Below are 102,780 nucleotides of genomic sequence, written 5' to 3'. Positions count from 1 at the left end.
AGATTTAACCAAAAATATTTAATAAGTCGTATAATGATACTTCTGTTTACACAATTTCTAACCAGTCCCCAATTGATTACTTTGGAATTCCTGGACTGTAGAGGCAGTTGATGGTATTGACTTTAGAGACTTTCCTCTAGTTTGTCATTTAAAATTAAGTAAAGTTAGGGTATATAGCCCTAAGTAACTTTGCGTGAAATTAAACACACAAGAAAGAACAAACGAAAAACCACTCTTATGCCATCCTGTTAAATATGTTATAAGCGTATTATGCTACTATATGGATGGTTTTAAAATTATATTAAACAGTTAAGTTCCTAACATAGAAAGTTTGATGACCTGATATCTTCATGGACTTTCTCTTCAAATTCTGTCTCTTTATATATATAACTTAATAGTTATGATATTTTAGCTAAACGAAAATTGTTGATGGCAAAGAACAACGATAACAGAGTAGTACTTTTAAAAATAATAAAATACTTTCGCGCCAAAGCTTCTTGATGTTGATTATAGGTAGATGGCGAGTTAAACAGTGGAGTTAATGTAAGTACTCAAACCCAAAATTTAAGTAGGAATTAAACACTTTTAGGAAGTAGTTGATTACATATAAGTGGGACAATATGATAAAACAGTTTTTGTAATAAATGTTTATAGATAATAAAATGTTGGCTTTATTCTTTCGATTTTTTTTTCTTTTCATAATTAATATTTTGTTCACAGGTATACTAGGTCTGTTGAATAGTAACACTACTGAAGTTCATGCTGTTAATATTACTACTAGTAGGCCTAACTTTTGATGCATGTGAACTGGAAATTACAGTACTGTTGCTTATGTGTTTGTATAGAAGGTATTGCAAATTCATTTAGTAAAATAGTAAATAGTAGTTGAAAACTTTAGCTTAAGATGATCTGCGCTTAAATTTAACATATTCATCTGAACGTGGGTTAATAAAAAACAGTATATAGTAACTACTATTAATAGTAACAATTGTCATATAAAGTAAGAAATTATTTTACCAAAGACATAGATTAGCAACTGCGATTTTTAGTGTTTTTTGTTTTGTATTGTTGGGGATATGTATGCGTATATGTATATATAAATACACACACACACATATACATTTATTTATTTCAATAATAACAAGTAAGACTTCAAAATGTAGTACATGAGACAGTTCCCTGTCTCACAGGATCTCATTTTATGTTTATACAATAAATTATTTAGTAAAACAGTGTTTTGTTGTAACTTGAGATGAGGGTCATTCTCATCTTTAAACATTTGTTGTATACTTTTAAATGTTGGCTATTTCTTTCAATACATCTGTGTGTTAATAAGCTCTGTGATCCCTTGTACTTATGCACCTAGAAAGTAAATTTCATTTTTAACTTTTCTGTACTCCCCACTTCTGTTAACTGAATAATATAGTCTCTTAATATGTAAACCTTTAGATCATTACATTTGTCATTGCAAGTAACCAGAGATCCAAATCTATTAGACTAGTTTTTGAATGCTAAATGTAAACCCTGGATTTTTATTTTTGGCCTCACTCAAAGTACTCTTTAATTATGTCCCTTTCCTCTTTTACTTCCTCAATTTTTGCTTCTAATTTGCTGTTTTTTCTCTCTCTCTCTAGTAGCACAGTTTTTCCCAGTGGTACATTTTATTTATACTTAAGTAACAAACTGAGTTAAGTGTTGGGCACTGTATTTTTATGAATTTCCTTCATGTCACAATCAATCCCACAAATCTCAAACTTAACTCAGTCCTATCACTTGTTATGTCCTGTAATTTCCACTGCACTTATTTTGAATTTGTACTATGTTATCAAGATACCTGCCCAGTAATTGTGTATTTAACTAAGATTATGTAATTAATCTAACATTAAAATCCCTTATGAGCTAATACCATAAATTACTAGTACTGCAGCTGTGCTTTACATAGTCTTGTAGGATATACACTGCTGGTCAAAATCTTAAGGCCAATGAACATAAAGAAAAAATATTCATTTTGCATTGTTAGACTCAACCACTTATTTGAGTAGAGCTTTGAGAGAGGAAAATAAGAAAAGGGAAAATAAAAATAAAACTTTTAGCATTTAATACGGAAAATGTGAACATAAGAAATTAGCTTAAATACTAGCTGGTCAAAAGTTTAAGACCATACCAAAAAGGAAGTCCTAAACAGGGTAGGAAATGCTTAAAAGAGGTCTCAGTAGTGAGTTGTACGGCTGTCATTGCAAATAACTTCAAACAATTGCTTTGGCATGGTCGATATAAGCGTTTGCAGAAGGCTGGCTGGAATGTTATTCCAAGTGGTGAAGATGGCTTTGAGAAGATCATGCACTGTTTGGAATTGATGTCCATTTCTATAGACTTCCTTTGCCATCCACCCCCAAACATTTTCAGTGGGGTTCAGTTTGGGTGAACATGCTGGATGGTCAAAAAGAATCACATTATTTGCCATGAAAAGTCCTTTGCTTTTTAGCTCAACAATTCTGCCATGTTTTTACCCAGTGTAACACAGAAGATGTTGACAACGCTGATGCTTGAACACAAATGACTAAATGTCGTTACTTGTTTACTGTTAACACTTCGTTTTAGTATGGTTTTAAACTTCTGACCAGCTAGTATGTAGGCTAATTTCATAGTGTTCATATTTTCCCTATTAAATGCTAAAAAAGTTTTTTATTTTTATTTTCCCTTGAATAAGTGGTTGAGTCTTAACAATGCAAAATGCATATTTTTTCTTTATGTTCATTGACCTTAAGATTTTGGCCAGCAGTATATCTAACTAATTATTTTAATTTTAAATAGTTTATGGTTCATTACATTTCAGGTAGTTACCAAATAATATAAACAAGAGTTTAAACTCATAAATAATTTATACTTCTTATTTAGCTAATATTTGTTATAATTCTTTATTTTAATATAATTTTAATAACTTTAGTATCTTGTAATGTGACACTCGTATATAACACTAAGTTATATTATGCTTAGTTTGTACAGGGTGTTCAGAAAGTCACTGTGTACTTATATATTTATTAACAGACATGTTTCAATATAGAATACAGGAGGTAAATATGAATGGCAATTATAAACAATGTTGAAAGTGACCCCTATTAGCATCAGTACAGACTTGGATTTTTCTTATTTTGTTTCTAAACACCGCTATCAGTTGCTGGCTTGAAATAGACTGAATGAATGCTGTTATTGCCGCTTTCAAAACTGCACAGTGACTTTCCGAACACTCTGTACTTGTGGAAATAAAACTCGAACATCCAATCATAACTAACACAACAAAAGTATGTTAAAATAACTAGTATAAATTTTAATAGCACAGTAATACGTATCTTTTAGAGAAAAATATTAGAATTTCAATCTACAAGTATTGAAATTTATCTTCCTCACAGGTAAAAAAACAAACAAAACATCTGATTCTCTCAACAACTTTTTTTTTAAGCATATTTGTAACTTAAAGGGATGTTATGCTTGTTTTTAAATATACCATATTTTACTTTCTCGTTTATTCCAGTTTACATACCCATAATGTACCACATGCAACTATTCCATAATTAAGAAGAGAAAAAGTCCATTAGAGTGTGTTGTGTGTATGTTTCAAAGTGATGCATATCTCACATAAGCAGATCAAATGTTTTTTCTTCTATTTTCTAGGTTGATTTTATTAAATATAAAGTGCTTCATTTAAACTAAACATGGTACGGAAACGCACAAGACCAGTAGAAGAAGAAAGGGTGGAACCAGCAGTTGATTCTGATGACTTTTTTCCAGATATTCCGTAAGTTGTGGAAATTCTTTGTTACTTTAACCTTTTAAACTGAACTGAAATAGGAGTGATCATATTTTTATTCTATGGTATTTTTTAAAACTTGAAGATAAGAAAAGCTCTAACCAAGTTTTAATACATGTAATGGCAATCTCCTTTCATTTGTTACAGTAATACTGTAGATGACATCATTGACTTTCAAGTGGAAGAACCTTCCTTCTCAACTCGAGGAAAGAAAAGGAAAATAGAAGGTCGTGGTAGAGGTCGTCCAAAGGATTCAGGAAAGAGACGTGGAGGTCAAGTGGAAGTGCCAGGAGAAGATGTTAACAGTCTCTTTGAAATCGTGAAGCAAGGAAGAAGTTCTTTACAGGTGATAGTTTCTAACCCTGGCTTTACATAAGCAAATTCTTTAGCCTTTATTCAGACCTTTCAGAGGAGACTAGATCTGTCCTTGAAATGATGTATAAATGTTCCAAGACTGTTTTGATGATTAGTTTGCAGTTTTGTTTTATTTGTATGTTCTGGACTAGTGGATATTGTCAGATTTAGTTTTTACGCTTATTTTGGGTGTTACCTGTGACAATTATTTGTGCACTTAGAATATTCTGTTTACTGCTTCAAGTTAGCAAGTAATGTGTTCTACATATGCAAGGAAACTTTTGATGATCTACTCTAACGATATGTTTAGTTTAGACATTTAGGATTCTCTCTAAATTTTTACAGGGCTTGACATAGCCCATAAAAGTTGTAATCCTTGTCCCTAGTGAGATCCAAGGAGATGTTGAAGGGAAAGGAATTGCTACTTATGCTATTTAGTAATCTTCTGAGTGATAAAAATTATTTAACAGCAGTTTTGAAGTTCTGTACAATTATGTGACCATTGAAAACGAGGTGATTATTATCTTTAATTATTTACCTTGAAAGAAAATTTTATTATTCTTTGATGATGTTTTCAATCTTATGCCATTTAAATTTGTTAAATTTTCTCAGTCAGTTTATTCTAAATACATTTCACAGCATTTGAACAACAACAGCAAAAAGTTTTAAACCTTGTATTTTTATGTAAAGAAGTTCTCTTTCAAACCTCATATTTGTTTTTTTTTCAGTAAAGTTGTGTTTCAAACCCTGTATTTTTGTGTATTTAGTGAAGATGTCCACTTTCAAATACCATATTTTTATGTATTTAGAAAATGTTCTCTTTAAGCTCTATATTTCTGTGTATTTAATGAAGATGTTTTCTTTTAAATGCCATATTTCTATGTATTTATTAAAGGTACTCTCTTTCAAACCCCATATTTTTATATATTTGGTGAAGATGTTTTCATTTAGTTTTAAGGTGCACCACAGGAGGTAGTTTAATATAATACTTGCTTTATTATGTGAACTTGGTATGTCAGGCAACTTTTTTGCTTTATTTGTGTTATATTTTAGATTTCTGTCAAAATGACTTTCATGTACTATGATTTATAAAAATTGGAAAGATAATTTTCATTATTAAACGTAGCTTTTTACTATAACCTATTAGAGATATCAGTTTAGATTTATATTATCTGTCTAACAGTATTTAAGAGATAAATTATGAAGAGTATTGGTGAAAAATCCATATAAGATTTATGATTTAAAAATCAGGAGGGGTTTGTGTACTTGTAGTGTGTGGTGGATGACTGGATAGAATCATACAAACAAGACAGGGATACTGCTCTACTTGACTTAATGCAGTTTTTGGTCGAGTGTGCTGGATGCAGAGGTCGAATCACTCCACAAATGCAGGCCGGTTTAGAACACGCTCAGATTATTCGGAAGATGACTGAAGAATTTGACGAGGTAGAGTTGGCTTTATAGATATTCTGTTTGTACATCAGCATAACTAAAATTCTTATTCATGCATGAATGAAGTGTAAGATACATTCTGTATGGAGATTTTGCATATTTTTTCTTTTCCATTAGAGAAAGTACATTTGGCCAATAATTTCATAACTGTCAGAAATATAGTAGAAAAAAACAATTTATGTTAAATATTCTGTTTATTTTGTTTAGTTTGACAATGATAATTTTCTGGTGACATTTACAGGAAAGTGGAGACTATCCTCTCATCATGTCAGGCCCTCCTTGGAAGAAATTTCGTTCCAATTTTTGTGAATTTGTACAAGTGCTTGTGAGGCAGTGTCAGTACAGCATTATTTATGATCAGTATCTCATGGACAATGTGATTTCTCTCCTGACTGGTCTGTCAGACTCGCAGGTCCGAGCTTTTCGCCATACTGCAACCTTGGCAGGTATAAGAACAGATTTGGTTTTGGATTTAATACCAGTGTCAATGATGTATATATTGTTTTCATTGCAAATAATGTGTTTAAAATTTTTTATGATTAAAGCAGTTGTCTCTTTTTCATCAACTTACTCTTACACACAGGTGACTCATGATTTAGCCAATTTATAATAGCAAGGCTACAGGTATTTTTTTGTTAATGTTAGTTATAAAAAAAAATGAAGAAATTCCAAAGTTTGTGTGTTTTTAAAATTTATGCTGACAGTCGTAAGCTCATGGCTAAACCAATATCTAGAGCAATTTTTTAGAAAATCAGTAAACCATAAACTTGTTTGTAGTCAAACGTGCAAATTTACTAAAGTGTTTAACACAACTGACTTGAATAATTTTCATAGTAGTTTTATTTAGCATAAAATATAAGCAAAAAATTTAAAAAATCATTCTCTGATTTAATTTGCAGCTGATGTAATAAAACTGTATATGAAGTTTATTTATAAACCAACAGTTGCTCTTCATTAAATAACGAACTTATGAAAATTGATAATTAGTCATAGTTTATTAACGTGGTTTAAGCAAGTTGAAATTTTAATCATAGTATTTTATAATGTAGTTGACATATTTTATGACCTGTTATAGGTGTCAAATATTCCATGTGAAAGTCTTTGTAGTTGATATTTTGTTCTTATAGGCCTGAAAAGGATTAATAAGCCTACTTTAAGAGGTTTAAAAAAATCATTGTTACTTCAGTTTGTAAAGCCTAATGGGGTATTGGTTTTTTGTTTCTTCTTTTAAAGCTACTTTTACTCTCATACTTTAACACCATAGACCCTAAAGAGAAATATTTTCACTCCTGTTCAGATTTCTGATTTTGTGTGATGATAATCTGTTAAACAGCCATGAAGTTAATGACTGCTTTGGTGGATGTTGCTTTAAACCTAAGTATCAACCTAGACAACACTCAGAGACAGTACGAATCTGAGCGTCAAAAGAATAGAGATAAAAGAGCAACAGAACGTTTAGAAATGTTGATGACAAAACGCCAAGAGGTAAATGTGTTATCTTGCTAAAACATTATTACTTAGTTCACTATTAGTTGTTACTTTGGTCTTGGTGATTTTGTTGAATAGATAAATTCTCATAATAAATATTTTCCAGTCATTTTTCTTCCAATCAAAACTTCATATTTCCAAAATCTTAACACGGTAATAATTATTGTTATTCTCTTTGTGTAATGTTTGCTGAAAACTGGTAAGACTACATATAAATCTTTTAAAGTGTTAAATATGGAATTTCTAAGGTTGGTTATCAGAGCTCATTTGCTTTTAGTTTTTGATAACAGGTTCTCTAAGTTTTAAAATTTATATTATAAAAAATCACAAAGAATCATGTGGAAAGTGAAATAAATTAGTTATCTTTGAATTGTTGGTCTCTTTTAAAGAGTAAGTTTTAATTTCTGATTCATTAATACACGGTTAATACGTTCTTTAATTTTCAATAGTTGTGTATTTGGGTTAAGTATAAGTGATGCTTTAGTGGCAGTAGTAATAGAGATAAAAGCTAGACAAAAACATAGTAGGAGTCCAGTAGCAAGGTTTTTTTAGGCTGTTACCTTTTGGCTTGGTGTGCTTTGAATTTTGCATAAAGCTATATGAGAGCAATCTGTGCTAGCCATTTTTAATTTAGCAGCGAAAGGCTAGAGGAAAGGCAGCTAACCATTACTGCCCACTGCTTACTCTTGGGCTGTTCCTTTACCAGTGAACAGCAGGATTGACTGTCACATTATAACGTTCCCACGGCTGAAAGGGGTGAGTATGTTTAATGTGACAGGGATTTGAACTCACAACCCTTAGACTGAGAGTCACTAACCACCTGGCCATTCCAGGTCTTGTTGTTTTTGAAGCAGAATTAATATAAGTTGAAATGGAAGTATGACATCATGAGGTCAACAGGGAGTTTTTCACAAAAATGGCTAATTGTAATGATATGACTTTTTTTTAAGGAGCTTATTTATGTGACCAGGCAATAACTTTTCAAATTTCTTCTTAATATTAGCTGACCAACTTTGTTACCCTCATTTATTTATTATTATTATATATATAAACAGTGTTGCTGTTTGTGAATATAATAGTGGATTTTGATTTCAAATAAAATGGTAAAAAACATTTGCATTGGATTTGCTGCGGATGAAAAACAACAACAAAACCTTATGCTGTTGGTGCCTCACAAGAAAAGACCAGAGAAAGCAAAATACAAAGTTGGCATCAAAGTCCTAATATTGCAAAAGAGGATGGCAAAGTTTGCATGCTGCTCGTGAAATAAGTGTATATTGTTAGGATGCTACTTGAGCATCTCTGGTAGATGTGAACTGTTTTTTTCAAAGCAGAGTTAGTTTCTGTCTGACAGTGATGTATCGCATGTCACGAACGTCATGATACTGAAGGCTAAACCTGAATCTAAGTAGCTTAGAGTTTAGTCTTTGCCCTTGAATTAAAAAAAGGTCCATCTGTTAACTGCTCTTGTCTTTTAAGCAGTTTTATTTTTAATGTAGTAATTCAGAAATAATTATTAGTTGACAGTTATTATTTGATATTGATATATTTGTTATTCGTCAGGCTACAGTTTTGTAACAAGATTTAAGTAAAATATGTAGTCATTACATTCAGTTAAACATTTTCCTAGGATACATTTTTGTAAGTCAGTTATTCCTTTTGATAATGGTGAAAAAATTGTCGTGGAATTGGAGTGTATTAAACTTGCTATTTTACATCTCGAAGAATTTGTAAGTCTGTTTTAAGAAGCAATTTGATGCTATTTTAATTCTAAAGTTCTTTTTTTCTATGAATTTTAGGTTGTTTTTTTTTAAATAATTATATTTGAATAACTTGAATATTTTAATCTTGACCAAATGATTTGAATTTTTTGTAGTTAGAAGAGAATATGGAAGAAATTAAAAACATGCTGACCTATATGTTCAAGAGTGTCTTTGTACATCGCTACAGGTAAACCTGCTTTAAGGCTCAATTACATGTGTGTTAAATTTAATGTGTTGTTTATGTATATACATATATTCAAGTTTTGGAAGTCACCCTTGTGAAATGAATTTAAAATACTAATATACTATGAAATACACTGTGTCTGTCTGTCTCTTGGTCATGCAGTGATGTCATAGCAATTTATTACATAATTTGAGTAGTTTGCCTTTTTGTAAATTTGAAGTGAGTATTCCACAATTAATTGAAATTTAAAGATACATCTGGACTAGAATGTAGAGAAAATTGCACCTTTTTTGCAGTTTGAAAATGGTGTCTTTGTTTAATTCTCAAGTTACTTCAGTCTAAAAACAAAATCAAAGTCGAACTTATTTACAACACAATTTAGATTTGACACCCATTTGCCCAATTTTGGCATAATCTTGCCAGAGCCCATGTCCCATCAAAAACAACTTTACATAGGTTTCAGCAGAACTCAAAATAAAAAACATTTGAAAATGCTTGCTGATTATCACAAAAATGGGAACACTCATTGGAGTCAGTGTATTCACAAGAATATCATACTTAAGGTGTTTCTTAAATAAAAATTATTTTTTGTCCAGGATGTTTGTCATTTACAACCGATCTATGCATTTCTTTTTCCAGTCATTTTTGATGAGTATATTACACTAGTATTTAATAAGGAGTAAATACTGCAAGTTTAATTTATAGGTATTAATTTAACTATAAGAAACTATATGTTGTTGAAAAAAATAAAAACTTTATATCTGTGAATAAGGTGATGAATTGTGGCAGGTGAGAAGTGAAAGTTTTTAAGAACAGTTATTTCAGTGTTTCTAAGGTGAACTACAAAAATAATTAAAACTTGAAAAATTACTTTAATAATTATGTAGCTTACTGTAGAAGCCAATAAATTAGATCTTTAAATAAACAACTTTAAGATGTGTTGTTTTTATGTGTGGTAATTTTGTGTTATTACTGCTCATTTCTATGTCTGTTATTTAATTACCAGTTAATGAATTATTTTAGGTATTATTAATGTAATTCTCCTAATATTTTGGAGCATAGGAGGAAATATATTTTAACAAATGCAAATATCAAAATCTTTTTTTTTTGTTATTTATAGAGATACGTTACCTGAAATTTGGGCTATTTCTATGTCTGTTATTTAATTACCAGTTAATGAATTATTTTAGGTATTATTAATGTAATTCTCCTAATATTTTGGAGCATAGGAGGAAATATATTTTAACAAATGCAAATATCAAAATCTTTTTTTTTGTTATTTATAGAGATACGTTACCTGAAATTCGGGCTATTTGTATGTATGAGATCGGCCAATGGATGAAAAAATTTCACTCCCACTTCTTAGATGACAGTTACCTGAAGTATGTAGGGTGGAACCTCCATGATAAGGTGAGCTGTTGTAGCTCTGTTTTGTGTTCAACTCACAAATCTGTTTTGTTGTAAAATAGAAATTAGTAACTTGGATATAACTTACAGGTTTTATGTGAGGAATTACAAATTAAATGAGTGTTTGTGTTCTTATTTCACTGACGTATGACACTAGAGAAAGAACTTAATAATGGATGATAAATTAAGACCTTTACACTTAACATAGTTTTATCTCTTTTTGATTTTGTGCCAAGTGATTAGTATTCTGGATTATAGATCTAGGGTTCTATGGTTCACATCCTGTTACCATTAGACTTTTTTTCACATTTTGAGACCAAAGATGCATTGTTTACAACCATTTAGTATTGTTGTTGTTGACTCACTATTTTCCTTCTAGTCTGTCAGCTTGAAATTAGGGTGGTTTATGCAAAGAGTCTGTGTGTAGCTCAACATAAATGTTGAAAATAAACATTGCTTGTTTTTGTGTTTAGAACTGAGAATTTAATCTATATAAATGATTGCGTATGAATAGTGGTTAAATTAATTAGCATCACATTAAGTTATGTTAAATCAACTGATCAAAATTAGGGTTTCTAGATATTACAATTTGTTTATTCCAACTATCAAAATATTACTACAAAACTTATTGTTATATCTTTGTTATCACCAAGGGTATCTCCTGCAGTCACTTATTTTTGACAACGGGCTTGTAAAGCTGGGCAATCAGTGGTATTTGCTTATCCGTTAAGCAACATTCCCTTTAATTGATTAGCAAATACCACTGATTGCCCAGCTTTATTTCTGTCTGTATTTTCCTAGTGTAAACTGAAAAGAACTGAAGGAATGTTTGATTTAAACTGGAGAAACAAGCAAAATATTATTTAATTTTGTATGATTGATATAAAGATATAATTTTTATTTGTTCTGCTGCAAAACCCTTTTTTTGTTTACTTGGGCATTGATTTTGGAGTCTTTGGAGAAATGACAATATGTGTTTTTTTATTTTTGAAGGAACGAAATACTGGTTGTCTACTGTACTTTTCTGTTTTCAGGTTGGAGACGTGAGGTTGAAATGTCTTCAGGCACTTCTTCCTATGTATGGAGCAGAAGAGCTTACATCTAAACTGGAGCTATTTACGAACAAGTTTAAGGTGTTTATTATATTTTTACTGTTGACATGTGTAAATGACTTCTATTCCTATGTACAAACTAGTATGATAATGATTAGAAATCAAATTCCAGGGCCTTTGTAAATCTCTTGCAATTAAAACTGAATTATTTTAACCATGTAACGTTAAGTCTTGTGATTCGGGTGCTTCCTTGTAATATAAGGCTGATCTTGATATATATTTGAGTGGGATGATTTTTTTTTAATCCAGGACCGAATTGTTGCGATGACGTTAGATAAAGAGTACGATGTTGCTGTACATGCTGTGAAACTAGTCATAAGTATTCACAAGTAAGTATTTAGAAAAGTATTTGTATCGCAAGAAAAAAATATTAAAAGTGAAAAATGTTTTGTCTGGTCATTAAAACCAACTCTTGAGGACACTTGGGCACCAAACAAGAATGAAATATAAGTGTTGAATTACATTTATATGGGTTTCTAGGTATCACCGTGAAATCTTGACCGATAAGGACTGTGAACATGTTTATGAGCTAGTGTACTCTTCTCATCGTGCCATTGCCCAAGCTGCAGGGGAGTTCTTGAATGAAAGATTGTTTCAACCAGATGAAGAAGCTGTTCAGGGTTTGCTGACAAAGAGAGGAAAGAAACGATCCATAAATACACCTTTGATCCGGGATTTGGTTCAGTTTTTTATTGAAAGTGAAGTAAGTAATAACACTAATATTAAAATCACAAAATCCAGTGTTAAATTTAGGGAAATGATACATATGTGTGAGATAGAGTACTGAAGTGAATGGCTATAAGATTTATTGATTTCCATTCACCAAATAAGTATAATCAATATCCTCTTCTGTCCTTAGCTGCAGCATAGTGGCTCATAGAACGGTCTTGAGTTATTTTTTACTAAGTACAAACTTTTATCTTGTAGCTCTATCATCTGTTGACCTTTTTTTTTACTTATAATTACAATTTTGGACTCAGGAGACTAAACCCTTTCAATTTATCTATTGGACAATGTCCAAGTTCTCACAGATTATTTACTCTATTTGTACCTAAAAGAATTTCATTTTTTCTAGTGTAAGTCTCTTGAGTGTTCTGGAAGAGAACTATAAAAAGAATTATTACATGGAACATTAAATATCTTAATAATAAAGATTTTCAGTTTTAACACTTTTGGACTGAGATCAGACCACTGACTTGTATTTTTATTTGATTGTTCACATGTGATGATAAATCATCTGATTTCCCATAAGTATGTCAGATAGCAAAGGCACAATTATGCCATTAGAATGGTCATAGAGACAAGTAACTAATTTCAACTAAATTCTTCCTACAATATCATGTCATGACTGTTACCTTTTTGATAGTAAAACTTGTGAATTTCACAATGTAGCTTCATGAACATGGAGCATATTTAGTGGACAGCTTGATAGAAAGTAATCCGATGATGAAAGACTGGGAATGTATGACGGATCTGCTTTTAGAAGACCCAGGACCTCAAGAAGAGCCACTGGATGATCGCCAGGAAACTTCACTCATTGAAATCATGGTTTGTTGTGTGAAACAGGCTGCTACTGGGGAGCCCCCTGTTGGCAGAGGACCTAATCGGAAGGTGAGGTTTCTTTTGTTTTTCACCTTGTTTAACAAATGTTGTAACTTAATGAATTAGTAAGATTTTTGTAGACGTGAAATATTAGGTTTCAGTACTGTAGAAGTATTGACTGAAACTTACTATCCTGGGTACAAGTATGTGTTAAAATAAGTTGATCATGAGACTGAGAGTTAAACTTAATTTCTGTGTGTGAAATTTACTCTTCCATAAATCTTCACTTCTGTAGTTTTGTATATTTGTCCTTTGTTACATGTTGTTATTACTGTTTGATGCTGAGTAACATTGTCATTATGTTAGTACCACTGGTGAACAGTGATTACTTCCAGTTTAAAGTTATTTATGTAAATCAGCTTTACTGCAAAATTGTAACATTATAACATCCAGGTGGTAGTGATGAAAACTTTGTGTCTATTAAGGATTAATTTTTTATTTTTTGCTCTGTGTGAAAGTGCAAAATCTCATTTTGGTAATTTATGCTAAGAGTTTTTGTACTTTTAATAAGCTTTGTATGTATTAACAAATGAATGTAGTATTATACATAGGTTAAAGTTAACACAGAGTTTTATTTTATTGAAAAACTATTTGCAGCAACTCTCAGCCAAGGAACTAAAGCAAATAGCAGATGATAGAGTACGACTGACAGAACACTTCATCCAAACATTGCCACACCTTCTGGCTAAATATATTGCTGATAATGAGAAAATTGCCAACCTTATGGTCATTCCTCAGTATTTTGATCTGGAGATTTACACCACCAGTAGACAGGAAAAAGTAAGCAAGCAATTTGTGTAGTCTTTAACTTTTAAAGAGTTTCTGTTAGTTTTCCTTCAGATATGAGTTCATGGTGATGTCTGTCATCTAAAAAGAAATACACATACAATTTTGAAGTTTAGCCTGGCATGACCTGGTGGTTGGGATGCTCAACTTATGTAAGGGTTGTGATTTTTAATCCCTGTCACTGAACATGCTAATCCCATGTTGTTGTTGACTATGCCAGTCAGCCAACCATGTGTAAAAATTATTGGCTAATCCTATCTTGGATGGGATTATGGTCATAGTGAGAAAGAAAAATTAAATTAATCCTATTGCAACTGTGAAGTTTAGCTACACCTTTTTGATAACACTATTATTTATGAGGTCAACAAACTAAAGGACCAGAAGACTCTTAATTGAATACAGAATGTACATACACCTAAACATATCACCCACTAATTCAAAATGAGTTGATCATTAGTCTAACACTAGAGGGGTATTCAGTACAGTGCATACTTCCATCCTACAGTTAGACCAAAATAACTTGCTTTACTTGTCTAGTATCGAAACATTTCATTGTTTACACATATTTTAAAGTTATTTTAAGTTTAAGGTTTTTTTGCTTCCAAATATATATTACCAGTTACTTGCAGGTTAAACAAATTGTAAAATGGTTAAAACATTAACTTATTTGAAATCCAATTTTTTATTTACTGATTTGTGTAGGATGTGTGCTAGAAATTTAATTCAGTTACATGGCCAAATGTTAGTAAATACTAGGGCTTGTCATGGCCTAGTGTTTAGTAGTATGACTAAATCTAGAAATTCTTGGTTCACATCCCATTGCTTAGTACTGGGACTCTGTAAGAGTGGTAGTTAAATTCCACTTTTGGGTCAGACAATAGTTGGTTGTGGCTGCTGTTGACTCACTGCCTCTTCTGAATCTCTCAGTTCAAAGTTAAGGACAACTATTTGCAGACTGTGTGTGAAAATTCTGAAATGAAGAGCAGGCACCAGGTATAACATTCAAAAATCATTTCTTGAGTAGAAGTGAATGTCTCACAAACTGCAAGTTAATGATGTTTAACTAGTACAGTAACATCAGGAAGAAGAACAAGAAGCCTCAACAAGAAAATGTCTTTTATTTTTTTCTAACTATCCTAGGACTAAATAAAATATTCAGATATATTTGTTATTTTTGTATTTTTCTATCAGCAGTGAAATTTCTTTTCCTTTAAAATTAAAAATTTTGTGTGAATAACTTTAATGTTTCCTGATGGTTATTGATATTGTAGTCAGTTTTATTTTCAACCTTAGAACTTAGACAGCTTATTGAAACTGATCCATGAAGTTGTAGAAAGACACAACGATACAGAAGTTTTGGAGTCCTGTGCTAAAACGTACGAGTCATTATGCAATGAAGATCTGGCTATCCATTCTCGGTGCGCTGTTTCCAGGGGGACACTTATTGACTCTTTGGTGCATAGATATCGCCAGGCATTAAATGAGTTTGTTGAAGCTGTAAGTATGTAAATATATACATGTGTGTATGTTTTTTACACCATTGTAGCTTTTAAGTTTCATTTCCAAATTTGTGAAAAGTTGATACTGAAGAGAGAGAGAGAGTTATGTAGTTTCAAATTAGCATTATTTTTATTTGTAATGTTAAGCTTGTATAAAGACAGTTTATACAAACAGGAGGTGTGGAAAACAACAGTTTTTATGTTACAAGTTTAATGGTATAATATCATTAGAAGTAGAAGATTTGATGTTGCAGGTTTATTACCACAATCACTAAAAGTAATATCAACCTTTGTAGTGTAAGTGTAGTTTTAAAATAATTTTTAGTTTTATTGTACACAGACTGAACTCTTATCAACAAGATAAGTTTTCACAAAACAAGATTTAAAAAAGAGGTTTATTGCTTCTTATCATTTTACCAAGTTTTCAGTGTTGCATATTCTCTTTGTATGCACTAGTAGTTAATGTTTCTGTTACTGTATCTTCTCCATATCTTCTCACGGGACAGGGTTTTATGCTTAATTTTTAAACTGGTAGTAATGTATGGTTTAATAAATAAAGTGAAAAAAACACTGAAGAAGAAACAGCCCTATACATCATTTGTAAGTCGTGAAGCATTGTTTTGTTTTACCCAGTTCTTAACTGAATAATTTGTCAGACTGGAACTAGGATAATATCAAAGTTGATCCTTCTAAAAACAAATTAGTATTGGTGATATAACATTTGAAGAAAGTGTTTGTTCTGGTGTAGGCTTATCCAGTAGAAAGTATTTGTTCTAGTGTAGACTTATCCAACAGTAAAATCAATTTAAAGATGAATTTTGGTAATAGTTTACTTTTGAAATGTTTAAGCCAAAAAGTTAGGTAACAACACCTCAAAAGCCCTTTGTTATTTCTGAGGGTTGTTAAGATAGTTATGATAAATGTAAGCAAAATGGCATTGCACTGATTTCTCCAAACAGTTTTCATTATGCATTAACACAGATTATTATTGTATAAAAATTTGGTGTTTGTGTGGTATGTGGTAAACTTCATGTTGTTTGATAGCTTTATATAATTGATACTTGAAACTATTGGTGTGTGGTGAAACTCGTAACTGTGGTTTTGCCAGTAAAGGCATTGTCGTGGTGAAACCTTGCTCGTGAATAAATGAAATTTTTGTAAAACATACAGTTGCTTTTGTTTTGTCTTTTTTTTTCTTCAATTTTGTAGTAGTTTTCAGATTTTAATTACTTGAACTGTTAGTGGCACATGAAAATAAAATTATGGTATTAGTGAAATAATGTTTGAAATTGAAAAGCCATAAGTTATAGTATTTGCACATTGAATTACAAACCTATGATGATGATACGTTGTTGAACAGATAACAGACAATACAAGTCATTCATCCCCTTGAATACTGGAATGAATAATAAACAAGTACACAGTTTCTGTAGATAATGCAGTAACTCTTGTGAAGTTGAAATTCCATTTGGTTCTTAAGGTAGGAAACATAATTAAAACAATTTAAAAAAATAAATTGTATTTTGACAGGGTGAAGAAGTGGATGAGGATGAAGTCTTTTCCATTACCTCTGCCCTCAAAAAGGTCTCTATTTTTTACAGGTGAGATCTGTAGCTATGATTGGAATTCTGTCATTTGGGAAAAATTCTTTTTTGTGTATATGTGTGGGAATTTGAGTGAATGAATTGTATTCCAGTGAGAGCATTAATAAATAATAGTTTACAATTTAGTGTTGGAATACCTGTCACTTTTAAGTTAAAGTTGTGAACAAGCCTCTGTAGAAATTAGTTGATGTTTCACCTACTAGTATTTCAAACAAGTATTTTTTTTATATAGATATTACTAGGAATATTGAGATAATGGACAAACAGACAGACATTAGACACACACACATGTGTCTATATATATTTATGTCTAATATCACAATATATATATATATTTATGTGAACCTTATATTAAGCAACAGTCAACTATTAATAATAACACTTAATTTTTTTCTGGTTTTGCAGATTCCACTTTGGGACTTTATACAAGTAGCTTCTGTGCGAGTTTGCTCCTAGTTCTTTGTACAAGATAATTTTTATACTTAGACATATGTTGAATTGGTTTTACCATTAATTATAGAATGAAAAGTTTTAGTAGCATCTAATTCAGGTTATGTATCAAGTATTATGGCTTTACATCTACGGGAAGTTACTTATTACACCAAAGTCTACTTTTCTTGTATTTTCTTTAAATGAAAAAAAGCTTTGAACATTTTTTGAGCTTTTTCAACAAAATTGTGTTTAATTAGAATATGGTGTGTGATGCAGTTTTTAATTAGAATATGGTGTGTGATGCAGTTTTTCTACAAAGTGTAGAACAAAAGAAAGGAGAAAAATTCAAAATTCAAGGGGCCACATGAAAGCTAGCTGTTGTAAAATATGATAAACAAAACTTAATCACTTTTTACCCCTTGTTACAAAACTAATAAATTTTACCTATTTAAAGTACTAACTGAGGTGCACAGAAATGAGCAAAGTTGAGTCAGAAACTACTTTAATTAACTTTATAGTTGCTGATGTGGTATATAAGTTATGATGTTTTTTTCATTCTTCAGCTGTCACAATTTAGGACCTTGGGGGATATGGGAAGGAGTTCACGAGTTTTGGGTGAAAGGTGCATTACAAGAGGACAAAGGTCTGCCAGAACAAGTAAGTTGGTCAGTGTTATTGAAAAATAATACCTAACAAATATGAAAGAAAAGAACAAGGTGGTTAGGCTAATACCAGTAAATACTATAAGCGAATTTCTACATTTAAGACCAGCAAAATGAGTTAGAATTACTACTGTTTAACCCTATTGCCACTGGTATCCTTTACTGCTCATGACACACGGTTTTCATGACACATTCAAAATATTATTAAACTACTTTTTGCTTATGTTATACCAGTTAGTATAGCATAAATGCTTAGCTAATAATCCATATTTAAATAGTATACAAGTTTTTAAGCTCTTAATTCTACGAGGCAACATTTAACAAAATCCTGAATTTTCCCTAGTGTGACTCACACAACACATTTTCTCAAGATATCTTCTCTATTTTATCCACATTAACTATGAAACTGAATGTAAATTACTCACTGCAAAATTGTAATTGCTAAGATAAACCACGTGGGAGGCATGCTGAGCCTTTGATTGATTATTCATGTCATATACACAAGTAGGTGTGTGTAAGGGACTGTTTTCAAAAATGGAAAGAGGGGAGCAGAGCCAGTGCATTTGATTATGTACGTTAGCAGTATCTCAGTAAATATAAAAGGTAGGAGGTTTATATTTTATATTCTACCTTATGAATATCAGTAATTTCAGTTCCTAATTTCTAAGAAACTATAAACTTAGTATTTTGACATCACAAACATTAATTTTAAACAGTGCTACATTCAACATACCACTGACTCACTGAAATCAATGTTAAAGTGTATTTGAATGTATATTTTTAAAATAAGAAATTAAATAATGTATAATACCAAAATTTAATTCTAATGTATAGTTTGATACCAAACTTATTGACATAAATTCATAAATAAAGTTTTGAATGCAAGTCAACAAACACAGTACCATGGCATCTGACCCATGGCCCATAGTGACAGTGTTAACTAAAAGTTATTTAGTGCATTACTACCATTAGTATAAAAAGGAGGTAATATTAAGTATCATCAAAATTCTTGATGACGAGAAACCCACTTGAAATAAAAATGCATCGCAGAACTGCTTTCTTAACCTGAAGATGACCTGGGAAGGTCAAAACGTTGTTCTCTCCTTATCAGTAAAAAGTTTTAATACCCATATCAGCTGTTCTGAGATACATTAATATCATCAAAAGTTGACCTCAAGAAGAAAGAAAATTTGAGTAAGTCCTTTATTTCATGCTTATTCTTTATTTGTTATAAAAATAAAATAAAATAGGGATGTCTTTAGGTTAGACTGGATAAAATAAATAACAGTGTAATAAAAATGTGTCATGCACACAAGCAAGTCATGGGTAAGGTAATTTAATAGCTTAAACATGTACTGCGTATTTCCTAAGTGATTTACAACTTATAATGGTATGGATAGAAGTTTGACAAGATTAGAAGGGCTATAAAACAATAAAATTTAATTATAAGCTTAAAGCTACTTAGGATAAATGAATGTGGTTTCATGTAACAGTTTGAAGGCATTCTAGAAAGATAAGAAAAGTAATTTGATTTTAGATTTCTTTTCAAGGTTATGAGGTCGGTCAAATTGACTGATATAAATGTAGTGTATAGATAATAACAGATAAAGTTATTCTGAAAAAAAGGTTGAAATGAATGTAGAAAGTTTAGAGGATAATGTAAAGGAAATATGAGATTTTTGAGAGGAAGAAAAGTACTTTTAATCTTAAAATGAAAAATTACTTTTCACGTTCACACAGACTGTTCAAAACAAATACTCAATGTATTCATGGGCAAATCTTTATTTTAGTTTATTAAAAATGTGATGTTTTGTATGTGAAAGACTTATAATATTACCTGAAACTGTCAAATTTTGTAAAAATATACACACTTTATTGAGAATTAAAAGTATTATACCTATAAAGACTAAACGATGACAAAGAGATCAGGTGATTTTATTAAGACTAAAAACAGGAATGTTTTAATTTAAATGACAAATGAATTGTACTGTCATGCATCTGTCAGATTAATGTTTTACTCGTTTGAAAATTTTAAAGATATTATTGTCATTTTGTATTTAGTTATATTGAATATAAGCCATAGGCTATATGGATATATGTTTGGAGTTTTGCTAGATCCCAAGTTGAGAAGTTTTGTCATCATCACCTGTTAAAACAAATTATATTTTTCATCAGGCTGTTCGATATGCCATATCTTGTTGTTCCATGGGTATCATGTGGGAACTGAATGTCTTGGATGAATCTAGTCCTAAAATAGCCCTGGTACATGGCTTACAGGTGCGACTGCAGGAGTTCATGGAGACTATGAGAGAATTGTTACACCATCACAACGATGCCTACCAGGAGGAGGTAAGGCCTGACATCATATTCCAGATCAGTAAATTGGTTTTACTTTAAATTATTAGTTAATCTCATCAGTCATCTTAATTTAGATAGTCAATAGTGTGGTAAGTTGTTTTACTTAGAATTTTGGACTAGAAGTTAATACAAAATAATTGGTAGTATTTGAGGTATAAAACTTCAGATTTTCTTTCTATTTTCTTGTACAGTGGGAAGTGGTACATAGAAAAAAGTATAAAGAGTGAGGTAATTAGTGCAGATTTTAGAAATGACTGTCAATTAAGAACTAGGGATCTGAAGAATAAAGCTGTATACTAAAACAATGAGTACTTCTTATTTATGGATTTATTGTAGAGTAGAATTTCTGGTTAAGGAAGTTTTTTAATATTGGTTTATGTCAAAACAAGTGTAACATTATATTTCAACAACCACTTGCCAAGCTCAGAAACAACTTTCTAAAAATTGTGTTAATTATTTTATGTAACTGCTGTTACATATATATTGAATTTTAATTAAAGTTAATAGGCTTAAACAGTAAAATTGTTTTTTGTATTCTTAAGGCAGCTAGTATGGCTATTAAAACGTGCCTGGCAACAGTCAGTTGCAAACTCTCTTTGTTACCATGAAGATGACCTAAGAAGGTGGAAACACTGTTCTGTACTTTATTTTAATTAAAGTTTTAATGCCCATACCAGCCATATTAAGAATACATTTTGACTTTAAGTGGGTTTCTCTTCATTACAAAAACTGTTTTTTTTTCACTACTATTTAATTAAGTTTAAACTGTAAGATTAATAGAATTACAGCATTAAATTCATGAAACAGTTTTTACTGGTTTTCCAAGTAGGCTTTATGTTAAATTAAGTTTAAAATTCAGTGTTAGCCAAGTAGTGTGTCACGTTGTAAGTCTGAGGGTCATGTGTACAGCATAAGTGATGGTCAAATCTTACTATTTAATTAAAGTAGCCCAAGAGTTTGGTTTTATACAACTATATATTCTGTAACCTGTCATTTCAAAGTCAGGGATGGCTACCACAGATAACCCTTGTGTAATGTTTACATAAATACCTTAAACATATTTGCACATTTTTAATTGGATCAGCTACCTATTTGGAAATATCACACACACACACACATAAAATGTAACAAAATTATTAAAACCCTATAATAGAAATGCTTTTGAAGGTACACCTTTCTTCTTCAGTGTCAAACTTCACAGTTCCTAGTTTGTTTCGGAAAAAGAAAGGAACACCTTTTGAAATCGCTTAGGTTATACGGTTTTAATCATAATGTATCAAGGCTGTAAGGCTGGTTTATTAAAAATATACATATATTTATGGTTTGAGTGTAGTTACTAGCATTTTGAAATTGAAACTACATTATATATAGATGTTTATGCTATATTCTCAATATTATAACAAAAATTAATCTGTATTTCAGGCATTCATTACCATCTGTGACCTGATGATAGTTTTCTGTAAGCAGCTAGCAGAAAATGCCGAGCATGCTTTAGGTTCATTAGTCTATAAACCAAGTAGAACTCTCCAACAACAGCTGGGAGCTTTTATACAGGACAAGGTGTTTGTAGAAGATGATGATGGTCAGTTTGAGAGAAGACAGCTATATACAAGTTCTTTTTATAATATTATGGCAAAGCAGAAAAAAAATTACTGTTAAAGTTTTCTGGTCTTATAAATGTTGTAAGAATTAAAATGAAGTAGGCTTTAAAAAGGTAACTTGTACATGGTCGTTGTTTTTTAAAATTTTCCTAATATTTTGTATCACAGTGGTCATGCATTGTTAAAGAAACCTTTCATAACATAAAGAAAGATATTATGTTATTGGGTATTTATACTGTATACAGTATGTAAGGTTACTTTTTAAAGCTGGCACATTTGATGTTATGGACAGAAAATACTCCAACGCTTTGGCTGCACCTCTGCTTTAAGTGCAGTTCACTTGTCTTTATCTTCATTAGATATACTGTAAAGTGTATGTTGTACATTTATAGTTAGCTCTAAATACTGTGGGTGTTTTTTTATTTATTGTTCAATATTGTAGATGACCAAGATGAGCACACCAAAATTGAAGAGCTACACAAAAGAAGGAACTTCTTGGCTTCTTTCTGCAAACTAATTGTTTATAACATCATCAGTGTTAAGCAAGCAGCTGATATCTTCAAACATTATGTTAGAGTAAGTTCTACTTTGAAAAAATTGTTACAAAAACAAACATTCTTAACAGATAACCTGAAGGATGCAAGTTTGGTTTAAGTATTAAAATTTATTATGATAACGTAATTTAAAAAATTGTATGAATGTGAGAGTCTTGTATTTATCATCTGATGTGACAAACTGATTTCACTTTGTTCCATCGTTTACAGACCTCTGTTTGTTATCCCACAAGTATTGAAATAGTCAAAAATGTGGTAATATTTTTTAAGTTTTTATGCTAGAAATTACGTAGTTTCTGTAATTTACATTCTTTGCCTTATTATGTTGGTAAGACAATTTAAAAAGTAAAAATGAAGTTAATAAAATTATGAACAATCACAAGTTGTATAAAGTTCTTAGTTCGGTATTTTGAACCAGAACTGGTAAATTTACATAACTATGAAAACCTCACATTAGACAGGGATTAGCCTTTCTTGTCTAAAATTATTAATTTACTTCACAGTTTTACAATGATTATGGAGACATCATTAAAGCCACTTTAGGAAAGGCCAGAGAGATAAACAAAGTCAACTGTGCTAGAACCATGGCTTTGTCTCTTACCACCTTGTTTAGAGAAATGAAAACTGAACAGAACACAAGTCTTGTAAATCGAAACGATGACAGCTTTATTGGTATAAGAGTGAGTGTTTTATTTTTCAACAACAAACAAGTAAAGGTCCAAAATTCCAGCTGTAGTGATTTTTTTTGTAGAAAATTAAATTCTTGTGATTTGAAAATAATTGGAGAACTCAAAATTTTTATGTTTATACTTTAAAAGAGAAAGTGATAGGTTATGTTGTAATTGTAATCAACTTTTATTTATCCTAAAAACTTCCCTAATGCATGTAGGTTATTTTCAGTTCTGTTGAACATGTACCTTTTAATAACACATGTTTGGAAGGAATATTCATTTTTCTAGGAACTGGCCAAAAGATTTTCTCTCTCATTTGGCTTGGATCAACTAAAGAATCGAGAAGCTGTGGCAGCCTTGCATCGAGAGGGAATTTTGTTTGCTATCAGTAACAGTGACAATCCAGTGGATCCTCTTGGCCCTCCTCCAAACCTAGCTTTTCTTGAAATTCTTTGTGAATTTACCAATAAATTGATGAAACTGGATAAGAAAGTTGTGTAAGTAACCACCTCTATCTGAACTACAACAACATTTAATTATAATTCCTAATACTGCTACTAACATCAAATTATTAGAAAAGAAATTAAACTTCTGAATACAAGTTTAAAGATATTGCCTCCATCTCTCTCTCATTTACTATTATTTTTTAAGGCTTGCCTACTTGGACCGTCACATTCAGACAAATATGCCTGGGTCTAGAGCTGACCACTGGCAACCATTGCTGTCATACCGAAATAGTCTTGTACATGGTGAGCAGGAACAACCACTGGCTAGAGCTCCTGCTCGACAGTATCGAGGAAGGAAACGAAACAGAGATGAAGGTAAAACAAGCTGTTAATATTACATTGATGGAAATACACCATAGTAACTGGAGTATAGTTGAACCTTAACGATTTTGTAAGAATACACATATCTTGTCCTAGATTTTGGGAATGTAACTTTTATGATATAATGTGAATCTAAAAGATGAAGAACACAAAAAGACTTTACAGAAACTATTTTAATTACATAAAATAAGAACATGTTGAAATGTTAACCCTAGAATGACAGCACTGTTAGTTTAGTATACAGTTTTAACGTTTTAGGAGGTCAGTGATCTCATGCTGGCATTCTAGGGTTGCAACCATGGCAAATTGACAAGATATTTATTTGAATATCACAATGGTAAAAATATGCCATTGCAGTCCAAACCCACACACAAAAAGTAAATTAGATATATCAATGTTTATGAAATTTTAGGCTGCAAGCCCCCTTTTCTCTAGTGATTTGAAGGGTTATCTTACTTCTAACATTGTGAACATCTATTTACACTTTTTTTTTTCATTGTACCACATTCCTCCTGGTCACATCGTATAAGGGGTGTGAAATGTGACAATCACAGTTTCCAAAGTTACTATAACTTTATAATGTTTTATTACAAGATGACATTTCACATTTATTGAATGTATGAAGTCAAAAGTGATTTAAGTGTCATTTTATAATCTCTAAATTCTACAAAATGAATGTCAAACATTTTGTTTTCCTATTGGAACTCTGTTTAACTGGTAGTCACTGGTGAAGGATTATGATTGTATTTAATTTATATTAATAACTCATACAAGAACAAAGATAAAATGGCAGTTCTTATACTTTAACCCTTTCATGACAGGTCATTGCATTATTTAACTTGTATTCAAAATTTTACTGAACTACTATTTTAAGAATTTATATCAATGAGAATGGAAACGAATTTTAATATTATACGAGTTAATTTCTTAAATTTAAAACTAAATATTAAAAACACATCTGACTAGATTTTAGTGCATCATATGGTATGTTGAATTCAGCACTGTTTAAAATTAGACCTTTGTGATGTCGAAATAGTAAGTCTATAGTTTCATACAAATGAGAATATAAAATGTATGCTTACTTCAGTCGACAGTTTAGAATGTCCCCTAGTGGTTTTCTCAGCCATTTTAATCCATGAAAAAGCTACTGTTTTTTCAAATCAAGATTTCAAGAATGGAGGTTGTATCTTTAGAATGCTGAAAGTTTCATATTTTTTTAAAATCTAAATATATCTTACTTACTAAGCTTAATAAATTATAGTGTAATTGCATGGTATCAGTAGAGTTAATGATTTTTTGGATATTTAACTGTGTGTGTGTGTGTGTATATATATTACAAAAAAAAAATCCTATAGATTAGCAACCTATATCCAGCAGCATTTCAGTACAAAGAAGAGATAATTGTTTGCTTTACTTCTTGATTTGTTTAAAGAAAAATAAGTTTATTACTATTTAGAAATAAATTATTAATGTATTAACATAATTATTATAAATTATATGAAATGTGACTGTATATTACAAAATACTAGTTTACTAAAGGTCAGTTTTATATTACTGGACACGTACCGAGTGCCAGGAATGACTGGAAGGTCAACATAATAAAAAAATTGGTAGACTATTAATAAAGGTTACAAGTATTTTGTACCCAAAGAATTAGATTTTTACTGAATATTTGTTTGTGAAAATAAGAGTCTGTTGTTACTATTCTGAGTGTAAAGTGATTTGTTTTGATTAAAAATCTGTTACAGAAGTCTCAAATATTATTTGTATAATGTCTAAAAGGTCCTTTATATATACATATTTCAAATATTCGTTTATAATAAGACTTTTATATTTTATTTTCTGTACTTTCTGTTAGGTCTGTCACTTCACCAACCTTGTAACCATCATAAATTATACTTTTCTTGTGCTAGAATGACTACATATTTTAACATGAAAATACAAATGTTTAGTCTAAGTAGCTTAAGTCTCGTAACACTTAATTTTCTCACTTAATAATCTCGTATATTTATTATATTGATTTTCCAGTCATGCCAAGCTGACATTACATAACCTATGCTAACCTGGTACATATACTCTCATGTTATGTATCCAGTAATATAAAACGGTCTTGGCTGTGTTTTAGTGGACTAGTATTTTGTAATATACTGTCACATTTAAATTATTACACATTACTACTATATAGAAGTAAATTAAACAATTACCTCTTCTCAGTTGTTAAGCCTTTTAAAATTTTACATCTGGAGAATATTAAAATTCTTTTTAGGTTTTATATACACACCCAGTTGAATAATCAATAAATCATAAATAACTATACTGACACCATAGAATTCCAGTATAATTTATTAATCTTAGTAAGAAAGATGTATTTAGGTTTTAAAAAAGTTTAAGACACAACCTACCTTTTTGAAATGTTGGTTTAAAAGAACAGGATAGCCTTTTCACAGATTAAAGTGGCTGAGAAGACCACTAGGGGACATTCTTAGGTGTTGATTTGCATGTCATATATTGAAGTAAGTGTCTACGGGATTGTTTTCAAAAATGGAAAAAGGCGAGCTGTGTTTCATTCAATACATAAGCCATATCTCAGCAAAATAAAAATATACAAGTTTCTTAGTGTATATTCTAGCTTGTTAATATTAGTAACTTGAGTTCCTAATTTGTATAAAACTGTAGAATTAAGTATTTTGACATCACAAACTTTAATTTTAAACAGTGCTGCATTTAACATACCATGCAACTCACTAAAATCTATATTTAGATGTCTTTTTAAATTAAGAAATTAACTCATATATAATATTAAGGTTTGAATTATAATCTACAATTTGATTCCACACTTATAAGATATATGAATGCGAGTCAACAAATGTGGTTACATGACCTGTGACCCATTGTAAAAAGGTTAATTAAAAACAGAGACCACATATTATTGGAATAATTGTTTTGAGGCTGTTAAAAACATTTTCTTCAGATGAAGGAAAACAAGCCGAGGAAGAGAGTAACCAGGATCAAGACTCTGAAATAGGATCTGAGGTGGATTTTAGACAAGTTCAACCACAGACTTGAAATGAAGATACACAAATACTATAAACTTATTTTTGTTTTACTTTTTCCACATGTAGATGGCATTGTTTAATAAAACTTTAATGCAAGTTATAAAAAGTGGTACATGTAATATTAAGTACATTTGTTCTCATATTTTCATCTTCGTTATTCTAACAGTGTAAATATGTATATTATATATACAAAACGTGTACCAGTTTGGTATTTTTTGTATTTTTGTGATTTATAATAAAATAGATATTACTTAGTATTGCCAAAGTTTTTAATGTAATTGATACATACATACCTTCATATACACACACACAAAAGCAAGCTGTAATTAAAACTAAATTATAGCTTAATGAAAAGTGTTTCTTTCCTCATAATTTTGGCATTTTTGGAATTGTAAAAACTTGAAATGTAGGTTCTTCTCTTTCAAATATCTTTAAATTCAGTCCAGGATGAATATAAGGATTTTATGAGTAATAGTTCTTCAGTACTGGCCCTTTCTTGAATAATAAAAAATGATGCAGTGGTGGTTATCTGACCCAAGGTGTTTAAGTATATATTCGGACATTGTTTCTACACACATTTAGTCTTAAAAAATGAGTGACACCACAGTTTCTGTCTCCAGCAAAAGCTTTCTTTATAAACTGTATGTAGAGTCAGGTTGCTCTTGAGATAGTATGAATTGTTTAGATTTGTACAAAGCTATGAAACAGTCTTTTGAACCCTGTGTTGTGCATTTGTAAACTTAACACTGACACACCATGTGGTCCTAGGAGATTTCGTTTTTAAAGTTGGATAGTTTTAACTCAAATCCAAGGTAAGAAAAATATATATTGCAATAAAATAAATTACCACACTGACTTTAAAAATAATCTATTCATCCAATAACCTGATCAACAATGGGCACTATTTATGAGAGGAAAAGAATGTGGGTGTAGAACTAGCAAGCATTGGTATGTTAGTTATAACCCTTGAGTGCCTAGTTTCAAGTTGTTTGCCTAACATGGGACAGAAAATATATCTTGAAAAATTAAATCACCACGCTTTGAAATGTACATTCTCTAATCTCTAGCAGGTTTAACACCACAATCTTACACATTAATGACTATTTTAACACAGAGTTAAACATAAAGCAATGTTCCTTAAAATATTTTCTGTAACCATCTGTAAGAATTGAAGGGTATTATTACAATATTGTTTCTGAGACAAAATTCAGTAAAAATGTATCTCGGAACAGCTGGTATGGGTATTAACACTTTTACTAATAAAGCAGAGAACAACGTTTTAACCTTCCTAATTCATCTTCAAATTAACAAAGAGTTTATTAAGATGTACTAATTAATAATCTAACTGCAACTCCCCTACAATCCCGTTTATAGTCTCGTCCCTAAGACATGTCCTGCAAATGTCAGTTTCAAATTCTCTCTATTAATTTGATGACCTAGGAAGGTTAAAATGTTGTTCTATGCTTTATTAGTAAAAGTGTTAATACCCATACCAGCTGTTCCAAGATATATTTTCACTTTAAGTGGGTTTCTCATTATCATGAATTAAAAACTCAGTATTAAAAACAGGTGTGACAGTTTCAAATTAATGTTAAAATTCATTTTTAATATTTTTTTTTCTGTACAAATATATTAAAAATATATTATGATAAATATTTCAAAAATAGAAAATCTGGTAGAAAATAAAATATAAAGCTGTATAACTCAGTATTATATCTAGATCAACTTATAAATTACATTTCTGATTAAACAGACAACCCAATGTGTCCCTCTCACCTTATTGCATGTGAAAGAGTGAGATCTGTTTTTACTTTACCATAAGGAAGTTTCTTTCTTGACTTTGTTTTAGAACCAAAGCATTTCCATAGCTTAATGGTTTCATCAGCTCCAGCACTAGCTACAATAGTTCTATCTGATGACAAGGTAATTTCAAGGATTTTATCCATGTGCCCTAAAACGTAAAAAAAAACTAATTGCATGTGAAGGTTACACAGTTAAACAACATAACACACACACACATATATATATATATATATATATAGAAGTAGATAAAAAGCTCTCGTATGCATGAAGACTCTTGGCCCTTTGCCCTAGTTATCATGGAACAATAACAGATTTTGTTGTTTATTTGTTAGAGTAAATAGGTAAACTCAGATTAATAAACCTCCTTACAAAGAGTCGAGTCACAGTACTTGATTAGTTCCATCTTGGCTCTAGAACGAGCCTTAGTGTATCACAGGAATTGCAACCTAAAAAAATATTTTCACCTTTATACTAGATACAAGCTATACTATAGGGATGCAAGGTTACTTTTATGACAAACAAAATGGGGGGATAAAAATTATTTGATCAAAAATACTTAATGGAAGAAAAAATCCCTTTCTTTGAAGCTTCACTTTTTCAAATTACATCTGCTCATGAAATTTATAAGAACTATATAAAAACCCAAACAAATAATTGTTTATTTTCTATTATGTTACTGTGGTTTACAGAATTTGTGCCATTTTAAAGGGTTAAAAAAAATAAAAACATTGTTATTAGGCCTACAATTTTGAAACACCTATGACCATATGGTACCTGGAAAATAATTCGGTTTAACAAAGTTAGAAATCGACAATTAATGTGAATGACTGAAACATTTAGCTTTTCACAAAAACAGGACTATACCAAGAAACTACCTCCTTACCAGTAAGATCAGCTACTTTTCGAAGATCGGGATATTTCCACAATGTCAACTCATTATTGGGATAACCGTGTGATGAAATCAGTTCTCGATATTCTTCAGACCAAAGCAGACCTGACACCTTCATCATAGTAAGACGTGCAATAAAATTACAGTTTTTACTACACTACATAACATCAACTTGCATTTTTATACTCCTAACCAGTTCTTTGATGTCAGGTGTTAAAAGAATTTTCCAATACTATTTGCAGTCTACTTTTTCTGCATGGAATTCACCAGTGTAACTTTCATTGGGTGGAATAGAACTATGCCATTGACACTATGTTACTGGGACTTAGACATGAGATAGTGATAAAGTGAATTTATTATTCATATTTCAAAGTGCTAGAGTAGAACACAGAAACATCAAGTTTCTGGACTGGTGACATAAAACAACTTCCATTGGTTTAAAATCACACCCACTGCTCTGCAGATTATTTACATTACTGATGCCACAAACCTCCAAACATCACTTACTTTTTACCGTTTTAATTCTGAAATTCAGCAGTAGATAGTTTCACTACTGCAACTTCTGCATCTGAAAACATTTTATTGCTAGAAAATACACATTACTAACATTTTATTACTGTAACATGCATGTTCCTAACAGTTTTACTAATGAAACATGCACATCTAACAGTATTCCTAATGTCGTTTTATGAATAAAATGTCCAAATTTCTATTATTGTTCTACTGCTGCAATATGCTTTTCACATCAGCTCACTGCTGTTACATGCACATCTCTAGCATCATTTTATGCTGTAATATACATGCTCTTAATCCTGTAACATTTATACTTAACCTTGTAAGTTAAACAACAGTACATACCTGAGACTTTGTATCTACATTGCTGACACAAACACCAGAGCTGATGTTCCACAAACGAAGATAGTGGTCATTTAGTCCACCACCACTAGCTAATAATGACCCCCTCCATGGACACCATCCAAGAGCCTTAAGGGGGAGGAAAAAGAGGTTTATTCTGTAGTTAAAAACAAAAGCATTCATGAAAAAACTACTAGTTTCTGTGTGCAAAATAAATGTCTCTAGAAAGGCAGAAAAGAATTCATCTTAACCATATTTCCAATTTGTACACAGAAAGTTGTCTTAGTACATCACTCCTTTAATTAGTTGTATTTAATCAGGAAAATGATAGATCTGATACTTAACCATTTAGTTGTATTTATAATAGTTCATATGCATCACAGTTTATTAAGAGATAGTAATACTGATATCGTGAATCTATAACAGAAAATTGGAATATATCACAGACTGGTGACAGTTGGAAATCCTGATATTGTGAAGCCATAACAGAAAGAATACATCACAGTTTATTGACAAATGGTAATACTGATATTGTGAAGCTATAACAAAGTTGGAATACATCACAGTTTATTAACAAATGGTAATACTGATATTATGAAGTACAACCAGTAGAATGAGAAATTTCTTACACTAAGTAAATAGTTTAATTATAAATTGTGGTTTTTTGGTATAGTGAGTTTATTTCTCATCAAAACATTCTTACGATAAATGTTCACCAGTTAAATTAAATATTTTTTTCAGATGTAATAAGAGATTATCTCTTGTCAAATCATTATTGTCCACGAAATGTTTAATTATGTTTTTTAGTCAATGTGCTTAGTTTATTTCCCTAAGATAACCCCTCTCTCCAATTTCTGAATCTGAATCATTTTCTTATCTCAGTTTCAATATAAAGTTTAATTTGGCATTTCATAACTTTCTTTCAAAACAGTCCTTACCATCATGACTGGCTATATCTCTATCTACAAGTAAATCTGCCATTGAACATTTATAGCTAGCATAATAAGTTTATATTTAATTAGCCATAAAATACCTGTTTGTTTGGCAGGATATTACTTCATAATATTGTTTAATAGAATGAAACAGTATTCATGTAAACTTGAAAAATGAATTTCGTTTCTAAGTATTAAATTACTTAAAAGTTGAATGACAGGTTTTTACTTTCACAGCTGCAGCATGATTAGTAAATGTTTGGACAGGACATCTGGACATTGAAGCCTGCCAAACATTCACTTTACCATCTTCTCCACCACTGGCTATATAATATCCACTTGGTGACCATGCCAGTCCACAAACTTCCCTTTTGTGGCCTCGTAGCATTCCAACTCTGTGACTGTGAGCTCGAACATCATGATGATAAATTTCGCCACTTCTGCATCCACTAAAACATGTATATAAAAAAAAAGGACTATTAACTATTCTTTATAGTTTTAACAAGAAATGTTGATAATGTCATGGCCAGTGGAGTCTGGTTGAAAATTGCTTTAAATAATTTTTAGTCTTTTTGTTTCACAGTCCAAACTATTACAGTATAAAATATCAAAGTCCAATTTTTGAAAGAACAATAATGCACAGAATGTTTACGGATGACAAAGAAATATACAACAAAGCATTTGTTGCTGAGGTGAGTTTTCACTTTAAATTTTCTCATTCTTGTAATGTATTTTTAGATAAGATAATCCACTAGTCTAAGTTCCAATAAAAACTTCTAGTTTGTTCTTAGCATGACTTACAGCATCATTATATTTATTGATAACTCAAACTGTTAAACATGGGCAATAAAAATGTAACAAAACATGGATTTTACTTTGGCTAGGAAGTAAACTCCATGTTCAAAATGTACTTACAAATCTTCACAGTTTTGGGAATAAAGTTTAGATCAGGATTATTAGTACTGTCGCAAGAATCTACAGCTATCTTCATACAAAACCCAACATGTACACAAAGTTTCAAAATCTATTTTGGTTTAGTAGTTAAAAAAGCCAACAAAGGGAAGCAAATGAAGTTAGATTAGATAAATGTACAAACATTTTGTAAATTGATTGTATGAATATTAACAAGTGATATATATGTAGTTTTTCTACAACCATCTAGAGTTGATCACAAAGTCAAATATTTACCAGTTATGTGTAATACATGTTGAAACTTGTGTTTACTTCAACTGAAATCATTACATCACTCATGTTATGTACTTACCTACTGACAATGTAATTGCTCCAAGATAACACAGGAACTCTTCCTTCATGACCTGACATCACACGTAACTGCTTCTGTGCTACCACATCCCACAACTATATAAAAAAAAAGAAGAGAGAATTTTGTTACATTGTTCAGAGTTTCATCCTTTTTTCATTGTTATTATTGAAGTAGATTATGACTATATAAATGTCTAGAACATTCATACATATTCATAATTTGTTAAGACAAAATTGACAAATGTTTAACAATGAACTCAAAATCCCTGCATTCAATTACTTTCTGTAAAATAAATGATTTAGTGTGTGTGTGTGTGCAGGACAATCATAGACAGCACATAAAGATATTAATATCTTTATACACATGATACAGTTCCATGCCAACTCACCCACAAAAAAAGAACTTTTCTCAGTTCAAGCCACAGATTTTTCTTGAAAAAATTCAAGCAAAAACTTAATTTTGATTTATTCAGCCATACAAAATCCTAAAGCTGTACTGCATGGCTGAATAAATCAAAATTAAGTTTTTGCTTGAATTTTTTCAAGAAAATACATGACATGAATGAGGAAGGCCTAGGTGAGTTGACATGAAAAGACTCAATATCAAAGAATATTTTACTGAATATTTCATTTTTCCAGAGTTTTCTGTTTTGTTTATATTTTTAACAATTATAACTAACACAGATAGTATTTTGCTCAAGATAAATCTTCTTATGTAATAATTTGATTATTATACTTTATTCAAATCCATGTTGATATTTCTCATTTGAAGTGTATAACTTTCAAAAATTTCATAAATATACAAACTAAAAACATATCCTATTTATTATTAGCAACTGCTCATGAAACAAAATTCCTGGGACTGAAAGTATCTAAGAACCAAATAATGTCAAAATCAGAACTATCAGAAGATAAAAGTGCCCCAGAACAGGATATATTTGCTAGAATCAGTACTACCCAAAGAAGAAAACATTTTATACATGGTTACATTACTTTCAAGAGGTGAAGAAGCAACAAATAATTGTATTTACTGTTAGAATCAGGACTGTCAGGAGAAGCAACTAAGAACTGTATCTATTGTTAGAATTAGTGCCATCAGAAGAAGCAACTAAGAACTGTATCTATTGTTAGAATTAGTGCCATCAGAAGAAGCAACTAAGAACTATATCTATTGTTAGAATTAGTGCCATAAGAAGAAGCAACTAAGAACTATATCTATTGTTAGAATTAGTGCCATAAGAAGAAGCAACTAAGAACTATATCTATTGTTAGAATTAGTGCCATAAGAAGAAGCAACTAAGAACTATATCTATTGTTAGAATTAGTGCCATAAGAAGAAGCAACTAAGAACTGGATCTATTGTTAGAATTAGTGCCATCAGAAAAAGCAACTAAGAACTGTATCTATTTATAGAATTAGAGCCATCAGAAGAAGCAACTAAGAACTGGATCTATTGTTAAAATTAGCACTCTCAGGAGAAGCAACTAAGAACTGGATCTATTGTTAGAATTAATCTCTCGGGAGAAGCAACTAAGAACTGGGTCTATTGTTAGAATTAGTGCTGTCAAGAGATTGGTTGGTTCACTGATTTAGTGTTTTATGGCAAAAAGCAGTTAGACTATCTGTGTCAAATCTCTGGTAAAAAGGTGAAATTAAAGTAAATGTAGTAAAATACATAAAAGGAAATTAATGTAAAACAAAACAAAGTTTAAAAAAAACATAAAGAGCATAAAACCAATGTTTACATCTAGTCTACAACGTTAAGAAAAAAAACTACAGTAATAGAAATTGTAAAGGACTTTCTGTAGCATAATTGTAATTATCATAACCTGCCAGGAAGACTAACAGGTAAGTACAAAAATCACCATCAGTAACCTGAAGTTGGTCTTTCTAGTCCTGGTTCCGAGTTATTTGACGTTATGGCCATTTTTAAAAAGTAATAAGGGTTTTAAAAGATGTGAAACAAAATATTAATAATAACTCTCCAGGAGGACTAACGGGTAGTTCAAACAACAGCGTCAGTCACCTGAAGTTGGCTTTTCAAGTCCTGGATTCAATTTTTTTAACATCACTGCCATTTTCTAATTTCAAATCAAACTACATGGACTTTGATTCTTAAAGGGAACCACATTAAACCTATTTTAATGTATAAATTAAAAAACTTAAATGGCAAAACTTTACCATGGTGGACAGTGTCACCATCACCAATAACATTATCTAATGTTGTGGACAAACTTTGGAACAGAACATGTTTAAAATGGTGCCATCATTGAGAGTCGTGACGACGGCAAGAAAGTAAAACGTGGCTTATTGTGACCTGAGTGTTACACAGGCTATACACCTGGTGCATCAGTTCCAGATAAAAGAAAATGATGAGTTAAAAAACTATGACCAATGCACAGTCTAGTTAAAACAACTTCCTCTTTCCGATCCTTACGGAAGCAAGACGGGCAAAGTCCAATAGAGGGTTTTATTTGGAAAAGCTTGTTTTTGCATTGCTCACTCCAAGTCGACTGCTAGCTGGCATGGAGCCAATCCTCGAATACAAGACCATAGTTCATGTATGGAACAGGCACAGCGGTGATAGTGCCAGGGCAGATAGACTTAGCTGCAGTGTCAGCAAGCTTGTTCTCGCAAATACCAACGTGGCCTGGTATTCAGAAAAACTGGATAGAAGTAGATGTCAATGAGAAATGGGCCAGTTGGTTGTGAATATCTGCGAGAACAGGGTGTGAACTAACGTGAAGCGATTCCAGGGTCAGTAGAGAACTAAGCAAATCAGTATAAATAGTGCAGTTTGAGTACTGCTTAGCTTCTATGTTATCCAGGACAAGAGAAATGGCACAAAAGCTGTAGAGGAGATTCTACACACAACCACCAAACCACAACAAACCATGGCAGAGCCCACACAATCACCTGATTTTAAAACATCTGTATAAATACGAATGGATGGGTGGTGCAAAAGATGCTCAGCAAATAAAAGACGGTACCAAAAGGAGCAATGGCAGGTCTGTTCTGAAAACGTCTGGCCCACCGAGGAAGGAAAACACAACCCCAGGTGGGATGCTTTGGTAAGTAACGAAGTTTCAAAGCATGTAGTAAAGACAATTGCAAACGGTGTAGGTTCTTCAAATCCCTCTCAACAATAACTCCTTGTGATGAATTCAAAGTAGCATGAGGTGTAACCTTAATAGGTATGTCCCCAATTGCCTTTGAATGCAAGGAGTTCACTCTGTTGAGATGTGGATGTTTCAACCAACATGTCACCAGATCGAAGCTTCTTTACTGACTTTGGAGAGTCGGCAAGTTCCATCTGAATGAAAAAGGGAGACATTTGCCCTAGAGGTTTGTATGAAAGAGAATGTAGGATAAGAAAATGAGGTACAACAGGTGTTACAGAAGTTGAAGATTGCTGCTCAGAATCTTCAAGTCATGGTCATTTACCTATGGACTGTTTTCCACTATTTTGTATAAGTTTTTATGTGGAGGATCCATAATAAAAAAAGGAAATTTTGGTGCCCACTGACCCCACCCACCATGGAGTCCTACAAGGACACTGTAGCAATGCCAGGGTTTTGTGAGCACTATACCTAAATACCAGCATCAGATACAATGTCCACAACACCTGTTGAGAATATCCAACATTGGTACTTCGTTGACCCTAGCCCAAGTGGACCAGCTAATTGAATCAAGGGGGGCACTGGAAGGCTGCCCATCTAGAGGAATTCAAGGCCAAAGTGGTGTGTTAGGGTTGGACCCCTCAACCACCAGGATCCTCTCCTCCCCCCTTTACGGGTTGCCACGCACAGCAAACACGTGGGTGGATGTTCAGACCCCAGAGTAGGTAAACTGAAAGAACAGAACCTTCCCTGGAGGTTTCCTCACCACGTACAGGAATACACAACAAAGGGTACAAAATTGGAATCAGTGCTGTCTGGGACCAAAACACCTTAGGGGTTGGTCACAGTGTGGGAATGAGTGTTATCAATTGGTGAAATTAACTAGCAACTGCACTTTTACTAATAGACAAGTACATAATGATTTATAGCAGTATATTATATTTCATTACTCAAGGAACTGGCCTTTTATATAAACATTATTCTGAATTTCTTGCTTCTTTCATAACTTCACACTTTAATGAATAATATTAATGACTGATAAAATAGACTATGTATATATATAAGCATGCACACACACACACAGATGAAATGTGTGTGTTTGCATCCTAACTCATTTGAGCCAATTGAGCTAATCTCCACCAAAATTTATATGTAAACACTATGAACTATGGGAAATATCCTAAGGGGATAAAAATTGAACTTAACCCTATTTCTGCTTTGTAAAGTCTGTTGGTTACTTCCTCTTTCCGATCCTTATGGAAGCAAGAAGGTCAAAGTCTAATACAGGGTTTTATTTGGAAAAGCTTGTTTTCACATTGCTCACTCCAACTCGAATGCCAGCTGACACAGAACCAATCCTCGAATACAGTACAATAGTTCATGTATGGAATAGGCAAAGTGGTGATAGTGCCAGAGCAGATAGATTTAGCTGCTGTGTCTGCAAGCTTATTCCCAAGAATACCTATGTGGCCTTGTATCCAGAAAAACTGGATAGAAATGGATGTTGAGAAACAGGCCAGTCGGTTTTGAATATCAGCGAGAACAGGGTGTGAACCAATGTGAAGCGATTCCAGGGCCAGAAGAGAACTAAGCGAGTCAGCATAAATAGTGCAGTTGGAGTACTGCTTAGCTTCAATATGATCCAGGACAAGAAAAATTGCATACAGTTCAGCAGTGAACACAGAAGCTGTAGAGGGGATTCTACATGCAACCACCAAACTGCAACACACCATGGCAGAGCCCATGCAGTCACCTGATTTGGAACCATCTGTATAAATTGGAATGAAAAAATTGTTCAAAAGATGTTCAGTAAATAAAAGATGGTACTTCCAATCAGGAGTATCTGCTTTTTTCAGATGACTTAAAGAAAGGTCACATTTGGGGACTGTAATAAGCCATGGAGGGATGGGCTGACCAGTGGATACTGCAATGTTATCCAAGGACAGACCCAATTCATCCAATTGCGCCTGGACGCTAAGGCCAAAAGGAGCAATGGTAGATCATCTGTTCTGAAAAAGTACAGCCCACCGAGGAAGGAAAACACAACCCCAGGTGGGATGCTTTGGTAAGGAATGAAATTTCGAAGAATAAGGAAAAGACAGTTGCAAAGGAGCAAATTAGGTTCATGAGATTCTACGTATAAGCTCTGAACTGGGGAGGTGTGGAAAGCCCCAGTGCAGAGTCAAAGTCCTTGGTAATGAATGGGGTCCAGCATCTTTAAGGCCACGGGTCTGGCAGAGCCATAGACCGGCGAGCCAGAGTCGAGTTTCAATCAAATAAGAGAACGATATATCTTTAACATAGAACATCAATCTGCTTTCCAAATGGTGGTAGAGAGGGCACAGAGGATGTTCAGTGCTCTTGTGCATTTGACTTGTAGCTGCTTAATGTGTCGTATAAAAGTCAGCTTAGGTCAAAGATAAGCCCCAAGAACTTGGTCTCTGGGACCACAGGCATGAAACTTCACCAACAAGGAGTTCAGGATCAGGGTGAATACCCCATGAGCAGCAAAAGTGCATGCAAATGGTATTAGAGAGAGAGAGAGAGATTAAAGCCATTTGCCGTGGTATACTTCAGTACACGATCGACGGCAGTTTGTAGTTGCCGCTTAATATATCTCATGTTCGACAACTGATATGAGATGTGAAAGTCATCGACATAGAGCCTGTTTGCAACAATGAGAGGGAGTTCTTCAGTGATGGCATTAATCTTTATACTGAAAAATGTGACACTCAAAACACAGCCCTGAGAAACTCCCAAGTTCCTGTAGAAAAGTACGGGAAAGTGTTGAACTGACATGAACTTGCAATTTCCTGTTCATTAAAAATTTTTAATAAAATTGGGTAAATGGCCACAAAACCCATATATATGGAAGTCTCACAAAATGCCACACCTCTATGTTGTGTCATAAGCTTTCTCAATGTCAAAGAATATTGATACAAGATGTTGTAATTTGAGAAATGCTTCTCTGATTGATGTTTCAAGTCAAATCAGATGGTCCATGGTAGAGTGCTGTCTTCAGAATCCACACTGGGTGGGTGAGAGGAGGTTGTTTGATTCGAGGAACCAAACAAGATGAGCATTAACCATCCTCTCTAAGGTCTTACAGAGACAGCTCATCAAAGCAATTGGACAGTAGTTTGAAGGAATCTTGGGATCTTTCCCAGGCTTAGAGAAAGGTAAGATAATAGCCTGGCACTAGGCATCAGGAAAAACATTCTCCTGCCAGATCCGGTTAAAAAGAAGTAGAAGAACAGCAAGAGAAGCAGAAGATAGATGGTGCAGCATGTCATAGTGTACATCATCTGGGTACAGTTTGAGTTCCACCAGTGTAAAGGGACGATTATAGTCATAGAGACAGTCAGTTTGAAAGGAAAGAGGTGAACGCTCTGCCTGAGTCTTGATGGCCAAGAAGGTGGAGGAACAAGCAGAAGTGCTAGATACCCGGAAAAAGCTTTCACCTAGAGTATCAGCGATGTTCTGGATATCAGCTACTTCTTGGCCATCAGAGAGTAAGATCAAGAAGGGGACAGAATTTTAGTGCCCACTGACCTTTTGAACTCTGTCCCATGTGACTTTGGAACTGGTAGTAGAAGATATGCCAGTTGTGAACTTAATCCAAGATTCTTTCTGGCTTTGACCTCTTACCCACCTTGCATGCGCACAAGCCTGCTGGAAAGCGATGTGGTTTGAAAGTGTGGGATATCTACGGAAAGGATCCCAGGCCTGATTTTGAGCCTTCCGTGCCATATGGCAGGCAGGCTTCCACCACTGACGAAAATATAGTGGAAAACGTGTTGAGGTTTCAGGAATACATTGAGCAGCTGCTTGTATAATACAGTCAGTTATTGCTGCCACACAGTCGTTTATTGATGGCTGACAGATGATGGAAGGATCAAGTTCTGCGAAAGCAGTGAAAGTGGACCAGTCTGCCTGATTTCGCTTCCACTGGGGCACGAGGGTTGGGTGGCATCAACCACAGCCAGTCTCTCTCAAAAGTATAAGAAAATGGGAGAATAATGAAGGGGAGCAAACTGAGAGATCAACAGCAGTAAAGGACAGACTAGGTGCATGAAGATAAGTGGAAGAACCAGTATTGAAAAGACAAAGGTTGTGATCAGAGAGCATACGCTCTGCAGAGCAACCCCTCCCATCAATAACAGCACTTCCCCAGAGGGCATGATGTCCATTAAAGTCCCCCAGGATTAGAAAGGGAGACAGCAACTGTTCAATGAGAGCATCAAGGTCTGATTGATCATATGTCTCTCTAGGTGACAGGTAGAGAGAACAAACAGTGATGGTATGACCCAAGGAAACACGGATGGCTACGGCTTCCAAGGGTGTATTGAGTGACAAAGACAGGGTGGGCACATGCTGATCAACCAACAGTACCACCCCTCCATGTACTCGTCCATCACACACCCTGTCATTTCTGTCCACAGAAAACTGCCGAAAGGTGACTGTATCGGCAGGTTTCAGAAATGTTTCCTGTAAAGAAAGACATACATGATGGTAGGAGGCAATCACTGTTTAGATGTCATCCAGATTAGAACGTAAACCTCGACAGTTCCATTGTATCAAGGTGGCCATTTTTAATGATGTGTAGGCGAATTGGCTGGAGAACCCTTCTGTTTATTACCACGTTTTTTTCCTTACTGTCCTTATTCAAGGGGGGTTCTATTGATCTCCATGGGACCTGCCCTGGGTCTATTGGACAGGTCTTTGTTGTTGGAAGGGGATTCCAGTAACTGAGGATGGGAATAAATGATTGTTTTGCATCTTGGGGTGGGAGAAAAAGATTTATCCAAAGAAATGCCTGTACCTGGAACCAAAAGATGTGGATCTTGGAGTTTGTTGGAATGTATTGGAGGAACAGAGATGGGTGTATAAGTTGATTCAAAAGGCTTTTCATTTGTTTTGAGAGATTCTGTCTGCACTTCCACTGTAGTTGTTGAACAAAGTGCAGCAGCACATGTCCGAGATAAAGTGGTGGACAGCAATTTCCGAGCTTCAGGATAAGTCATGTTAGGAGTCATTTTCAAATGCTGCACCTCTTTTTCTTCCCACCATTTAGAGCAAGAACAAAAGTAGAAAGGGTGAGAACCATTGTAGTTGACACAATGTGGGTCTGTTTCACACTTACAGGCATTGTGGTCCTTGCCATCACAACGAGCACGTCAGGGAACCATGACATAATGTCTTTGAGTGATCGAATCATTGACACTGAAAACATCAGAGAGGGTTTGGAATCTACGGCCGTACCCTGCAATTTAGATAACCTGCCTTGATGGTGGCAGGTACACGTGGTGATGTAAATGTCAAAACGAGGATATTTGTCTACACTGTAACTCCATCTTTACGAGTGGAGATGCACCTCACTGCAGAAGTTCCTTAAGTGGAGAAACCAGCGAGTATCTCTGACTTGGGGACGTTCTTCAAATCCCTCTTAACAATAACTCTTCGTGATGAATTCAAAGTAGCACGAAATGTAACCTCAATAGGTATATCCCCAATTGCCTTTGAATTCAAGAGGAATTATTAGATAACCTGCCTTGATGGTGGCAGGTACACGTGGTGATGTAAATGTCAAAACGAGGATATTTGTCTACACTGTAACTCCATCTTTACGAGTGGAGATGCACCTCACTGCAGAAGTTCCTGAAGTGGAGAAACCAGCGAGTATCTCTGACTTGGGGACGTTCTTCAAATCCCTCTTAACAATAACTCCTCGTGATGAATTCAAAGTAGCACGAAATGTAACCTCAATAGGTATATCCCCAATTGCCTTTGAATTCAAGAGGAGTTCACTGTGTTGGAATGTGGATGTTTCAACCAATATGTCTCCAGATCAAAGTTTCTTTACTAACTTTGGAGAGCCAGCAAGTCCCTCCAGTCCCTTCTGAATAAAAAAAGGAGACATTTGCCCTAAAGGTTTCTCTGAAAGAGAATTTAGGATGAGAAAATGAGGTACAACTGATGGTACAGATGTTGAAGATTACTGATCAGAGTCTTCAAGACGTGGTCATTTACTTTTTGACAGACTGTTTTTTTACAATTTTACTTAAAATTTTATTTGGAGGATCCATAGAAAAAAGAAAATGTCGGTGCTCACTGACCCCACCCACCATGAAGCCCTACGAGGGGAAGCACTACAATGTCAAGCAAGGACACTGCAGCAACACCAGGGTTTCATAAGCACTATACCCAAACACCAGCATCAGACACAACGTCCACAACACGCATTGACAACATCCAACACTGGTACTTGGTTAACCCTAGCCCAAATGGTCCAGCCGATTGACCAGAGGGGGGCCACCCAAAGGCCGCCCTTCTACAGGAATTCAAGGCCAAAGTGGTGTGTTAGGGGTGAACCCCTCAACCACCAGGATCCTCTCCTCCCTTTCACTGGTTGCCACGCACGGCAAACGTGGGTGGATGTTTAGATCCCAAAAGAGGTAACCTGAAAGAACAGAACCTTCTGTGGGAGGTCCCCTCACCACGTACAGGAATCCACACCAAAAGGCTTTATTTGTTGGTAGACAGAAAGCAAACTGGCAAATGATATTTATGAAGAGATTTTGTTATAATTTTAAAATATATGACTGCTCTTAAGCTTTCATTGTTTTAATTAAGTTTAAACATTCCCTGTCAGTTCACTGGTACTTCAACTTAGATAACTGCTTTCTTACAATGAAACAGTGTCATGAGTTAGAAAATAAGAAAACTTCTATCTCATTTTCCACCTTACAATTATATCTTCTGTCACATACAAAAGTTAATAATAGTTGGTACATTTATTTATGTATAAAATTTACTTCTTTTTTTTTAATGGTAAACTGCAGAAATATAGAAAATTCTTACAAAACATATGCTGTGAAATTTTGTTGCGGTTATCTAATGTATAAAAGCTAGTGTTAAAATAAATGTTTTCTCTTTCCACATATATTTCAAAACTAAAATATACTTTTAAGAAAAAATATCAAAAAGTCAGAAAATTCATTACTTGTACATTGTTAAAACTGAACAGAAGAATGCATAAATCAGTAATTTTCCTAATAAAGTTAAAAAATTTATTGAACATTTTTATCATATATAAACGGCTAGGTAATATTATTAATTAATTTATTTATTTTGTGTTTGCAATTAATTAACTTTGAGGTCATTGAACACTCTTTGTAATCCATTGATGTTAAAGCTGTAGAGATTTCCAGAAGGTCTAAGTGATAGACATATACACGGCTGTGACAAGATGACCAGAAGCAGAGTAAAAGTAAAGTCATGTGAAAGAGAACTTCAGTCAGAGAAAAGTTAACAACCATGGGAATGAATGGCTTGACAGTTCATAAGTTGGAGAGAGATTAACAGTTTGAAAGAGAGAAGGAGAATAATTTGCCTTGTAAAAGTGTGTTCTAAACTAATTGAAATTTGACAAAAAGCAGACAATAATTAGAAGTATGAAGAGCAGATGATTAATGGACGTTCAGGATACAACTGCAGTAAATCATGCAACAGCATAAGTGAATTATATACAGATGCTTTTATGATAAAAAAAGTTAAGCCTGCCAACTGAATTCTAAAGCAATCAAATTGGTTTAAGTTGATTTTTGAGAAGAGAAATGTATAGTGTTAATGATACAGCTATTTTTTCCATTGTATAAAATTTTTTGTACATATGTTTAACTTGATTTGAATATAAATTTTACTTTAAAAACAAGTGGAGTGCATCATGTTTGTTTAATGTTGAACTTATTACCAAGAAGTCACAGATGCCTACTGTAGAAGAATCCTTATACCAACACACCCATACAGTTACAATATACACTACTTAAAAAAAAAGATGTTTCAGACACTTTTTTGTGGAATTATTTAAGAGTGTAAAAACTGCTTTAATGAAGCATAGTTATACTACTTCAGTAATAAACACTGACCTCTACCAGCTAATCTACATGAAATGCTTATTTTGATAATTCATTTCTCCAAGTCTATTGGTAGGCTAGGTACACAATTTTTAAAATATTACATACAAGTTTCATAATCACAACTGCTAAACTTTATTATTACATACTCAAAAGTTAATCTATGATTTGGGCTCAATTTGATATAAAAATTCAATATCTTAGATTAAATAAGAGCTAATCTTTAATTTTCAAAAGCAAATGTTGCAACACAGATATTTCAGTCAATGAATAAAACTCTGGTCCACAGTGAATTATGACCTCTAATACGATGTTGTAATGACAAAAATGGTCAAACCAGGTGCAAAGATGATTGCCTACAACATTTTTATTCATAAGTTTGGTTTCTTTAAATGATAACAAAAACTTAGAATCCTGCAATCACCAAATATAGACAACTTTACGACCATACCTCAATACTGCCAGAATTTAAACCTACAGCAAGGATTGGGTCTGTCGTAGCCCATTTCACCGAACAAATGTATCCCTCATCAGAAAGCTCCAACAGGTGCATTGCTTTCTCATCTTGACTGTCCCACAGATGCAACTGTTTATTAAGTGCAACAGCTAACAGTGGTGTTGAAGACCAGTCCAACAGATGAAGATCTAAAAGTCCAAGCATTTATTTTACTTCGATATAAACAACATCGATAATTTTACCCAAACCTGTACCATTTAGCTTTAGTTTAATACAGTTTTCTAACGTACCTCCTTCTACTCTAGAAACTACCACAACTGTATGCTATTCTTTATTTTTTGATCAAATTCCTATAAATCCTGCTTTTGTCTTTCCATAGCTACACAATCTAACTTTTCTATAACTAGCCTAGCCCTCTGCATGTATAAACTGCAGTGTTTACTCTATCCTGCTATTTAAGTATTTCTAACTACTCCAACCTTTCACTTCCTGCAGTCACTGCTTTATTCCTCTACATTCCCTTTTCTGTCTTTTTACCTTCTTCATAACATCAAAAGTTATTTCATCTCATAATTCACACCATTCCTAATGGATTATATATATATATATTGTCATAGTAACCCTTAATGTGAATATTTTTCTCAACTAAGCACAGAACTCGTTCATCACATTTACTTCCAAGATATTTTTCTTGCATTCTCCTAACATCTAATGTTATACTAGGACTATTTTACAAATTTATATACGAGTTTATCTAAAATCATTAAATGACTTTCCTATATCACTGTTTTTATGTTCACGGTACTATGTTTTTAAAGACAATTTTCTGTCATACATTAATACTATTTCATACTTCCAAATTACTCAATTTCTCACTGGGTAGCAATTATTCTTGTATTTACCAAACAGCAGCTTTGTTGTTTTACTTCAGTACTTTGTGCCTCTGAAATACCTTCTTTTAATTCATAATTATTATATAGTAATAACTGCTTATTTAAAAATACAAATGAATTTAAATATTTCAATATTTGTTTTGTTTAATTTTAAATTTTGCATATTTGGTAGTATTTTGTAGTAGTAAAAAAATTATGTATACATATAACAAAATGATAAATTCATATTGGCAATCTTCAATGACACTACAGAAGACCAGTTAGTATTCTGACTTTAATACACAATAATCACTGAAGTTGTGACAGGTAGCTACTGTAGTGTAAAATTTTATGTTTTTATATATAACATGGATTAGATGGAAGTAAATTTCCAAATCTCACATCAGTTCAACTAAAAAACACCTGTTTGTTTGTGAATGAAAAATTATTTATAAACTAACTGCCTTTAGTGACAAATTTCAGGTTTTAATATGTTTGACAACATTAGTTTAGTAGTGCTAGCAATCCAAATCACAGAACTGTACTAACTTATATTAGAAAGTTCATTAAAAAACAATAACAACACATAATATATACTAATTAAAAAGCTTCGTAAGGCTGCAGAACACTGATGTACCTTGCCGATACTTTCACCTTGAATAGCACCTTATGTGACAGTATTTTGAAATTCTGGATAAAATGTGGGTGGGTTTGCAAGTCAGCTGCACTCACTGTCTACTTTTAACTGGATAGTGAGATTGACTCTTAAGGTTATGGCAAACAATAGTTAAAAGTGTAAAGAATATTATGGCAAACAACAGCTGAAAGTGTAGAGCATATTATGGTTTAAACCATTTGATCTGCAGTTTAGTTTGCTAACTACTAGACAGGGAAGGTATTTGGTAGTTTGGTTCTCCTAGGCTGTTTGAAAATTTGACATTTTCCCTTTACCACATTCATGAAAAATATAGGTGGTGCACAAAATAAATAAAATAATAAGATAAATTAAATAATTACTAATAATAATTACCAAGCTTAATCACTTGTTTTACTTGTCTTAATTTATTTGACTGAACTTCACAAATTAGTATGTAAGACATCTGTAGAATTTCTGGTAAGCTTTCACTATCAAGATTACTGTTTAAAAGCAACTTACCGAAATCTGTCAGTATATCTGGAGCTTCCAACACTTTTTCTGGAGACAAAGATATTGACCTTGTAATATTGTACACATGAGCAAATAACTCAGTTTCCATTCCACTAGCTAATTAAAAAGAAAAATTACTTAACAAAGTCAATGTGCTTTATACAAAACTTATTTCCTGCAACTTTTGTTTTGTAGAAGTAATAAGCTTCCAATTAATGTAACTATATTAATATTATACTTTATTACTGCCTCAGCTACTCAGGGCTAAATTTCAGAATTGTGAGAGCTTTATCTTGCCTAATCGGCATTCTAACTAAAGTCTGAGATTTACTTATTGCACACAACTCTAAGTCAGGTGATAGGTTCCTGGGCCTAAATACTAAAGATTTTTAAATTTTTAAACATTTCAGTATATTTCATATTTAATGCTTGGTTCTTTTTACAGTTTCCATTTAAAGTTTGTACACAAATTCTGCACAGTAACAGAGAAATTTGCCAAAATTACAGCTTTATTCCCTGGTGATTACTTACTTGGTATACTGGTATGGATAAAGATAAATATGTGATTTAGTTATTAACAACAAAAATACAATTAAAATTAATTATATAGTATAATCAAAATATGAAGACAGATTCATCATAAGTAAATCATTTTGGTTCTTTGATCCATAAATCTGAGTAAATGTTTTTTTTTCTTTAGTTATATTTTAATATATTTTGATAAGATTTTTACTCATTATTTATAACAAAATATTTTGGGAGTCTTAATAAATGGACAAACTTTACATTTCATAAAAGAAAAAGTTAAATATTTACTCTTATAGATAAATAAAATTATGTATGCAGAATTGACTAGGAATTACCTGAGATAGCCTTCTCTTTTGTTCGGAATGAAAACATTGCAGGTTCCGGAGGAGTTAGAACTTGTCGATACATACAGCTTCCCTGTTGACTGATGGAACAGTCCTCACCAAAGATTTTAAAATATGCATACTCCATGTTAGTTGTACTCCGATTTGGTATAAATCTATAAATTGTAAATTGTAAATAAAACAGGAAAAACAAATTATTTTAAATTATCTTTCAATTTCTAAAATTATTATAGCAAAACTCCTGCACATTAATAAACTTCACATAAAATATTAATTGCAAAAAACACCTTTCCTTAATACATAAGCCTTGTTCAGTGGAACATCAAAATGTTATTAATAAGAATATTATCAATAACTTATGAGGAATTCAAAGTAGTATGGGAAGTAACCTCAATAAGTATATCCCTAATGGCTTTTGAACTAAGAAAGAGTTCACCATGTGTTGATGTAGATGTTTCCTTCATGTGTCCAGAAAGTAGCTTTTTGACTGAATTTGGAGGACCAGCAAGCTTATCTAATCTCTTCTGAATAAAAATGGGAGACATTTGCCTTAAAGGTTTGCCTGAGAAAAAAATGCATTATGATAAAACAAGGTACAGGTGCCGAATGGGGTAGAGACTGCTGTTCAGTCTTTGAGACATGTTTGCTTACCAATGAGCTGTTTTATTATTATTTTATTAGGATTTGGAGAATCCATAATATAAGGAGAAATATTCAGTCCCCACTGACCCTACCCACCATGGAGTCCTGCAAGGAGATGCACGACAATGCTAAGCAAGGATGCTGTAACAACATCACGGCTTTGTGAGCACTTCACCCACACAACAGCATCACACACAGTGACCAACAACATCTATTAAGAATGCCCAACACTCGTACTCAGCTCAGCTTAGTCCAAAACAACCAGCTGATTGAACCTGGGGAAGCACATGTATACGAGAATTCAAGACCAAAGTGGCATGTGTTGCAGTATGCCAGACACCACTTAACCACCAGGATCCTCCTCTCCCCTTCACAGGTAACCACGTTAAGCAAACACACAGATAGATGTTCAGATCTCAGAGGAGGTAAACTGAAAGTACAGAACCTTCTCTGGAAGTTCACATAACCAAGTACAGAAATTCACCTTGAGGGGTGGGTACTGAAACCCAATATTTAGATAAACCTTCAGACTGACCATTAAGCAACTAAGAGGCCATTAGACAAATACTAAAAAAAGTGTAATCTCTGAAGTGCATCAAAATGAATATTGAAAAACAATGTCACAGTAAGATGTTGATACATTTATAGTGCATGAAACATCCCAGTTTCATGGTATTTTATTTATCTTTATACAATAAGTTAGCATGTCAAATTTTTTATTGTATTTTGAGACAGTGGACATTAATTTCAAAAATATTTAATGGGTATAATTCAACACTGTTCTTCCTTCAAACATCTGTTACTAACAATTTATACAAGTGCTATCTTGATCTTAACTGATGAGAAAATGTTTCAATTTGATGACAATATTTGTCAGGATACTGAATTGTCATAGAAGTATAAAAGTACTTGAGAGGTTCACACCATGTTAGGGAGAAAACACAATTTTACCTCTTGTGTTTCAGCAATAGTAGAACAAGATATTATTATTGAAATAAATCAAAATGTTTACAAGTGAGTAAAATTATCCATAGCATAAGAAATTCACAGGCAGTATCTTAGATGTCAAAACAAATATAAACTTGATGTATCCAATGTTTTTGATTGTGATCTACAGATAGAAGTACTTATTCATACAAAGAGTTATCTTAAATGTCAAAACAAATATAAACTTGATGTATCCAATGTTTTATTTGATTGAGATCTACAGATAGAAGTAGTTATCTTAGATATCAAAACAAATATAAACTTGATGTATCCAATGTTTTATTTGATTGAGATCTACAGATAGAAGTAGTTATCTTAGATATCAAAACAAATATAAACTTGATGTATCCAATGTTTTATTTGATTGAGATCTACAGATAGAAGTAGTTATCTTAGATATCAAAACAAATATAAACTTGATGTATCCAATGTTTTATTTGATTGAGATCTACAGATCTAAGTAGTTATCTTAGATATCAAAACAAATATAAACTTGATGTATCCAATGTTTTATTTGATTGAGATCTACAGATAGAAGTAGTTATCTTAGATATCAAAACAAATATAAACTTGATGTATCCAATGTTTTATTTGATTGAGATCTACAGATAGAAGTAGTTATCTTAGATATCAAAACAAATATAAACTTGATGTATCCAATGTTTTATTTGATTGAGATCTACAGATAGAAGTAGTTATCTTAGATATCAAAACAAATATAAACTTGATGTATCCAATGTTTTATTTGATTGAGATCTACAGATGTAGAAGTAGTTATCTTAGATATCAAAACAAATATAAACTTGATGTATCAATGTTTTATTTGATTGAGATCTACAGACAGAAGTAGTTATCTTAGATATCAAAACAAATATAAACTTGATGTATCCAATGTTTTATTTGATTGAGATCTACAGATAGAAGTAGTTATCTTAGATATCAAAACAAATATAAACTTGATGTATCCAATGTTTTATTTGATTGAGATCTACAGATAGAAGTAGTTATCTTAGATATCAAAACAAATATAAACTTGATGTATCCAATGTTTTATTTGATTGAGATCTACAGATAGAAGTAGTTATCTTAGATATCAAAACAAATATAAACTTGATGTATCCAATGTTTTATTTGATTGAGATCTACAGATAGAAAATAGTTATCTTAGTATTATCTACAGATAGATATCAAAACAAATATAAACTTGATGTATCCAATGTTTTATTTGATTGAGATCTACAGATAGAAGTAGTTATCTTAGATATCAAAACAAATATAAACTTGATGTATCCAATGTTTTATTTAATTGTGATCTACAGATAGAAGTAGTTATCTTAGATATCAAAACAAATATAAACTTGATGTATCCAATGTTTTATTTAATTGTGATCTACAGATAGAAGTAGTTATCTTAGATATCAAAACAAATATAAACTTGATGTATCCAATGTTTTATTTAATTGTGATCTACAGATAGAAGTAGTTATCTTAGATATCAAAACAAATATAAACTTGATGTATCCAATGTTTTATTTGATTGAGATCTACAGATAGAAGTAGTTATCTTAGATATCAAAACAAATATAAACTTGATGTATCCAATGTTTTATTTAATTGTGATCTACAGATAGAAGTAGTTATCTTAGATATCAAAACAAATATAAACTTGATGTATCCAATGTTTTATTTAATTGTGATCTACAGATAGAAGTAGTTATCTTAGATATCAAAACAAATATAAACTTGATGTATCCAATGTTTTATTTGATTGAGATCTACAGATAGAAGTAGTTATCTTAGATATCAAAACAAATATAAACTTGATGTATCCAATGTTTTATTTAATTGTGATCTACAGATAGAAGTAGTTATCTTAGATATCAAAACAAATATAAACTTGATGTATCCAATGTTTTATTTAATTGTGATCTACAGATAGAAGTAGTTATTCATACAAATAGTTATCTTAGGTGTTCTTGACATAATTCACCACAACATGAATGAAAATGGAAGATGTTAATTTACAGCAAATGTGAAGATGGAAACACCTGCAGTATGAAACTTTGTAAGTCACACCAGTGGCAGTATTAAATTTGTAAATAGAAGAAGGTACCTAAGATAACACAATGTGTATGTTAATGGATTCTAACCCAAGTCAGATCTTGTGATTATGAAACAGTTTTAAAATCTCAGTGCAATTTCTTTCTTACTGGAACCAGGAACTGTTTACATAACAACCAGTGGCAAAGAGAACAAATTTTGAATAAAAGGTATAAAGATTGGCCAGTGATCAAACAGAAGACTGCTTGAATATTAAGTTATTGGTCAAGATAAGACCCAATGAAGCCCACTGACTGAGAGGTTTGTGAAAACTAAAGATACATGTTTTATGGATAATTAGTGCATGGGCGTATATTTAACCTATAGGAATGTGAAAATCTCCAGTTTCTCTTAAGGTACTTTCATGAAACGATTTTACTGGAAAACATTTAGTTACATCTACAATCTCAAGGTGTTGAGAATCTTGGGTTATGGAGGAAAATGCTATAATCATAATAATCTAGAAGTAACAATCAACACTTGTAATTTCACAAATTGACAAATATTCATTAAAACAAACACAATCAATATTATGATATGAAACAAAAACTGAACAAGAACAAGAGTCTGGTGGTCAAATTAATAAGATGGAGTTTAAGACTATCTAAAAACCTCTCATCTGTTCAGTGTAGGTTAATTTAAACTCTAAACTTGAAGGGATTTTTAAAATAAAGTTACAAAAATTAAGTTTAAACAAAACTAAAATCAATGTTTAAACTACAGATTAAATCTTAACTAAACTACACTTTAAAACTAAATTCCAAAGCTAAAATTTCTCTTTTTAAAACTTAAATAATTTACTTCAAAAAGTTAAAGTTAAAAGAATTCAAAAAGTACTCATATAAAATCCTCCAAGTTAAAAGAGGAAGCAATCTACAATAAAGTTTAAAAGATACAAAATCTATTACGATGTTTTTGAAAGTCAAGTCAGATCTTCTTTATTTTCTAAAGAAACAACAAAATTATTAAATTACCAATTGTTTATAAAAGTATATTGGATACAACCCTAAGTACTCCCAACAAAAAATGGTGTTCATATAGTTTTTTTTTTTGCCTGTTTAATGTCTCACTCGTTCAAATTGAACATGCTGTTTCCATTAAAAAAAGAAAAAACATTTTAACATATTTTCAGCTACACTGAACAATATATTATAAAAATGTTTCACAAATCAAACAAGTTTTGTCAGTACAAAATGTTGTGTGAAAGCAAAATACCCACATATTGAGTTTAAACACAATCTTGTGTTAAATATTTTCTAACTTAAGAAAATACATCAATTCCCTCATATTGTGCTGTACATTGTAATACAGTTTTCTACAGTTAAACCATGTACACTCTAAAGAAAAGATAAAAAAACATTATATTATCAATGAGCAATGATCACAACTTTAACAATTTGACCTTCCATCTTTTTAAAACCTTCATTGAGCTGAAACAAAATTCTATTGCTGAAACAAAGGTTTACCACTTTTTGAAAACTCATAAAAATATTACTTGGAAAGATATTTGTAACTTCAACAAAAAGTAATCCACTTAATAACTAGGTTAGATTAAAAATTAAATCAGGGAGTAATGTTTTTAAACAACCAAAAAGGTTTAAAAAATATACCAATAAAAAACAAGTCATATAACATATATCATAGCTAGAGTGATTTCAATATAATAGTTTGTTGATCTTCGATAAAAGTTAGAAATACCAAAGGTGTTAAATAACAATAACAATGCACTACTCATCATGTTCTGAATCACACAGAATGGTTCTAATGTAAGTATGCAACATGTCATACTTCTATTTTGTAAATAAATATTTTGATTTTTGTTTCAAAAGATGAAATATTTTTATCACAAATTTTATTAATCATTCTTTATTAATATGTATTTGAAGTATGATTAAAAATGTCAATCTTTAATGTAATGTTTAAATCATTTGAAACTGATTGGTAAAACATCTGAAGATGAGAGAAGTAAGGGGATTAGCACACATAATTAATCTTGTCACTTAATTATAGCTGATAGATGGACAACATATGAGGAAATTATGTGATCATTATGAAAATTCATAATTTTCTATTTCACTAAAATTATAATATTATCAAGTTACTTTATTTAAAAAATACAATTAATTTTTATCTCTAAGTAAACTTTAAGCTCAGTAGTCAGGGTTCAATTGAAAATAGACTTAGGATGAATTGTAAATATTTTGATAGAAGAAAACCTGTTTCAGTATTTGGAAGTATAGAAATTTCAGTATTCTCATGGTTGAATTCTGTAGCTTATTAATAAGCTGTTACAATTTTATCACACAAGTTCTCATTATTATGTGTTTCAAATTAAACCTGTAAGTTGTCTATTAGTCTCAAAAACAGTTTGAAAAATTATGTCTTAAAATTTTTCAAAATATGATAAGCTAAATATTTAACTGCCATTTGATTTAGTCATAATTTAAAAATGCAAAAAAGTCACTACTGTATTAGAAAAAGTCATTGCAGAAATACGTAATTTCTACAGTACTATGCTTTATTCATTAATAAATATCATGGACTTTTTGTCTATAACTCTTTTACTGCCATAGACATAAATATTCCCTTATAGAATAATGCTATGGGACATTCGAATTTTGTAACACCTCGAAAAAAAAAAAAATCTCCTCTTCCAATTTCTCAATGAAAAGTAGTCCGAAGTGTCAGAAAAGTAGTGAAATATTCACATTGTTTTAAAGAGTGTATCTAAAAATACACTTGACACTAGGAGAGTTATGTACAAATGTGGCAGTGAGAGAGTTAATATTTTATTGTCATTGTATTACTTTAGCTTACAGTACCTGTCCTGTTTCTTGCTTGGTGATCCCAAATCTTTATCCTTTAGGATTATACTTTTCTTTAAATAATCTTTCTTTAATAATAACTTTTTGGATTCACTGCAGCTTCTCTGTCTTGGCTTCGTGTTTTTTATCCGATGCTTAGAGGCTACTTTTGATGTCAAACTAGGGCTGCCATCAGTAGAAGGGACAGGTTATCCATGCTAGGTGAATCAGGAGAACTTAAAGGGCTTCTTGGTGATGGATTTAGTTCTGCAATAAAGAAAATTTTCCTTTAGAATTCAGTTTTCCTAAATATTACTTTACAATGGTATATTATCAAATTCAATACTTCTGATAATTGGATATAATTTGGAATAATTTCTCTGCAGGCAAAACATTTTCTAACTAACCTGAAACTTAATGTTATTAATTCAGGAAACATGCAACCTGCATTACTGAAATCTTTAACATTTCACACTAGACATGTGATAAAATCCACCATGCAGAAGTACTGTGTCACAAGCAATATTTACATAGTTTAAAAAAATTTAGTTCAAAGAAATCAATTTAATCATTTTTTCCTTGTACTAATCACAATTCTGCTTCTGTTAATATCTAATAGAATGGAAATAATTCAGTAGTTATTAGTCAGTCTTTATTTTTCCAAAATGTTATTTTCACTCCAATTTAAGTCATAACAGATTTGTTTGCACATGTACTTATTGTTGGCAAAAGCAAATTCTTATAATAAATTTTTATAGTTATATTAATGAGGCCATATAAACTTTTGTTAAAAATGTACTGTCTTTATATAATACGTTGCTGACCCATTTTATATGTTTTCTAGTATTTGGAAACTCACTGCATATAATTATATGTTGATTATAGTTAGAAATAAAAACCAGTTTGTCTCATCATTCAAAATATTTATTACAAGTTTATTTTATGATAAATGATTTGTTACACAATTAGATCTTATCACATGGCTCAGAATAACTACCTCCATAAAAAATAAAAATTGAAGCATCTATTCTTGACCAAGAATTAAACTACAGGATATTACACAATCTGTTTATTTTGTTTTAGTTGTTTTTTTTCACCTTAGATTAAAACAAATAATGACCTAAATATCCATCTGAAACACACAAATGAATTTTTATTCCATGTTCAATGGCCTTCTTCCTAAGTCGTGACATGGAACTAGGAGACATACCACTTGCAATGTAATATGGATAAAATTGTACAAGCTCACTAGCAAGCCTTTCTTCTTTCCAATCTGTAAAATGCAATCCTTAAATTTTATTTTTAATCCACATATAAAACAAATGGCTATTATACAGAAAATTAATTTCTCAAACACACGTATACAACGCAAGTGGCTTTTTTGGATAACTACTGAAACTTCAACCTTTTATTCACTCAAAAGTAATAGCAGGGACTGAAAAAGCATATATACACCACTTGTAATATGTGACATTACTAACATTTATAAAATTATCCAGGGAATAAATAAGTACCTTTATTATCTAACTCATTAATAATAAGTCTGTAAAAATGAAATACTCTAAAATTTGCTAAAAAAACAATTACATGTAACCACATCTAAAGTCAAGATACCTGATCATTTTTGTAACACAAAATTAACATGAAAATTGACCTGACTCTGCTCTTACACAATCAATCAATTATGATAACTTACAAAAATTTAAATTTTAAAATTACATTCACAGTCAAGGTAAATCTTATGTAACACTTGTATATGGGATCAGGATTGTTACTAACAAGAATACACATGCAACATTTATCAAAAAACTTAATTTTAGATATATTAATTGTGGCTATAGTCAAACAGTGAGTGGAAAGGTATCTCCTTAAGAGATTTATTATAGTTTCCTACACTAAATGGTTAGACAGCCGAATAAAAAAGGTAAAGGTAATGCCATTTTAGATTTGGGTCATTCCATTTGGGACATTGATTAATATTAATATTCTTATTGATTAATAAGAAGAATTGCAAAATTAGGTTTGTTTTACTATGTGTAGAGGTGAAAAGAAATGGAATTTTAGTTCTAATTTTCAGAATGAGACAATGAGACCAGAATTTTTTTTGAGGAGTTTTCTCTAGATAATAGAAAGGGTGCACATCTGATATGCTTATAATTTCAAAAAGATTTTGATAAGGTACTAAGCAAAAGAATGGCTAAGAAACTCAACTTAATAGGGTTTGATGAAAGAATAATTAATTGAACAACAACTGGTTGGATGGAAAATGGCAAAAGGTTATTAATTGAGACCAATTATACTGGATCCATATTACCAATAGTGTTGCAGGGGGCAGTTCTTAGGCATTTGTTTTATCTCAATGACATCAACAATACTGGCAGAGCTATAAAAAAGAAAAGCCTGCAAATAATATCAAACTCCCAAGTATTTCTCCCTGTATTGATGATGTAGCAATATTACAGAATAAACTGAATAAATTGTTTAGTTCCATAAAGTTTGGCAAATGACCTTTAATGAGAGTTGGTTGGTTGGTTGATTTGGTGTTTTATGGCACAAAGCAGTGAGGCTATCAGTGCCAAACATTCGGTAAAAAGTTAAAATTAAATTTAATAAAATTCATAAAAGGAAACAAAGGTAAAACAAAACAAAGTTAAAAAAAACATAAATAGCATAAAACCAATGTTTACATCTATTCTATAATGTTAAGAGAAAAACTACAGTAAAACAAGTTGTAAAGGACTTTCTGTAGCATAATTGTAATTACCATAACTCACCAGGAAGACTAACAGACAGGTATAAAAACCCCCATCATTCACCTGAGGTTGGCCTTTCCAGTCCTGGTTCAGAGTCATTTGACGTTATGGCCGTTTTAAAAAAGTAAAGTAATAAAAGTTTGAAAAGACATGTACCAAAATTTTAATAACAACTCGCCAGGTTGACTAACAGTTAATTCAAACAGCAGCATTAGTCACTTGAAGTTGGCCTTTCCAGTTCTGATTTAGAGTTATATGACATTATGGCCATTTTCTGATTTCAAATCAAACTAGATAGACTATGATTCTTAAAAGGGAATCACATCAAAAAAAGTCTAATGTATAATTTAAAAAAATTAAATTGCATTAAAACAATGAATGGCCTTTAAAAAACTAAAAACATTTCCAAGGTACACAGTGTCACCATCAACAATAACACCATTTACCGTTATGGACAAACCTTGGGACAGAACATGTTTAAAATGGTACTGTCGTTGAGAGTTGTTACGACAGCAAGAAAGTAAAACGTGGCTTATTGTGACCCGAGTGTTACACAGGCTATACACTGGTGCATCAGTTCCAGATAAAAGAAAATGATGAGTTAAAAAACTATGACCAATGCACAGTCTAGTTAAAACAACTTCCTCTTTCCGATCCTTACGGAAGCAAGACGGGCAAAGTCCAATACAGGGTTTTATTTGGAAAAGCTTGTTTTTGCATTGCTCACTCCAAGTCGACTGCCAGCTGGTATGGAGCCAATCCTCGAATACAGGACCATAAATCATGTATGGAACAGGCACAGCGGTGATAGTGCCAGGGCAGATAGACTTAGCTGCAGTGTCAGCAAGCTTGTTCTCGCAAATACCAATGTGGCCTGGTATTCAGAAAAACTGGATAGAAGTAGATGTCAATGAGAAATGGGCCAGTTGGTTGTGAATATCTGCGAGAACAGGGTGTGAACTAACGTGAAGCGATTCCAGGGTCAGTAGAGAACTAAGCAAGTCAGTATAAATAGTGCAGTTTGAGTACTGCTTAGCTTCTATGTTATCCAGGACAAGAGAAATGGCACACAGTTCAGCAGTGAACACAAAAGCTGTAGAGGAGATTCTACACACAACCACCGAACCACAACAAACCATGGCAGAGCCCACACAATCACCTGATTTTAAACCATCTGTATAAATAGGAATGGAAAGATGGTTAAATAGACGTTCATCAAATAGCAAACAGTATTTCTATTTGGGAGGATCTGCTTTTCTCAGATGACTTAAAGATAGGTCACTGTAATAAGCCATGGTGGAATGGGCTGACCAGTGGATACAGCAATGTTATCAAAGGACAGACCCAATTTATCCAACTGCACCTGGATACGAAAGCCAAAATGAGCAATGACAGATCATCTGTTCTGAAAAAGTATGACCCACTGAGGAAGGAAAACACAACCCCATGTGGAATGCTTTGGTAAGGAACAAAGTTTCAATGAGAGCATCAAGGTCTGATTTATCATAGGTCTCTTCAGGAGACAGGTAGAGAAGAAACAGTGATGGTATGACCCAAGAAAACACGGATGGCTACGGCCTCCAAGGGTGTGTTGAGTGGCAAAGACAAGGTGGGTACATGCTGATCGACCAACAGTGCAACCCCTCCATTCACTCGTCTATCACACGACCTGTCATTTCTGTATAAAGAAAGCCGCCGAAAGGTAACTGTATTGGCAAGACAAACAGGATGTTAGAAAGCAATCAGTGTTTTGATGTCATCCAGATTAAAAAGTAAACCTCAACAGTTCCATTGTATCAAGGTGGCCATTTTTATTTACGTGTAGGCAAACTGGGTGGAGATCTCTCCTGTTTACGACCATGTCTTTTTTCTTTATTGTCTATTTGAGGGAGGTCTATTGACCTCCATGGATCTTGCCCTGGGTCGATTGGGCAGGTCTTTGCTGTTGGAAGAAGATTCCAGTGAATGAGGACATGAACAAATGATCATTTTGCATCGTGGTGTGAGAGAAGACGTATCCGAGGAAATGCCTGTACCTGGAATCAAAGGATAGAGATGAGTGTTGAAGTTGATTCATCAACTTTATTAACCATGGAGGTCAAAAGACTTTTCATTTATTTTGAGAATGATTCTTTTGGAGGTACAGAGAGATACATCTGCACTCCCACTGTAGAAGTGGAATGAAGTGCAGCAGCATATGTCCAAAACAAAGTGGTGGACAGCAACTTTCATGCCTCAGGATAAGTAATGTTATGAATCATTTTCAAATGCTGCACCTCTATTTTCTTCCAACCATTTAGGACAAGAACAAAAGTAAGACGGGTGGGAGCCATTGCAATTGATGCAACGAGGGTCCGTCTCATACTCATAGGCATCATGGTCCTTGCCACCATAAGGAGCACACGTTAATGAACCATGACATGATGTCTTTCAGTGACCGAACCGCTGACACTGGAAACATTGGAGAGGGTTTGGAATGTACAGCCATACCCTGCCATTAAGATAACCTGCCTTGATGGTGGCAGGTAGATGTGGTGATGTAAATGTCAGAACGAGGATATTAGTTGGCATCGTAATTCCATCTTTGCGAGTGGAGATACGCCTCACTGCAGAAACTCCTGAGTGGAGAAACCAGCGAGAATCTCCGACTTGGGAATGTCCTTCAAATCCCTCTCAACAATAACTCCTCATAATGAATTTAAAGTAGCACGAGGTGTAACCTAAATAGGTATATCCCCAATTGTCTTTGAATGTAAGAGGAGTTCACACTGTTGAGATGTGGATGTTTCCACCAATATGTCACCAGATCGAAGCTTCTTTACTGACTTTGGAGAGTCAGCAAGTTCCATCTGAATGAAAAAGGGAGCCACTTGCCCTATAGGTTTGTAGGAAAGAGAATGTAGGATAAGAAAATGAGTTACAACAGGTGTTACAGATGTTGAAGATTGCTGCTCAGAATCTTCAAGATGTGGTCGTTTACCTATGGACTGTTTTTTCACCATTTTATTTAAGGTTTGAATTGGAGGATCCATAATAAAAAAAGGAATTTTTGGTGCCCACCGACCCCACCCACCATGGAGCCCTATGAGGGGATGCACTACAATGTCTAACAAGAACACTGCAGCAACGCCAGAGATCCGTGAGCACTATACCCAGACAGCAGCATCAGATACAATGTCTACAACACCTGTTGAAAACATCCAACACTGGTATTTGGTTGACCCTAGCCTAAGTGGAGCAGCTGATTGACCCAAGGGCACCCATCTACAGGAATTCAAGGCCAAAGTGGTGTGTTAGGATTGGACCTCTCAGTCTCCAGGATCCTCTCCACCCCTTCGTGGGTTACCACGCACAGCAAACACTTGGGTGGGTGTTTAGATCCCAGAGGATGTAAAATGAAAGAACGGAACCTTCCCTGGGAGGTCCCCTCACCATGTACAGGAATCCACACCAAGTGGTTTGATGAGAGTAAGTGCAAGGTCATGCAAATAGGTTATCATAATTTACATCATATTTCAATATGAATGGAAACTCACTCAATAGCACAACTGAAAAAAAGTATCTTGGAATAGGATTGGATAAGTCAATACAGAATTGAGAAGGTATACTTCTGCTATTGATAATGGATAGAATTTTAAGATGTCCTTATAGGCATGCTAATTACAAGACTAAAAATATAAGTTTCTCTTTATGAAGGTTATAAGTTAGGCCTCAGCTCAGAAACTGCATACACTTTTTGTCTCCCTATCTAATAAAGAACACTGATTTATTTAAAAGAGTACAGAGAAGTACTACTAGGTTGATTCTTGAAACTGAAGGGTTATCTCATATTGACAGTATAGTTTCTAGATGTTTTTTTTTCCCCTTGAGAAGAGATAGCTGAAAGGTGACCTTACTAAAGTTTATATGATCATTCAGGGGATTAATAGTGATTTTCTTTTGTGCTGTATTCTAAAAATAATGGGAACAGAAGATACAAGCTTTAGATTTGGAAAAAAAACAACAAAAACAGACTAGTCTCCAGTTAATACAGTTTCATTTATCTGACACAGTGATTAAATTATGCTTTGGGAGTAATGAATGTCAACATTTTATAGAAGTTTATGAGTATAATTGATAACTTCCTGAAAAATAAAGAATGGATTTATATTTCTTCCGTTTTTCAAGGGAGCACGTGCAAGGACAGGTTTGAAAAACTAAATGATCCCTAGTTGTTTGTGGATTATTTAAACTAAAAATAACAAAATCCTTATTTACATCAATCTCACATAAATATCACTTCAGATTCAAAAGCATCATAAAGATGCAGAAGCAATCTAATGGGTTAAGAGTTTGTGATTTCACTATTTGATTTTTCACTACCTCTCACACTGAACTTAAACTCATTAAATATATGCTACTAAAACAGTTCTTTAAAAGTACATAATCTCTTAAGGTTACTAGGGTTACAAAAATATAATAATAAATATTAATATGTAGTTTTATAATACTTATTATATTTTAGTCATACATAAACAGAATAAGTTTAAAATTAATTTTAAGTATGATGTCATATAGGTTAGTGTGCAACTAATGGTTAAACAGAAGCTGTAATATTTTAAATGTGTCCGATTCATAATTAATGTTTTTCACAGTAACCTTCATTTTCTTCTTTGATTTAATATGTGTAACATTACATTTCAATTTCTTTTAAACAAACTATGCAGCAATATAAAAATCTCACAAAGGCGACTTATTAATCTTTGATCAAAGGATACACTATTTAAAATGTAATAAAACAAAAGGAAAAAAAGAGCGGAAAGGTGCCACGTCCGATCAGAATTGTTCTGGAATTAAAGATTTATAACTAAACTAAATGGACTGAAAACTATAACGAAAAATAAAACTTCATAATTCTTAATCATCAAATTATAAAAATATTAGTTCTACAAATGACAATATGAATGTATTTCACTCAAGTTGCTTAGACCTCACACTGTTGAACAATGATGAGATATTAAATATCTTAACATACGAAAAATCTTGAAAAAATTTCGAAGTTGAAGTGAGAATAATGACCAGTTCGTGCTGTAAAATTTAAGTTGTTCATTCAGAGCAGTATCTTTCAATGAGAAAACAATTTACCAACCGTTATTACTCTTTTATAATTTAAGAATCTTACACTTGGTGCTTAAGTTTAACAAAATAAAATAAATATTCACAACAATAACACAAATTATGATATACATTATTAGATACAATTCGCGGGTAAATCACGTGAGAGCATTTAAAACGATCACAACACTCTCTCAATGTTTTGTTACAAATAAAATTAGTGGTATGCTTTCGTAATTCTATATCAGCATTTTTATAAAATTATTTTAAACTATTGATTCTTCACAATTATAACTAAGATATAACTTAAAGTTTATTACTTTTTATTATAATATTGCATGAAATATTTATCAGATGAATTTTATTTGCTTATTTACACATTTCTTGAAAGGTCTGTCAAAATCAAATTTTGAAATGGTTTCAGATAGAATTTTTAGAACAGTCAATGAATAACTACAGTAGTTTGAAGTCAGTAACAAAATAGGTAGTTTTTTTTTTCAAAGTAAAGCTTCTCATTTTGCCTATGCTCTGCTGAGTTAGAGTTGGATGTTTGGACTTACAGCGCTAAAATTCAGGGTTATGTAGTGGACAGACCACAAACAGCCCAATATGTGGTTTTGCGCTAAAATAAATAAATAAGTTAAAGACAATATCTTACCGTAATTTCGTGATTTTGTCTTCAGTAACACTGATGAACGTGTTACTGTACGAGGGCTGTTCAAAAAATACGCGGACTGACGTCATAAAACAAAATGTACTTTATTTAGAAGTTACAGGTCTGGGACTCCTTCAAAGTACTCTCCTCCCCAACGCACACACTTATCCCAACGGTGTTTCCACTTGTTGAAACAGTCCTGGTACGCTTCTGTTGTAATGTCCTCCAGCTCCTTCGTCGCATTTGCCTTAATCTCGGGAATCGTCTCAAATCTTCTTCCTTTCAAGGGTCTTTTGAGTTTGGGGAACAAGAAAAAATCGTAAGGAGCAAGGTCAGGTGAGTAGGGGGGGGGAAGAACAGTGATCGAGTGTTTGGCCAAAAACTCACGAGTTCTGAGGGCTGAATTTCGCAGCAACGCGGTGCATCTTCAATTTTTTCGGTCAAAATCTCGTAACAAGATTCAACTGATATCCCACACTCTTCAGCAAGCTCCCTGACAGTCAGACGTCGATTTGCCCGCACCAGGGTGTTGATTTTGTCGACGTGTGGGTCGTCAGTTGACGTGGAAGGACGTCCAGGACGCTCATCATCTTCAATGGACTGTCGACCATCCTTAAAACGTTCATGTTACTTGAAACATGCCGTACGCTTCATAGCAACATCACCGTAAGCCGTGTTAAGCATAGCAAAAGTTTCAGTCGCAGATTTTCCAAGTTTAATACAAAATTTCACAGCAAGTTGTTGCTCCTTCAGGTCATTCATTCTGAAATTCCCCAAACGAAAAAATCGCACTTCACTTAAAACCGCGTAGCTAATACACAAATGAAGATATCTGCAATCGGGAAATGGCGTCGTAATCAGCTGATCTGTGCAAACCTAGCGACACCAAGCGAATTCCCCTGGAACCAACTGGAGCCGCGCAATTCAAACAGTCCGCGTATTTTTTGAACAGCCCTCGTATAATATTATATTCATGTACTTGATAAAAGATATACCAAATTAAATAACTTCGTATAAAGGAATAAAGTACTAAAATAGGCAATTGTCGTGGTATTGTTTACCTATTGTTAAGCACAAACCTACATAATGGAATATCTATGAGCTGCCTACCGAGGTTATAAACTCTCAGATTTGTCGTTGAGCCATCAGGGTGCCTTCAATAGTACGTTTAATTTTATAAACATATGGGAGCAGAACCTTACGTAGAAATACAAAATAATAACAAAAAATGCACAAGTAAAAAATCTTTCTTTAAAGCACTGATTAGATTTGTTTGTTTGCTTGTTTTGTTTTCAATTTCACGCAAAGCTACATGAGGATTATCTACGCTAGTCGTCCCTAATTTACCAGTGTAAGACTGGAGGGAAAGCAAATAGTTATCGCTACCTACCGACAACTCTTGGGTTACTCTTTTATCAACGAATGGTGGGATTAACAATGACATAATAACGCCTCCATGGCTCAAAGGGAGAAAATATTTTGTGTGACTGAGATTCGATCCTTCGACTCTCAGATTATGAGTAGAGCGCTCTAACCACCTGGTGACATCGACTCCTCACCTGAATAAGGTTTTTCTAAATCTCAGGATTTAGAGAGCCTGATTACCTTGCGAGATCTCGAGACTACAACCCCTATTTTTGATAGAGGGACACAAGAATGAAAGCGAGTGCACTAATGGCATCGATTTTTTGTTTGTTTGTTTGTTTGGGAATTTCGCACAAAGCTACTCGAGGGCTATCTGTGCTAGCCGTCCCTAATTTAGCAGTGTAAGACTAGAGGGAAGGCAGCTAGTCATCACCACTTACCGCCAACTCTTGGGCTACTCTTTACCAACGAATAGTGGGATTGACCGTCACATTATACACCCCCACGGCTGGGAGGGCGAGCATGTTCAGCGCGACGCGGGCGCGAGCCCGCGACCCTCGGATTACGAGTCGCACGCCTTACGCGCTAGGTCGTGCCGGGCCAATGGCATCGAAAAGCCATCAAAAAAGTTTATTTACATACTATCGAAGATTAATTCAGTTGCAGGGAATTCCATCATGAAATAAAAGTAATGCCCACCACGAATATTGTATCCTGGTTTCTACAGAAACTGAAATATAAATGTTCTAGATTAAACGTGAAATTTTCTTTTATCTTTTCAAACAAGGAAGGTTTGTAATAATATAGTCCCAGCTCCAGGTTTTGGAAGTGCTCAAAATAAAAGTTAACCATCAATAAGTTTTGACAAGACTTTTATGGTCGTCTGACTATTTTCCATCATTAGGAGCATGTAAAATATATTAGCCCTGCAAAACAATCCAAATTGAACAAACTCCAAAATAGCGTCCAAAAAAAAAGCTGAGATTTGAGCTTAAATTGTATAGCCATGGTAACGTCATAAAATGTTTTCTGTCATAATATATACATAATAAGCTGTCAGACAAAACCAACAACAAGAAAAACATTATTTTGTTTACTTGACCACAGACATTACATCATATATGTTTGATATAATGCTACAATAAATCACAGCGTATATTAATTAAGAAACTACCATCTTGAAAGACTAATGCGCTATAAATTATTACCTTTGATAACTTATCAGTTTTATATTGATTTAGCCGATATGTGGAAAAATGACTTACAACACTGTATTGGTTTTGTTTGTTTGTTTGTTTTTTAATTTCGCACAAAGCTACTCGAGGGCTGTCTGTGCTAGCCGTCCCTAATTTAGCAGTGTAAGACTAGAGGGAAGGCAGATAGTCATCACCACCCACCGCCAACTCTTGGGCTACTCTTTTACCAACGAATAGTGGGATTGACCGTCACATTATAATGCCCCCACGGCTGGGAGGGCGAGCATGGTTGGCGCGACAGGGATGCGAATCCGCGATCCTCAGATTACGAGTCGCACGCCTTAACACGCTTGGCTATGCCGGGCCCATACTGTATTGGAGTTTAAAACTTTGTTCGCAGGGATGTCCACAGAGATCGTGTGCAGATAAATCCAATGTCACGTGTAATGTTTCTCTTTTGATATGGACTAGTGGAAGCGTAGGAAGCAAAAGATAGCTGGAAGGGATAGAAGATTTAAATGTATGTGAGACATAAAGATGGTAGTTTAGGGGAGGCCTGAGGGTTTGACGCTTGTGATAGGTATAACATCTCTTATTCTGTTTTGAATTTTGCGCAAAACTACATGAGGGCTATCTGAGCATTATAACATCTTTTAATGTCCATAATATGTTCACGATACATATTTATTTAGGTGTATTCGAGTAATATTTTTTTAGTTTTTGTGATGTACTGCATGTGTTACACGCAGAAGGTCAAAAGGTCGTAAGGGTGTACTAATTACTTTACCAAGATAAAGATTGCACACCCCATTGGTTAAAACCTCACATCTCTGTCTACCCATGAACTTGTTTGATGATTTTTTTAGGCTAATTGGAATAAGAAAAACTGAAAAACTATAACAGGTGCACAACACTTTATGGGAATATGTAACTAAAATCACGAAATGTTCAGGTATTCACGAAAGTCAGTGTTAAAATTAGGATTTGAGATAATATTTGAACAGACTTGGTTGAGTGCGTTGTAAAAAAACAAAACAGTTTTATGTATTATTCTGTTATCTAATAAAAGATACAAGAAATTAATAACATTTTAAAGAGGGACACTTTTTTGCCCATTTCCTGTTTATATTTATGTTAATTTGTTTGTTGCAAAAATATGATATTTTTTGTATGCGAAAGACTTGTAATGTTAACTGAAAGACTGCCAAGTTTTGTGAAGATACGATCATTATGTTGAAAGTTAGAAATATTAAATCTATAAGGTTTGTTTGTTTGTTTTTGAATTTCGCGCAAAGCTACAGATAGGTTACCTGTGCTAGCCGTCCCTAATTTAGCAGTGTAAGACTAGAGGGAAGGCAGCTAGTCATCACCACCCACCGCCAACACTTGGGCTACTCTTTTACCAACGAATAGTGGGATTGACCGTCACATTAAAACGCCCCCACGCCCTCAGATTACGAGTCGCACGCCTTAACACGCTTGGCCATGCCGGGTCGCGCTAATAATGCTATTCAGTCTATTATAAAAGTTAAACAATTAGCAACAAATTAGAATAAAATAAACGTATATTCCATACAGTAAGTAGCATAGCAATACTATTAATGAAAGGAACAATAATTATATATACTTGATTTGTCTGTTTGTTTGTAATTAGGCATACAGCTACACAATGGGCTATCTGTGCTCTGCCCACCACAGGTATCGAAATCCGGATTCTAGCGTTGTAAGTTCGCAGACGTGCCATGCCACTGGGGGAGAGTCATGTATAAGTAATAAACAATCACGTGATCATGTGTTTCAGAACGGCTGGTATGGGTATTAACACTTTTACTAATAAAGAATGAAACGTTGATCTAGTTTTTATTAGTAAAAGTGTTAATACATATACCAGCCATTTTGAGATACCTTTGTACCTCAAGTGGGTTTCTCGTCATCAAGAATCAAGTGATCTGAAAGCTTCTATGGCCCGGCATGGCCAGGTGGTTAAGGTGCTGGACTCATAATCCAAGGATCGTCTGTTCGAATCCCCGTTGCACCAAACATACTTGTCCTTTCAGCCGTGGGGGCGTTATAATGTTACGGTCAATCCCACTATTTCTTGGTAAAAGAGTATCCCAAGAGTTGGCGGTAGGTAGTGATGACTATCTGCCTTCTTTCTACTAAATTAGGAACGGCTAGCGCAGATAGCCCTCGGTAGCTTTCCGCGAAATTCAAACAAACCAAAAACAAACTGAAAGCTTCTACACTCAAATATCACAGATAACAAAAGAGTTTAAAAACAATTTGTAGTGTATCGATATATATATTTATAGTTAAATGTAAGTACAGGAAACGCTTTCTAGATTGGAAAGATAGACTAATCTATATTCTAACTATAATCAGAACAAATACATTTTTCTTAGTATTCTAAAAACAACATAATTTTGAATCTAGAAATTACCCTGAAAAACTGTACGATTATTTTGGAAAATAAAGCAAAACGATAAGAAAAAATTTCGTAAACACCTCTGTGTATGAACTTTTAGGCTTAATTTACCTCTAAACACTACTGTGTGTGTTTTTTTTTTAGAGCAAAGGCTTATTAGGCTATCTGCTGAGTCCACCGAGGGGAATCAAACGCCTGATTTTAACGTCGTTAATCCGTAGACTTACCACTGTAAGCGGGAGCCAAACACTACTTCTGATATAGTTATTCTAATTATTGTTTTCAAATATCGTGTAGATTCAAAATTTGTGGAGATAATACAAATGCGCTTCGGATATGTCAAATTATAACTGATATTCATTACTGATGCAGTCTAAACCTTAGGAACTGAAGCAAGCTTCGGCTAGTTTTCGGACATCGCAGGCTGATATACAGGTAATGGATTGATTTCACTTGAGAAACTATCAATTTATCTTCCATAGATATAACTTTTACCTTTCTTAGGATGCAAGTTAATTATTGCTACAATATTAGATCAATGATAATAACATATATATTTGAGTTTTTGACACGGCGTTGTTATCAACTATATTCATTGTTAGAGAAATGCCACAAACTATGAAAATATGAATAATAATAGATGGCGTGTTATAGATGATTAATGAAGCAGGAAACGAACGAAAGTAATGCTGTGGGAATGGGGAAGGTTATTATAGTGTTATTAGTAAATACTTTTAGACGTGATGTGAGTTGTGTTGGATATGTCTAGGTGTGAGTTTTTTGCTTTAAAAATCTATTCATTACAAAAATAGTGGTATCATTTAATAGTTTAAATTTAAATTATAATTTATTTCTTTTAAGATTTACGAATGCCAAACTATATAAATTATTTGGTGTTTGTGATTTAGTTATATACAATAGTATTAAGCCTAAGCAACTTGTTTGGTCTGAAGTTAAGCCTAATTTTTAATGGTGCAAGAAGTTGAACAACAGATATCTGTATTTACTTTAAATATATTAATAAGTCTACTCAAACAATGTAAAGGAAGGAGGAATAGGCCTAGTGTATCTGACCCTCCTGGGTATACAAATTTATATACCCAAACACCTAGAGAGAGAAAGAGATGTGCATTATTGCCATTAGTATTAACAATGTAAAGTCCTCTAAAGATATGTTAAATTATAATTCTTGTTGTTGTTGAATTCACAATAAATAAGTATAATTTCAAGTTTTGCCACAAATTAGCAGTCATCTTTTGTTTCTGTTTAATCAAGTACTTCGAGTTTAACTTTTGCAAATGGAAAAGTTTATGAAACCTTAATTTCACTTATTTGCAAGTTACTACAATATGCGAGTTGGACCATGATAACTTTATATCAATCCTACGAGGTAAAACTTAGAAATTATGGTTTCTTTTTCTTATTTTTCTGTAAATGTAACTAATGCTATATCAGTTCAATAAATCAGATTAGTAAAGTTGCACATTTTTACAAGAAAACTTTTCAACTAATGGGTACTAGTTTTGTTACCATAATTTTGTTTCTTAACAAGCGCTCTTAAAATTGTTACAATAAATTTAGAATTGTTTAAAGTTCTAACACTAATTACAAGTATTCATGTAAAGTGATTTTTCTTTTAAGTGAAAATTAAGTCTTGTAGTTTCTATATATTTTCTACTCATTCTTAAATTTTTGTTAAGGTTTAGTGATAAGTATTTTTCCATTTCTTGGAGCAGTTTGAGTTTACTTGGGATGAAACGGAAAGAGAGTCCAGATATCCTGTAGAAAAATAAAACATAAAATTGTCATTTTGCCTATTTGAATAACAATACATAAAGACATTCCTAATAAGAATGATATGCAGGATGTTTCCTTAACTGATAGATTTGTACACACTGTCAACCAGTTAAATTCTGTACTGCTGTGTATGTGTAGGATGTATCTATTTACAAATGAAATGAGTTCATATTAGCAGTTTCTTTTATTGCTAGTTATTGTTTTAAATTTATCTAGTTTTTATTTTCATAGAATTTTTGTTTTTGAAAATACAGCATTATAGTTTTTTTTAACTGCTTGAGGTTTTTAAGTTTTGCCATCTGATCATTAACATGGTTCAAAGTAGAAATTCCAAATGTTTGACTTTTTTTCTGTTTTTTCTTTTATTGGTGAAGCTACTGTAAAAGTCATTTAAAAATTTCCACTGCTTGAATACTGTAATGGTTAAATCATCCAAGCCAGCTTTTCAGTTTGTTTTTTTCTAATGGAAATTTATTCTTGAATATTAACTTTTGGGATTTGGAAATATATTGTTGTTACTTTCTGATTAAAGAAAGCTACTTAGATTAGAACTAAAAATTAATCCAGTAATGATTAGAACACATTGATTTATCATTTGAGAACTATTGCTGTTGATATGAATAGACATAGTCCCAGTAATATTTTATGAGTTTAGAGTATTGCAATTAGTTTTAAATCCAGATACTAAGCTAAAGTTGCTTCTTCAGATTTTGTCAGGTTAGAGTTTTACTTTCTGCAAGTTTCCCAAACTATTATAAAACAGCTTTCTCTTCAACAGTAGTGCAATTTAATTTAAGGAAAGCCACTACTTGCCTTCTGAAACTAAAATAAACAACTAATATTCTAATGTTTGAAAAATATTTGGTCTCATCAGTATTCACATAAGTATTAGCACAGATGTAAAGTGGTGTTTTAAGCCTTGCTTAGTTTGAAAGATTTTATGAAATCTGTAATTCTTAAATTGTTATGTGAATATTTTGATGCTGTGTTGTATATTTGTTGACCTTATCAAGGTAACTGCAGAAATTTTTTTAATCTGTGTGTTTTTGTAACTTCACACATCCACATGACTAGTGTGTTTGGCATATTTTATTGAAACAGAGAATTCTTTTTGAACATTTTGTGAGTTTCTAGTACGTTAATGGTGTATAACATGAATAGTTTGTATGTTTTTATCCATTTTAGGATGAGAGAATTTAAAGTTGTTGTTTTGGGAAGTGGAGGTGTTGGAAAGAGTGCTCTTACAGTTCAGTTTGTCTCGGGAACCTTCATGGAGAAATATGACCCCACAATAGAGGACTTTTATCGCAAAGAAATTGAGGTGGACTCTGCCCCATGTGTTTTGGAAATTCTAGATACTGCTGGTACTGAACAATTTGCTTCCATGCGAGATTTATACATAAAAAATGGACAGGGTTTTGTTGTGGTATACAGCATTACCAATCATCAAACATTTCAAGACATTAAAAACATGAAAGAACAGATCATGAGAGTGAAGAATCTCGATCGCGTTCCAGTGGTGGTGGTTGGAAATAAGATAGATCTTGAACAGCAACGGGAAGTAAGTAGCATGGAAGGGATGTCTCTGGCTCAATTGTGGGGATGTCCGTTCATGGAAGCTTCAGCCAAAAACAAGTGCAATGTGAACGAAATGTTTGCTGAAATAGTACGTGAAATGAACTTAAACCCAGAGCCAGAAAGACCCAGTCATTGCTGTATTGTTCTCTGATGTAGGTGAGTAAAAGTGATTTTTTTAACTTAAGGTTGGGTAACTTTATGCTGTCTGATGCTATCGAGGATAGTGCCATCCTCTGTTGTGTCATTTCTTTAATCAGGTGAGTGCAGTGACATTAAAGTAAGGAACATCTTTGTGGTCATTTTTTTGAGTACTAACCATTCCATAAAATTCTGTTTCCTAAGCAAGTCAAGTTTAATGAGACTGAACTTTAAAAGTGATTTTTTTAACTACTTGTAGGTAGATGGTTAAATCATTGATTTGGAATTAATCATTTAACATACTTTTTTATAATACAGTGACTCCAAAATTCAACCAATAGGACACATTCATGTATTTATTTAGCTGAGTGTAACAGAACTATAAATTGGTGACATTGTTAAATTCCACTTATAAGAGAAACAAAAGTAAAACATTGATGAAAGCTTTTCACCACTTTTGACTTATAACTCTATAAATAATAGTCTCCAATTTTTCAAAACTAAAAGAATGAAAATATTGTAAAGTTCTGTATTCTGAGCTTAGAGAAATGATAAAGGTGAGTGATAAATTGCTTAGTCAGGTTAATTCATTATTATTGGGTAAAATTTGTAAATGTAAAAAGGCAATGACACATGCATGTGTTATATTATATTTGTGTTTTTATCCATTGCAAATATGACTTAAGGTTATTTTATTTAGTATTTCTTGAGCACTGAATTGTTTGCTCAATAACAGGAGATGAAGTGTAGATTTTATGGGGAGTTTTGATAAATGTATAAGGTTCATTTAGCCTAATAACATGAAGTCATACTAATACAATAAAGTTCTGTTGATAACTGGATCTAAATTGTGTTAGTTTTGATATTTGTTGACTAAAAAGACATTTTTCTCTGACCAGGTATTTATTGTAACATCTGGACATTTATTCTTGTGACTGAACAGTATCTTAGTGTTGTCATACCTGTTTCTTGACTCTACCAGTGCTGTGGTAACTAATTTTAACATTATGGTAGGGTCTGTTAACATAATACTACAAGAAGTGGTGATTGCAAGTGAATAAAGGTTTAAGTTCATTCTGTCATGCTGGTTTTAAACCTGTTTGTGATAATAAAAAAAAAAATAAAAAAATCTGAAACGAGAGACTTGTATATGGGGTTTTGAATCCTTTTTATTTTACTACCTAGTAACCTAAATAAATTCAGGTACTTGAATAATGCTTTGACATTCTGTTGAATTCATTATTAAATATTACACAGAAGACCAACTGTTTAATGATTGTATAAACATGTTGAAAGTTTTTTCTTCATCAGGGGTGAAATTGAAAACAGAATATGTGATGCAGACACTTAATGCATTCTTTGATTGGCTATAACCTCTACTGTGGAAGAAGAAAAGAAAAATTTAACATGTATGTGTAATAAACATTTCATCCACTGTCATATTGAATAATGATTTTGATGAGGGTTGTAACAATATTCATGTACCTAAATTAACTTAGGTTGCCATATGGTGTATATGAGGCCTGCATGTGTGTTAGCTCTCCAGCTGTTATTCTCTGTTAATTGTATTTTCTGTTTTTCCATTGACAAATATTGGTGCTCTATCAAAATTTCTAGTTCTTCAGAAAGTTCGTTTCCACTCAGTGCACTTGTTAGCTTGATCTCACCAGAATTTTAACATTTATGGAAGCATTTTATTTGTGGTATTTTAAAAATTATTAAAATCAGTAAATTTGCACATATTTTATCCCAACTCCGTATCTGGAAACAGTTGTTTTTTTTGACAGAAATGTAGGAAATTTTAAATTTGTACTTAACCAATTTAGAAATTGGATTCATAATGTTTAGTGGCATGTAGCATCAACAGTTGTCAGAAACCATACTTTGTATAACTTATTTGTTTTGATAATCAAACACAGGTTCAGCCAGAGTTAAAATATATTTTTTGTAGTATTGATATTTAAGTTGTATATATATATATATTAGGCATTTGAAGATTTAGTATTGTGGTTATATATGTTGGTGAGAATCTGACCTTTCTAGAACAATGTTTTTTATTTCATTAGAATATAGGTATATTAATTTTTGTGAATCTGAAGCTAGGTTAATTTTGCACTCATTTTACTTTATGGCCAAAACCAGTATTTTCACAGTGCTGTTTCCATGGTTTCTAGATGCATACACGTCCTCTGTCTGAAGGTATTGGTTGATGGTCTTTGAATAGATATAGTTGCTGGTAACATCTAATTACCGTAAAACATCTTCTTGTAACTGGTATTTATGTTTCAGGTATTTCATGTATATGACAACTTTAATTCTAACAGGTATAAGTATGGACAAATACAACATTTGCTGAAAGAAGATTGTGCCTTCTTTAAATGGCAGAACCCTTCCTTTGAATTGAGTTTATGAATTCTTGCTGTGTGATTACTTCACTGCTTCTTATTCAAGTTTGCAAGAACTATGAAGTCATTTTTTTATTTTCGTTCCCTTAATCCACTTGTGCTTTGCTTCAACTTGTCTGTTTTTGTTTTATTTGTCTACATATGGTTATTGTAAAGTGTCTGTGTATGCAAAATTGAAACTAAGGGTACCAGTAGTTGTTAGTACCATGTCTTTCATTATGTTTTGTAGCTGAACAATTATTAAAGAAACTTAAGCATTTTGGAAGTTTGTGAAAAATTTAACTAGTGTTAACACGTGTTGTTTTGAAGAATGTGGGCCACCTAGAGTTGTTTAAATTTTCACTAGTGATAAACATTTCATGACAAGGAGTTGTTAATGGTTCAGTGAGTTGTCTTATTATGATCTGTGTAAATATTTGTGAAGACTAGAGTTTAAGTAAAATGTTGAGATAAAAAGGAAGTGATAGTTCATTTACATAATCCTTCAGCAAATTATATATACTTGTATTTATTTGTGTGTGTACACACAAACACACTGTCACTATATCTGCAGAGTAGAAGTTTATTACTTGATGTCTTTATGAACCCATATCTGTTGAGAAATTAAATATAACCATGATCTGTTAAAGGAAATATAGGTAAATCACTCAGTTTGATGAAACCATAAACACCAAAATTAATGTATATTTTCTCATTCACTGTTTCTGGTATTGTGCATGTCATCTTACTGCAACCAAGCCTTATTACTGGTTCATTTGACAAAATACTACTATTGACATTTAAACAATCTTCCAGAATTCATAATGAATAGCTACAAGGCTGTGTGATAGAAATGCTGTGTGTTTGAGTAACATTTCAAAAGGAACCATCTCATATTGAGCTGAATATAGTTAAAGTATACTGTTTTATACAGGTATTACTCTTTTCAGTATTTGGAGACCTAACTTTTCTGCTCTTCATTTAAGTTTATGGCAAGAAACAAAATTCTGGTCAGACCAGTTTAATAACTGAACACAATGTGTATAATTAGTTTCATTTCACCAAAAAAACATTCATAATTTGAAGTTTATTACACACCTTGTATGTTTGGAGGAAATGCATTGCTCTTATAGCATTGCAGCATTAGTTATTAAAGATATGGTGGATTAATTGGCTTAATGTGATTTGAGTCATTGTAGGCCTGCTTCAAATTGTAGTTGTACGTGCCTTTGGTCTGTAATCATTTTGTCCAAGTAGAGTTGAGGTCTTTCCAAATACAAAGCACATGAATATTTAGGTAGACTTTACTTGTAGAATGCAACCAAATTTTAATTGTCCACTTGTAAATTTAGGGGTGTTCATTAAAAAAAAAAGTGCTATATGAATAATGTAGTGTGTGTATGTATATACATATACTCACATTATATAGTGAAGAATATTACTCAGTAAATACATCAATATATATGTAATATACCAAGTGAAAAGGGACATAATTGTTGCTAAATATAACCCATTACAAAATGTGAACTTCATCTGGTTGTGCCAAAATAACTAATTAGGGCTATATGTCAATCAATCATAGGGAATCTTCTAGACTTTATAAAGATAAAATCAGGTAAAGTTTTTTTGCACTGTTCAGTTTAGAATATAATATAGAGGAAAGGAAGAACAATTTCTGTGTGGTTGAGCTTTTTATCAATGTCCATGTGCTATTGCTTTTGTCTTTATTTAATGAATAATTACTTAAACCTAAGTTATGTATATGTGAAGCCATAAGTGTAAAACAGCTACTGGTATTGGATACTTTAGATACATATGATGGTTAAAGTTGCCATAAGGATAGAAAATTAAATGGTATATTTTACTGTTGGATATGGACTCAAGAGTTGATTGAACCTCAGTACACTTATATAGTGAGCAGTGTTAGTTTATATATAAAGTCAGTAGGATTTTGTAATGTTTATTTTTTTGTGTATTTGAAGTGAAGAGCAAATTATTTTTTAAACTTTGAACACAAATGTATTTGGAAACTAAGTTTATATCTGAGGGTTGGGGAACTTCATTCATATTGACTTTCTATAGTCTGAACAACAACAGTGCTACTTTTATATACGTGTCTTAAGTTATGAAGATATGGAATTAATTCCTAAGTGACTTGTTTTATATCAGTTTAAAATGCATGTTTGTAAAACTTGTAAGAAAACATTGGTGCTCTTGTCCTTTTTTACCTGAGTTTCTAACACTCATTTCTTCCCTTTCCACTTTGGTCCACTTCTCACAGATTTTAGTGCACAGTGTCATTTATTGTTATGGACATTTTTTGTCAGTATTTAATTATTTACTGAAAACAAAAATATTTTAAAGAGTATTATGTTTCTTAGAGCTTTTTTTATGGAAATAAATCTTAGAATATTATGACTTAGTGTTAACTGTGTGTGTTTCCTCACCACTTACATTACTTCGTTGCCTCCTGTTACATTTTTATTGCCAAACTTCTAAAACAACTAGCTGGAGGCTAATTTTATTTTTGTTTACAGATTTTACTTTATCTATGCAAGAGAGGATGAATAAAATGTGTATATGTTTGAGTGACTTGTGTAAAGAAATTACTGGTGTCATGCACCTAACAGTAAAATAAGGTATTAGAATCTGGAAGATCCAATTATGTTTTTCAGAACTTTGAATAATTTATGGTTACGTATACTATTAGATAACTTTTTAACTTTTACATTTTAACACTTTAGCATATATTTTAAAATTTAACAAAGAGTAGCTTAATTTTTTTTTCAGTTACATGCAAGTCAAATCAAATTTTGGAAAGTGTTTTTTAAATTTTTAGAAATAAATTATATTTTAAGTATGACATTTTGTTTTAATTCATCAAACAAGGGACCAACCTTGCTGCTAGATCAATGTTTGGGTTTTATACAGTTTTAGATATTACAGTAGTACTAACATACATGAAAATACTCAGTTTAAAACAAATGTTTAAATTATTCAGAAGTTTGTATGACATTATAATAGGATTACAAACAAGGAAATTAGGTATTTGGTTTCAGTTTCTTTTTGATATTGTAGATGTTGAGCCCTCTTGCATCAGTTTTTTTTTTTTTTTACTTGTACCAGAAATAAGTAAATTGAATTTAAAATACAGCAGCTCTGAAGTAATTCTAAATTATAGGGTAATGTGTGTAGCAACTGTTATTAATACTGATGTATAGTCATAAAATTCTAAATTGGAGTTATTGCTGACAGAGTATAAATATACAGAACAAGCATGTGTGTGTGAATAAGCTAAGAATACGTGCAGGTTAATAGTTTTTTCTCACAGGTTGAAAATTGTATAGTGTGTTGCAAAACAAATTGAGTGAGTTTGAGTGTTGGTTACTAGTAGTACATCAAAATAAACAGTGTGGAAAGGTAGAAGTTATTCCACAAATAAAAGATTATTGAAGTAATTAGGCACCACAATGTATATTAAAGGTGGTCTGGGAATGGAAGGATTACTTATAATTGACAAGACTTGGGTTTTCCTGTATTGCTTTGTGACTATACAAGTATACGTATGGATTACATAAGAGAAAGGGACTAGGTGAAGCTTGTGTAAATATGAGGTGTTTACCACCATAGCCTTACAGGTAATTTAGCTTAAATTCAATCTTTAGATATCTTTACATTGCTAATTCTACCAGTGACTGATTTATAAATGAATAAGTTACTACAAATGTAGTTTACACTTGTTTCTGTTTTTCTTATGCATGTCACTCAATTATTGGAGAACTAAGACTATCATTAGTTTAAAAACAAACATTTTCTCATTGCAAAGTATTTAGATTATGAACTAAGTGTTTCAAAAGTAATTTTCCCTATTCAGGAAACCAAAGGATACTATGTTGTGAAACAAGGTGTGTAGACCAATTTGACTTTGAAGATCACTTGCTCCTGGTAATGACATGTTTACAGAGACTTGGATATTATTTTGGATTATAAGTTTCTTACCCTTATGTCACCTGAATACTCCACAACTGTATACATCGTCTTCCATGTGACCAAATTGATTTACATCTACTCTGTTTCACAATGTTACCTCTGGTGGTTCCTGAATGGAGAGAGTGATTAGAGTCATTCGTTTACTGGAGACTCAGTATCAACTTCTATTATATAATGTTTAATAAGAAACATATTGCTAATATCAATTCAGCAGGATAGCCATATATGTAAATTTTATGTAATTAGCATTTTTAATAGAAGTTTATTGCTGTTGTAAATGTTGAGTTTTATGTGTAGTATGTAACCTTTATCATACTAATGTTTTGTAACAAATAGAACCTTTTCAATGTTGATTGTAAGTATAATTGCCATAACATCATAGAAAATTAAACATGTATTCATCTCAGACTGCTTCACTGTTATCCTTCACCATGCTGTTCAACTATTTGTTTCACTGAGCATGGTTTAAAACCACTTTTATTAAGCAGTTTTATCTTTGTCAAGTCCCAGTCAGATTAAAGATTCAGTGTAGTTATTAGCTAGCTGAGAACTTAATGATTATTAAAATGTTTAACACTAAATGTTTTCAACAAATGTGAAGATATTCAAGATGCAGACCCAACAGTCACACACTTGCATGCATTATACAAACTAGCTACAATGCCTGTTACTGTTAGCATTGAAAAAAAATTAAAGTTGTTGATTATCATACAGAAAACAATGGCAATAGCGTATCTGTAATAGTATGAAAACATTTTTCACAACCTTTACTTAAAAGGTTTACAATACTCATTTACCTATATGAAATATATAGGTATCACTAGAGATACTGGCTATATGTATTATTCAGTTAAAAAGATGTAAAAGTTGACAAAGGTTTAATTGAATCTAGGTATGTATTAATTGGTATGAATAAAAAAATACTTAATATTAAATATTTCACATGAATTATTTTCATGATACCTTGATTATCACCACACTTCATAAAATTCCAATATTCTTTGTTTTTCCTTTTGGAATCAGGGGTACTTGCATGAAACATCATGGAGTAAATAGCCTTAAACCTCTCTGGGTTGAACATTACGTGATAGGAGGGTGAATGGCAAAGTAGTTTTGAATGCTGTGTTGTTTGTTGATGCCCATTGATGTCATCTCAAGAAACTTCAATAGTTCATAGTGGGTAAAGGTAGGCCAATTCAAATATTTCAGTTGTTCCTGAACAAGCACTTTCTTTGCAACCTGTGTTTTTGCATACTTGTTGATAGCAGGGATGAGTGCAGTACTAACATCTGTAAAAAGAACTCTAAAAGAGTTGAGGGGCCTTGACTTGTCATTGATGTCAGCACATACTTCAAAATCACACCTGTTTTTCAGGAAAAAACTCAAAAGTCATTACTCATGGCTGACCTATCATGCAGATCTACCCCAGCTCAAACATTCTCTCAGGCTCTTGGTGGTGGATCAGGTCTAGTGGGGCTCACCTTTGTGTGGCCACTTTGTAACACTAGGTCCTGGTTGGGGTGGAACCAGATCTCAATGACTGTTCTGAATTGCTTTCGTATTAGTCTCTCTTCCAAAGTTAAACTGAAGATTAGAACCTCCACCATCATCATCACTCTCTCCTTCATCTAAGTGATTGAACAAACTCATTGCTTACTAAGCAGTAAAATGTTTTGATGGACATCTTTTGTTTTACAAGAAAACACTGAAAAAAAACAAACTGGTCTCAAACACAACTTGTATATCTGAAATGTTTCTTTAAAATAAGTGATTGTTTCTTGGAGCTTCCAGTCTATTTGTATAAGGTGGATAACATGGTTTCAATTAGTTTTCAGCTAGCTAGACATTAATGTTGTTCAATGGGTAAATGAGGATTTTTGGGCAGATAACTGTTCTTGTTGAAATTAGTTTATATTCCAGTTTAGATAATTATATACAAACTTGCACAGTTTTATATGTAACAGCTACACATTTCAGTGTATTTGGTTGTGTTACCTTAGTTTCTCAAATCAATAATTACTTTAATAGTAAAGGACACACATCAAGATTGTATTTCAATAGAAGTACTTAGTGTTCATCTGTAATGTGACTACACTGTTGTGGTATTAGAAGTTGTCCACTATGGAGAAACAGGCATTATACAAGAGCAGTTAATGGTAAAGTGGTGTTAGAAGGTGGCAACCATGGCTAAAACAAGTTTCACACAAGTACTTAATGACAAAGTAACATTTCATGAATAGGTGTTTCAGTGCTGGGTACTTCAGTGAAGCAAGACTTGTTTGTGACAGTTAGGTACTTTTCTACTTCTTCAGTTTTATGTGTTTGTAGACATAAAGATATCCTTTGATTTTTCTGAACCACTTGCAATTTTGGCACTGAATACCACTTTACTAGGATGCTCCCCTTCCTGAGGAACTGCCTCTTTCACCACCATTTTTTCTCTGCTCAAAAGGAAGCCATGGCAGATGGAATTTAGAAATGGTGACAGTTGCCATTTTAACTTCTTGAATGCTCACTAACGTTTGAACACAATATTGAATTGATTATTGCATCAGTAAGGTGGAAATGTGAGATGCACTTTTTTTAGGCTAAGGAGGTTTGAAGATTGCTTTAATATTACTTGGTATACAAAATGTTATTTTTAAAAGTGATTGCTTGAGTAAGTTCAGTAAGCTGGTTTTTGTAAATGTTCAGGGTATATGAAGTACAAAACTACAATATATAGAAGATCCTATGAAAAGCTGATCTTTAATATTGAATAAACTGCTCTAATAGTTTTTTGTACATTGTGATTGGAAAAATCTTTGTCTAATCCATGGGTGTATAAACTTCTGGAGTAATTTAGCCTAATCAACTTCTATGTAGACTTTCCAACAAGCACTTGTAGTCAAGAAAAATACCAAAATGATTGATGCTGTATTATTGTTCATATTACACACACATATATGTAACAAATGGTTGTATAACAAAAAGTAATAATGTGTAAATACATATCTTACAACCACACAAGATCATTGGCAATAGTTTTTCTAGCACGTTAGTGTTTGCTGAAAAATGAACTCGTAAAGAAATGAGACTATACAAGATCACCCTCTCAATTTTCTGCAAAGGCAGAAGGTGTAACAGGTTTAAAGATGGTGAACATGTATTCTTTCCTCAACACGTTCCTTAAATGTAACAAGAACTGTGCAACAAATAACTCTAATAAAAACTTTGTAATCTCTTTGTACATTTTCAGTGTCAAATCTATTAAATTTCAGGTCTATGTTAAATCAGAATTACTATAACATTTACCTCGAACATGGTTGGCTAAAACACCAGTTGGTTTTTACCAGTTTTTTTCCAGTCTTTTTATAAGAACCATTTTATGTTTTTCTATGGCAATTAATCTATCAACAACCAAATTTAGTTCTATTAAAATTGAGAAAATTCACAGAAAAAAAGACTACACACAAAACATTTTACTTTAATATTAGAAACTTTTGTTTTGAAGAACCACGTACATATGTATATTAGTTACATAAAATGGTTTATTTAATCTACTGAACCTCCAATGTTTTTATTCCACATGTAAAGGCTTCACTTAAGTCTACATGTTAATCCCTGTATCCCAAGACCTTCCAAATCGCTCTTTGATCCTCATACTGGGCTTTGACTTGGAAATTTCTAAAATCTTAATTTAGATTACTCTTTTGAATATTACTTTTAATAAACTGGTTCAGTAACACATTGTGGGAAAATATTTGTTTATATTCTGTGGGAATTTAATTAAGTCATTTTGTGAAAAATACATCCTAACCATACAGATCATTAGGTGGTTTTATGTTGAAATTTGCATAAGTGCAACTTACATTGCCCGGATCACTGTATTTTCAGATGAAATTAATTTTTGGTGCAAACGAGTTATATCAACAAGAATAATTTTTTTAATTTTAGATGAAAGATAATTTTCCGTCATAGTTGTTGCTTATCTTTTAAACTTTTAAAGTGTGCCAATGATGAAAATAGAATAGCAATGCTTTGCATGTTTCTGTTGTAAACCATTTGTTGTATCTTCAGATAATCTTCTAAACAGCCATTAAAGAAATCAATAAAATTCATAGTTGCTTCAGTAATTTATTTTAGACGTATAAAATGGTGCAATTTCAAAAGATATGTAAACTTATTAGGGTACTTGTGTATTACTGGGTGGCCATTAATTTTTTAAATCGTATTCAATATAAATGTAATGTGATTACATTTAACGTGTCTTCTATATTTTACTGATCTAATAAGTTTTTAATCTTCATAATTCTAATTCGATTCCATTCTTAATGCTATCAAAATATTTGGCCTCCAGAAACAATTGTTTCTTCTGTGTGGTATGAACGAATCTAATGATTTCTTAAAGGTTTGTTTTGTGCATGTGTGTGTAAAATCAAAATATAAATTACTCAAAATAAACCGTATGCATTTAATATTGTATTAATATGTTTTAAATTTTTCATACATTCAAGTGATTTTAATGGCTTCCCGATAATACGTAAGTACCCTTATTAGACATTCTAAAGTCAGTGCACATTTTAATGTTGCAGAAAACCTAACGCTGTTGTATAAGGGCTCGAATACATTTGTTTGTAGAAAGGTTTGTTTTATTGACAACAGCATGTGTTTACAGAACAATCTGTACACATGCAACATAACTTAAACTGTTAAGCAAATTAACAGAATTATTAGTAATTCGAAAGGGATTAGTAGTTAATACGTTAAGTCATGAACTACTATATTTACGTCATAACGTAGGAGGGATTTTCAACTTTTTAATATTGAAGTAATAAATACTATTATAAGCTATATTTATAAATTGTAATTTGGAAGTTAGCTAGAGGATGTACCAATAAAGTTTGTGATAGTAAGCCTACAGCATTTTATTTTGACATAATGAAAACTTAGAAATTTTGAAATTAAACAGAGGTAAGCCGGTCAATAACTTGGAAAACTTGTACGTTAAAGCAGTCAGTGTACTTATGTATTTGGACCTGTGTTAGGGATATATTGAGCTACTTTATACAAGTTGAATTTTACGTCACGCTTAAGCAGTTTGACGTTGTATTTTGTGGAATGGACTTTGAAACATCTCCAGAAAATTTGAAGAACCCTCCAATGAAAGAACAACGTTAAAACAAAATTTTTGTTCTTCAATATCCAAGAGTACTTCTGTACAGTCAGTATTTTATAGATTAATATAATAAATAACCTTATGTCACTGAATATAGAGAAATAAGCTGTTAGGTATTATAATATATATATATATATATATTACTCTTTCCATCTGCTTATTCGAAAATAAATCGGTTCTAAACGCACATCTCGCTTCGTATCTTATTTACGCGGAAGTAATGCTGTAGTTCTCTTTCCGTGAACTCGAAGTTGAAGTTAATTAATATTCATGTTAACTCTTACAAATCGTCTAATTAACTTAGATATATATATTAAGAATACAACAGTTTACTTTGCAATTTACTTATACAGGGTGCTCGAAAAGTCACTGGGTAGTTTTATCTGTTAAGTGCACAGTGACTCTCCGAACACCCTGTATAATTTTACATTAAATTAGGCTTACGTTTGTTTGACCTGTTGTTACAGTGTCGAACACATAGCAAATCAGTAGGCGTTTTCTAAAATTATTTAAATCATTAATGTCTGGGAAGACGATAAAATTTTAACAAACTTTTATTAGGCCCGATTAGTGTTAATCAAAATATCTAACACTTCTTTGTGTGCAATCCCTTTTATGACTGAGTTTGGTGTAAAATGTATGCACATAACAACCTATCTATAAAACTCAAAATGTCTGTTTGCTTGTTCACTGCGTATATCACACTTTTCTCACTCAAAGGTGCGCAAAACAATTTTTGTTTATATACCCGTTTATCTTCTAGTAATCGAACTGGCAATTTTATCCTTAACACATACGTTATACAAATAAATTCTATGAACACTTGACTTTTTTTTTTCTGTAAGTTTGAATTAACATTTAATTTAGAATATGGTATTATAGGCCTGTATAGTTACAGATAATTATGTATCTAAACACGTACAATAAATGTATGCAGAATGCCTTGTGTGAAAAAGCAAACAGTAGGCAAAGCTTATAAAATCAAATTATGCTGTCTATCATAAAACAGATTACTTGAAAAGTTTAACATGAATACTTATTGCGTTAAAAAGAGAGAGAGATTAATGTCAAGTTAGCAACTGTATTTTATTCTGCATTTTTCTCTCTCCAGGTAGTTTCATACCTGAAAGTAATTTTAATAAAAGTACAATATTGTATTGTGTTTGTAATATATTTTATGGATCAATGTCACACTGAATACATTATCACATTCATAAAAGAATATATAATAGTAGGTTGAAGTTGTTTTAATTTAAATATTACATAAACATTTACGATGGAAATTTTTAATATATGAGGAGGGATGGAGGACTAGAGCTAGGCTTCTCTTGTTTGCCATCTTGTTTAAGATAATCTTAACATTCTCTATAAGGGCCTATTTATCCTCGTTAGAAAAAAACATCGTTCATAAAGAAGCCTAGATTTAAAAGAGATTCAGAATTTATTTTAAAAGAGTCAAACCTAAATTTTAAAGATAAATTCATAAAATATTTTTACCTATAGAAATATGTAGCGAGGAAACTAGTTTTTCTTTAAACCCAGGCAATGCTGCTAGTGTATAAAAGCCCAAGCGTGCATGCGTGTGACCATCTTAGCTCCGAAAGCAAATATTTTAGGGATATGAAACTTTCTACGCATACCAAAGGGATTCTGAGGGTGTGCACCAGGCTAATATTTTTTAAGATTTGATTCGAAAAATATTTTAGCCAATTTTTGTTCTGCAGCTTTTATGTCTGTAGGAAAGTTTCATGATGAACAATATATGGCGGTGTTCTGCCAAATACTGTTTTTGTTTCGACACAAACACGGAAAGAAAAATATAAATCTGAAAATTAAAAACAAAAACTTATTGAACCAGGTTTGAAAAACAGCAACAAATAATGGAAAGAAAAATTTGTATCAGAGACTTTAGATTTCAGATAATGAAAACAATCCAAATAAAAACACAGGAAGGAAAAACGAATCTGAGAAGTTAAATGTAAACTTTTTGAAAACAGTTGAATTAAGATCAAGAATTAGCAACAGAGATATCAATTAAAGAATCGACGCACTGGGATAGTTACAGAAGTAATTAAGATAATGGAGACACTTTTGAGTGGTACATTGAGGCCTCTGTGAATCATGAGTAAACCTTAGAATTCCGCGAAGAAGCGTGGATATTTTTTGCTAGGACATAAGTAAAAATAATTACGTTACAAGCGGTATATAAATAACACTGCTGTTATGCATTTTTCTTCTAGTTGTCAGTTTCAGAAATTAGGGATAGCGTCACATCTCCTGGATTTCAAACTAACAAACTGCTGCAACTGGAGAGAAAAATCTGTGTTTTGGTTATTGTTAAAATATCTAACCTAAAAGCTGAAGTTCATAGTTGATAGAATAATACAATTTTTAGAATTAAAAAATTTCCAAACTGGGGCTGCAGCATATAGAAAGTTCTGGCCAAGTAACCTTGAAATCTGAAAATAGATATAACGCTGTGACGACCAAAGAAAGCGATTCACCAAAATTCATGTTTTGCTGAAGAAGAGAAATAAGTAATTTTGATAGTATACCATATGTTATCATAACTCAAATGATTTAGATATTAACGGCGAGTAGAAGAATACACATCCAAGCCAACCAAACTGATTTAATTCCACTTTTGCAGGAGATCCGACTTAATCTGGATTCCTTTCACTCGAACTAGAAACTAAAGTGCATGTATATATTGATTACGTTATCGAAGGGATTAAACTACCTTAAAATAGAGGCTGGGAACAAGAATATAACGGCGAAGATCGCCCACGGGATTCATAGCATCGACCAGAAAGTGGAATTCCTGGACCAGATTGTAAAGAAAATTGTATATCACATAAATACAGTTACAATTGATATATAAATAATTTGTGTTCATAACTTCATAATTATAATAATTACAAAATGTGAATTTGTAGGTTGTGAAAATTCTCGTTTTCTGTGTTCCAGAAAAACATGCAAATTTATCAATACGCTCTATTCATATTACTATAACAATAATCATACACTTCACTAATTAGAAGTGGTCTACGGCCCAAGCTGTTAGGATTAGTGAGGGTCTAGTGTACATGAGGCCTACTTCATTTACTTGATCGATCTTCCAATCTGCATTGATTGGCTATGAAAATGACGAAACCAGCATGTCTGTGGAAGAATTGGTTGGTTGGTTTAGTGTTTTATGGCACAAAGCAGCTAGGCTATCTGCGCCAAACATCCGGTAAAAAGTTAAAATTAAACTGAATTTAGTAAAATTCATAAAAGGAAATTAAGGTAAAACAAAAAAGTTAAAAAACATAAATAGCAAAAACCAATGTTTACATCTGGTCTACAACGTTAAGAGAAAATCTACAGTAATACAAGTTAAAAGGACTTTCTGTAGCATAATTGTAATTATCATAAATCGCCAGGAAGACTAACAAGTAAGTACAAAAACCACCGTCAGTTACCTGAAGTTGGCCTTTTCAGTCCTGATTCCGAGTTATTTGACATTATGGGCAGTTTCTAATTTCAAATCGAACTAGATGGACTGTGGTTCTTAAAGGGGATAACATTAAAAAGTTTAATGTATAAATTAAAAACTTAAATGGCATTAAAATATTAATGGCCTTTAAAAGCTAAAAACTTTACCAAGGTGGTAACGACAGCAAGAAAGTAAAATGTGGTTTCCTGTGACATAAGTATTACACAGGCTGCATATTGGTGAATCAGTTCCAGATAAAAGAAAACAATGAGTTAAAAAACTGACCAATGTGTAGTTTAGTTGGAACAACTTCCTCTTTCCGATCCTTACAGAAGCAAGACGGCCTAAGTCCAATATAGAGTTTTATTTGGAAGAGCTTGTTTTCACGTTGTTCATTCCAAGTTGACTGCCATCTGGCACGGAGCCAAGCCTTGAATACAGGTGAGAACAGGGTGTGAACTAACGTGAAGCGATTCCAGGATCAGTAGAGAACTAAGCAAGTCAGTATAAATAGCGCAGTTTGAGTACTGCTTAGCTTATGTGATCCAGGGCACGAGAGATGGCGTACAGTTCAGCAGTGACCACAGAAGTTGTAGAAGAAATTCTGTGCGCAACCACCGAACCACAACAAACCATGGCAGGACCCATACAGTTATCTGATATCAAACTATCTGTATAAATAGGAATGGAAGGATGGTTCGAAAGATGTTCAGCAAATAACAGTATTTCCTATCAGGAGTGTCTGCTTTTCTCAGATGACTTAAAGATAGGTCACATTTGGGGACTGTAAAAAGCCATTGTGAGATGGGCTGACCAGTAGATACAGCAATGTTATCCAAGGATAGACCCAATTCATCCAACTGTGCCTGGATACGAAAGCCAAAAGGAGCAATGGCAGATCATCTGTTCTGAAAAAGTATGACCCACCAAGGAAGGAAAACACAACCCCAGCTGAGATGCTTTGGTAAGGAACGAAATTTCGAAGAATATAGTAAAGACAGTTGCAAACAATGGAGATGCAAAGAAGGTTCATGAGACTCTTTGTATAAGCTCTGAACTGGGGAAGTGCAGAAAGCCCCAGTGCAAAGCTGAAGTCCTTGATGATGAATGGGGCCCAGCATCTTTAAGGCCGAGGTCCAAGCAGAGCCATAGACCAGTGATCTATAGTCGAGTTTCGATTGAATAAGAGCACGCTATATCTTTAGCATAGAACGTCGATCCGCTCCCCAAGTGGTGGAAGAGAGGGCACAGAGGATGTTCAGTGCTCTTGTACATTTGACCCTTAGCTGCTTCATGTGTGGTATAAAGGTCAGCTTACGGACAAAGACAAGCCCCAAGAACTTTGTCTTAAGGACCACAGGCAGCATAACTTCACTGATACAGAGATCAAGATCAGAGTGAATAACCTGTTGGCTGAAAAAGTGCATGCAAACGGTTTTAGAGAGAGAGAAATGAAAGTCGTTTGCTGTGGTCCACTTCAGTACACGATAGAGGGCAGTCTGTAGCTGCCGCTCAATATATCTCATGTTCGACGACTGACATGAGATGTGAAAGTCGTCGACATAGAGCCCATTTGCAACAGTGAGGGAGTTGTTCAGTAATGGCATTAATCTTTATACTAAAATGTGTGACACTCAAAACACAGCCCTGATGGACTCCAAGTTCCTGCAGAAAAAAAAGGGAAAGTGTCGAACCCACACCAACTTGGAATCTCCTGTCCATTAAAAAATGTGCAAATGGCTACATAACTCATATATATGGAGGTCTTGCAAAATTCCATACCTTCATGTTGTATCATAAGCCTTCTCAATGTCAAAGAATACTGATACAAGATGTTGTCGTTTGAGAAAGGTTTCTCTGATTAACGTTAAGTCGAATCAGATGGTCCACAGTGGAGCGCTGTCATCAGAACACATACTGAGTGGGCGAGAGGAGGTTGTTTGATACGAGGAACCAAATAAGACGAGCATTAATCATTCTCTCTAAGGTTTTACAGAGACAGCTCGTCAAAGCAATTGGACGGTAGTTAAGGAATCTTGGGATCATTCTCAGGATTAGAGAAAGATAGGATAATAGCCTGGCACCAAGCATCAGGAAAAACAGTCTCCTGCCAGATCTGGTTAAAACAATCAGAAGAATAGCAAGAGAAACATCAGACAGATAACACAACATTTCATAGTGTATATCATTAGGTTCAGCTGGTGTACTGCCAGACCAATGAAGGGTTTGTTTGAGTTCCACCAGTGTAAAAGGACGATTACAGTCACAGAAACAATCAGCTCGAAAGGAAAGAGGTGATACTCTGTCCGAGTCTTGATGGCTAAGAAGGTGGAGGAAGAAGCAGAAGTGCTAGATGCCTGGCAAAAGCTTTCACCTGGAGTATCGGTGATGCTGCGGGTATCAGCTACTTCCTGGACATCAGAGAGCAAGATCGAGAGGGGGACAGAATTATGTTGCCCACTGAACTTTCGAATCTTGTCCCATATGACTTTGGAACTGGTGGTAGAAGATATGCCAGTTGTGAACTTAATCCAAGATTCCTTCTGGCTTTGACGTCTTATCCATCAAGCATGTGCACGGGCCTGCTGGAAAGCGATGCGAGAGTGTGGGATCTGTTGAAGAGAGTCCGGCATGGGCAGGTGTTTAAGGCATTTGACTTCCAATCTGTGGGTAGTGGGTTTGAATCCCCGTCACACCAAACATATTCTCTCAGCCGTGGGGGCGTTATAATGCGACGGTCAATCCCACTATTCGTTGGTAAGAAAGTAGCTCAAAAGTTGGCGGTGGATGGTGATGACTAGCTGCCTTCTTTCTAGTCTTAAACTGTTAAGTTAGGGATGAATAGCACAGATAGTACTCGTGTAGTTTAACACGAAATTAAAACAAAACAAACTATTCTGTCCTTTCCAAGATGTACGGTGTTAGGGTTATTAAACGTTAACCTGCTTTCATCTTGTACGGTCAGTCACTGTCAAGCACGTGATAAGTGTTAGCTATGTGGAATTCTCATTGACGTTTTCCTGAGCTGATTTTATTCGATTCTTCCATTTAGTCTTTAGCATATCATGATTTACGATACTCTGATGAGACACTCTGTAAAACCCAGGTTTTCGTAGACGTGTCAGTTACTTCACTTTACACACTTTCTGTGCGTATTCTTACTTAGTAGTTCTGACAAAGTTATTATGACTATGTGATTATGTCGCAGCGCCTTGCCATTCTTCGCCCACACTGAAGGGCTGACTGTCATTATCGTAATGCACCCACTGGCTCCTAGTGGCTTAGCAGTACTTCTGAAGTCTTATAACACTAAAAACCAGGTTTCAAAACCTGTACTACAGAGAGCCTAAAATATCGATTACAATATATATTTAATACCAGTGATAGAAGCAATAAAACTATCCATAAATTTATAAAATACAACTTACGGTCAAATATAGTAAACAAATACTTGTAGAATTTTCGTACTCCACCTCTAAATCTTGGGCTACACTTGGTTGTCTACATACGGGGTTTGACCGTCACACTTATACCGCATCCACGACGCAAAAATGTAGAGCACGTGTTTGTTTTTTTTGGAAGGGGGGTAACGATTTTGTTTGTTTGTAGTTAATAATACAGATTAATAAGATGGTTGTAGTTGAAAAGGTTTTATAGATAATCAGATTAATAAGATGGTTGTAGTAGAAACAGTGTTATAGATAATCAGATTTATAAGATGGTTTTAGTAGAGATGATTTTATAGACAATCAGATTAATAAGATGGTTGTAGTCGAGCCAGGAGAGATTGTTTCATAGATAATCATATTAACCCTTTCGCTCTGGGAATCCTTTACTGTAAATTAGTTATTATAAAATCGTCATTGCTCATACAAACCATAATTTTCATAGCCTTCAATTTTGTTTGGTTACAGAGCTATTGAATAGAAAATCAGACCTTTCCTGTCACACCCAACATCAGGGTTTACTAAAAGTTTTCTTTACGTTTATTTACATATTACCTATAACCTTTAGAAAGTCAACGTTTTAAACTATTAAATGACGTATTGTGTGATGTTATGCTCCAAACAGTTAAATGTCACTTACACTGAAATTACAAAAATCGTTATCGCGAAAAAGTTGAGGATTATCTCAGATGAATTTATAACAGCTCTTGTCATGGATTAAAAATCCAGGAACATTTTGAAAGGAAGGAGAAATTATCTACTTTTTGTATATTATTAGTCTAGATTCTTTAGTACATTATTAAATAAAATAAAAATTATTTAGTGCATTTCTACTATTAGTATAAAAAATAGGGTTAACTGCCATCGACAACCATCAGCAAGAATAAAGAATATTGGTGCCCCCCAGTGGCTCAGCGGTATGTCTGCGGACTTACAACGCTAAAAACCAGGTTTCGATAGCCGTGGTGGGCAGAGCATGGATAGCCCATTCTGTAGCTTTGTGCTTAATTTAAAACAACATAAAGAAGATTGGTTAAGTATTTTCTTTTTTATGTTTATTCTTAATTGTTTATTATAAAAGTAATTACAATTTTAAAATGAGATATTTTCAGGTTATTCAAAATTAGATTAGGCTAAATAAATAATAATAATACAATAAAAATGTTTCATGAGACAAGCATGCGAGCAGCTCGTAGTGGCTCATGGGTAATGTGATTCAATAGCATGACGTGGGCTGCACGTTCTCAAAGTGATTTACAACTTGAAATGGTACCGAGAGTAGTTAGACGCGGTTCAAAGGACAGACAATCAGACAATAAAATTTAATTATAAATAGATGTATACTGTTAGGAGCTTACATTTTAAGATAAACGAATGTAGTTTCACGTTACAATTTGAAGTCGTTGTAGAAAAAAATAAAAAGGTGTAATTTAGATTTATTTTGATTTTCGTTTTCATGGTTAAAAGATAGGTCAAGTTGATAAATCTTGTTTTGAGATAAGGTAAAAAAATAACAAATAAAATATAAAGTTTTACTTACAAAAACGTTTGAAATGCATTTAGGAGCTTTTAGGGATTGCACAAAGGAAATTTGAGATGAAGAAAAGTAATTTTTCTGTTCCCTTCTAGGACAGCGGTAAGTGTTCGGATTTACAACGCTAAAATCGGGCGTTCTATTCCCTTCGGTGGACACCACAGATAGCCTGATGTGGCTTTGCTATAAGAAAACACACACAGAACAGTGTTTTTAATATTAACTTGAAAATTAATGTGCATACGGACTATTCAGAACAAATGTTCAATATATTCATGTACAAATCATTATTTTACTTTATCAAAACTACGTTGCAAAATATTATATTTTTTGTATGCGAAAGACTTGTAATGTTAACTGAAAGACTGCCAAGTTTTGTGAAGATACGATCATTATGTTGAAAGTTAGAAATATTAAATCTATAAGGTTTGTTTGTTTGTTTGTTTTTGAATTTCGCACAAAGCTACTTGAGGGCTATCTGTGCTAGCCGTTCCTAATTTAGCAGTGTAAGACTAGAGGGAAGGCAGCTAGTCATTACCACCCACCTCCAACTCTTGGGCTACTTTTTCACCAACAAATAGTGGGATTGGTCGTGACATTATAACGTCCCCACGGCTGAAAGGGCGAGTATTTTTGGTGTGACAGGGATTCAATAGCATAACAGCGTCACAATTCGTATTTGATATAACGATAATTTGTATTTTAACATCTTGACTATTTAACTTTCCCTCAGCTAATGTATAACATTCTTCATTACAATTAATTACTCTAACTACGATTAAGTAAAATATAGATGTATTGGTATCCAAAATAGAACGTAGGCGAATAAGTTGAGTTTCGTTCATTATTCAGGTTCTTTTTGCAACCATTGAAAAACGCTTTATAACTTTTAAGCCTGATTTTTTTTTATTCTGAAAGTTTTCACTATCTGATATGTTACAACAAAGTTTGTTTGATAATATTGTTCTTTGAAATTAATCATAGTCTTTGTACTTGCTGCCAAGAAATGAAAATGCACTAAGCAAGTTAAGTAGTTTCTCAGAATGAATCCATTCAAATGACTAAAGAAGGGTGTAAAAAGCTTCTTAATTTGGACAAACCAGCCTTCTGTTGAGTTATTTCATTAAAATAAATCCACGAGACTACGTGGATTAATATGAGAAAACATCCTTGCTACTTCAGTGATGTCGAGAAACCCACTTGTTGAGAATTTATATGCAAAACGGCTCGTTTGGGTTGAGGTTCTATGTAAAATATTTTCTCAACCCAAACGAGCCGTTTTTGCATATAAAAATCCTTGCTACTTGTAACGTTCATACCCATGGTAGACACAACACAGATAGCTCATGGTGTAGTTTTGTTTTTAATTATAAACAAAACCTAAAAATATATTACTGCTAGAAGAATAATACTACGTTCAGTCCACATAACAATGACAAATGAATTTATTTCTCTAATAATGTTTCTTACAGGCTATGTTTACTTTGACACAATTAATACGCTTAAGTTCACAGATATCATTTCAAAATAAACTGTGAAACTAATTGTACGAAAATCTAATTCATAAAATTTCTTCTTAAAACTATTTGATCGATAAACACTAACTCACCGAGTTAGCTGAACTCTTAACTCGCTGAATCTTGTGTCACAAAATACGGTATGTATGAACGGACTGACAAAAAATGGCTGCCACATTTAGTCTATTATCCTATGATACTTGAAAATAACTTCTAAAGTTTGAATTATAACCTTATTTGAGCATTTAATTGCCATTATCGAGTGCATCACAGCTTGTAAAATATTATTATCTTCGTCTATCGCACATATTTTTATAGAGAAATAATGAAAAGGAAAACTATTGCTTAGAAATAAGTTCAGTTTGTGAGCATATATTAATAACAATTTTACTTCTGATAGCTAGATGGCAGCACAAATTTAATATAGTGATCATCTGTGACTTTTCATTGCACAAACATATCTGCCAAAACAGTATCAGTAAAAATAACTAAATAAATAATAATATTAATTAGCATTTAATGTATCAATATATCAAGTAGTTATACAACTGACAGATCTGTGTACAAGTTATTGATGTATTACTTTTGAAACGCATTTATTAATTATCAAAAAGCTTTCCTTCTAATTTTCAGTGTGACTGAGTTTCGCAGCTATGTGTCAATGCTTAGTATCCTACTTCATTGTCTGGGATTTGCATAATTTCCTCTCCACTAATCAACATGGCTCCAGCAAATGGTAGTGTCGATTGTATGCACATACAGTGAGTTGGGGTGAACTTGAAGACGTGGATTCTGTATATATCTTTTTATCGTTGACCCAGCATTTCAGGGCACTTGTACCACTACATAGGAACCCTTCCACCCTCATTTACTCCCAATGTAATCCAAAATTAGAGAAACTGACAAAACTTATATGATATTAAGAACAAACATGGGTGGACAAAAAGTGTCTCCCCTTGTTAATTTGCTATATGTTTTATTAGATAACAGAAAAAAAAATATGTAAAACTATATGTTTTTAGAATACACTTGACAAGATAAGTTCAAATATGATCTCAAATTCTAATATTAATACTGGCTTTCGTAAATTCCTGAACTTTTCATGATTTTAGTTACATATTCTCACAAAGTATTGTGCACGTGCTGTAGTTTATTAAATCTTCTTATTCTAATTAGCTTACAAATGTTCACCCCTCTCTATATATTACCACTGAATTATGAAACAAAACAAATGTTCACTTGTCAATCTACGTCTATGATATTGTTTAAAAAAGGGCGATCAAGTAATAAAAAATGTTCAAAAATTAAATATGATGTAGGGGTGGCAATGTTACAAAAATACAGAAACAAAGTAAGAATGAATACTCAAATCATACAAAAATCCATCTTACAAACTCATTGTTATTAGCTATTGTAATACTATATGGTTTGTTTTGAATTTCGCGCAAAGGGCTATCTGCGCTAGTCGTCCCTAATTTTACAGTGTAAGACTACAGACTTACATTTCTACCCACTGCTAACACTTGGGTTACTCTTTTACCAACGCCCCCACAGTTAAAAGGGCGAACATTTTTAGAGAGGACGGGGATTTGAACACGCCACCTCCGGATTACGAATCGAGTGTCTTACCCACCTGGCCATGCAGAGCATACTATGAGGAACTATTTTTATTTAAATGCTTTTATTTCTACCTGGATTTATGCAACTAACAGGAATTTCACATTTAATTGTAAATATAAACTATTATTGAAAATATTTGACTACTTATGTAGAGATTTTTTTATGGTTTTTTGTATTTATTCTTACCTAGCATGGGGAAGCGTGTTGAGGCGTGCGACTCGTAATCCGAGGGTCGCGGGTTCGAATGTCAGTCGCACCGAAACATGTTTGCCATTTCAGCCGTCAGGGCGTTATAATGTGACGGTCAATCCCACTATTCGGTGGTAAAAGAATAGTCCAAGAGTTGGCGGTAATGACTAGCTGCTTTCCTTTTAGTCTTACGCTGCTAAATTAGGGACGGCTAACATAGATAGCCCTCGAGTAGCTTTGTGCGAAATTCAAAACAAATAAACATTCTTATCTTATTTCTGTATATTTTGTATCGTTCTTAATTTTAGGAAAACTGTTTATATTACGTGTTCATAATACTCTTCTGTTTCAATATATTGCGTGAAATCTATAGATTCTACAGAGACCTTAATTTTTATGAACTTTCTATATATAGTGTGTCATCACGATGACTAGATTCCTCTAGCAAACATACATATACAAATTAAAAGATTAAAAGTATGGTTTAGAGCAGCATTTACAGCGATGTAATTATACTTGTCTGAAGTTTACCAACCTCTAGTTCGAAATTTCTCATGAAAATTTAAAAAAGTGAAACTGTTAAAAAGTAAAGAAATATTATGCATGCACTGGGTATATACTTTCTGTAATATTATTGATTTCAGCCAACCTTAAAAACGCGATCTAATAATTATTTTTAATCGATATAATAAATATTTAAAACTTGATTTGAAATTCATTTTAGAGTTCAGGCGATGCTGAAAACGTTTCATTGGAAACGGGTAACCTTGGTTACTAAATACTAATTTTGTATAATAAAATTAAGGTTTAAATTTTCTTGTATAAATGCTGAATGTATTTTAAAAGGTTTATTTGTTTTTTTAAGAATAAAATGAATGATTAATATAAAACTACAAAAGGGAAGTTTATATAACCTCGAGGGTATTTTACGCCAAAAGAAATACTCTGGCGGTAGGCTAGTGAAAAAAAGAGAGAATTTGATATTTATTTTAAAAAATGTTATATGGCACCACTACCAGTACGGTTCAGAGGATATCAAACCGCTGTATTTACACCACTACCAGTACGGTTCAGAGGATATCAAACCACTGTACTTACACTATTACCAGTACGATACCCATTTACTGACATGATATCAAACGTCACCACTTCATATTTTGATATAATATTATGTACACGATACATTGGTTAATCTAAATATCAGCGTTATTAAACTTCCTATACACATGATTTAAATGCTGCAATGCGATCGTTCATGGATATCCAGCATCCATGTTTTCAACTCACTCAACTATCAAAGATGTGTGACTTAAATAAAAAGTTTTCGATCCCATTTATAATTTAAAATCTGTTTAAATAATTCATTATAATAATCCCCAAACCAGGATCTATAATCTTAAAATAGCTACACTAATGTAAGGCTTAGGGATATATATTATCCCACGAAATAATACAGTTAAAATATTAATGCTTTGTGTCAGTTTTCTTTACTTGAACCTTTATATTTAAAAAAACCCGCCAGAATTGCAAGGTATATTCTGACTGTAGACCTGTCACCTATATACTGTATCTGTCTGTCATCTTGTGGATATAACAAACATCTTCGAAAGAAAAATAAACAAACTTTAATACATTTATTTACGAAGTGCTTGCATATCTCCTCTTCGAATCGTATGTTAGTTTGGACATGTGCTGTTCAATTCATTCAGTAAGATTTAAAGCTACAAGCTGCACAGGGATTGTTTTAAGTGATAGGCCTAAATATCGTCTAAATTTCATGTCAAACTGTGATATTTAAATACTTAAAAATTTATACCAATTTTGGTATTACGTTGAGGCAATGTTAGTTAAAATTTATTTTTCTCATAGACTGACAAGATAGGCCTCACATAAAAACGGGGGATTCCATCAAGAAGTATTATTTGAACTAATTCTTAATTACCTGTACCCGACTGAGTTTGTGAAAGGACACCCACTATAAAAATGCAATGATATAATCTTTTATTTAAGAACACGATGAAATGTATGCATTAATTACATGAAAGAAAGCACCTTTGACGGAGAGAGAGTTATTTTTATTTTATGAAGTTGTATACCTTGTTGAAAACTCTCAAAGCCATTCCAGAATGAGAACATTTGGCATTATATAACTTAAATAATAACGCTCTAATCTTCCTGGGTACATGCACTATCCACGTGACTGTTGGTCACTCCCATCGAAGCATTAGGAAGGTTTTATCCTCCAGACATTATTTCACCTGCTAGTGTACGTATGTATAACTTTGCAGGTACCTTGTCCATGGCAAGACAAAAAGTGATACCTTAGGTAAATGGCATAGAACAGTACCTAGCTGGAGCGAAAAGAATTTAACACCTTTACTGATTAAAGCTATGTGAAAACTGCAGATATCTGGATAATTAAAAAGTTGTATATTACATTGAGGATCTTTAAATTATGGTTGTGTATCTCATAAAGTAACAAATATTTTCTTTTATACACTGGTGGAAGCTAGTCCTGGTATTAAATGTGAAATTATAGTAATTTGGCGTATTTTTTCTTGTACTTACATAGAATTCGTTATAGACTACATAGCGCTCTCACAGGGTAAGATTAAGTATCTAATCTTAAATAAATGCATGTCCCAGTAGTTCATTTGAAACCATAAACTTGTAACATTGTCGACTACAATGTAAAACAAACACACACAAACATCGTGCTTAAAACCATTCGTTGCCCGGCATGGCCAAGCGTGTTAAGGCGTGCGACTCGTAATCTGAGTCGCGGGTTCGAATCCCTGTCACACCAAACATGCTCGCACTTTCAGCCGTGGGGGCGTTATAATGTGACTAAAATATCGATTACAATATATATTTAATACCAGTGATAGAAGCAATAAAACTATCCATAAATTTATAAAATACAACTTACGGTCAAATATAGTAAACAATACTTGTAGAATTTTCGTACTCCACCGCTAAATCTTGGGCTACACTTGGTTGTCTACATACGGGGTTTGACCGTCACACTTATACCGCATCCACGGCGCAAAAATGTAGAGCACGTGTTTGTTTGTTTTTCGAGGGGGTAACGATTTTGTTTGTTTGTAGTTAAGCACAAAGTTACACATTGGACAATTTTTGCTCAGCCCATCACGGGTATCGAAGTTTGGTTTGTGTCACTGAGGGTTAAGTAAACAGGAATTGTGTTCATTACCCAGTCACGGTAACCACTAGGTCGCGCTCAGCTTGTTCAAAAAATAAGTATTATACTGAATTGTTGCGCTGATACTTAATATAGACTTAATTCAAACCAATAGTCGAAATAAGTTGTTACAATATGATGCAACAGTATATATATACATACATAAGATCAGTATTTGCTGCAGAAGCTACACGAACCGAACTAATATAATTTTTCTACCGGTTAGCTGCTAAGTCAGTTTAGTCACTAAGAATAAGACTCAAAACAGTCGTATCATCAGTCAGTAAATTAGCATGACTCAAACTAACATATCACCAGGCTTAGTCAGTAAGTGAAATAACACGACTCAAACTAATATATCATCACGCTTAGTCAGCAGGTGAAATAACACAACTGAAACTAATACATCATCAGGCTTAGTCAGTAAGTGAAATAACACGACTCAAACTAATATATCATCAAACTTAGTCAGTAAGTGAAATAACAGGACTCAAATTAATATATCATTACGCTTAGTCAGTAAGTGAAATAACACGACTCAAACTAATACACCATCACGCTTAGTCAGTAAGTGAAATAACACGACTCAAACTAATATATCATGACGTTTAGTGAGTAGGTGAAATAACACGACTCAAACTAATATATCATCAAACTTAGTCAGTAAGTGAAATAACAGGACTCAAATTAATATATCATTACGCTTAGTCAGTAAGTGAAATAACACGACTCAAACTAATATATCATGACGTTTAGTGAGTAGGTGAAATAACACGACTCAAACTAATATATCATCAAACTTAGTCAGTAAGTGAAATAACAGGACTCAAATTAATATATCATTACGCTTAGTCAGTAAGTGAAATAACACGACTCAAACTAATACACCATCACGCTTAGTCAGTAAGTGAAATAACACGACTCAAACTAATATATCATGACGTTTAGTGAGTAGGTGAAATAACACGACTCAAACTAATATATCATCAAACTTAGTCAGTAAGTGAAGTAACAGGACTCAAACTAATACACCATCACGCTTAGTCAGTAAGTGAAAAAACACAACTCAAACTAATATATCATGACGTTTAGTGAGTAAGTGAAATAACACGACTCAAACTAATATATCATCACATTTAGTCAGTAAGTGAAATAACACGACTCAAACTAATATATCATCAAACTTAGTCAGTAAGTGAAATAACAGGACTCAAATTAATATATCATTACGCTTAGTCAGTAAGTGAAATAACACGACTCAAACTAATATATCATCAAACTTAGTCAGTAAGTGAAATAACAGGACTCAAATTAATATATCATTACGCTTAGTCAGTAAGTGAAATAACACAACTCAAACTAATATATCATCACATTTAGTCAGTAAGTGAAAAAACGCAACTCAAACTAATATATCATGACGTTTAGTGAGTAGGTGAAATAACACGACTCAAACTAATATATCATCACATTTAGTCAGTAAGTGAAAAAACACAACTCAAACTAACATATCATGACGTTTAGTGAGTAGGTGAAATAACACGACTCAAAATTATATAACTCGGTATTTATCACTACAGGAGTAGCACTTAAATTCTTGTATCATCCACTTAGTCAGTCACTAAAGTTGCACCACTCTAATATATTTCCGAGTTTAAAAGTAACTAAATTAATAAGACTCAAACGAATAAGACTTAATATTTATGTGTAATACTTCTTCAATATGAATCAGTTGCTAAAGTAACAATAATGGACCGCTATGCCATCATACTTTAGTCTATTATTAAAGCACTGAGGCTAATACTAAATATAATGTTGCTCTTAGTTATTACTCAAATCAATCGATGTTCGTTACTTATTACAATGACATGAATCAATGTAGCTATGCGTCAGTCGTTAAGGTAACACAATTCGAACAAACAGAACGATACCTGGTAATATGACGTCCATATTAGTCACTACTCTCTCAAGTATTGAACATTAATCAAATCTCGCGAGCACTGCGATTCAGATAATTGGAAAGGATAATTACCCATTTCAGGTGTTTATTGAAAAAAATACCTATTTTAATTTACCAACATTTTTTTTCAGTATTAGAAATGTTTACCAGTTAAAACCGAAAAAAAGTCCATCTTATAACTGGTGAATCTATATAGCCTAGCGCGTTAAGGCGTGCACTTCGTAATCTGAGGGTCGCGGGTTCGCGCCCGAGTCGCGCCAAAACATGCTCGCCCTCCCAGCTGTGGGGGCGTTATAATGTTACGGTCAATCCCACTATTCGTTGGTAAAAGAGTAGCCCAAGAGTTGGCGGTGGGTGGTGATGACTAGCTGCCTTCCCTCTAGTCTTACACTGCTAAATTAGGGACGGCTAAAACAGATAGCCCTCGAGTAGCTTTGTGCGAAATTCCAAAACAAACAAACTTGATAAAAAGTACAAAATTCACTGCTATTATTGTCAATTGTAAAGAGAAATTTTGTGTTAACTTATGGAGTCGTATCGTTCTCATATTTCAGTTGTAAACAAACTGATAAACAGCTAGAGGATGAAGAAATAAGTTAACAGTTGTGTGTGAACGGGAAATACTGAATTAAATACAAAACATGGATAAATAAATAAACATTGTTTGTTTTTAATTTTCGCCCAAAGCTACACGAGGACTATCTGCGTCTTTATAATCATAATGGAAGATGTGTTTTGTTTGACAGTAAAATTGAAGCTTTTATGAGCTGTTTACTTAAAAGTTTTGATCTATCTAGGACTTTTCTATTTACATTTATTACATATGCGTGTTATGTATCGTTTCTACAACATTGCACTTTTAAGGCACCGTACTTTTCTTACGGCGTCTAACCACAACCACTCTACGCCGTGTTTTAAGTCAATGCCAATACTACTTTTACTGCACCTTTTAATTGTTATGAAGTTAGAACATTTGAACAACCCTGAAATATAAAAAAAAAAAAACTGCTCATGCAATATATAGTTATATATCGTTTAATGTATGTTATCACTAACTATGAAATACGTATTCCTTTTGTCATTTCGTCGAGAACGCGTTTACGCTCCATTTTTATTTGGTTACGCTCAGCATTATTAAACGTCGTTAACAAGAAAACTATTATCTGATTGTTCTTAGGCCTACTATGGTGTTTATGTTAAATGATCAATATTCATGTTGATTTATTGGAAATATTTATTTATTTTTGATAATTTCGACTATACACAAGTAAAATAGTTTAATTCAGAAGATTTACGACATTGAATTGTAGCCAAAAGCAAAAATTTTCCCAAGTAATTGATAGATATGTTTCTTGTAGAGGAACTGGTGTATTTGTAGAGATGGAGCGAAATTCACTACCACTCACATGGCACTCAAAATAACGAACTTAAAATCGTACTAGCAACATAGTCAAAAAAGTTTGGATTAATTATGAATTTCGCGCAAAGCTACAGATATGCTATCTGCGCTAGCCGTCCCTAATTTAGCAATGAATGACCAGAGAGAAGGCAGCTAGTCTTCACCACCCACCGCCAACTCTTGGGCTACTCTTTTACCAACATTATAACGCCCCCACGGCTGAAAGGGTGAGCATGTTTGATATGACGGGGATTCGTACAATTTCTATCTTCTTTTCCAAACAACTGATTTGGGTTCATAGTTCTTTTGAAAATCTTGCAATTTCTCTCTTAAATTCTCGTCTTTTTTCTTGGTGTATTTTACGTTACTTCCATTAAATGTCCAATCTCCTTTTGAACACGTGTCGTCATATTGAGGATTTGTATACGTTATAATTTATTTCTATCAAAATAATCACACTGTTGACACAAGTGTTGCAAAGTGGTTTCTCTTGTAGAGTTGATGGTTTTTTTTTGTGGAATATTCGATAGAAAGAATAATGGAGAATTCAAAATAAAGATAATAAAAACATTTTATTTTTTGGACTTCAATTGACAAAGTAACAAAATTCCACCTTTGGAAGTCAAATAAATTATCAATCTCATATGTTGTTTTACATTTGATGCTTACTTTAAATGTGGCAATAAATACTATAAATGGGTCCAAGGCTTAGGTATGAGATCTCTGCTTTGTGAGCATTGTGTGTTTCATTTCGAAACCAAGACCTTAAAGAATGCACCAGTAAAACATAGATAAGTCGGTAACACGTTTCTTGGATAAAGTAAGATGATGACACGGTTTGAAGACATGACAATGATACACAAAAAGAATTTGGAACTCATTTTAATTCGATTAATAGCTCAGTTCGACTCACCTTAAAAGTACAAAACATTATGGCAACTTTTTAAACGTAAATGTTAAAACGAAGTTAAATCTTTCACCTCCATCTATAATAATATGTACTTATCCTTTTTACACATTTGTTCAGACACCGATAACAATACGTACTTACCTTTTTTTACACATTTGTTCAGACACCGATAACAATACGTACTTACCTTTTTTTACACATTTGTTCATACACCGATGATATGTACTTATCATTTTTACACATTTGTTCAGACACTGATGATGATTTGTACTTACATTTTTACGCATTTGTTCAGACACCGATAATAATATGCACTTATCCTTTTACACATTTGTTTAATACCGATAGTAATATGTACTTATCATTTTACACATTTGTTTAGACACTGATAATAATATGTACTTATCCTTTTACACATTTGTTTAGACATTGATAATAATATGTACTTATCCTTTTACACATTTGTTTAGACATTGATAATAATATGTACTTATCCTTTTACACATTTGTTTAGACATTGATAATAATATGTACTTATCCTTTTACACATTTGTTTAATACCGATAGTAATATGTACTTATCATTTTTACACATTTGTTCAGACACTGATGATGATTTGTTCTTACATTTTTACGCATTTGTTCAGACACCGATAATAATATGTATTTACCTTTTTACACATTTGTTCAGATACCGATGATAATATGTATTTACCTTTTTACACATTTGTTCACACACCGATGATGATTTGTACTTATCTTTTTGCATATTTGTAACAAAAACACATAGTATTGTAGTTCAAAGATTATTTTAACGTTCAACAATACTGAAATGTAAAGACATGTCTACTAATAAAAATGATCTCTTTGTCACATGTTCAGTTAATATCTAACTTAAGTCACAAATACATAAATTACCAAGTACCCTGGTTTCTCTGTTCTAAATTATACAACACTGTTAGTGAATTGGAAGTTTAACAAGAAGATAAATTTAACATTTATAAAATTCCATTGCACATGCGCCCTGTTCTACATAACATAGACAGAAATTTGAAATGTAAATTAAAATAAGGAGACGAATTTGACATCAAAAAACAATAAAAAGTAGGTTTTGC

At 32.8% G+C, this 102,780-nt stretch overlaps 3 protein-coding genes across 15 annotated transcripts; 2 read left to right on the top strand and 1 right to left on the bottom strand.

Annotated features, from left to right (window-relative positions):
* The first annotated feature begins 427 nt into the window (after nucleotides 1-427).
* On the top strand, nucleotides 428-27,475 carry LOC143244073 (cohesin subunit SA-1-like). Of its 2 annotated transcripts, none has more exons than XM_076488102.1 (23): nucleotides 428-543; nucleotides 3,673-3,796; nucleotides 3,956-4,154; nucleotides 5,435-5,608; nucleotides 5,856-6,060; nucleotides 6,948-7,099; nucleotides 8,979-9,052; nucleotides 10,336-10,459; nucleotides 11,491-11,589; nucleotides 11,818-11,897; nucleotides 12,049-12,271; nucleotides 12,961-13,179; nucleotides 13,768-13,950; nucleotides 15,250-15,453; nucleotides 16,986-17,056; nucleotides 18,055-18,148; nucleotides 20,329-20,502; nucleotides 21,934-22,093; nucleotides 22,555-22,688; nucleotides 23,170-23,346; nucleotides 23,626-23,834; nucleotides 23,989-24,158; nucleotides 27,136-27,475. In XM_076488102.1, exons 2-23 carry the CDS (start codon nucleotides 3,714-3,716, stop codon nucleotides 27,228-27,230), a joined length of 3,303 nt encoding a protein of 1,100 aa, XP_076344217.1. In that variant the 5' UTR covers nucleotides 428-543; nucleotides 3,673-3,713; the 3' UTR covers nucleotides 27,231-27,475. The 2 variants fall into 2 exon arrangements, with proteins under 2 accessions (XP_076344217.1, XP_076344218.1); XM_076488103.1 differs by lacking the exon at nucleotides 428-543 and adding an exon at nucleotides 717-848.
* A 93-nt stretch (nucleotides 27,476-27,568) lies between these two features.
* On the bottom strand, nucleotides 27,569-61,880 carry LOC143244074 (cell division cycle protein 20 homolog). 4 transcript variants are annotated; one of them, XM_076488104.1, is made up of 12 exons: nucleotides 61,690-61,880; nucleotides 54,999-55,151; nucleotides 53,897-54,145; nucleotides 47,337-47,500; nucleotides 46,483-46,590; nucleotides 44,449-44,642; nucleotides 32,964-33,058; nucleotides 31,929-32,148; nucleotides 30,771-30,896; nucleotides 29,907-30,024; nucleotides 28,997-29,171; nucleotides 27,569-27,715 (listed from the first exon to the last, which is right to left on the bottom strand). In XM_076488104.1, exons 4-12 carry the CDS (start codon nucleotides 47,470-47,472, stop codon nucleotides 27,700-27,702), a joined length of 1,188 nt encoding a protein of 395 aa, XP_076344219.1. In that variant the 5' UTR covers nucleotides 47,473-47,500; nucleotides 53,897-54,145; nucleotides 54,999-55,151; nucleotides 61,690-61,880; the 3' UTR covers nucleotides 27,569-27,699. The 4 variants fall into 4 exon arrangements, 3 of the variants coding, with proteins under 3 accessions (XP_076344219.1, XP_076344220.1, XP_076344221.1); XM_076488105.1 differs by having other exon boundaries at nucleotides 46,483-46,521; XR_013024890.1 differs by lacking the exon at nucleotides 29,907-30,024 and having other exon boundaries at nucleotides 27,581-27,715.
* A 5,618-nt stretch (nucleotides 61,881-67,498) lies between these two features.
* On the top strand, nucleotides 67,499-77,659 carry LOC143244071 (ras-related protein Rap-2a-like). 9 transcript variants are annotated; one of them, XR_013024889.1, is made up of 5 exons: nucleotides 68,119-68,137; nucleotides 68,642-68,756; nucleotides 70,349-70,897; nucleotides 72,191-72,288; nucleotides 73,204-77,659. XR_013024889.1 is itself a non-coding variant. In XM_076488099.1 (4 exons), the coding sequence occupies exon 3, from the start codon at nucleotides 70,350-70,352 to the stop codon at nucleotides 70,890-70,892; it is 543 nt and encodes a 180-aa protein (XP_076344214.1). In that variant the 5' UTR covers nucleotides 68,120-68,137; nucleotides 68,642-68,756; nucleotide 70,349; the 3' UTR covers nucleotides 70,893-70,897; nucleotides 73,204-77,659. The 9 variants fall into 9 exon arrangements, 6 of the variants coding, with proteins under 6 accessions (XP_076344215.1, XP_076344211.1, XP_076344212.1 ...); XR_013024887.1 differs by lacking the exons at nucleotides 68,119-68,137; nucleotides 68,642-68,756 and adding an exon at nucleotides 67,945-68,049; XR_013024888.1 differs by lacking the exon at nucleotides 68,642-68,756 and having other exon boundaries at nucleotides 68,030-68,135.
* The last annotated feature ends 25,121 nt before the right edge of the window (nucleotides 77,660-102,780 follow it).

The sequence above is a fragment of the Tachypleus tridentatus genome, chromosome 2 (assembly GCF_004210375.1).
Source record: "Tachypleus tridentatus isolate NWPU-2018 chromosome 2, ASM421037v1, whole genome shotgun sequence".
Lineage (NCBI taxonomy): Eukaryota > Metazoa > Arthropoda > Merostomata > Xiphosura > Limulidae > Tachypleus > Tachypleus tridentatus.
The sequence above is the reverse complement of the archived record's forward strand: the minus strand, read 5'-3'. Positions and strand labels throughout refer to the sequence as shown.

What these genes read in the sequence shown, in the direction of transcription:
- LOC143244073 (XM_076488102.1), top strand. Translation starts at nt 3,714, where the DNA reads ATGGTACGGAAACGCACAAGACCAGTAGAAGAAGAAAGGGTGGAACCA. An exon ending in CCATACTGCAACCTTGGCAG is followed by an intron (nt 6,061 to 6,947) that starts GTATAAGAACAG and finishes TCTGTTAAACAG; the next exon opens with CCATGAAGTTAATGACTGCT. An exon ending in GAAACGAAACAGAGATGAAG is followed by an intron (nt 24,159 to 27,135) that starts GTAAAACAAGCT and finishes CATTTTCTTCAG; the next exon opens with ATGAAGGAAAACAAGCCGAG.
- LOC143244074 (XM_076488104.1), bottom strand. Translation starts at nt 47,472, where the DNA reads ATGGAGTATGCATATTTTAAAATCTTTGGTGAGGACTGTTCCATCAGT. An exon ending in AGCAATTACATTGTCAGTAG is followed by an intron (nt 32,149 to 32,963) that starts GTAAGTACATAA and finishes TACATGTTTTAG; the next exon opens with TGGATGCAGAAGTGGCGAAA. An exon ending in AAAAGTAGCTGATCTTACTG is followed by an intron (nt 29,172 to 29,906) that starts GTAAGGAGGTAG and finishes TTTACGTTTTAG; the next exon opens with GGCACATGGATAAAATCCTT.
- LOC143244071 (XM_076488096.1), top strand. Translation starts at nt 68,021, where the DNA reads ATGATTAATGAAGCAGGAAACGAACGAAA. An exon ending in GAAGCAGGAAACGAACGAAA is followed by an intron (nt 68,050 to 70,348) that starts GTAATGCTGTGG and finishes TATCCATTTTAG; the next exon opens with GATGAGAGAATTTAAAGTTG.